At 45.8% G+C, this 114,733-nt stretch overlaps 4 protein-coding genes across 6 annotated transcripts; 3 read left to right on the plus strand and 1 right to left on the minus strand.

Annotated features, from left to right (window-relative positions):
• Positions 1-7,816: 7,816 nt before the first annotated feature.
• On the minus strand, positions 7,817-29,050 carry GMPS (guanine monophosphate synthase). The gene is made up of 16 exons (XM_065747883.1): positions 28,973-29,050; positions 26,125-26,306; positions 22,922-23,036; positions 21,296-21,393; positions 20,024-20,127; positions 19,104-19,297; positions 18,640-18,805; positions 17,629-17,780; positions 16,917-17,090; positions 15,302-15,407; positions 14,137-14,252; positions 13,112-13,237; positions 11,915-12,030; positions 10,197-10,327; positions 8,983-9,155; positions 7,817-8,048 (listed from the first exon to the last, which is right to left on the minus strand). The coding sequence occupies exons 1-16, from the start codon at positions 28,997-28,999 to the stop codon at positions 7,947-7,949; spliced, it is 2,082 nt and encodes a 693-aa protein (XP_065603955.1). The 5' UTR covers positions 29,000-29,050; the 3' UTR covers positions 7,817-7,946.
• Positions 29,051-29,649: 599 nt separating this feature from the next.
• On the plus strand, positions 29,650-39,199 carry SLC33A1 (solute carrier family 33 member 1). The gene is made up of 6 exons (XM_065748601.1): positions 29,650-30,415; positions 33,801-33,991; positions 34,637-34,821; positions 35,746-35,863; positions 36,575-36,790; positions 38,436-39,199. Exons 1-6 carry the CDS (start codon positions 29,653-29,655, stop codon positions 38,601-38,603), a joined length of 1,641 nt encoding a protein of 546 aa, XP_065604673.1. The 5' UTR covers positions 29,650-29,652; the 3' UTR covers positions 38,604-39,199.
• Positions 39,200-40,560: 1,361 nt separating this feature from the next.
• On the plus strand, positions 40,561-43,223 carry CUNH3orf33 (chromosome unknown C3orf33 homolog). Its single transcript, XM_065747903.1, has 5 exons — positions 40,561-40,647; positions 40,733-40,792; positions 42,014-42,167; positions 42,678-42,838; positions 42,927-43,223. Exons 1-5 carry the CDS (start codon positions 40,567-40,569, stop codon positions 43,191-43,193), a joined length of 723 nt encoding a protein of 240 aa, XP_065603975.1. The 5' UTR covers positions 40,561-40,566; the 3' UTR covers positions 43,194-43,223.
• Positions 43,224-52,460: 9,237 nt separating this feature from the next.
• PLCH1 (phospholipase C eta 1) lies at positions 52,461-102,968 on the plus strand. Of its 3 annotated transcripts, XM_065747886.1 has the most exons (23): positions 52,461-52,571; positions 69,011-69,157; positions 69,401-69,644; positions 72,091-72,220; positions 74,661-74,831; positions 79,202-79,295; positions 81,017-81,220; positions 81,517-81,637; positions 82,958-83,129; positions 85,965-86,072; positions 87,683-87,844; positions 90,343-90,414; positions 92,411-92,502; positions 93,241-93,338; positions 93,667-93,846; positions 93,943-94,050; positions 94,485-94,609; positions 95,048-95,132; positions 95,858-96,004; positions 96,376-96,455; positions 97,922-97,981; positions 98,457-98,817; positions 100,864-102,968. In XM_065747886.1, the coding sequence occupies exons 1-23, from the start codon at positions 52,493-52,495 to the stop codon at positions 102,960-102,962; spliced, it is 5,139 nt and encodes a 1,712-aa protein (XP_065603958.1). In that variant the 5' UTR covers positions 52,461-52,492; the 3' UTR covers positions 102,963-102,968. The 3 variants fall into 3 exon arrangements, with proteins under 3 accessions (XP_065603958.1, XP_065603956.1, XP_065603957.1); XM_065747884.1 differs by lacking the exon at positions 97,922-97,981 and having other exon boundaries at positions 93,238-93,338; XM_065747885.1 differs by lacking the exon at positions 97,922-97,981.
• The last annotated feature ends 11,765 nt before the right edge of the window (positions 102,969-114,733 follow it).

A 114,733-nucleotide genomic window follows, 5' to 3' on the forward strand; every position in this document is an offset into this window, starting at 1 on the left:
CCCACACTGAGTGCTGCATTATCCTCTGATCCATGACAGAGGCTTTAAAGCTGCGATCTGAGCTCCCAGAGCCTGCAGCTGCTTCTCTTAAGTGCACCCTGTACAGAAACCTCCCACACCCCCAGGGGATGGGAGAAGCAGTGCAGGGCTTGGGGGCACCAGCAGAACCTCCAGCACACCATGGCCAGGGCAGAGCCAGCAGGGCCTGGGTCTGGGAACAGCATGGCATGCAGCACAGGAGCAGGTTTCCTGGGTTTTTACACTGCAAATGCTCAGCCCACCTCCTGGCTCTCCTCTCAATCCCAAATACATCCGAAATATCAGTTAAATAATCAAGCGATGGATATATCATGCACTCAGCTAATCCTTAAAGCTTTCAAAGCAGATAAACAAGGGCTGAGCTAAAAAAGAAAACATATTCTAAAAGATTATAATTCAATGTCACAGAGAGGAGTTTTGCACGGAAATGTGGGTTACCTGTCCTCCCCTCCCCACACTACAATGCCAGGGCCTGTAAGGATCCATCCTTTCTCCCCACCCTATCCTGCACCAAACCCCTCTGTTTTGCCTCCTGTCATGTCCAGCTCTCTGAAAGCAGGATGAACCAAAGGTGTAGAAATACTTCCACAAACTGCCCTGCAGCTTTCAGGTATTGGGGTTCCTCTGGTTTATTAGAGTCCCAGGGATCAGCACCGTGAGGAGTTCACCTTTCCCAGCAGTTATCCCCCGCCCCCAGCTTTGCATTGCAGCCACCACCACTCACTCTCAGCCTGCAGAGATGTTTGGGCTTCGATACCTTCACACTGAATTGCTGCTTTCCCCACTTCTCGTGGTTAAATACCGCTTTCAAGTTCCCCTGCCACCCACCCCTCCCCACTCAGATGCAACCACGGCCACCTGGAAACAGCAGCTACCAGAAACGGGCCCGAACAATGGCAGCTGGGTTCGGGCGAGAAGTCTGGGAGCTGGGGAACAAGTCTGTGATTCCAGTTTGCCGTAGCGCAGAGACAACAACCCAACAGAGCCCCGATCCTGTTATTATCACAGTTGGCACAAGCGTTGCTATGGCTGTAGCTGCTGTTACCAACACTGTTATGGCCGCAGCCGTCGCTGCCCTACCTGTGCGGCATGCCGGTGGTGTAGGCGACCGTGTGCTCGTGTGAGAGCTCACAGCCACGCAGGTACCAGCTCATCTCCAGCTCCCGCAGCAGTGCCAGGCGCCGTGCCCGCTGCTGTGCCGCCAGCTTCGCCCGTGCCTCCTTGGCACCCTCGGTGCTGCCGCGCGGGGCTCGCTCCCTGCTGCCCAGGGACAGCACCGACTGCTTCCTCAGCTTCAGCGCTTCCTCCGCGTTCTTGTTGCCCACGGTGCCCGTGCGTGCTGCCAGCATCGCTGCGCCCGGCCCCGAGCCCGGTTGCTGCCCTCAAATCATTTAAACTGATTTGCAGCACGCACCGTCCTCCCTCTATAACCCTCTGCCAGCGCGGAGCCGTAATTAGATACGTGGCCGCAGAGCTTAACCCGAAAGGGGAGCTGCGACCTCTGCGTGGAAACATCTGCACGGCGTCCTGCAGGGGCTGAAAGGCACACCACCACCACGGCCCCGGGCTGTGCCATGCAGCGTGGCCCTCACCCCAAAGCAGTGTCCATCCCGGGCACCAGCACCGTGCCACGGCTGCCCTGCAGATGAGAGCAAAGCTGGGGCTCTCGCCAATCGATTTGTTGGCAGAGCGATTGGTGCTTGGGGAAGACCTGGTCAGCCCAAGGGAATGAAGCCCCAGCTGAACGTGCTTCCTCCTGCCTTGAAATAAGGGGTCACGGAACAAACCTCACCGGGCGCTCAGGAGCACGACCAGCTCTGTGTTTGGAGGAGGGGGGCCAGAAGCACGCAGGATGTTAAACACATTGCAGTTCTACAGTGTTATCCCACGTGTCAGTGCATTCCATAGCACTTCCCAAAAAGAAGGTTTCCAGCGGCTCCGGGAGCATCTGGGCCAGCTCTGAGACACTCAGGCAGTATGCACTGCTTTCACAGGCGTCCTTCAAGCTTCATGAGATCACCCACGCTCTTTCACCTGGGAGCTGGCTACCAAAAGCCACCTTTACCCAAAAGGATGGGTGACCCATGGTCAGGTAATGGGGCTGCGAGCACCTGCAGGAGCTGTGGGTGTTCCTATGCATCGCAGGATGGACTGACAGCCATCAGAGGTCCCATCTCAAACCATTCCGAGATTCTGTAATAGAGCCCATGAAAAGCAAAACAAAAGTCCTGAAACATCTGCATGGCACACAGCGTGCTCACCCAGATTTTCGTGCTCACCACTCACCCAACCACAGCACCACGCAGTTGTCCCCAAACAAAGGCCCTGAGCGGGGATCAGTCACCGCAGAGGTAAAGCACACTGAGGCACCTGCTCGCAATTTGTTCCTCCCTGATGGAGCATTGTTCCTCTCGCAGCAGACCTGTGACAGCTCATGTCCCTCCGCGTGCCGCAGGTCGCTAATGCCACTGGAGCTGCCCGCTCGCCCTATAAAACATGCAGCAGGATCACTGCCTGCAAGCCGAGCTGCCCAGCTGCCGTTAAACATTGATGGGCACGGGGAGCCGAGCTGGGTGAGCCTGACACAGATTAACACTGTTGGGCTGCACGGTGTGAGCCTGGCACGGCGTCTGGGAGCAGAACGTTCCCCTAACAGCCCGTATTTGACAGGGATTTCAAAGGGTCGTCAAGGATGGGAAAGACCTCTGAGACCCCCAACTCAACTCCTGCGTGCCCCCCCCACGCACACATCCCTCAGGGCCGCATCCCAGGAGCACCTCCTGGGGCCGTGACCCCAGCCCTCCCTGTGCAGCTGTGCACTGCACCTCTGCTCTGTCAGAGGATATTATTTTCCTGACACCCAACCTGCATTTTCCTCTGGCTCAGACAGCGCTTTACTCAAGCCTAGTACTTTTCAGATGTAAATAAGAGGATCGTTTCTAAAAGCCTCCAATGGATGCTTTCTGCTCTGAAGAGCATTAGGTTTCCATGGTGAATTAATGCACTCCACGCAGTTTGCATTTAAAAGTTGTTTTCCTTTTCGTTTTGCTTTTTGTATCTCTCCAACCGTTCTGTGCCCACCTGGGCTGCTCAGCCTCACCTGCACATTCCTCCACAAGAGATCTCTTCTGCCTCATCCCAAAACACAGGATGCAAACTCTGATCTGCCAATCCTCCAATAGTTCCAGCAAAATTCATCCCCTCATAGTGCTCTTAAAATGAATCCCTGCATTTCAGACCCACGCTACCCTCTCCTCTCCATCAGCATTCCTCTGAATTGTCCGGCGAGGTGCACGCCCCTAAAGCCATGCCCCAGGACATGTGGGCAGAGCTCTCTGCAAGGTCCCATACAGAGGTTTTTAGCAGAAAAACTCCAGCCTTGCACAGGTACAGGTTGTGCTGGAAAATATCTGTAAGTGATAGCTAAGTAACATATAGATTTCATCCCATAGGAGCAGAGTAATTTTCAAATGCAGGATCCAATTAGCAAAAGCCTAAGTGATAGCCTTTAGGCTAACAGCAATCTCTCTTCACCCTATCCTCTACCTAAGGTAATTAGAACCTCATCAGGGAAAGATTCATCAGGATGCTTAATTGGTTGAGTGCCTCCCCCGAGCAACTCAGTTCAGCACAGCCTGCATGCAGCCCAGGAGCACAGCATCCCCAGCCCAGTGCCCCACATCTGGGCCCCAGTGCAGGGGGGGGAGGCCCAAATACTGCCAGAGAAGGGAGCTGAAACAGCAAGAATGCCTGGGAGACAGAGAATGGTCTTAAAATGGCACTAGGAATGCTGTGCATCTGAGCCAGGCTACATGTGAGTTTCAAAGCCTCCCCAGCTCCAATCTCAGTGCTCAGTCCCCATCTGCTCTGCCCGCCTGCTGGAGAAGTGAGCTGCACCAGTGGGGCAGCACAGCCCACGGGTGGGTGGGAAACACAGCTCTGGACTGGCAGCACTGTCCCCATGTCACTCCACTTGAACTGAAGCACAGTTGGTTGTGAATTTCTCACTGTTTCTCAAAGGAGCACGGATTATCTCAGAGCTCACTGCTGCTGTTTGTGTCCTGGGCCCTTCCTGGAATGCACTGCAGCACAGTGAGGGCCCCCAGCCCCACACAGACCCCAGCAGGACCCACACACTGCCCTCTGCCACCCATGGGCATCACTTTTCAAACACAATTGCACAACAACACATTCACCTGAGGGCTCAGAACGGGGATTGTGCAGGGAACCTCAGCTCTGACATTTCTGAACCCCAGACTGTGCCCAGTGCCCATTTCAGAGCATCCCTGTTTGTGTGCCCTACTGCAACCCCAGACAGAGCTGCACGGCCAGGTTTGAGACTTAACACGACATTAGAGGTGCATCTTTATTTTATCTATTCCTTTCCTAAAGAACAGTTGGGCATTGGCACAGGGAGCAATGGGGTGACTGTCCCTGGAGGTGCTCAGGGCCGTGGGGATGCAGCACTGAGGGACGTGGGCAGGTGGGAGTGGGCTTTCCAGCCTCAGTGCTTCTGCAGTTGGCACAGACCATGACACGTGGGCCAAAGGCAGTGCAATTAGAAGCAGCAGAGGGGAACGAGTGCTGCTGCTCATCACCCACCTGGCACAGCAGCGCTGCACACACCCAGCGTCCGTCTGCTGCAATTAACCTGATGAGGAAGCAGCTCCCTGCAGTCTTTTATCTCCTCGTGGAATTTGTAGCAGTAAGCCCAGAGCCAAATATCACACCCAAGCACAGAGAAATGCCGGTGATGTTAATTAATGCCTTTTTCACCTGGCAGTCCACAAATGGGATCAGGGAGCACTGGGTGCAGCTGGCAATTAAGGAATGCATCAGCAGAACAGGGACAGCCCCTGAGGAGAAGGGCAGCCCACTCCTAACAGCCACGAGCTCCCCTCACCCAGCTCTGCTCAGTGTGAGATCCCTTTCTGCACAGGTTTCAGACCACAAGGCCGATCTGCTCATCCTGCAAGGCTTTGGAGGAAAAACATCACACCAGCAATCAAACATAATATTTTTATTTGTGGATAAAAATTAAGGCTCACAGTACTTTTATCATTTCACAAGCAGAAAAAAAAAGTTAAAAATTGAGAATGATGGGGAACGCCCCCAGTACAAATTCCTCTAACTGCTGACATGTTTTACTGAAGACTTGAGGTGAACAACTGTACAGGGCAGCTACAGGTATTAGTTTGTAAACTATGTGCTAAATATAGGTTTTTAAGAAAGTGAACAGAGGATTTATGTTTCTCTCCACTTCTGTCTGTCCTATACACACAGAACTGCTGGGATAACACCACTGACCTCCCTAAGAACAACCCACTTCTACAATGCATGGCACAGGTGTCGACAGGGGAACATAGTTAAAGATCACAACTTCTGTTTCTGTAAGACCTTTCCATTATAGTGCAATAGTTTATGCCTAAACAGTTCAATATTCACCTTTCTGGCTTCAAAAACCAGCAAACAAAGCCAAGGGAGAAGGTTCCTAAAAGAGCACAGGAATTGCTGCCAAGCTCCATTTCATAGACACGAAAGCAACCGACACAACTAGAAGGTGCTCAAAGTGCACGTGCAACTTCAGCACACACACAGTATGCAGGGATGCATCACACCTCCAGTTCAGATGTACCTCACAGCAGCACTTCCCAGCCCACAGCACACACATCTCCACCCCGGTGTGCTGGGGCACACGGTGAGGCAGCACTGTGCCCGTCCCAATGCCCATCTCAGCCATCAGCTGCACTGTAACCACGAGATCCTGTGCTGTGTATTTATCCACAGAGCAGCCAAGAGGGTCTCACCCAAAACCGGGGAGGTTTGAGGTTTAAGAGGCACTGCACATTCCCTGCTTGTCAGTAATTCCTTCTATTTTGCCTATTTGCTGCCTAGGTAACAGACAAAGTGGCAGCCACAGCAAGCCTGCTTACAACAAGCAACTGCCAGGGCACCGGGAGGCTGAAGTGCTTCTGCAGCACACCAGCAAGATTTAGTTCTTGTCACAGCACCATTTATCTATGAGATACCAACGCTGAAACGAAAACTATCCTCAGATCTTACTGACACAACATTAGAGTGTGCTCTAAGGCCGTCAGTTTATTAGGGAGCTTTTGTTTGAAACACAACACATTAAAAATGGAAGTTTGCTTTCAACAGAACCCACATAACAGATTCTGCCACAGCAATCACAGCGTTTTGATAGGTGGCTTTTACAGATGGCAGCCCAGGAACAAAGGGACGAGCTGTTAGCATACAACTTGATTTACATAGCAAAAGCTCACCCGAGTCACAGTGGGTGCAGACCACGGTTGGAAGGAGGCAGCTGAGATGCACAGCGGTGAGGATCAGCTCACAGGGCAGCAGGAGTGGGCCGTGCAGCCCCTCCGGAGGGGATGCAGCCTCTCAGGATTACAGGCAAAAACCAGACACGAATTAGCTGTGCCCTGTAAGCTGAAGTGAAGCTAAACTCCTGTAATGCATAGGCAGTAAGTGCAGAAACAATAGGAACGGGTGATGTGCAACCAAACAAAACAGAATGCTTTCAACCACTATTCCAGTTCCTCCATCTCCGTAAGCAGAAATCTAAGCCACAGCCACGAAAGACCCCATGTCCCCAAACAGATGAGAAAACTGTTTTGCCCCCACAGAGCTGAATGGAAGGCAACAGCTGAAGAAATGGGGAGCAGAGCTGAGTAGGGGCACACAGCAGCAGTGCCATGAGCAGAGGTACCCAGCAAGCTGCACAACCTGCACTTCCATGGCCAGAGGCTGCACGACATCCTCAGCACATTCAGGTGGATGGAAACAGATACCAGAAAAGCACAGGTGCCCAAAGTAAACACTTCTTAAGTTATTGCTTAACTACAGAAACAGCAGAGCACACACGATGGGAATAAACTACATTGGTTGGGTAAGTCACTCTGACACCGTGGCTCCACACTAATGACTACAAAGATGTTAGAAACCAAGCTAAGCACATCACATACAAAAAGAAAAAACCCTGTGAAAGCAAACGTGTTGAAAAACTGTCCTCAAGTGTAACGTGAGCACACAGACAGCAGCAGGCTCTGAAGGGACAGCATAAGGGTCAGAGACCACAACCACGATCCAGGTCCTGCAGCTCAGGTGCTACAGCTTTTAGAGCTGCACTCCTGCTTTTACTGCTGAGTCCCCAGAAGCACACAGACACCTCACAGTGATGTGACATCTCTGCACACACAGAATGTGTGCACTGTGGACATGCCTGTCACCAACCAACACACCAACACACCTACCAGGAGATGCAAGAGGCAGCGAGGGCAGGCAGGAGGTCACGTCCCAGCAGCTCAGCTTCGCACTTTTGGAACTCAGTGTTATTGCCATGAGCTAATACACCAAACCATCTAGAACAGGCCTAACAGCACACAACAGATACACGTTAATCCCACAACTCAGCAGTACCCACTACTCCATTTGGCAAAATATTTATTTATAATAAATTTGTTCAAAAGCCGTTGGTCACAAAGAAATCATTTTACATTTCGAGGCTGTAACAATGCTTTGGGTAGAAGGAAATACGCCGTCTCTTTTTACATCAGTGTACAAAAACCAAAGACACGTGGAAATGACAGTTAGCAACTGGAACACGTGGAAATGGGAAGGATCAGGAGACAAAGGCCAAAGCAATGGGAATCTGTCTGCACACAGGCAACGCCGCCGCCCTCATTTACCCGTACAAATCCTCAGCCACACTCAGTTATCCCTGCACAGCTCCAAACCGCCGCTCTGCGCTCCAGGAGAGCAGTCAGGTGGGATGTAGCAGCTCCAGTCACTCTTTCACAGTACTGCATGTCAACACTGGGAATGGTTTCTGATATGATTTAGACTGCACACAGTACTTGAGTAAAAAAAAAAAACAAAACTATTTACTCCCACTCCGTAGTTCCTGGTGGCTTTGATGTCAAGTCATACATCACCCGAGAAATGCCAGGGATCTTCTTTATCTCTGCCACCATTTTTAATACAACCTAAGGGGGGAAATAAATAAATTCGTAAAAGGGGTGTAAAACAGACATGATGAAAACTGCCCTAGGAAAGGTTGTAAAACACTGCTCACACTGTTCCATAGACAGGAGAGGAAAATCCTGCAGCTATTAGCATATTACTCCCAGTTAATAAAAACAAGGGAAAACTCCAGCTTCACAATATTTGCAGCTGCATTTGGAACCTGCTTTTTTCTGGCAGATCTGAGCAGCAATCACAACATACTTCCCTTAAAGCAGCAGCTCTTCGGCTTCAAAATCATTTTTTGGAGGTTATGTTTTACTGCGTGCTGTTCTGCTGTCAATCATTTGCAGACATCTCAGACCAACATCTCCAGCTGACCCACAATCAGACAGAAAGCAGCAGCCTAACTGAAGCAATGCACTTTTAAAACAAAAAGGGGAGCTCTGAAGGTTAAAAAAATAGCAGAAGGAAGCATCTAATGGAAAGAGTTTCCATTGGCAGTCATTCTCCAGAGTAATCAGTCTATGTTAGCTCCATCAGAGACAAAGCACTGAAGCTGGACATTGATGAAGCTTCCCAGAAAAAGTGCTTGAAACGTGTTCCAGTGACCTAAACTGGAAACAGCATGCTTCGAGGTGCTAAGCAGAAGGCTCCAGTAAAATAAAAAGTGGGAAGCAATGCAAGTCCAGAAGTCAGGACACTTCCAATCACTAAACGCAGCCAAAAGCTTCAAAATCTCTGGTACTTTGGCTCAGCTCTGCTGGAAAACTTGTAAGTTTGTCACTCCCATTGCAAACCACTATCAGCTTCTCTTGGTTGCCGTTTCTTCCAAAGCAACACAACACTACACTGCTCCCAGCCAAGAGTACGAAATAAATCAAGCAAGGGAGAAGACAGTTAAAACAAGTCAGCCACAAGACAAGCTCTGAAAAGAAACTCAAACACCCACGTTACCTCTTCTGGAACCTCATTCCCAGGAGTTGCTGCAATCCCAGTCATGAAGTCGCTAGTGATAAACGTCCGAATAACCACAGACCTCTGGCAGGATGGCTGCTTCTGCAGCGGGTCCCGATCAAAATGCAGTGGTGTCAGGATGATTGGCATCTGGCTAATCTTTCCAGCATAACCTTTAGGAAGACAGCAGTATAAAGAGCTCGAATTTGATTTCAGAGTACAAGCACGGCTGAAGTTTCATAGGATTCCCTACACATACTTCAGATGTGATTCCACCACTTACATGGAGGGAAACACTGTAGTTGTGGGACTCCACCACCATGCCTCAGAAGATCACACTGATTATCCAATTATGTAATTAGCAGTGCATACACTAAAACTACTCAAATTGCCACTTGAAATCATCTTCAAAACTTGCAGGCATGCAGAACTAGATAATCTGTTAACCCTGTAACTGACTGTAGCTGCAATTTAAGATCTACCCTCCTACCCACAAAACAAGCATTCAATTCCATCTGTTTCAATATTAAGCCCAATGAAGAGTGATTCACAGGAAAAAAAAAAATCACAAACGACTTACCTTTTCAGACACTTCCAGCCATTAACAATGAAATCTAGACAACACCAAGTGCCAGGGCAGAGTAATTTAACAGTTAACTTCCCTTCTTTCCACAACAAAGCACGATTTGGAAGCCATGCCAAGACTCTTTACACACTTCATTTACTTCAGGCAAATACTGACAACTGAGATTGTCAGCATGAAGTAGTTTGGCTTTCTGCTGGCTAACAGTGGTTCTTCAGGAGCTCACGCTGCAGCAAAGTATCACACCCCTGAGCTGTGCAAGGGGTCTGAGGCAAACCCCCACCCCCACCAGGAGAGGGGTCCTGGGCACAGAGTGCCACGTGTGACAACAGGCAGCAGATGAGGCAGCAGCACCCATCTGTGAGGTTTATCTCCAGCTGCCACGATGAATGAAAAAGCTGCAATCCTACCACTACTCCTGCTAGCAGAAAGCCCAGCAATACCTGCCTTTCAGCCCTCCACCTCTAGACCTTTAAAAGGTGCTAGTCTGCCATCCCATTCAGCAATACATTTCGGACACACTCAAAAAGCCCACGGAGTGACTGCACCTCTGTGTAACCTCCCCCAGAGGATGGGTGCGTGGGCATCTCGAAACAACAGCCTCATCTCTGGGACAAGGCTAAATACCTACCAGACTCCCTGAGAATGTTGTGAGCCTCAAAATCAGCTTGACGTAAAGTGCTGAGGACTCCTGTTGTCAGGAACGTGGGCGTGACATCGGTGGGGGGCTCTTTGACTGGTGGACCAAACACATACACAACCCTGGAAAACAAAGCAGATGGTGGGAAAACACGTTTTCTGCAAGTGGAATGTAACAGACTGCTTAAAGACTGCATCTTTAGCACTGCAGAAAAGATAACTGAACCAGAAAAAAAAAAGAGAGTATTTGGTTTCAGCTCCTTAGTCACCAACTAGAGCTCGTCATAGTTAAGTGGATGTATTAATGAACATACTCAATAATAGCAATGTGCATGCTAGCTTTGCAGGTCAGATGTACTATTTTACTTTGGTTTGCAGAGATCAGCAGCAGCTCCAGCATTACCTACTCCAGAGAGCAATCCTTTGAGAAAATGAAACACTAAAACTCAGTGGCAGAAGTCTTACAGAACTTTTTTCCCCCCCCCAATTTTACACTGATGTCAACAAAAATTAAGATTATTCTAATAAAGCTATTTATGTTCTTAAAACATCTACCTTTAGTCCTATTAGGAAACCACCACATCACTGTCAGGAATCCTTACTTGTTAAGGAATAGCTGTTTTCAAAACAGGGCACCAACGTTACTGCTTATAAATTACTACATTTGTAATGAAGTATCTTCCAAATCGAAACCAATCCCATCAGCTTTATCTTCTTAATCTTATTTATTGCAGAACAGAAAGCAATAGTGTCCAACTGGCCTCACAGAAGGATTCACTGTGTATCATGCATTCACACCAGTTATTTGAGGTGTCTGAAATCCAAAGCAGGAAAGTACACAAGCTTTACTCTCCCTGTTTTTGTTTGCAGTAAAAGGCTGCAAGCATGGTTGGGCAGAGACCAACTGCTCCAGTGCACTCCTCCACTGCCCCTCTCCCCAGCTCCCTCAGCATCAACCCAAAATTCTGAGGAACACACCCAGGTATGGCAGAAGTCCAAGGCATATTAAGGAGAGGAGCACTAAAGCCAGAGCAGTTTAAAGAAGACAGCATTGCTGTAAATCCAGCACACACCACCATGACCTCGTGCCTTCTGCTATTGGCTCTGCACACAGTTTAGAGGAACATCTTGTGATTCAAGATCTCTCCCCCAAGTACAGCAGCTCTTTCAGTGGGTGTCACTTAAGTGACAAAATTAAGTTTTGCTATAAGCAATTATAAGCAGCTTTGTCAGGAAGTCTACAGCTGAGCAAGGAGGATACGTATTTTCCAGAACTGACTTAATCTCTGAGCAACTTCAGAAGAAAATACATATTCACAAGAGACCTCTGTTAAGATAAAACCACCCAGCTTAGGAATTCTTCCTTGCAGCACTGGAGCTGACAGTGTCGTGTAAATTCCCTTTCTGACACAAAGCACATGATCCCACATGACATCACAGCTCATCAACAGGCTCAGATTTTTCAGACAATATTTATGTTACATTGGAAGTTGTCTCACCAAGTGCTTAAAATGAGGAGATACGTTATCCATTACTTTAAGTTAGTACTTCCAGAAATAAACCTAAGCCAGGATTTATTATTTGTAACCTCCATATAATAGATGTATGTTCAGAAGTTACACCACAGATTAAACAGGGACGAGCTTTTGAGCACTAATACATTGAGTATTAGGAATCAAAGCAGTTTGGTGCTGAGCAGAGAACACTTACCTGTTGATGTTGTGGCACATGCGTGGAATGAGCCTGGCAAGAAACACGAGGGACTCCCAATGTGGAGCATCCTTACTGGAGATCCCACAGACGTAGCTGTATGAGCGGCAGTCACCCTACAAATTAATGCAACGTCAATTTCACTGCCAAAATATTTCACACCACCTTCCCATGCATTCTGTAAGTTACAGGACCATGCTTGGTGTCAACGTTCAGCAGACACACATCTGGTGAACTCAGAATGCTTAGAGATAGAGTAAATGGAGAAAACACCAAAGTGAGATGGGTCTCTCATGAATGAGTGTGCATAAAATGAACGGGCTCGGAATTCATAAGGGGATCAGAACACAGGGACTCGATTGCACACTGATATTTTGGGGGCTCCACCTGAGGAAGGCCTGTGACAAAGTACAGATGTCTGCTGGTGATATTGTTACTGCAAGTAATAACAAAAGCTGACTGCAAGGACTTACAGAAGAGGCATGCAAGATGAAGCAGCCGATAATAAAATTAAAGGGACAATTCAATGCTGATAACGCAAAGAAAGACTTGGCAGCTATGACTACTCAGTAAAGAAATCTTCCAAGTTATTGCATGCAATTCCATGAGAATGTCAGCTCAGCATTTAGTGACAGAGCTACAAATCAAATGCAGACAGAACCCATAAAACCCATCATGGCATTAGCAAAGAAGCAAAAAGGAAGAAAACACACTGTGCTTCTGCACAGGTGCAAGTGTTTCCAGATCCTGAAATCTGCTTTGCTGTGGTTCCTTTCCTCTCAAGGATAAGGATACTGTATAATCAAAGTGAAAGGAAGGGTGACAAAACATGTTCAAACACAGAAAGCAGATTTTTTTTTTCCCCCTCACCAACTTATTCTAAGACTGCTCAGCCCCAAAAGGGGCAACAGGAGAACAACAGAGATCTGTAAGGCTACGAACAGCAAGAAGAAATTGCCCGTGCAAGTGACCAGCACTTAATATCTCAAATACAACCCCTGGCCTTTACCCGTGTGTCTGTTCAGACCTCGACACCTGCACAGTGCTGGAGCTGACACACAACACAGGTAGCACAGTCCTCTGAAGCTGATTTTCTGGAGCTCTTATCAACATCACAGTAGCAATTTTTACACCTCTCAGCAGCCTGCCAACTGCCAGGAAGCAGGTTAAGAATATTCCTGGAATGAATTCATTTACCTGCACTCCCACAGTTTTGATGGGTAACAAGAAGGCATTCAGTGAATGTAGGCTTGTAATCTGCATCAGTTTCTCCTGGTCTTCTTCAGTCGTACACGCTTTGACCCTTTGCAACAAAGTATGTGGCTGTGCAACGATGCAGAAAAATAACTTAACTAAACAAAGCCCCCAAACGTTCAGACAGAACTTATACAACACAAGATTTAAGTATCTGGTTGCCTAACTAAGCTTCAATGAAAGCAACTGCATGTATTTTAAGCTGAAGCCCTCTGAGGCCTGAGGTGAAACTCCTTTTCTACGTTCATTCTCTTCCCCAAAGCTGAATTTCTCATGTCTGTTGTTTATTTCAGACACAGAACAAAGCAATACTGTGTTATCCCATGTTGCAATTCAACGTGCTTTAGAGGAAAAGCATCTCTTAGTGCTCTCCTTCAGTGTTCCCTCAAAAAAGCTCTGGAAGTTGTTCTGAACTTGGGTCTTACTGCTGCTCTCTACTGGTGGCTTTTCAGCCCCCCGCAGCTCAGTTTGAGAGCTCACAGAAACCAAGGGTGCTCACAGCAGTTCAGGGATTGAGCTAAATGTCACTGACTGATCACTTCAGGACGCTGCTCAGGACATACAGCAAGCACTGGTTTCTTGCTCTTGTGCTCTCATTCAGGCACTCAGTGGCATCCTAGAAAGTAACAATTATTCCAAGTAGGGAAAAATCTTTTTTTCTGACACTGTGAGATTCGAAATATCTTCTGAATTCCTCACCTCCACAAATTTTAACTGGAACTATATTTATTTACTATCTGAAAGGTACATAAGCTTCCAATTTCCAGAAGTCACTCGACATTTCCAATAGCCAGGACTTCAAAAACCACTTTACTGTACCAAACAGCTCCAAGCGAGTTGGGCTGGAATGCATCATACCCAAAGAGCACAAATAATTCATTTTAAAATTTCAGCAACTCAAATCTCACAGCAATGCCTTACAGAATAATCATACTGGCATACATGTTAGAGTCTGACAGTTTTGTTACCTTCTTAACACTTGCGGAAAAATCTGCAACTATTTTCAAAATGTTGTTTGTTTCAGGGAAGTCTTTGCACACGTAAGGTTCCTCAGCACATATCACTCTGATCGCCAGACCAGGACCTGCAACGTAAAGGTGAAAAACATCACACTAAACAAAATGAAAAGCTGACTTTCATCTAAAGAAGTAACAGCATCTGGAACACCAGGTCATCTGTTAGGTACACCATGCTTTGCCATCACACCTCTGCTTATGCCATCTTAATGCTCAACAAAACAAGCCAAAGAAATAAGCAAACAGTTTACTCTGGAGCAGCATTCCTGATCAGCACGTTGAAGCACTAATTACTGATGCTTTACATTGGCTGGCTGTGTAATGCAGCAGCTAGGGATGACAAAGCATGGTGGATGGCAAGCCAAAGCAAACAGCAACCTCCTCCTTCTCTCTGCTAAGCAGCCTGGATGACAGAGTTGGTTATAACATACAGCTGAGTCTCTACTGCTTTTTTAAGGATCCCTGGAGGCATTATGACCTATTAACTACTTGATACAGAAGTACATGCAATTCGCTGGAAAATGTCTGAATATAGTTTCTGTAACTTCATGCAATGCTGTGAGCCTATGCACTCTCACAGTGACTACTACACACCCTGCAGGACCATTTTAGAAACACAAAAAGCACATCCCTCTTAAAAAAATGTGGACTTTGTTATATTACATATTTTGATGTTTTCTGGTTGAGAACTGTTGCTGTTAATTCTCCATGAAATCGTTCTCAAAACAGCAACAGCCACTTAGGAAGGCAGGCAGACACTGGCCATTATTTCAAGTAAGATATATTGGACAGCTTAGACAGCATTCGGCTGCACTTCACTGATAATTCTTGCTTTGACTTAGAAAACTAAGAAGAAACAAATACAGCTATATGATAACTCAATTATAAACGTGTTATTTTGAGAACTATACATAAAATAAAGCTGCTCTCAATTACTTGTTTTCTCAAAAAAAAAAATCCCGTGCTTAAATAAAAACCTCAGTAAATCCATCAGATTAGTTATATGTTTATAGATAAGCTCTATTCTCCAACACAAATTTACTCTGCACATTTAGTATCTTCCAAACAACACTGACACTGCACAGAGCTCTTCACTAAGCAGGATGGATTCTGGTACCTGGGAAGGGATGCCTTGAAACCAGCTCTTCAGGAAGTCCAAGTTCTCTTCCCAGCACTCGAACTTCATCTTTGTGAAAGTCTTTCAGTGGTTCTATGACTTTACCCTTAAACAAATAAAAAACACCCACAGTGATTTACACTCCAGCTTCCACATTCAAACAAAAAGCCTCAAGTGTTTAGGTAACGGCAGTCAGAGCGGCCTGCTTTTCACAACATCAGCTGCCAACACTCACATAAACACTGCAAAGAAAAGTACATGTGAATGCAGGCTTTGCAGAGCACTCCCAGGAGAGGGGAATGAGACAGTTTAAGTTTGTGCCAAAAGTATTAATCACTTGATTAGTGCAAATACTGCTGAAGTTCAGTCAGTCTTCAGAAACTCATTCCAATCAGGAAGCCTTGAAAATACCTTACAGAACCATGAATAGTTTTGTTTTAAGCTAACCAACCAACAGTACAATAAAAAAGACAAGGCTTGGGCTGCACATCCTCAGTTTCCACTTCAATCTCCTGCGTCTGTACCATCCCTAAACTCCTAGTATTTATTTATCTGCAGGCATCCACAGAAGGATATTTCAAAAACATCTGTGGGTTCTTGGGTAGATAAAAGGTAAACAGACGGTGCACCACCAGCATACTGCTGGCAGACAGCCGACCAGACCACTGACTTGATGCACAAGCTGCAAAAGAGCACACAGAACAGATCCTTGGAGGGACCTGGCGGAGCTGCTCCTAGCTTTCAACTTGCTTAAATGGATTCACAGAATCATAAAGGTTGGAAAATACCACTAAGATCATCTAGTCCAGCCAGGAACCCACCCCATGGAACCACGTCCCTAAGTGACACACTTCCACAATTCTTGAACACCTCTAGGGATGGTGACTCCACCACTCCTCTGTTCCAGTACCTGACCACTCGCTCTGATGAGAGATTTTTCCAAGTTCTTACTCTCTTCCAAAGGAGAACACGGTGCCTGTGCTGTTCAGTGCCACTGAGAAGACTTGCAGTCATGCCTCTCAATGGGAACTAACGATCATTTCACTAAAAGCACAGTGCTGCTGTTGCTTGAATCCATAGCATGCACAATCTGACCTACCAACACCATTCTGAAAGGTTGCATACTGACTGATGTTCAGAATGAGACACAAAGGGAGGAGTAAGTGATTCACTACATCGTGAATTCCAGCTCAATCAGACTAAAGTTGTCTGAAAAGCCTTCAAGGAGCCATCTGCTATAGGTGTTTGGTATTGGCTTTGCTTCCATACAGCCACAGGTTGAAGTGTTAAAAGACAAAAGAGCAAGGAAATTGTTTTCAGCTAGCAATTGTGAGCAGCACTGTTCATACTGCAAGAGCATGGAATCTATCTGTTGACATTTTCACCAACATCTAATGCTGGACAATACTGAAACATTCTGATTAATTCAACAACAAAGCAACCAGAAAGAAGCATAATAAATCACAACATTAAGCAGAACTTAAAAGGGCCTCACAAGCATGGAGTTGCATCAACATGGGCCAGCTATACCAACAAAACATAAGTTGTGATGCTAAATATAAAAAATGAACATTTGTGATAGCCAGGATACACCAGTATCCCCATTTTCATTTACCTCTTCTCTTAACTTCCGAATCAGCTCTGTGTCATTATGATGAGTTTTGATTACTTCAGCTTTGCCACTTGCAACAAGGGAAGCACTTTCAATGAGATCAGGTCTGAGGGTACCCTGAGCAAGAAATACCTCTTCAGGTTTCAGATTCATTTCTCCAATAACTTCATTGGCAATCTGTAAGATGGAGAGGAACTGAAAAGTTTTCAAAGGCCTACATGGACTGCCCAGACAACATTACTGAGCTGCAGAGGCAGGAACAATAAACACAAAGACTAACAGTATCTGTAGCCTAATGCTGGAACTGGCCTATAAACCCACAGCTTTATGGTCTTTTAAAACATCAAATGGAAAGAGCACCTTTAGAGTACAGGAACATCACTGCTTCCTAAAGGTTACATTCTCCCTGCATCACCAACACTGACAGCTGGCATGAAAAACAGCTCATCTCCAGCAGAACAGCAGCAACATGCCCAAACTCATGTTTCATTTTTAGTGGAACTAGAGGATATAGCATAGTGTTTCTGACTCACATTATGACTCTTCATTGGCTACAAAAACCTTAGGTTTAGGGCAACACACTAACATCATTTTAAGTCATCTATAGCCCACACAACACCGTGGTACCAAGTGCACAGTGCTTCAGACATGAAATAGTTTGAGGTAGGAAATGCATCTAGAATTCATTTGGAAAAAAAATTGTTATAAATATTACCTTAACAAACGTGTCACCAATAATCTTTCTTTTTTCTTCAGGACTTGTAGTCATATTTAAGGTCTTGCTAATTCTTTTACGTGGAGTTCTGTCTTCATCAGAGATTGGCAGAGTTGTTGTACCATTATAGAAAGAATGAGCTGCATTCACCACTGTATGAAAGGACAGGAATTGGTTGGCAAAGCCAATACAGATTTATGTGTAAGATTATAAAGAATAAGAATTACTATTGTTCCTCAGAATATTATAGTCATTTAACTACTGATCATATTACATAGGCCTGTTTGATACCTCAAGAATGAACTGCTACAAAAACACATTATTTCTTTCATCAACATGCTCCAGAGGGCCATTTATTAAACACTGCAGGCTAGGAAACAGGATGAAAGTTCAGTTCTCGTCTCCCCTCTCAGGTTATAACTTACACACTCCATTTAAACAGTTACAGGTTATTTCCCTAAGGCCCTACTGCAACCAAAATTAAACAATGCACTGTTTACTCATGGTGCATTATGCCTCTTAATTTAGAGAGGCTCTCAATACAGAGATCAGCTAGGACGATCTCTGGCATCTTTTACCATGTCCGACAGAAGGTGCATTTCCCATGAAGGGATTCCCTTCATTTGTCACCATGGCAGCTTGCCAGAGCCCAGACTTATCAGCCTAGAGAACACATGAATAAGGCAAAGCTTTCCTCCCAAACAAAATAAAACTGCACGACAAAAAAGTCCTGAACTGATGTGTGCAGAACTCCAGCCTTCACTGTATTGCTCGAAGTCATAAGATTGATTGTGGAGTAGTTTGTTGAGAATCAACTGCAACGTTCCCATAAACTAGAAGAGAAAAATAAAAAGCCTTGAGGAAGGACGTCTGGTTCTAACAGCATTCAATCACCCAAATGAGCTCTGTTCCAAAAGACAAGAGATACAGGACAAGTGGGGCTCCACTGAAGGACTCTTAACCAAGCTACTGACTTGCAATTCAATGAGTTTTGCTGCAGCTGAGTGGTACCTTTAACTTGAATCCCAAGCTTTTTCAGCGCCTCCTCCACAGACTGACTTTCTCTTTTGCGCATAAATCCGTTATCTATGTGTACAGCTATCACCTGATCCCGGTTTAAAGCGCGATTCAGGAGAGCAGTGCACACAGTTGAGTCCACACCACCACTGAGTAAAACCTAAGGATGAGGAAAAACAAGGAAAAAACAGACTTGCAGAGCTGTCTATGGAGAAAGTATTAACTAACACGTCAGATACAGCCACAAGGATGAAAGCAGACTATTGACTTCTCTTTTTCCTCCAAATCACCACTGGGAACATATTCACCCAACTGTGCAATGCTCAAAAGCTTTCTCAAACTTGTTTAATACGTCACCCACATCCATTCTGCACTTTCCCAATGACACAGACTAACTGCAGAAGTTTTTTGCTCAGATTTTAGCTAGCAGTCGTTTGACTGCAGCTCCAGATACTTACCAGAACTTTCGACGAGCCCACTTTCTCTTTGATATTTTGAATGCACTGAAGTTCTCTGTTTTCCACCGTAAAGGTACCGCTGCATCCCGCAATATCATAGAGGAAATTCTTCAGGATCATTTTCCCATTCACTGTCAGGCTAACTTCAGGGTGGAACTGTGCTCCATACAGTTTTTTAGATTCATTTGCTATACCTTCACCGGTGAAAAGAAACGAGCAAAGCAAAATAACTGGATGTGAAATGGACACACAAAATGAACATTTGCTCCACATCCACTCCACTTTAGTTTTAAAGCTATACGTTCTTCTCAGAAGGTTAAAATAAAAAAGGGAAGTTAAAACATTTCAGAATTCCACCAGGAAGTAATTCACCAAAAGGTGCAATTTATTTACTTTCCAGAAATACTGAGTACCATACCAGGATCTGTAGTAGATCTTTGTGTCCTCACTATTAGCAGACCTCCTGGGAAGTTGAGAAAATCTGCTATTGCTCCTTGCCACCCATGCTTTACAATAACACTCCTGCTAGGCAAACCTGCTTTTCTTTTAGCAGCAGAGAAGTTGCCGTTTTAACATCATTCATCTGTAAAGTGAACTCACACCATACACAGATGTTCAGTTTCTCTAGTTACTGGTCTGATTTAAGAGCAGTTTGTGAACCACTGCTAACTCCTTTCTTTTTTAAAGAAGGATTTTCATTAAGCCAAATTAATAGCTTGAAATCTTATTAAGCATTTGAGTAAACTTAAGAGCCATTCGTGTCTCCCATCTACCAGGAAAGTCTTCCAAGGAGGCTGCCTGTTATTCAATATACAGTAGCTGACAAAAAAAACCCTCAAATTTTTCAGCGTCAACCTACATGTAACTTTAAGTCTTTGTTAAAAAGATCATAAAAACACAATTTCAGTTAAAATAAATACCTGCTATAATGTTCCCAGACTGTGCAACCACTTTGAATCCATCAGCCACCTTATCCACACTGTCTCCATGAGTGAGGAGCACAAGTTCTTCCTTCTGAAGGCCCCTAGAAAATGATGAAAATCTAGAATCACTAACAGTAAGATGGCCGGACTTAAACACAGAGTGCCACATGGTGCAGTATAAAAGTGACAGAGGTCATACAGCAAGTTTTCACAATGCTCTCACCTACAGAGCCCACAAAAATAATCAACTACCTGCAATACCAATCCCCAAATTCCTTATTTAGTGCTAAAGACACAACGTGGGTGGTTTGTTGGTTTTCTCTCCCCCATGGAGATGTGCTCCAAAAACGAGGCGACCACTCTCTGAGTTTCCAGGAGAGGTCCTCAGGAATCCCAATAAAGGCATTCCAATCACCCAGCCCTTCTTAAACACGGGCAGGATTCCCTCCTCAGAAACACCAATTGGGACTCCTTTGTTGGAAGCTGCTGAAGCTCCCAGACAATGCACTCACCACAAAAAGAGGAATGTATCAGAACTCAGAAGGTTTTTGCTCCTTTGCTTGGGGTTGGTTTTTCTGCTGTTTTAAGAATACCTCAACATTGAAATACTGCCCATCATGGCCAGTCAGGATACCTAAAGTCCTACTTTTTATTACAATGAAGTGAAGTTTTCCTGATCCAATCTGAATGGGCACCCTAGACATTAGGCAGGATATAAAGCTCTACAATAGCTCCACAGGGAAGAAGTCAGTAATGTTGCATCCCTGGGCACAACTAAACTGTGAGGATTACTGCAAGGAACTTGTGGGGCACTGATGAACTACCAATAAATCTGGTTTTATAAAACATCACAAAGCAATTCTGAAGGAAGGTAGAAAATGAATGGTTTCAAATTCACTGTTACCTTTCAGAGATTGGATGGGTGCCAGCCAACATAAAGCAATGCACTGCCAAGGAGGATACAAGAGCTTAACAGGGACTTTTATGCAGCAGTACTTGACAGTGTCTCAATTAAGGCATTTTACTTTGAAATAAGAGGGTTTATGTAACATTCTAAGCAAACATAAACACATTTCAAAAGTCAACTGAGGAGTTATTCCTAAATACTTGTTTAAATACATAACTTGCCTACTCACAGTTGTAAAGGTTTATTAGAAATTCTAAGAGCCTGTGTGTAATTTCACTGTCTTTGAAAAACACACTTCCTCTCATTCAGTTTCCAGACCAGTATTCCCAGCACTGCTCTCCTCACTCAAAGCATCTGTGTACCTGAACAGTGAACATGTGTTATCCAGAGTAATGTTGAACACGCCGTCTTCTCTAACGCTCTTCTTGTGCACTGTACCTCCAAATACCTTATTCATCATCTGCCAAAACAGAAAGATGACATGAAAAAGCATGACACCATTTGGTACTGCTTCAATCTTTGTACTTCAGACTATGACTGACAAATAGCTCTTGCCCTCCGACACATTGCAAGCCAGATTTTCATGATTATACTCAATTTAAAATAGCACTTGGCAAAACAATGAGAATTCTTCTCAAGAATGAGCACTGAGCTCATTCTCCTCCTCTGGCCTCCTGTCAGTATAGCTGGAGAGCACTGCTGCACACAGTAACAGAAACAGCAGCAGGTGAGGGGCAGAGGTGTGCAAGACAATACACGTTCAGTAGCGTAAATCAATGTGCACTTCTAAATGGTTCTTCTGCAAATTGGTGGAATATCAGAGGCCAGCTGCCACGAAGACAGTCAAGCCACTAAACAAGAACCTGACACCCAGCCCTCTGTGAAGGGCCCTCACGTAGGCTTAACCTTCTTGAGATCTGCCTGCTCATCTCTGGACAATGAGACTAATATTTTGCATGTTTTTTGTGACCACAGAGTCATTTCCTCATCCTTGTTAGTTAGGAACAGTAAAAGCCTCCACCAGATTATTTCTTCCTAAAATTCAACTTCAGAAGACAAGGTGAGTTATCTGCATTTCACATTTCAGAAGTCTCAAAGATTTTTTCCTTTCAGATATAACTGGTAACATACACACACCCTTCAGCTATGTTGTTTCAGAGATGTGAAAGTTATTTTAGATCTAGATTGATATTTTACTGGCTGTGCTAGACTGATTCCAATCTTTTCTAAGGCAAGTAGTGGTGTCTTAACACACATATTTGATTCATTTCTGTAAAGTCAGCCTTGAGGAACACCCCTGCTTTAAGCTAGCTAACATGGTTTTTAATTTGCTTGACGTTTTAAGGCACTTCCTTTAATAAAACACATTCCCTTTAGAACAGGGAGTGCCAGCACTGTTTCCCTAATTACCAGCCTTCCTCAAGGAGTTTTTCCAGACATATTCTGTACCTAAGGCCTTGTAAGCTGCTAACCTTGGGAAAAAGCAAGATGCACATGCAGAGGTCATTCACCTGACCTGCCCTTTGTCCCCTTGGGGTTGTGTTCCTTCACTGTTTGGATCACAGGACCACTGCAGGGTCACCACTGTTAGTGAGGTTTTCTTAAGCACTCTTAGGAGCTATGATGGAAACATTCCACACTTGAAAATCAAAGGGCAAAAGTACTTCACCTGTTTGTGATGGACATGTTTCTTAATATCAACCAGATGGAATTGGTTAATGACTGCCAGGGTTTATTATGACAAAAAAATGGAGCACAGAGCTCAGTTCACAGAAGCGAAGCAAGGCGAGAAGCATTTACGCTGTTGATATGGCAGAACCAGGAGAGCATACACAGCATGATCAGTTTACCAATTAGCACCTTAAAAATATCTTTTGCATTCATGGCATATGACACTGCTTATTTAGGAAAGGCTGGTCCTGTACCAGTTAACTCTGGCTAATTGCAGAAGCAAGGCTGCCACAGGCAAACATCTCCCTCCACCGCACCTGCATGCCATAGCAGATCCCAAGAACTGGTTTTCCTATTGTAAATATCGCCGGGTCAAACCACGGTGCATCTTCAGCATACACAGAATTTGGTCCTCCAGAAATGATGATAGCTCTGCAGACAAGAGATAATCAAATTAGCTCACATTTGTTAACTTCATTTGAACACCAACATTGCCTTATAGCACTCATAACTCCACATTCCAAATTACATTCTAATCCAGATATTCTAGCAGACAGTTTAGGTTTGCTAGGCTACAGCTGACAGAAACAGTTTACCAGAGAAGTATTTCATCAGGTTAAACAAAGCCAAATATAAGCCATCTTAAAACAGGGCCGTGTTTCACATTCCCAGCCAAATGCTGACTACCAGAGAAGCAAGATGGCGAGAATCAAGCACAGAGCATTAGCACTGCGACACAAACACACTCTGCACTGCCTGTGCCATCTGGAGGAGAGCCACGTTCAGAAAGAGACTCCTGAATTTCTGGAGCTGAGAGAGCATGGCCTCTGAGCCCCCAGCTCTCTGAGCCCCCAAAGGTGTGAGCCACACGCTGGCATTTAAGGCTGAAAGTTAACACTTCACACCACAGAAGAAAATGAAATATTCTACAAGGGAAAGAGAGCAGGATGAGCCAGAAGGTGCTCTGGGGCAGCAGCCAGCAAGGCCTCAGGGCCTTGAACAGGGCAGGACAAGGAGGAGGAGCACACCCACCATGCAGCAACCAGGGCTGAATGACATTTTGTCCCCATCCCCACACTATCAACATTCTGTTTTTAATCCAGCAGAAGCAGGCTGCATGCTCCCACGTCCATGGGGGTGGGCAGGCAGCATCACTGCATCGCATCATCGTGACGAACAGTGCTCGCTATGTGCGGGTACCACACGAGCTGTGAGGAAAGCCAAGAGCTGGGGCTGCTCAGCCCAGGGGTCCCACTCATGCCCATCAGTCCTGCAGGAGCTGCCAGGACCCAGAGACAGCTCTGCCCAGCACAGCTCTGCCCTCAGGCAGCACTGCTGGGCCAGAGCTGCACAAGGAGCAGGGAGGGCTGGGGTGCTGCTGGGGATGAGTACGAGGGAGCAGCTCAGAGGCTGTGGGACTCAGGGTGACCCATTCCACCCACCCCGTGAGTACACAGAGCGTTTGCTCAAGAGCCATGCACGTGGGGCACTAATTAACACAAGGAAAATTTAGTTACACCTATAGATTGAATGTTTTTTAATGAGAAGCCAATTAGCCTTGTTAAAACACAAATTACAGGTTTCAAGTCTGCTTCTCTTACTTGTCAATTAAAAACTCAAGAACACAGAAAGATCTTAAAACCCTTAGAACCCTTAAAATAAAAAATGAATTGAGAGATGAAGGAGGGAAACGGGAAGAAAGCCAGCACCAGCCATGACCTGCATCTTCTCAGATGTCCTCACGTCCCTGCAGCACAGGATGCAAATTTGAAAGCTTTATTGCACCACCACATAATGTGTGATGTGTCTTCTTGCTTTGGTACAGAGATATCTTGCTCTGGTTTAGCTTAAACCACTTCCAAAGGAGCCTACGCTGGTTTCAGAAAGCCTGTTTAAAATGAGCTACAGCCCCACCAGGAGCCACATCAGAACACCAGGAATAAAACCCACCCATTGCTCCCCAGCCCTCAGGTCCCAGAGGTCAAAAATGTGGCCAAACCCACAGACTAATGCCCCCAGATCACACAGCACAGCACATCCTTATAGGACCAGGCACCCTGCGCCAGTGTTCTGCAGCTGCCAAGTTGACTTTTTAAATGTAGCATGCAAATACAACCCAACAACACTTCCCACTTTGCTGCCTATGTCAGACCTTAGCACAGACCACAGGCAGCTCCTAGGACTACTCAATTTTTATCTCTGATGCCACGTGCTGCGATATGGAAACCAGACTACACCCATGGCATGTGGATGCTCATCAAAGCCCTGCAGTAAAACCATGAGCTCCTTACAACAGTCCCTGCAGAGAGGCACCCAGCAGCTAAATTCAGTGTTTACAGAGCTCTCCAGGATGCAAATGATTGACCAGCACTGGGGACACGACGTTTATTGACTGATGGGTACGACTGATAAACTGGAATCACTGCCACAGCCTTGAGGAGCAACCTGTCGAGTGGAGAACCCTAAGTTAGAGAGCAACCATCTGGAATGACAAATCCAACAGCTGTGCGAGAATAAGCAGAATCTTCAACTCTCAACAGAGGGAGAAAAAACCTCTCCTAATGCAAAGCTGCAGCAGCAGAGTGCTGCTCTGAGCCCCCACCATCCACACCTGGAAGACAGCAATGAGCTGCAGGGATTCTTTTCAAGGCAGCAATTAGGTATGTCCACTGCTCAAAGATTTGGTTGTTTGGGAATTATTAACTAAATCTGACATGAGAATGTATTTTTCAGGACGTTTCTGAAAGCAATTCTTTACAGAAAGGCTGCAGTAGCTCCTGGGTTCTCCTGTTTGCAGAAGAGATCAGTGAGCTCCTATCTGACTTACTAAAACACACTGCTTATTGAGTCACTAAGTATTATTGATTAGAAAAACAGTTCTGCAACACAGCACTGCCTTATCTCCTGTGTGGCTCTAACAAAGAGAAAACACACAAAGCACCTCTGAATTTTTACCTGACAAATGAAGTCCTTGATTTGCAAACTTCAGGCTATTTATTTTCCCCACACAAAAAGAGGCATGCTCTGGCAAGCATCACAAAACAAGAACAGTACCAAGTTCTGTACAAATGGGATGGTTGGTTTCTTGCTGCTAACAATGCATGGCACTTCCACTGAGGTTTTTTTCAGTTGCTTCCCAGAAACGGTTTGGCATCATTTATGACAATTTATCCAATGACAGTGAGCTAAATAGGTTTGGATTTTTTTTATAATTATACTAAAGAAATTGTTACTAGACGCTCACAGAATGTGTTTCCTTGAGTAACAGTTGCCCTGGTTTAACAGGTTGAAGAGCGCTGTCATCTCATTCTCTGCAGATACATAATTAAAACGCAGCCACTCAGGTCAACTATCGAAGTGACATTTCACAACACCACAACAAGCAGCAAACACACAACACCAACACTGCTGCTCAGGCTTCACCCAGCGAAAACCAGGAGCACGAGCTGAGGACACCACCACCAGCACGGCCCCAGGGCAAGGCACAGCACAAGCAGGCAGCCAGCCCAGCAGCACCTACCGAAAGCCCTGCTCCCTGATGGCGAAGGCAGGTGTCTCCAGGGGGAAGATCTCGGACTGGACGAAGAGCTCACGCACCCGGCGGTCGATGACTTTCCCGTACTGAGCGCCCGCGTCCAGGATGACGACAGCTCCCTCGTAGTGGTGCTGCCCATCTTTCAGCTCTCCTCCCGTGTTCTCCGGCTGTGAACACGGCTCAGTCAGCGTGCTGTGGGACACCGTGGCCTTACAGCACGCATCTCACAGCTGCTGGGGGTGCCTGCACCTGAACTGATGGCTAAAAATGATACAGACTAAAGGCGAGACTTGTAAATGAAACAGCCTGCGAGTTCACAAAGCCCAACGCCCATGAGCTAGCAACACTGACACAGCACATCCCCCCCCATGCAACGTCCCCATCCCCACATCCAAGCACAGCGCAATCTACATCAGCCTTTCCCCTTCCATAAACTTCCCCCCTGCTCACCACCACAGCCCATCCTGTGCCATGTTACAGCTCTGCACGCAGCCCAGCACGCCACATGATAATGAAGAGCATGTGTCCTGCTCCTCAAGCACAGCAGCGCTGTGCAAAGCCAGGACAAAAATGTGTTTCCCCATCGCATCGCCTCGTACTCTGAGCTTTCACTTGACATTACATCCTGCAGGGAGCAAGGAGTCGAAATTGAGAACAAATGTTTCTGCTTAAATTCACGAAAAACAAACAGACTTTTGAATGCAGCATTCAAGCACTGCTGTCTGGTTGTTGGGCTGCTTGAGCTGGCTGGACAGCTTCAGCCAAACCTGGCACAAGGAGAGAAAGCACACATGGATGGGTCTCTTCTAAGGAGAATCAGTGCTCTGTGGAAACACCCCCACCAAAGGGTCTTTGAGGAAGAACGTGAACTCAACCACACTAAGATGCCAGGAAATTCACGCAGAAGAAAACTGCACTGCTCCTGAAATCACTCCCTTTGGCATTCCCCCCCCCCCCCCCCTTAACACTGTTTCCTTGCCAGTGCAATTTGATGAAGGAAAAACTGGGAAGGGTTTTACTTTGGCAAACACTACCTAAGCAGACATTTTGAAGCTCTCCCAAATGCAAAGGCTGCCCTGGGCTGGCTAGGGACAGCCAGCACCCAGGGAACTTCCAAAGCTCACAGCAACTAGGAAACATTTTGTCCATCTAAATTAAAGTATGTAACCCAACTGCACTAAATCCCTCAAAAGCCTAAATCCAGGTTAGAGTCATTATTAATTTCTTTCCTTCCACTGACAGCTAATGAGAAGCTCTTCATGACTTCTCAGCATTGAGCTGGGAAGCATGAGGGGCTCCTGCTCGAGCAGAGCTCAGGACAAGCTGCTGCTCCAAAGCAAGTCGTAAATTAACAGCTCCTGTAATCATCTCTACATCTCTTCTGGACACCAGCTGCCACACTCCTGCACAAGGCATGGCACCAGTACATGCCTCGATTTGGGGAAAAACACCTTCACAGGCAATTGCACCCACACCAGGAGCACTGCTCCATCTGCATGGCTCACACAGAGGTATGTCAAGGCAGGATCTGACTTTACTTCCTTTAGGCACAGATCCAAGATTTGAAATACAAATTGAATACAGGAAACACTATTCAATGACCTCAAAAATGAAGCAGATGCTGTTAATGTGCAGGTAGCATGACAGTTATGCATGTGCATACCATGCACACATCAGGGTTATGCAGAGGGGTCCAGATGCTACAGGAGCAGGGCATGTGGAGCCCAGCAGGCAGCACTATCCTGGTGGGTACCTCTGGTTTCTGACAAGGGCTTTTCTCCCCTCAGCAGGGTTATAACTAGAGTTCTTTGTCTTCTCCTGGTCTATTTCCAAAACAAACCCCCAGAAATGGCTATTTGGGAGAGTGCCTGTTAAACCTGGTTGGCCAAGCAAGCAAGGTGGGTCAAGGCTGTGCACAGCACACAGCTGCACTCGCTCTGACATCTGGAGAGCGCAGGGCCAAAGCAAGAGAGCAGAACTTACACTTCCTACAAGAAACACAGGGGAAAAAACACCTCTACTGAGCTGTACAGAGCCATGAGACTCCTGAAGACCACATCAGATACAAAATGTTCCTACTGCCTCCTACACCTGAAGAATCAACCAGCCAGCCCATCACTGCAGCTCTGCCACCCCGTAATTCTGGGAGGATGAGGCTCAGTGGTTTTCAACGTTAGAACACACAGTGTTTGTTCTATAAAAACAACACTGGTTCCACGATCGGGTCAGCATGGGTCTCGCCACGGGGTGTGGGTGAAGGAAGCAGCCTGTGACATCCCCTGGAGCCCCGCAGCCCACTCCTGAACACCCACGGGGCTCCATCACAGCCCGCACCACAGGAGCACCCAAACCAGCGCAGCTTTTACGACAGATGAACTGCACCTCCGTGGTAGCAGAATTAAGCAACTATAGGAACGCTAGAGGAACGCGTCCTTCTCTTCCTCTCCACGCGTGACACACAAGTGCCCCCCTCCCGCGCAGGAAACCCCACGGACGGACAGGAAACCCCCGGTCCCAGCTCAGCCCGTCCCGACAGCGCCCTGAGCCGTCCACCGGAACCGCCGCTCCGGGGCCGGGCCGAGGGGCTCCGCGGTGGGCAGCTCCCGCAGCCCTTTGTTCGTCCCGGGGCCGGGCCGCCCCGCAGCGCTCCGCACAGCGCCCGCCCGCGCCGCGGAACCGACGGGGAACCGCCGCAGGGCCGCCCGAGTCGAGCCCGTGCCCGGCCGGAGCCGGCGGGACCACGGCACGGCCGGAGCCGGGGCCAGGCCGCGCCATGTGCCCGCCGCCCGGCGGCACAAAGCGGCCCGAGCCGAGCGCGGAGCCCCGCACCGACCTTAGCGTCTCCGTTGCACAGCGCCATACGGACGGCGGTGGGGAACCGAGCGGAGAAAGAACCGCGCCGAACCAAGGCCGCCCCTGAGCGCCTCCGCCGCGGGGAGGTACGGCCAACAGCACCGCGCGCCGGGCAGCACCGCCCCGGCAGGAAGAGGAGGGGCGGGCAGCGGGACGGGGCGGGGCGGGGGAGCGCGGGGCGTCCCGGGGGTGTGCCGTGCGTGGGGGGGGCTCAGCCCGCGCTGGGTGGGCTCTGTGCAGCCTGAGCGGGCAGGGAGGCGGCAGGGCTGGGGCAGGAGGGGCTGCGAGGTCCTTTCCAACCCAGCCGTCCCACGGTTCCGTTATGGATCGTGGTGTACTGCACGCTTGTACTGAACGCACGCTGCTCCAAAAGTGACGCCTCATAGTTTCGCGTTGGGGCAGCCGCTGGGGATGAAGCTTCCCACTCATACTCCTTGAGGCTCCGCGGCCCGTGCCAGGCGGGGCCGCCGCCGGAAGAGGTGCTGCCGCGCACCAATGGGATTCGGCCACGCCTGCCGCCGCCGCCGCCGCGTGACCGGAAGAGGCGGGACGTGCTGGCGCGGCAGAGCGGGCGCGTGGCTCCTCCTCCTCCTCCGCGCCCGGTGGCGGTGCGGTGCTCGCTCCCGTTTGGGGCCGCCGCGCGTTACCCGGCCCGGGGCCATGTCGCCCGCCATCGCGGCTAAGGAGGGCGGCCGGCAGCGCCGGCCTGTTAGCCATCACCACTGCCTGGACGTGAGGAGCGAGGTGCCGCCCGCGCTGGCGCTCTGTGGAGATGGTCCGGCGGGCGGCGAGGCCGAGGGGTTGCTCCCGCCCGAGCCCGGGACACCGACGGCGCGGGGCCCGCGGGGATGCCGGGCGGAGCTGGGCAGCGTGCTGCTGCTGCTGGTGTTGTACGTGCTGCAGGGCATCCCGCTGGGGCTGGCGGGCAGCGTGCCCCTCATCCTGCAGAGCAAGAACGCCAGCTACACCGAGCAGGCCTTCTTCAGCTTCGTCTTTTGGCCTTTCAGCCTCAAGCTGCTCTGGGCCCCGCTGGTGGACGCCGTCTACCTGCGGCGCTTCGGCCGCCGCAAGTCATGGCTGGTGCCCACCCAGTACGTGCTGGGGCTCTTCATGATCTACTTGTCCACGCGGGTGGACGTGCTGCTGGGCGACGGGCAGGGCCGCGGCCCTGACGTGGTGTCCCTCACCGTGACTTTCTTCCTCTTCGAGTTCTTGGCGGCCACGCAGGACATCGCGGTGGACGGCTGGGCCCTCACTATGCTGTCCCGGGAGAACGTGGGCTACGCCTCCACCTGCAACTCTGTAGGACAGACGGCCGGCTACTTCCTGGGAAACGTGCTCTTCCTGGCCCTCGAGTCGGCCTCCTTCTGCAACAAGTACCTGCGCTTCCAGCCCCAGCCCCGAGGCATCGTCACCCTCTCAGGTACTGCCTGGGTACCAAAAGGGGAAAGGGAATGCTTCCTTCCTGAGCCCAGAGTACAGTGTGGCTCAGAGTAAGCCCCATGGAATGCAGGAAGCTGGCAGAGCTAGTGGCATGGAGGGCTGAGCAAGCTGGGCTTTTTCAGCCTGGAGAAGAGGAGGCTCTGTGGAGACCTCAATGCAGCCTTCCAGAACTTGATAGGACTTTATAAACAGGAGGGAGAGTAACTGTTTACACCGCAGGTAGTGATAGGGAGGGGGAATTGCTTTAAACTAAAAAGGGAGATCTCAGTCAGGTATTAAGGGGAAATTCTTTATTCGGAGTGGTGAGACCCTGGCACTGTTGCCCAGAGAGCTGGGGGTGCTTAGAACCAGACATAGTGGGGCCCTGAGCAGCCTGAGCTGAGGACGTGTCCCTTCCTGTGGCAGAGGTTGAGGCTGAGTGTGCTGTAGTATCCCTTCCAGCCCAACCATTCTGTAATTCTGTGACTGAGCTCCCAGGTTTCCTTGGTCTGAGTGAGGGAAATCTGCCTCGTCATTGAACTGGGCTGAGCTCAGCGCCTCGGAACCTTGGTTGCTTTAACTTCTTAGTGTAACAGCTATGGAATAGGTTACTGTTTAAAAAAGCCATAAAAGCTTTGTCTCTTTAAGGAGGCATTTTCAGGACATCTCCTGGAAGAGAAGGAAGAGGAAATTTAAAAAAATGAAAAAGTATCTTCTTCCAAAATGGTGTTGTTTGCAGGAATGGACATGAAATGAGTTTTGTCTTGACCATGTTTCCAGTCTGCAAAGAAAGGTCATCTTTAAGTTGATTCAGGGGATTTTATTTTTTTCTTTAATGAATTAAGTGGTATCTGATAATCCATCCTTATTGAATTGTTAGCGTGGAGATGTTTGCTTGTCCTGTTTCTTATCCATATGTCAGCAAGCACAGAGTGCTCCTCGAAGTGCCCCTGCTGGATCCTTGCCCTTGCTTCTCCTTGCTGTGCAGTTCAGTGGTGCTGGCGTCTCTTCCCTCTCACTGCAGCAGCAGACTGACGTCTTTCAGCGCTGATGCAACTTGGAAATCACTCGTGTGCTTACAGCTTGTGTTGTCTTTGCTTATCTTTGCCTTCCAGGGTCTGTTGTTACTGTCTTTTATTTTAGTTCTGCATTTATAAAGGTTTATTTAGAAGTGTGATGCCTAAAAAAAAAAAAAAGCTAAAATCAATGCACCTATACAACCTGTCTGACTTGTGTTGGAACATTAATCTGGGTGGAGTAAGGGAAGCAAATATCTCTGACACTGTAGTTGTAGGATATGTTTTTTGGGGGAGGAAAATTGACTTGAAGAAGTCTCTTTTCCTTTAACCATGTGACTGTGTGTCTCAGTTCACCATGTCCACGCTTGTCCACTAGCAACTGTAGCATCAGTACCCGAAGCCAGGGCTGAAATGGCAGGTGTGGCAGTGGTGCCAATGCTGGTTGTCTCAGGGCTGGAGGAGAGCTACAAGGCATTTCACCATGCAGGAAAGTGGCTGGTTTTCTGCCCGTTCAGCTCACTGAAAACTTCTGTTGTGCACTGAGTGCAGTTTGTTTCACAGCTGTGTGAATGCTTGCTGTAGGATAAAGGAAGAGGTGAAGTGCAGGAAGAAGGAGCCTCCCCAAGGCAGCCCGTGTCTATCTTGGCTGCTGACTGTGGGGTGTGCTTTCTCCTGGGAGATATGTAGCTGTGTTATTACTGAAGCTGTTGTGATGAAATGACTGTCCTATCCCACACCTCGTTGATATTTGTATAGCCTTCTCTATCCCTGCTTGAGTTTTGAAATTTGCTTTGCCCCAGCACAGAGTTTTATTTTCCTAGTGATACTGTGGAGGCAGAGACAAAGCAGGGGTGGGGACAGGTGGCACTGGTGGCACCAGAAATGATAGAATGTGCCTAATTTAAATTTTACAGTTTAAAAATAAAAAGAAAACAGCAAAAAAAAAAACAATATCTTTTTTGCCAGGACTCCTGTACGTGGCCTTCTGGCTAATCCAGCATTTGGCACCTGGCAGGGCTGACCTGATCAGGAATATTCATGTGCTGATGCTCAAAGCTGTTTCTGTTCCCGTCCTCACGCTGCAGTGGTATCACTTATTGCTGTTATTAGAGCACTGCTCCTGTGTGTTCTGACAGCAGCTGTGAGCAGCATGGCTCTGAGCACTGGTGTTTTACTCAGAAGATACATTCAGGGTATTGAAAAACAATAAAACAAACCCCAACAGCAGTAGAAGAGGGAGCAATCTGGCAGTATTGGCTATGAGGTCTTCTTCAGATACTTTTGAAAAGGGAAAAGTAAGTGATGTGGAAGGAGCAGGCATTAGTTTGAAATGCCAATTTTTATTTGAAATACAGGATGCCCGGGTACAGCGAGAGGAGGCTTTCTGTGTCTTCCTCCATGCTTGTGCTGCTTCTCTTCCTGCCAATGATGAGCAGCTAATGATTGATGAAACCTTTGCTCTTTCTGTGCACTTTTACCAGCTCTCACTTCTTCTGGAGTGGCTTCTGATCAGAAGGATGAAAGGTTAATTCTTCATACCCTCTGCACGTGACTGAGTTCTTTCTTGCCTCTGTCACAGAGGTGGAGGGTGGGACTATCTTATATCATCTTCTCACCAACTCAAGGCACCTGCCATAAGATACTGATGTGCTTCACTACTGCTGCCTGCAAATCCACTGTTTAACAACTACTGTATCTGCTTAATACAGAGTGCTTAGAAGATAACAAATACCAGATCCTCTTCAAACATCTCTTTGAGTGACTTGATGATGGTATAGGAGCTTTGATCAGAACATCCTTATGCCCACCTGGCTATGGATCTGTTGTTTTTGGATGGTAGATACTAAATGGAGTGTAGAATTGGGGTGAAAAATGGTTGCATGAATGAATTAGAATGAATGGTTGCATGAATGAATGGAGAGTGGTGGAACAACACTGATGGTATTTGCCATCCTTTCATGAAACCACTAAATGTGTTTTCCTCCTCCTTTGCTTGCTTCTGGTGTCTATGTGCAGCTCCTCAAAATGTTCCCTTTCCTGTTCTGTCCTCTGTCATGCTCACTGTGGTAATGCACAGACCTTGAGGGAAGTGCCCCAGATTGCTGCTCTGTTGGAGTCTGAAGCAAACTTGTGGTTATGGATAGAGCAGAGTAGAGCTGTGCCTGCTGCTGTCTGTAGCTGTGTGCTTGTGCTTCAGTTCTGTTGCTTGTTTTTATGTGGGTCAATGAGTAATGCCTTTGTTCAATTTTTTATTACCAGCTGTCCTTCATATTGTTGCAGAATAACCACATTTCTGCTATTTGGTGAATTGTTGATCGAGTGTTACAGAGCAGCTGCTGGGATAAACGTCTCTTTTCTTTATTCTAGATTTCCTGTTTTTCTGGGGAGCTGTCTTTTTAATTACCACTACACTTGTGGCCCTTTTGAAAAAGGAAAACAAAGAATTAACGGCAACAAAAGAAGAAACCAAAGGCATCACTGACACGTACAGGCTGCTCTTCTCAATCATCAAGATGCCAGCGGTTTTTACGTTCTGTCTCTTGGTTCTCACAGCAAAGGTAAGGAAGCATGTTTGTGAACTTTTAGATGCTGATGCTCTGAGAGGTTGCTGAGTCCCTCTGATGCAACTTGTAGCTCATGGCTGTTGTCAGTTCCGAATTCTGACTCAGAGTTTGGAAACACAACTGTTTTTATCAGTTTGCAGAGTAGGACTGCATGACAGAAGACGTTCCTCTTAACATTGAAGAGTTTACCCAGGTACTGAAGAGAAGCTTGGTTGCAGGCTTACATTGCAATAGTATATTTTCACATGTGCCCCTTTACAGTTAGTCTCTTTGTGTAGACTGCAGTTAAAAGGACAGAAAATGTTTATTTTAACTTAAATTGCATTCCTAGAATCTGCAGCTCTGTCCTGACTAGGTTTCCATGGCATCCTGTTGGCAGTTCTGGATACCAGCAGGCCTTTAAGGTACAGGCATGAATGCTGTTGCTGTGCTTAATGTTCCTGGTAGGGTGTTGGCATTGATGACAAGAATAGAGTGCAAGTGTAGAACGTGTTTCACAGCCAATTTGGAAATCAGTTCACTTTTGTTTCCAATTTGTACTCTGCCATATTTCTTTGTGTATTTGATACCAGGTAAACTGAATTTCTAGCCACACAGTGACTGCTTTCCCCAGTTTATTTTGTTTAACTTATGTTGCAGGTTGGATTTTCAGCAGCAGATGCTGTTACGGGACTCAAATTGGTGGAAGAGGGAGTACCTAAGGAGCATCTAGCTCTGCTGGCAGTTCCAATGGTTCCTTTACAGATAATACTGCCTCTGATTATCAGCAAATACACTGCAGGCCCCCAGCCACTGAACACATTTTACAAAGCTATGCCTTTTAGGTAAAAACACACAAACAAAACCTGATTTATTGAAACATAGTGATTTTGTGTATTCAGATCAAGTGTTCTAATTGCTTTGTAACTCCAACTTCCAGACAGAAGAAAGAACGTGTCAGACCTTTCATAGTAAGTTGACCTGTGTTGTGTGCTGTGAAGGTGGTTCATGTGGTGATGTGTGAGGGAGCACAGTGCACAGCGTTCTCACTATGTGTGTACAATAGCAGAGCAGTGCTTTCCTCCTCTTACTCACTGTCAGGAGTTCCCTGTTCATGGGTTGTTCTGACTAGATGTGGGACTTTATGCAGCACGTGTAATTTAGGGGTGATGTGAGAGAGGCTCAGTGCATTGGTGAGTCACTGGGAGCATCTGCTGGATGTGTGCTGTACTGAGATCAACAAGAATAAAAGGTGAATTAAGCAGCTGTAGACTGAGGAGATGCCGTGTGCATTCAGTGGCTTAGATGGGAGTTTGCCCATGGAATTCTGTAGGAATTACAGTTCTGGAGCAAGCCAAGGAATCCAGCAAGTTACTTAATGCTTTTACTCAGTAGATCGAGGCTTGGTCTGTAACATTACTTGATTATGCTGCAGTGCAATTGTGTATGCTTTATTTAAAAAGAAAAAAAATTGGTTGTACATTGTGTGTTGCTTCCTACAAAAAGAATTTCTGTCTGAGGGATGGGAGAGGAAGCCAGTGTAGGAGGTCTGGCAATGTCTTCGTGATAGGGAGGAAAGAATTGTTGAAGTTTAAAGTGTTTACAGTTTCAATGCCTGTTAAATATGTAATTATATCTACTTAGAACTATCTTTTATATCAACTATTTCTATTTTACTATTTTATATGCAGAAGTGTTTGGCAGTTGCTTTGTATCAAGGTACAGAAACATGGGCAGAATCATTTGAATTACCTTTCTTATTCCTGCAGGTTACTGCTCGGACTGGAATTTGCTTTTCTGGTATGGTGGACTCCTAGAGTAAGACACGAAGGAGGATTTCCTATCTACTACTATGCTGTAGTACTGCTGAGCTATGCTTTACATCAGGTAAGGTGGGAAGCAGAGGGGGACAGGAGTGTACTCTGTATCTAGAGGACTAGAAGTGCCACAAACAACTCTTGTTCACAGGGAGCAATCCATTGTGCTACAGAAGTTTAGTTTGGCAAATATCAGTTCTCCCCATTATGGATGTTCTGTTGGCCATCTTCTGCCAGATCACTTCCAGTTCACCACATCTGCTTTTGTTTCCTAGAGTTTTTCCCCAAAAGCAGAAGCTCAGAAGCTTGGTACAGTAGTAGCAACATTCTGACTGAGCTTTGTAAGCGTGGTGATGATCATCCCTGTTGTGCAGCTCCATAAAGCTTGGTGACTGTGCTGTTGATTTGAGGAAGCAGCATAAGAGATCTGATCCAAACGCCTGAAAAACAAATGTCTGATACAAACTGCTCTTTGGATCACAGCAAGCAGAACTTTTATTTTTATATGCTGTTTTATTTGGCCTTGTCATAACTTCAGTTTGATAACCTGAGTAATTCCAGTGCATGTGAGACTCGATGTGAACATAACAATGACTTAATAGTAGTAGAGAAACTGCAGGACTTAATTTTTGTCGTGCAACTGCAGTCTGTTGGGCTTATTTTGAATTAGTGTTGCTAACTTCAACTAGTGGCTTAGATCAGTGTTTATGTTAGGGCTTTCACTGTCAGTCTGTAACTGGGGAGACCTTACTATCCTGTGCGTTTTCGTCCCTTTCTGTAGATCTCGCTGTATAGCATGTACGTTGCAATAATGGCTTTCAATGCCAAAGTTAGTGACCCACTGATTGGAGGAACCTACATGACACTCCTGAACACCGTGTCAAACCTGGGAGGGAACTGGCCGTCCACTGTTGCACTATGGCTTGTTGATCCACTCACAGTCAAAGAGTGTACGGGAGCCCAGGGCCAGGCTTGTGGAAATGCACTCGAGGCAGAAGTAAGTTTGGAGGCTGTGAAGGTCTCTATTCAATTATTTCTTGGTACAATTACTTCTCTTGCTACTTTTTGTTCACCTTGGGAAACCTGTACGAAGCATTAAAAATTCCCACTAACTGAACTGATTTTCATAGCTGGTAAAATTCACTGTTTTTCTTTATCTGTGCGCTCTTTGTAGCTAATATCTTCACTAAAGATTTCCACTTGCAGAGTAGTTGTCCCTTTCTGTCTTAACTGGGGAGAAAAGCTGGCGGTGGATGGTGGAAGCACTAGTTAGTGCTGCATTCTGCAGTGTGTGGAGGCTGTAGCAGCTGAGTAAGCTGTGCTCAGCCTGGAGCTGTGAGTATGCTCTCTGTTTTTAGCAGGCTGTCTGTCCCTGGGTCGCTGCAGCTTCGTGGCAGGTTTTGTTCTGTCTTTCTGGAAGCTTCCTGGCTTCATACCTTGATGCCTTCTACCATGATGTTACTTTGCTGACTTTGATCTCTGCTTTCCATGTGGAGCTGAGCAGTGTGACTGGCTGCCTTCCCAGATCTGGGGAGCTCTGTGGGACAGAACAGAGGACATATTGTGCTGCTGTGCACGGATCAAACAACAGCACACACAGCTGCTTGGGAAGCTGGGTTTCAAATTCGCCTCCTCGTGAGCAAATGAAAAATTCTAATGTAACTGGAGGAGTGGACGTGTGAGTGTGTGTTGGAGGGGGGGGTATTGTCTGGGTTTTTTTCCCTTACTTGTAATTGGGATTTTAGTCTCAAATTCCTTTCTGTGTTTGCAGGACTCTGTGAGATGTGAAGGTCCTCTAAACACACAAAGTGTTCAAACAGGTCGTATTTGACTTGTAGAAGTGGAGCTGCAGTTCTGACCAGTTGAGGAGAAGCTGCTTCTGCTTAATGTGCCTTTCCAGCATGCACCTCAGCTTGACACTGACTGGGTCCCCCGTGCCCTGGTGTCTGTTGCACTCAAGTCCCTGCTCTTTCAGCTTGCTCCTCCAGTGTTTTTCTGCACCCTTCCACCTGGCAATGTTCCCCCACCCACCACTCCCTTCCTTCTCCTAATCTGATTCTGGCACATCTTGGAATCACACGCATGCTGGCAGAACCTCTGTTCAGAGGATTGCTTTATCTCGTGACTATAGCAGTACTGAAAAATAAACAATAGCAGAAACAATCAGGTACCAAACACCCAGCCCCTAAGTGAGGTTTCCTTCTTTCAGTTCTGTAATTATAAAACATCCCAGGCATGTTTTCCTCAGCCATACACCGCAGGCTGCTTGCTTTGTGCCATCCTGTGGGCTCCCTGTGTGAGGTGCAAGGCTCTAATTTCTAGAGAAGCAGTTTGGATAGGAAAAACCTTTCAATTTTTTATCTTTTCCCCATGAAAAATTCAGAATAATCGTTGCACCTCTTTGCTACAGTTAACTCCTCAGGCCAATGTGCCCCATCTCCCAAATGATTTATAACAAAGCTTTGTTGTTTCTCTCAAGCTTGAAAGCCTCTCACTATTTCCATAAGAAAAAAAGAGAAAGGTGTATTTAGTTAGGATCTTAATTGAGCTGTAGCTGTCCAGTGCCTACTGTCAGTGAGTCCTGTGTTTCTGTATCTGCCAGACAATACTTCATGCCCTCTACTTTTGCTTCTGCCTTTCAGCTCTGCACAAAAGCTGGCGGTTCCTGCGTCACCACCCTGGACGGTTACTACGTGGAATCTGTCATCTGTGTCATCCTGGGCTTTGGATGGTGGTTCCTGCTTGGGCCAAAGTTCAAAAAGCTGCAGGACGAAGGACAGTCTTCATGGAAGTGCAAGAGGACCAACTGATGCAGTGTGCATACCGATGGGCTCATGAGGTTGTTTTAGTTTCATTACAGAGGCATACCCCATAATCAATAAACAGGAATATAGGTATTTTTACATGCCAAGTTGCTGAAAAAATGCGTGGCTGAGACAGTGGGATGTGTGTATGTGATGGCACTTGCCTTCCCCACAAAAGGATTCAAGTTCAGAATGTAACGATGAGGAAATGGCCCCTGTGTACCACACAGATCCCCCCATGCTCTAGCTTCAGAGTCATGGCTTCCAATACAATTAACTTCCCAATTTTCCACGCTGTGACTGTGGAGCAGCTAATTGTGCCCCATTTATCTCAGCTGTTAGCTGAGTTCTTACGTTTCAGACAGATGCTCTGCAGGCAGAGGGGCTGGGGAGGTCTGCAGGTGGCGTTCTGATGTTCAGCTTAAGCACACTGTACTACAGAGTGCCTGCTGGGGACAGAAATGCAACGTGTCTTTGGGCTTTGATTCTTCTCTTCCTGGACTGTGACCACACCTCAGAGGATGAATGAATGTTTCAGAGATTCTTTTAAATGTATTTTCTGGCTTTTATAAGCTTTAACGATTTATAAGAAGAAATATTTTTATAAACAAAGTTACGTTGGTTTAATTTATTTTCCTCTGTTTCAAAGCATTTTGATTTCTTGATGGAAAAGCAGGACTTGGTAACGCACAGTGCTCCAAGCCCTCAGCCCTGGCAGTGCCAGCCTCACAGTGGAGGGGCTGGCACACAAAGCACAGCGTCGAAAGGAGAGGCTGGAGGCAGCAGTTGTGATGGGACGGACTGATGGCACTGGCTCTGCTGTTGCTAAAGCCTGAAGCTGTTCTAGATCGGGGAGCAGAGATGTCTCTCTTCTCAGCGAGGGCTAAGGAAGGAGGATGGGTGCATTTGGAAGTGCCTTGGTGATGGCACGCTCCTGCTCAGCTGGCATACAGCTTGCTCCTGTGGGAAGCAAACGTCGTGTGGCTGAGCTGCTGCACAGGTGGTACTGAGCCTTCAGAGTGGAGACTTCCTGGTGCATTAATGAAGGGTGACTTCTCTCTCGAGTGCCTTAGTGATGTACAGCACATCTACTGTAGTGCTGGGGACAGGGCACGCGTGTAGCAATGGATGTCTGTGGCACATTGTGAAAGAAATTAAAAGTACCTCTGAAAGGGATGTGGTTTTCTTTGCCATTCTCTATTTCTTGCCTCCTCAGTGCTGGAAGTGTTGCACCGTGTGCTTTATGCTCTGAGCTCCTGGGAGGGCATGGGCTGTGGTCCTCCAGGAGAACTAAAGTCGATGGCAACTGAGTGGAGGGGCATGGGGTGCACTCAGTGCCTGCACGGCACAAAGAAGGTGCCAGAAGAGGGCAGTGACCACGTGCTCCCTTGTGCCACCCTGTGGGGCTGGCTCTGGCACAAGCTGCACGTCCCAGCTCTGATCCACGCTCCATCCCGTTTCATTAAGCACACCAAGCAAAGTAAATCCAAACACAGCTTTTACTCCTCAAACCACATCTTCAGTTGCACCTCTGCATGGCACAGGAGGAATGCAAGAATACACTGGGGATTTGTAGCCGAGGGGTTGTGCTGTTCGGCCCCAGCCAGGTGAGCACTGCTGGGGCAGGGATGCGTGGGGCACTCGTGCTGTCAGCGGGCTGCTTGCTTGCTTACGGCTGGGAGGGCTTTTTCCATCTCTGACTTGGAGAGGAAACTTCTGCTCCGCGGGGATTCATTTCACGTCTTACAGCCGCCGTTTGCTTTGCGGTTTCGTTGCGCTGTGACCCGCTATTAATGACGGTGCGTTGGGAACGGCTTCACGACGGCTCAGTTGCTCTCCAAAACCAAACTCCGGCTCGGGAGTAACGGGGGCGAAACTGAACCCGTCCTCCTCCGCCTTCCGGGCGCTGCCGGCGACGGACGCGGGGCGGGGCGTGTCCGGGGGGCGGGGCGTGTCCGGGGGCGGGGCCATGGCGGAGCGGCGCGGAGCAGCGGCGGAGGGGCTGAGCCGCTTTTCCGAGTGGGCGGACGCGCATCTCAACCTCGTGCGGGTAAACGGCGCTGGGATCGCTGCTGCTGTCGGCGCGGCCCCGCGCGGATGAACGTCTTATTGATCCCCCATTTCCCCCAACGCAGAGTCTCAGCGGCGGCGTGGCGGTGGCCGGGCTGCTGCTGCTGGCCCGGAGCGTGCGCCTGGTGAGTGCGGCGGGGCGGGGCCGCGGAGCGCCGGACCCCCCCACCCCCTCCCCACCGCCCCCCCCCGCCCGCAGCGCTCCCGGCGGAAGGGCGCCCTCTGGCGGCGCCGCGGCCCCGGTGCCGTTGTCCCCGCGCGTCCCCTTCGGGCGCAGCCGCTGCTCGCCGTGCTGTTCCCCACATCCCCCCGGCTGTGTTGTTTTTTTAGCTCGTAACCTCGTTTTCCCCCCTCTCCAGCTCCGTCTCCCCGCGGTCTATTGCGCGTGCTCCAGGCAGCGGATTCCCTCGTGGTTGTGGCTCAATTAAAGCTGACGTAGAGCTGACTCCCCCCTCCTTTTTCCACGCCTCTATGAGCACGATGACTTTTCTAACCGTCCTCGGCATAAAACCGCCTCTCTCCCCACCCTGCCTGACTTGACCGCGTTGTTTTTTCTTTTTTTTTTTAAGCCACATTTGAACCGTTTCTGCTCTTCAGACTACAGGGCTGCGAGGTTTTAACCGTCTGCATCACCACTGAGAGGGCGGCCCTGCAGGACCGGCTCCGTGCCTCCCATTAACGGCGTGTGTCAGTCCTCTGCAAAGGGTTTCCTGCACTGGGAGCTCTGCAGGTCCCATTGATCCTCACCTCTGAGCTCCGTGCTGTCCCGGTGCCTCTTCTCCCTCCGTCCCTTTGCAGAGCAGTGCCTTTGTTCCCGCGCTGCAGCTGTTGAGCTTTGTTTCCCTATGTGATCGTATAACTCTCCTTTGAATCCTGTTAGGGACGGATGTAGTATCGAATTCAGCCATCTTGTGATCTTTTCAAGGGTGCACACCTGCTTTTGTCCCTCTCCTGTTTACTTCCTTATCAAAGGCGGTGTTGTTCCCTCTGTCCCCTGCTCTGCCTTTGTTTTTGCTGTGTCTGTTCTTCACTCGTGCCTTCAAACACTTCTTGGCTTCCTCCCACCCCGTTCCAGCACCACTCCTCACCCCTCTTTTCATGATGAATCAAGCTGACTTCAACACATGCTGCTCAAGCCCATCCATTTCTGTTTTTCTCTAAGCCTTGCTTTCGTGCCCGTGCCCTGCAAAATGGGGAGCACTGCTGGCCATGCAAGGTGCTGTGTTCCTGTAGCTCCCTGCAGTCTAACAAGCAGCTCGTGCTGTTTAATAGCACGTCTGTGGAAGTTGGATTTGTAACTGCTCTGCGTTTTAATTTTTAACTTAGCTTGTTCTTTCTGCTGATAGACAAAAAAGTTTACAAATGCTTTGGATATACCCGTGGGGTTTGTAGAAAAGAACGTGAAACTGCGAGGAAAAGTGCATCACGTCACCGAGAAAGGTCTGGAAGTTGAACACATTCCCATTAGAGTTCCCTTCATCACCTCCATACAGAGAAAATGTAAGTTAAAACTATGTGGAGAGGAGTGAAACATTCATAGAGCAGCACTGCCCAGCAGGCAGGCACACACGTTGTGCCATGCAAAGATGTACTTGGAGAGAGATTCAGTACTGCTCTTGGGAGCAGGTGGGCACAAATCAATGGGGTGTGGGGTGCTGTGTTGTGCAGAGAGCAGGGCTGAGTGGGACACAGGTGAACCTACAGCCATCTCTGCCCGTTGGTCTTCCCACACTGTACAGGTGGGAAACTGAAGAACGGAGAGGAACGAGGAGAGTTTGGTAATGGCAGCAGCATCACTGCACTTCTGGCTGCAAAACTCAAGCACCTGGGCAATTCCTTTGTTTGCATGGCTCCTCTCCTCCCAGGGAAAAAAAAAAAAGGCCTAAGATGTATTTATTTATTGTTAAGCCTGTGGGAATAGACTCATTTACAACAGCTGAGGGTGTGTGCAAAGCCTGATGCCCAACCTGCCTGCTGTGTTCAGTGAAGGAGTGCTCTGTGTGTACCCAGGGCAGGCCGAGGGGCTCTTGCTGGTGAGGCTGGCTGGTGTGGAGCTGGCACCCCAGGGCACGGAGTGGCTCCGCAGAGAGCTGAAACCCTCACAGGTGATCTGGTTCCAACTCCTGGGGAGGGAGCACTTGGCTCTTGAGTGCCTCGTTTTACTAAACAAGGTAAATGTGGTGGGAAGAACGGCTTAAATTTGTGCTGCGGGGTTTGGATGCTGTAAGGGAACGTGGTATTCCCTGTGCTGTTTTGTAGGGCCGATTTTCCAGCGTATGCTTAAATGAAGAGGTCCTGAGAGAAGGGCTCGGAAGGACGGTGGGCATTGAAGGGCTGCAGCACGACTCCCACTTGTTCTGGAAGCTGCACAGAAGACTCCTACGAGCAGAGCTGAAAGCCGTGAAGAAAAAGAAGGGGATATGGAAAGAAGAAAGCTTCTCTGAAAGGATCAGGGGTCACATAAGCAGCAGTAAACTCATGCAAACATTGGGACGTCCTGTGAGCTGGTTGAGGAGCAAGATTTAAGGATGGGGTGGGGAGGCTGGACCGGAGCGAGGCAGCAATCTGTGTCTGGTCTGGGGACCAGAGTACGCTCCGAACTTGTTTTGTGCTTGGAAAAAGTGTGCGTTAGGTCTTATTTCTCTGAATAAAGACTGAACGCTTCTGCTGTGTGTTGCCATCTCCCACTTGACACGCCTTTTTTTTTCCTTTAGGCAGTCGGACCCCAGAGGGTCTTTGTGGTCAGTGCTCTTCAGAAGGGAAAAACGGGTGGGGGAGAGGCGTCCACGGGGTCGGGAGCGGCCACGGCCGCTCCCGGCCCCGTGGACGCCTCTCCCCCGCATCACTTTGATCCCGGAGTCGGCTCTGCCCTCTCGGGGGAGGGTCGGAGCCGGCACACAATGGAGCAGGTTGAATGGGATTGGGCTCGGGGCCGTGGCAACACCGGGGATGGATCTCCAGGCGGAGCTGCGCTGCGGGTCCGAAGGGCGCTCCGCTCCGGGTCCGAGGATGCTCCGGGTTTGCCCTGAGCTCCGGAGGGAGGATCGGAACGAGCCGGGCGACGGCGCCGTGCGTTTGAACCGGTGAGCGAGCAGGTTGCGGGGAGCACACGGCCACGAGCGACCCGAGGGGGCGGCGGTCACGGGAGGGATCCCCGGGAGGAGCCACGAGAGGAGGTGCGGGTGGAGGAAGGGTAACTTGGGTCCCGTGCTTTAGGGCGCGTTGTTGGGACGGCTCGCAGTGAGCCAGGTCCCGGCGGAGCAGTGCCGTCCGTTGGGGTCATCCCCGGAGCTTCGGTTGCGGCGGAGCGAAAAAGCGAAGCGTTCTTGAGGTCCGCGTTGGGAGAGAGCTCTGCGGCCGCGTCCGACGGAGCGGTCGTGGGCCCTTTGTTTAAGGCTCCTCGGTTTTACCCGTGGCCGAGAGCTGCGGAGTGGGGGCAGTGCCGGAACGCTGATGCGAAAAGCGTTAAGCGCTGCCGCTCTGGAACACGCCTCCAACCAGAAGGTTTTGTTTTCTAAACTGGTGCGTCCGTCGTCTTAGAAAGGGGGGTGGGCTCAGAGAAAAGAGCGTCGTCCGCTGCTCAAACGACGCGATTGGGGAGGGCGGTGGGGCTGGGGCTGCAGGTGCTTTCCCCCACCCATCCCCGCGGCGTTGGTGGAGGGGCACAGCTCAGGGATGGATGCGCCGTGCTCTGATGGCTCTGAGCAGCGCCCGCGGAGGGAAACAGCCCGCAAAGCGAACGGCTCACGCACTATCGCAGCTCCAACTTTTGGATGTGTTATTTGGAGCACCGTCAAGGAGTAACCGTGGCACAGTAAAGCGGCTTTCCAACGGCAGAGTGGAGATGAGTGCTGTGTGCAGGGTGTAGCTGCCCCTTATTCCCACGAGGGGTTGGTTCAGTCCGTGTTTGTGTTGGTGCTACAAAGTGATTTCTTCTCCGTGTAAGGAAGGCTTTCCTCCACTGAGATCTGAATGAGGGTTCTTTCTGTGCTCCTCAGGACTCAGTTCAAACCAATAATGCAGACAGCAGAGCCAGGGCTGCAGCTACGCAGGAGCTTTCTTTTCCCCCCTCGTTTTTATTGTGCTCAAGGAAGTCTGGAAGCTAAAAGGAAAAATGAGTGAATTGTGCGGTGTGTTGGCAGCACTGCTGCAGAGATGCTGTATTCCTGGGGTGGTTTTCCTGCCTGAGCCTTCAGAGGTCAGGTGCTGCACAGCGTTGCCCTGTAGGATTCCACAGAAACTTCTTAGTGTTCCAAGTTCCCTTGAATGCATTGAGAGGAAGGTGCTCCAGAAGCACGGTTGTGACGGTGTTTCCTTCTTGGTGTGCTCAGGTGCAGAGCATATTCTGAGCACTGATCCTGACCACTGGACTGGAAGAGCAGGAAAGCTGCCAACCAGCAGGGCACCGTTCCCTGGGGCTGAGCAGTGCTCAGGATTAACTGCCGTGTGCCACGGGGTCAGAGCTGTGCCTGGGATCCGTGTCTGTGCTTCCTGGGCCACGAGCAGGCGGTGCTTCCACGGCAGTGCTGCTGAGGTTGGCTGCTGCTGGTGCAGACCGACCAAATTGCCAGGAAGCGTGTGCACTTCTTTGTTTGCTCTGGAAAGCTGCTCTCTCTCTCTGTACCAAAGGTGGTTTCCTCGTTCCAGTCTCCACAGAGGACATTACAGAACTCCAGAGCTTGCCCTCTGCTTTCCCGAGATACGCAGCCTTTGTAACCTGGTGTTACAGAAGCTCCATTTTGTTATGCCTGCAGGATGGGGGATGTGAATGCATCCGAGAGATGGGAGGGAGATTTGGGGCATCAGAAGGAAATTGCCACCACTGCAAACAGCCACGAGCAGAGCCTCCTCCAGAGACAGCGGAAGCGTGGAGAAGAGGTGGGCAGAGGCACTGAGAGCATTTTGGGGGCAGACACCTGTTGCAGTGCTGGGAAAAGCTGAGGACAAAACGCTGAGGGTGCAGCGTGTGCTCTGCTGGGGGTGTAAGGCCACGGCTGAGCATTGCAGCACTGCTCCAGTTGTGTTTGGCCACGTGTGTTAACACAGCATGTGGTTCCTGGCAATAGGTGTCTGTATGAGTCTCTTCAACCTCCAGTAGCTGAAGATAGAGGCCAGCTGCCCCGTGAAGGAGCCCGTGCACTGTGACAGGTTTGATTGATTGGAATTGGCACAGAGTTCATTGCCCACGCACATCAGGCGTTGGGTGGAGGTTTTGCTGACTGTCTGTGCAGCTTCGGAGCAGCATTGCTGAGCTTGTGGCAGCATACTTCCTGCGTGCTGGTCTTAGTTCCAGCAGTGGCAGCAAATTTGGCAGTGTCCCTGTAGGCAGAGATGGAAGAACATTTGCATTTGCCTGCTTCATCACCTGATAAACGCAGAAGCTCTTGTGCAGGTGGCAGCCCTCATCCTTGCTCCTTTTGGGTCTGCATCTCCATAGGTGAGTAGCCCAGTACCATGCAAGATGCAGATAATCTCTGCCCATGGCAGTGTTGGCACAAGCCCTTTGCAGGCATCTTATTTTTATCTTTCTATTGCATCAAATAGATTACTCTGCACCCTGGCATGGCAATAGGCAGAGCTTCGTACGTTGTAGTAACAGCCAGGGCAGCAGTTGGAATGCAGCGTTTCCCATTTCAAATAATACCTCTTGCTGTGTTAAATCTCTGTGAACATCGATTCCTTTTGCTTGCCTTCAGGCAGAGGTGCAGCTCCACGGCTGAAAGCAGAGCTGGGTGCAGACAGCAGTGTGCTCTGCTGGCACCTGGGCAGCAGCACCCCCACACTGAGCACTGGGAGCTTGTCTCAGCCTCGTGTGGTGCTGCCATTCATTGGACTCCTTGGGAATGGATCTCCGTCCAGCACTGAGGGCAAAGCTGGCTGTTTCCCATGTGTCAGTTTGTACCTGGAGAACTGAGGCACGAGCAAGGTGTGTGTGGGATCCTGTGAGCTGCTGCCTGAGACCAATCCTTTCCCCACACTTCGGGGCTGTTGGCATTGCCATGGGTGGCTCTTCAGGCTGCCAGCCCTGGGTGCACTGTGCGTTCCTCTGCCTGCTCCCAAAGGGTGCAGGGAGCTGGCAAAAACAGCTGGAAGGTGTGCAGAGCTCTGAAAGCTGTGTAAGGGAAACAGCCCTACGCACTCACTCGTGTTTATCAGCTCCATGCCTGGTAGGATGAGTGATGCTGAGCGTGGGATGTGCGAGGTAGGTGTCCTTTGGAGCAGCGCCTGCAGAGCGATGGAGGCCTCAGCGTGCTGCTCTCCTGGAAACAATTCCTCCACAGGAGGAAAACAAATTCCACTTTGGCTGCTTGAGGAATGGGGAGCAAATGCTAATTCCCTTTCAGGGTCTGTTGCCATGGGGAGTCGGTTCAAATCCTTTCTAATGCCGTCCTCAGCGGCAAGTTGTGCTGACACATGCTTTTCATGACTCCCCAGAAAGAGCAGAGGAATGACTTGAAACAAAAGCTCCACCAGAATTAATGGCCAAGGAAGGTTAAGGCTTGCTGTTTGCTAGTGTGGGCTGGGCAGATAAGGAAGCTGTGCATTGCAGAGCCCAGTGCAGCCTGGCTGGCCTCCGGCCACCGTTGCTTGCTCTTGCAGGGCAACTTGTGCTGTGCAGGAGCTCTGCAAAGGGCACAGTTCATGGAGCAAACTGTGGGCATCAGACCTGTAGCTTCAATCAGGTTGTGTGCTGCTGGGCTCTGACTGCACCTGGATCCTCCAGGAACTGTTCTGGGGGAATGCAATAAGAAGAGGATCAGATATTGAATCAGATACTCTCTTACCAATTATCTTTTTTTCACGGACAGCAAATGCTTGCTGTTGGAAAGGGAGTGTTTGGAGGATATTCTTTAAGCTTTCTGTTTATACTACAAGTTGCTTTAAATTCTAGGAAGCACTTATGTATACCATGGGTAGTTGAAAAAGGAAAAAGGCACAGTGAGGTAGGTGAGAATTCTTTTTGTTATGATAGCAATGCCAATTTTGTAAGCAGGAATGCAGCAGCACTGTGGATTTTTTACCTGATGCTTTTAGCATGCCTTGCCTGTTCTGCACATGCTGTGGACCTGTGATATTAGTAACATTTCTGCAAGCTATTTTGAATGAATGTAGATATTTGATGCTGATTGCAGTGGAGATTTGCACAGATGATGTGTGGAACCCTTAAAGCCTGTGTTTGTATGGCAGTTAAGTCTCAATCTGCCTGAATTCAGATCAGCTTAAACGCTTAGCAATATTTGGGTGACTGCTGGTGTCTTAGTGAACTGAAAAGCCCAGGGTAGGCGGGTACCCTATGAAATGCTGTCATATTGGGGTTTTGTACTCTTTTTGGGTTCCATTTTCAGGTCCATTGTTGGCTAAGCTTTTCATCTGTTGGCTACTTTGTTTTGGAGATACTGCTTAAGTACAGCCTATGTTGTACAGCATCTGTCTGCAAGCTTGAAGGTTATTCCACTGGAAGAGCTGCTGTTTCTTTCTAAATAAAGTGATAAACGTGGGCTAGGAAGAGTAGCTACTTCTCTCCTGTCTCACTACAAAACCTTCCTTGCTGGTAGTTGCACCAGGTGACCCTCGAAGGACTCTTCTAACTCAAATGGCTCTGCAGTTTCCATGACTCTGTGCTGATGGCTGGTGATAAGCTGATGTGCGAGGAAAGCTGCAGGCTATTGGAGCCTGTTCCAGGGGAAGAAAGTTGGCAAAAGCATGAGTTTTCCTGGTTGCATGTTGTGATGCAAGCTAAACTCTAGATGATTTCGTTCCCTCTGCTCATATTCAAAATAGGAACGCAGCAAAGGGCTGAGCTGTTGAACTAGAGCAGGTAAGCTGGAATGAGTGCCCTGTCTTCTCTGCTTGCTGCTGCAATGAGTGTGCCACACTGCCAAGTACAAGTGGTGCCTTTAGAAATGCTGCGGGGCTTGGTGTAGAATGAGTTTGTTGTTCTGCTCCTGAGACAGTTGAGGAAATCTCTGGCTTATGCTCAAGCTTAAGGTAAAGCAGTTAACCTCTCTGTTCTAGCAGTCCATGTGGACCTGTAAGGCTAACTTTGAGTGCCTTGGTGTCCTCTGAGGAAAGTTCAGGGTATTGCATCCACTCTGATGCGCTGATTTTTCCAGTTTGCAGTACCTGGAAGCTAACTGGGTGCATGTGATGAGAGTCAGCAGGGATTTGGGGTGCAATCATGGCTGCCAGATGGAGAACCAATGTGTGTGTGTGTGTGTGTGCTGCTGGCTGCCAGGCAGAGCAGCCTCCTGCCCTCCCACACACATGGCAGGAGCTGCCTGCTCTTTGGCCACATCTGGAGCTCATGCAGAATTACTTCCAGCAACGTGCTTGGTGTGGCCTTTGTTTGATTCTGCATTTCACTTCCCATTTCTAATCTGCTTTTTTCTTCTCTCTGTTACTCTTTTACTTTATGCCTCTTGTAGCTTCCAGAATCCCTGAGCTATTTTTTGTCATAAAATTTATCGCTAATATTTGAAACAAGTGCAGGTTTCAAAAATCTGTAGCTTCTGTGTACTGTTTTCTGGACTTCCTTTCTTTGCTGAAGATAGAATTGCCAGTCACATGTGGGTTTCTATATTTTAACTTTGCACAGCTTCTTATAAAACATTTATTCTTCCCATACACCATTTTGTGCAAGAGAAAGGAATCCCTTTTTTATAAATGATCCTTTCAAAGTGTGCTGGCAGGGCAGGTAGTGCAACGTGAGCTTGGAAGCTGGAGCTGTGGCTTTGGCAGTGGGGGTTCTGGTGGGCAGTGCTCATTGCCATTAGCAGGAACCATTTGTGCCAGCAGATTGACTTGATGTTATCTGTCACGAACAGGAAGGGGCGAAGGCAGGTGAGACAGGATGAGATTCACAGACTCTCCACCCTGTATATTGCTGGCTTAATTACCAGCTAATCTGTCTGGGTGTTCTCCTGGGAGCTGCACACAGGACTCAAAGGAGTTCCTGGGTGCTAAATGGACGTGTGTGGCAACAGGGCTTGGGGGATGCTGCCTTCGTGGTCTGTTATAGCCCAGAGCAGCCTCTGCTTCCAGAAGTATCTTGTACACCTGGCTCTAGGAACTGTAGAATCCGTTTCATAGAACACTGTCAGAAAGCTTTCCTTGGGAGGAGTTCCCCCACTATCACAATAAAACAAAAAGTCACATTTGTTCTTCTCATCCACACGTATCAACACAGACCTTCAGCGTGCATGTGTACGTGTGCATGCACTAACCTTAACTTAGTGCTTTTCTATCAAACTTGTGCAAAATCAGTTTACTTTCAGCAGTAACTCCCAGGATCTCAGCTCTGGGACTCTGCCTCTGTCCCCAGCTGCTGGCAGAACCTTTGTTGCACGCAGCAGCGGTGCGGGGCGACCCGCTGTGCTCTGAACAAGGGTGCATTGTGTGAGCTGAGTGGGAGGGGAGGGGGCTGCAGGGCTCCCATCAGAGCTGCTGTGTGTGGATCTATGGCAGTAATTCCCCCAGAGTCCCCTGTGACATGAGTTCCGAGGGGGGGCTGAGCGAGGCATGCGGTCCCTCTTTATTCTGTGTAAATTCCAGCTGATTTGGACTTTGGTAGTTAAAACATGGTGATGCTCTTCCTGCTGCCTGAAGGAAATACCTGGCAGTTGGCTGCGTAGCAGCGATCACATTATTTCTGTGCTTTCAAAGTAACCATCAGCTTGTGCCTTACTAATTAACTCTAGAAGGGTGACCTTTGTTGTGCCAAGTTACAACAAAAGCTCATGGCCCGTGATGGCTAAAGTCAAAGAAATGCACAAGTCTGGCAGAGGTGTAATGGGTATTACTGCACAGTGGTCCCAGTTCCAGTAAAAGAGGCATTCAGTTGGAACAGTGTATGGTCCATACACAAAAGAGTGGCTGTAATGGAGACAGATAAGCTTGGAAGGGGTGGGAGGGAGATGAGATGCGAGAGGCAGGCTGGGGCTGGGGCTAGCATGGCTGCTGGGCCGTGGGCAGACAGCAGAGGGGGGACCTGGTGAAGGATGCATCTGAACTGCAGGCTGAGGAATCCACGGTTGGTTTTCATACAGAGGAAATATGAAATGCTCATTTGTCGGGTTGTAACCATGGCTGTGCAGTAAGCCCTGCTAGGTGGGATGGAGCTCTGTGAGGTCCAGCTAACAGAACAAAAAGCTGACTGAATGGGAGCTGGGTGAGTTGCTCGGACACACGCAGCCTCGTCTCAAGTTAGAGCCGCCAGCTTATTAATGAGTTAACTTACGCTGTTTTGGCCTCTGAAAGTAATTGTTCTGATTGTTGCCATTGTCCCGTGTTGTGGCAGTGGAACCACAGAGTGGTGGAAGCTTTCCCAGGGCCCAAAGGGGGATTGTTTCCCTCCTCATTGTTAGTGCTTGGCTTCAGCTGCTCGTGCTCCCTCGCTTGGCTGGGCTTTGCTTTGCGTTGGCATGGTGTGTTGGTGTGTTTTAACTGCCTGATGAGTGCTGCTGGCTGGGTCTGGGGAACGCTGGAGCTCAGGGGGCTCATGGCCACAAACACTGCTGTTTGCTCCAGGGGTTCTGGTGGGAGCATCTGCAACCAGCTACCTGCAAGTGTTCCCACATCTTTGTTTCTGCTGGAAGCACACCCATCCCATGGTGGTGTTGGGACCCTCAGCCTTGTTGGGCTGGGGAGAGGCTGGGCCATAGTGGACCCACGTGGGAAGGGGTTGGTGCCTGGCCACCCCGTCCCCCAGGGGTTCTCTGCTTCCTGTGATGGGGGTAAAGCAGAGACATGGTGTATGGGAACTGCCAAATCACGGCCTGAACCACTGATTGGTCACCTGAGGTGAGCACCAAGTCAGCCATGGGGCCACAGGTGGAGGTGATACACCTGTGTGATTGGAAGTGGTGGAGCCTGGCTCCACCTCTCCCAAAACCCTATTTAAGGGCTGACCACCACCAGGAAAGGATCTCTTCTTGGAGATCCCTCCTATGTGGAGTCTACTGCAAGCCTTTGTCATCTTTAAGGTGAGCCATCTTCCTTTTTGTATTATTTGTGTACCATCTATATGTAGACCTATTCAAATATACCATCATCTATACTATTTTTTTGATTATCATCTTTGAGATTACTCATGTTACACATGGGAAGCAAGGAGATGGTAAAGCAGAATGATGGTTCATCAGCTGCTTCAGCACGATGTGGAACTGATAAGTGAGACTCTGAGCTGAGAACATCTCTTTGCTGCATAAAGCTGGGGTCCTGGGGCTGAAGGATGTACATTTCACATGGCTGATGTTGACCACACCTCCTCAGAAGTGCTGCCCAAGCTGCTCTCCCTGGAAGAGTCCATCTCCAGCTCCATGGGCCAACATCCCCGTGTTTTGCTTCCTTTGATTCGCTTTATTTATTTATTTGTTCAGAAGTTTAGCTGGGGACAGCATACATTGTTTTGTGGTGCTGCCTGATGCGTTAGCAGCTGTTAAATGTGGGGCAGCATCATTAAATAGATCGGATCGATCCTCTCTCGTGGCCTGCAGGGCTGTGGGGCTGGCTTTAGCAGCAGGCTGCTCTGGGGCTTGGCAGCACTTCGCTGGTGGGAGCTGCCCTGCAGGGTCTGCATGGTTGCAGGAGCTCTGTCTGCATCTGTCCTTTCCTGTGTGTCCCTGGAGGTGAGCTGCTGTGTTTGGAGGATGAAGGGCTGCATTTGCTGTAGTAGTTAAGGGTAATTAACAGTTTGGCATAAAAGGCTTTGATAAGTTCCTATAGTTCCAGCAGTTGTGTGTTTCTCGTAAATGAACTCTTTTAATTACTCATACTGTTTCTCTTTCTAGGGTGGCTGTCTTTGATGGTGAGCAGAAGGTCTCAGGATGAGTTACTGGAGTTTGGATAAGAAAAGCTGTCTGCAGTACTGCCGACACTTCTTGGCGGACAACGGCGTGTTTCACGGTAAGCAGCAAGCTGTATGGTTGGCTTCTTTTTCCTGCTGTACCCAGTGCAACTGAAGCTCAGCTGTGGGGTGCAGGGCTGATGCTGCACAGCCTGGCAGCTGAGGTTCCACTGGACAGCACTGTGCAGGGGATGGGTGTGGGTCCCCAGGTATTAGCATCTTGCTTCTCACACCTACAGGAGAAACTGAAACAGCTAAAAGGGATGACAGGCTTCTAAGGATTAGCTTGTCATCAGTGTGCTTTTTGGAGCCTTCTGATCCTGTGGCTTCTGGCAAAGGGCAGTGGTAAAACAGGAGGGATGAGTATCTTTACTGGCTTCTTGTACAGAATGATCTTGACTATACCACTGGGAAATTAGGAAAGAAAATCTCATGTGAACTCTGTGTGGGAGAAGTACTATCTGTTAGCAGGGTAGGTACCGTTATTCAACCCCTTGTGACTTGCTGACAGTGGAGCATTTGGCTGTGTGTGTCTAGCTCTAATGTCTATTAATTTTAATTTCAGTAGTTTTTATGACTTCTAAAAAAATTGCTATTATATTTTCTTTTTCTGACATTGGAACCATGGCTCTTCAGGGAGCAAGTATGCAGAAATGTTGATTAGCTTATTTTTCTACATTTATGCGTGCTAATATTCTGTAATTGTTAAATGGAAGACAGGATGTGTTTAGCAAATAGCTGATTTTGTCTTTGTAGTTCTGAAAGTGGCTTTTCATACTTATGCCAATTATCTTTTCCTCTTCTCTCAGAAATACAAACCTTTTGTTTAAATTGCATTTCCATAATTGTAATTATCTCAGTGTTTCTAATTTTATCGTCTGGCCTTTCCACCTCTTCCTTCTCAGACTTTGATGTCAATAGGGACTTGACCACAGCTGGTTGGATGTCGTGTTCATTCAGTCTTGCTCATATTATCTCAATTGTACTCTTTCATTCAGAGCAATGGACTAGTGCAGTTGTATTGGGCTTGCTTGGAAGGTTCACATTTCTGCTTCGTGATTATAATCTGTAACTGAGTCTTTAATTTGGAAGAGTGTTGCACCTCATCTGTGAAGTAGGCATACAAATATCCCACTACATTTACTGTTTTTCTGCAAAGCTTGGGATCATCTTTCTCCATAGAAACTTGAGGACTGGAAGCGTCTACAGAGGCACCCAGTACAAAAGCTTGCTGCTCATCCACGTTTGTCACCACGTTCCCTTCATGCCCATCAGGGACTTGCATTGCTTTGAGGATGTAAATATGTGATGTGAAAGATGTGAGGTGTTTCAGCACAGGAAACTTGTGGGCTGCCCAAATGAGAAGGCCAGAGCTCTGTGTTTATTGAAGTAGTTTGCAGTGCCATGTATATAACCTGTTATAGCACACAGAGCCTGTAAGGAAGTGTTGGGATATCTCATGTGGAAGATGAGCACTGAACCTGTCAGCTCTGGTGTGGGAGGCTGTTGGCTGTAAGCAAAGATGTGGTGGGGGATGAAGTGTGAGATGTGGCAGATAGCAGGATGGCCCCTTGCTTATGTCGTGCATTATCTGGAAACCCAGAGACAAGTGCACCTTTGAATCTTGCAGAGTAAGAAAGTGTAAGTGCTCTTAGATGAAGGCATTAGCACTACAAGGCCCAGCCTAATGCTGTTCTGATCAGTAGTTTTTAAGCAAGCAGAGCTCAGGGACACGCAGAGAAAATGCTTGCAGACATGCCCAGGAGAGGAGACAAGACTCACCTGGTTTGCTCAGCATAGAAAATTGAAGATTGAGTGGGTTCATGGCTGACTATGAGGGGTAAACCTGGGGAAGAAGCAGCTTATTGGAACTGGTAGGAAAAGTTCAAATTGAAACGTGGTAGACTGCAAGGTGTGAGGTTAACACAATGAATAATACCAAATGATATCATAGCCAAGATACTTTATTGATGGTGCAGTTAGATTATTGTGATGGAAAAGAGACAATCAAAATAAAGGGGGAAACGCTCACCTGTATCCTAGGCTCATGATAGGAAACTCCAAAGGAGTGATCTCTAACAAGAGATCCTAATCTGGTGGTGTTCATCCCATAATCTGGGAGAGGTGGAGCCAGACTCCACCCCTTCTGCTCACACAGGTACATTGCCTTCACCTGTGCTCCTGCAGCTGACTCAGTGCTCACCCCAGGTGATCCATCAGTGGTTCAGGCCGTGATTCAACAGTTCCCATACAGAGACTATACTGAAAATTGTCCATAAGTGTACAAATAGATGTGGGGAAAAACTAACCTCCTTTGAGGTGGAGGCCAGGAAGTTTTGGTAATTGTTAGAAGCGCCCTGTCTGTGCCACTGCTCTGAAGCTGCCCGTGTGGTTAGCAGCAGCAAGCAATATTCTGGCAAGTGTAAAGATGGACTGGAGGAGTGCTGGAGTGGTCCCACATCGGTTCCTGTGCAGCAAATGCTAACAGGACTGCTTCCATTCCTTTCTAGGAAATGCTGTGCACACATCATGCTGCTCACTGCTATCATTGTGCTTTGAGGCTCGTGCATGTTGTTAGGCAAGGAGAAACTATTGATACATGGCTGTGTGCCTTACCACAGGGCTTTACCAGCTTGTGTGTGAGTAATGACTGAACATACACGCCATGCTCAAGCAGTATGTGCATCTAAATTGCCCAAGGATTTCTCATCATTTCTAAACGTTATTAGGGAAAGCTGCTCCTCGGTTCATTTGTGGGATGCTAGGATTCTTGTCTGTTTGTCTGAAATTTTTCGTTACAGGAATGGAAGTTGGTGCTGTGCCTTCTGCTCTGGGGAGCCTCATCTGCCTAGAAGCAAAAACGTCAGTTTTCTTCAGTAGCAGCACGGTGTGCACAGAGAATGACAAACTGAGGACAGATCTGGGTTTAAGCTATTTTAGCAGTTTCTGTAGAGTAAAGCAGAGAGGCTCTTACAATGCTGAGAATAGCCTAAAGGACTTGGTGAACCTACTTTCTTTTCCTTCCTGTTGCGGAGAGTGCCAAAATACAAAGTACATCATGCCTGTAGGCTTGAAAGATTTTTTTTTTTCTCAGGGTTTTCATGCTGTAAAATCATATTTGATTTGTTCCTTGGCAATAACAATATATGAATAGCTATGTTGTCAGACCAAACTGCCATCTACATTGCTAGCAAATATTTGGTGCTAAAAGCATACAGGAAGACAGGTGTGTTCCAAATTCTTCCATGTAGCATGTGCTCCCAGCACCTGCTGCTCAGTAATGTAAGTGCTTCCCCAGCCTGGATCCTTCTGGATCTTTGCATTATCACCTTCTCATCTCTCAACTTCTGAAGTTTTTTAATTCATTTATGCCTTTGGCCACCTGTGTGGGCAAACTCCAAAGCTTATGCTTGTTGGTGTAATCCTGCTTGAGTGAGGCAGTGACTGGCACGTTCAGGCTGTAAGCAGCGGAGGAGGCTTGGTTGCTCGGTGTCTTCCCCATGGAAGGAATGTTGGCTGGCTGGGCTGAAGGTCAGGCTCATCAAGTCAGTGCACTTTTAGGTCACGTTAGGTGTATCTGTAGCTTTGAATGCCTGCCTTCCTCACTGAGGAAATGAGTGCAGAGTATTGTGATGATAATGCTTTTTTCTGCTCTGGGAAAGAGAAAATGGCAAAAATGGGAACTGTAGTCTAGACCTTGGTATACTGAGATCCTGATCTGCTGAAGTTTGGCTTTGGTATAGCAGTGCTTCAGTTTCCTTCCAGTGACTCTTCAAGATAAGCCACTCAAACACCTAGTTCATGCTGTCATTAAACAAAGGGTACTTTGCAGCAGTTACTTTGCCATCTGATGTTGTGCAGTGAGTGACCCCATCCTGGTGACCTCGCAAAGGAGATTACTGAACGTTGACCTGGATTCTTGTATGCTCTTAGTCTGTTGTTTCAGGAATACCCAGCTCATCTTTCACAGGGTTCTTCCAGATCACCTACTTGTAAACACCTGCAGTTGAGGTGGGGAGAATGATTTGGGACAAGGAAACTGCTTATCTTGAGAAGAGCATCTCAGTGATTTCCCAAATGTAACGGATGCAGTTGTGCATGAACACAATTGCTGTTAGACAAAGAGTGTTTCCTCTTAGAGAAACACCTGTTGCTGTAGTACAATCAGTTTGTATAGCATCACAAGAGGTTGCTTGTGGCAGGTGGAATTGCAGTGCTTTTCCATCTTTTCAGTCTGAAGAGCTGAGCTTTTATGCAAGTTCTCATAGGTTTCTTTTTTCTTCTTTCTTTTTTTTGCTTTGGTTATCTTGAACTTTTGTGTTCAACGAATGGGAACATGAAGTGCATTATGTTTTATACAGTAAAATGGTCTGTTTTCTTTATTAGAGCACAAATTTAGGGGGAGCGATATCAAACCCTTGCAGAATTGCATGTATATGTTTAGCTGTTTGCTGATGGGCAGTGCTTTATAGTTAGCTCTGCTGAAGCCACATTCAAGCCCTATGCTTGAGGCTAAAGATGCCAGATGCAGACTGCAGAATTTCCTCTTATATCTTTGTAGACATCTTCAATTGAAGTTTTATAATTATGCTTGGGAAAGAAGGAGAAGTTAGAGCAGTAATTTATAGTTTATATTCTGATTATACAGAGAAATATACACAATTCCTTCTTTAAAACAATTCCTTCTTTTGTCCTTTCTTAGACATATGTAACTGAAAATGTATTAAAAATAAATTATAAATAAGTGAGAAAAAAATTAGATTAAAAAAAAATACCCTAAAACATGAAGAAGGTGCCTCTCCATGTTTTTATAACTGTCTGGGCACCTCCAGTGTAAGAAGCTCCATGTGTCCCAAGGGCTCTGCCTAGAGGTGCTGTGTCAGACCACTAACATCTCACGTTCTGTTTTTCCCTTCTTATCTTTCTATATTTGTCAGCTTCCCAAAGAACAAAGGAGGATAAAAGCTTGAGTCTGATAAAAAAAACAATGAGTTGTTTGCGTGGATAATACAAAATTTCATTCAATCCTAGCTGAATTTTTAGAAGATTATATTACAGTTCAGGTTCAGCATTAAATTTATGTGATGAATATGAAGCTGTTTGTCTTCTTATTTCATTACCTACTGGCTGAAAGAGGTAGAAGTCTCTAATCAACCTTTCTTTCTCTACAGCAGAATTAGCCTTTTTACCACTTTCCAGCAATTTTGACATTGAAAAAAGAAAAAAAAACTGATGAGCCAGAAAATTAATATTCTTCTGGTGCTGTAGTTTCTAAACCTAATTGTTGAAACGTTCTCATTTATTGGAAAATTAATATCTGGCAGTAGGACTTGGGCTGCGAGCTGTAGTCAAAGCGTGCTGAACCCCGCGGGGCTGCTCCATCCCCATCCCACTCAATGTACAGCTGCACACATGGGGCCGTGTTCTTACCCTGGAGCTGCTGCTTTGGGTTTGCAGGGGCAGATTCTGCTGCTGTCTGTGTTGCTGTGTGGGCACTTGGCTTCCTAGGGAGCTTTCAGGCATTTGTGTGATCTGAGGCTGGAGCTGTGTGGAAGGGAAGAATTGCAGTCTGCAGGTATTAGAAGAAAGCTTTCCACTTCTCTCAATGAAATGGTGGGGATAGCACTGTGGCACTGCCTGCCTTGTACCTCGAGGTGCTTGCTGCCTCATCTCAAAATAATTTCTATGGTTTAATGACAGAGCTTTGAATGGCAAATGAAGAAAACTGGAAAATAATAGTAGTCTGGGAGAGATGGATTCTGACTGAATGAATATCTTTTTAATAACTTTTAGTGCTTTTATATCTGAGATTGTCAAAAGCTATCAGTGAGATGAGGCTTGGAGGATGTATAATGGGTTTTATTAAACCAGCTTAAAAAGTTGAGAAAAACAGAGTTTTGAGTATGCAAGTCACTGGCAGTGGTTGCCTAAGGAAGGGGCTATGGGGCAGAAAATGTAAGTAGGAAAAACATGTAGGCACTGTCTGTCACTATTCCTGCCAAAACTTCTCTTGCTAGATTGTGAGGTACCTATGATGGAACTGAAAGTGCGTCCTGTTGTCTTATGGTGATCGTTGGCATTGCTCAGATACATGTGGCAGGGCAGTAACTCTGGTTTCTGAACCCATACCTCATTTAAACACTTTGATTTGTAAAACAAGCGTTATTCTGATTCCAAAATAATAAGGAATATGTTAGTGATGGGACAAGCTTTCCTACTGAGCAGCTTCTGTGTTATGGTGCTTGTGGATAGCTCCTATCGCTAGAAATAGGATGAGAGGCTAGGAATGTGCTGCCATTATAATCTATTACACGTTATCAAGTGCAATTTGATATCTCAAGAATTAAACTAAAGACTAGAGGCAGTTCATTTCTTCTGTTGTTGTTGAATTGCATCTATAACATGTCAGTTCATTGGGATGTAAATGTATTGACAACTGTCTAGAGGCCTCAGAGCGATGACTCCGTCCTTCAGAAGTAATCTTGTGAACTGAGGTGTGAACCACTGGTGGGGTAATTAAGTACGTGTTCCATTTCCCTTATTATAAGTGGGATGAGTGACACTTCTCTCTGCAGAACGTGACTTCCCAGAGCGTTGCTGTCCTTGGTTGAAGGTTTGAGTAGAAGCACACGCCTTGAGAGCAGCCAACAGTGATCCCACTGTGGGTTCTTGGGGTTGTTTTGTTTTATATTTTAGCTTGCTGGCTGCAGGCAGTGTGTTTTGTGCCATGCTGCAGCCTATCACATGTGGACTGTAGGAAGCCTTGCTATTCGTGTTCGCAGCAGCTAAGAAATAAGGATTTCTTGCTAAGTGAAATGTGTGTCAGCTCCACTCATATCTGGTCTCCTGCCTCACTCTGAGTTGTCTGTGTGCTTGTCCCTCAGTCACACTCCATATATATACTTGTATAACTTTCTCCTGGCATGCACTGGACAGATTCTGTCCTGTTTTACTGCTCTCAGTCTTTGAGAATGCAGCTGAGGATTCCTGGTGTAAAGGCTATTGTGAAAAGCCAACCAGCAGAGAAACGATTAAAAACTGCAGTAAATCCAAGCTGAGAAGCATTATAGACGGAGCCTACCTCGTTCCTGCAGTGCTTACCAGCACTGTGTCCCCTTGGGCTCCATCACAAGTAAGTGCAAGTGAGCGTGTTTCTGCCCATCATCCCACACTGACTGTAAACCTCTGAGTTTCAAAAGCATCGGCTCGGCTTAAACAAGCGTGATATTTGGCTGCTAGCACGGCACTTCTTTCATAGCTGCCGGGAGAGTTAGTGCTCAGCATCTCTCAGGAGACCACTCGTTCTTACGAAATCAAATGCTCAGTGATGCACAGCCTGAACCATTTGCATGCTCTGTGCTCCGGCTGGCCTCGTTCTGCACAGCACAACAGAGCTGCGAGGAGAAGGGAGGAGGAGGAGGGCACCGGGTCGGGAGGAAGGAGCCTTTCCTGCAGGATCCCGTGGCCGAAGGCACTGGGAGTTACCTGGGGGAGAGGGTGCTTTTCATCTCCTGCGTTCAGCCTGCGTCACGCGCTGTGTGGCTGGGGATCCTGCTCCCTTCAGCATCGCTGCCCTTCGCGGGCGTTGCAGACCCTCGTGCCCGGAGTGGTGGAATCGCAGTGCTGTGCACACTGTGCCAAAAGTAGGCAGTGCTCCTGCAGCACGGAGCAGATGCTGCCAGCTTTTCTACCAGGCGGTGCCCTTCGGCTGTGAGGAAAGTTGCCTAGTGCTGCCTCTGGATTTGTTTTTCTGTCTTTTATGGATCACGAAAACCTCATGGTTCTGCTCAGAGAGCAGTGCTGGCGAGCTGCTCCTGTACTTCTGAGGACTGCTTTCCAAATGTTTTCTCTCTGGAGACGTGAAGATTCAATCGAGGCTTTCCTGCAGTGAGAATTCCCATTTTCATTGCCAACGATGCACAAGAGTTGCAAATTTAATGGCAGACCTTGAAGTATATAAAAATTTAAGTCCCGAGAAAGGTAAGGATGCTTCAGTTTGCAATTACTGTGGGAAGAGCTCAAATTGTTGAATCTGAAGCGCTCATAGAAAAATGAAGGATGCTTTGTTTACGGTGGGTAACTTTCATGTGCTGTGCTTATTTGGACATTATTAATATGAAGAAGCCAAATATTTGTGAATGTTTCAGAGGAGAACTCAGTGTTTTTGTGTCAGCTTCAAAATGCATCTCCACGTAAACGTGTTCCTGTGGTACGGACAAAACAGGGCTGTGTTTTATCTTAAATGATTACAAATGTGTTTGTCTTTAAAAACATTCTAGACCTCTAAACCTACTGGTCATTCTGCCACGGCATAGTTTTCCATGGGAATGAGTATCTGGTTTTTCTAGTAACACTTATATATAGAATACTAGCAGATATGCAAATAAATATGTAAAGTTCTGATCAGAGAGCAGTGGATGGGAGATTTTTTTTGAGGCTGTTACGGAGAGGAAGATACCTGGGGTAACTTCCTTCAGTATCTTGTAGGTTGAAAAAAATTGGACATTAAGGTCAGTGCTGGATAGAAAGCAGTAATTACTTTATTCCTCTAAATGGCTATAGAGGAAAGGCCACAGAGAGGGAGCACTCAAGGTAGCTGAAGTTTATTTCTGTATTATTATAATTGTATCGTTACTGATGTTTGGTTATGTGTGAATTTTTTTTTTCAAGGTGTTCAGTAAAGAGAAAGCTTCTGAAAATTGGGTACTGTATCCGTGATTTTGGAAAAGCAATACAAAAAGCCCACCTACTCCTACTACTCTGTAAGCAATGGAGACTGTTTTAAGCAGCTGCAGCCTCCTTGTGCATCCTGCTGGGGCTGACCTGGCTGTTGGGGTGCTTTGCTGCAGCTCCTCGTGCTGCGTTCACGTTTTGGAGGTTTCTGTTACACAGAGCTCTGCATTAAGTTTTGATGCACACAGTTAGGGAAAGGAGAGCAGGTGTTACTCCATCTGTGTGCTGAGACACAGCAGGTAATGGATAGGTCTCCATTAATAATGTACTGAAGAGAGCTTATTGCAAGGGAGTTTTTGGAGCGATCCTAGAAGAAAAGCATCAGGTTTAACTTCTGAAGCTGGTGTAAACATTCTGTGTGTATAAACACATTTCCTGCCAAACGTTCAGCTGCTGATGAATTCTTGTCTGAAGGCATTTTGTAGTCCTTTTCCTGCAGGCAGACATAACAGCAGCTTCCACCTGTGTGGTTGTTGCTGCTCCTTGGTCGGTGGCTTTGCTCTGTGATTGCATCCCAGGGGATATGGGCACCGAGGCACTGTCCTACAGCTCAGGGCATTGCAGAGCTGTGGCATGGATAGGACTGGAGCTGGAATGGTGACAGCACGTAGGCATCCTGTCTGAGAGACCTCTAGGAGGTATCCTGCTTGTGGTATGTCCATCCTGGCTTGTTCCCATTGGGAAGCCACAGTTTCTGTCTCTGAGCAGGAGCATGGAGCCTTCACACAGGGTCTGGTGAGGAAGGGGAGCATGGCTGTGTGATGCAAGGACAAACGCTCTGTTGCTTTCCCTCTTGCATGCTTTGGAGGTCATGTTTTATAGGCACAAACCCATTTGCACTCGTGAAAGGAGGGCGGAGGCGAGCACCTGGGCTCCCATTGTGCAGGTGTGAGGTTGTGTTCATGATACCAGTTGCATCTGCTGTGATGAACACACCTAAGAGTGCCAGTGGATCGGCATGGGATGGGAAGAGGTGTAGGAGGAGGTATGGAATCAGGGACCAGTCTTAGTCCCTGGCTGACCAGCAAAGCTTCTGTCTGTCTGTTCCTGCTCCAGCAGAACTGGAGGGCTGCAAAGCAGCAGCCAGCTGCGTTGAGCTTTGTTTGCTGGGCACCAGCCTTTTGTAAGGCCATTGCTAGTGCTTCTTTGGGATGCTTGATTCTTTGAATCTACCTGAGCACCTATAAATTAGGTATTAAGTACAGACCCTATTCTAGTGAGTGTCATGTAGGGGAATTAGCTGTAGATGAGGAACATGCTGTTCTGACTACTCTTGAAGGTATCAGCCTTCTCTTGTGAAGAGCTTGGTCTTCCAGAGGTTTAATTCCAACAATGGCTTAAATTTACCACAGCACTGTATGCACTTGCAATAGATGAGTATGGACATGTGGCAGCTCTGAAAGCTTTAACACTCTGAGTGTTGGCACTTAGAAAAGTGGCTGCACATGAGCTCCTTCACATTGTGACTGCATCAGGAATTGCCAGGGCTGCTGGAACCAGCCATGAATGCCATTCATCTCCTTGGGAGCCTTCCCATGGGTTTTACAGGTCAAGGACTCGGTAGACCAATTGACAGCTAAGTTATGTGCCAGCAGAATGTTCAGTGTTGATTTATTTATGCTTATGAATTCCTCATTCAGTAAACCTACAGAGTACATAACACATACCAGAATCGAGGTGCTGTCCTCAAAGTGTGGCTAGACGTAAGGCTGAGGAGGTGACCATTTTGCTGTTGCAGTGCAGATGGAAATGGCTGCTGTGCTGGGATCAGTGCTCATGGTGTCCTTGTTGTGGTAGGCAGCACCCAGGTGAACCCAGGGACAGAGCCTGCAGAGGGATACTGGCACAGCTTCTAACAGGGCCTTACCTGCAGGAGGAAACGTGTTGCTCTCTCTGTGTACATCACACGTCTTTAAGAAGCTCGTGTGTTAGAAGTCAGCTTGTTAGTATGCTGGCAGCATTGTGCTGGTGTGCGTGCTTCAGAAATCGGAGTTACAGGAAATCACAAGTTGCTTCTTTTGTTGGTATGGGTGATGGGAAACCTCAGAGCACCTTGTGCACGTTGGCAGTCAGGTTCTTGGTGCACTCAGCAGTGTGGCAGGCACTCGATTTGAGACGTTTCCATGTGCTGCCCATAAGAACAGTGATTTGCAGAAAACCCAGATGCACAAAACACTTTTTCAGTAATAAAATTACTTTGGTGCTTGGGACTGTCGATTTGTTGTTTGTCCACAGATTTCTCATTGTTGGTGACTTGCAGTTTGAGGGCGGAATAGAGAGGTGTGTTTCTTTGACTATTTCTATGAATTGTGAATAAACAAATTCATATTCATTCATTCATGAGCTGCAGACTTCATTTATTGATTTAGGGATTAATTAACTCCACCTCCAGTTGTGCTCTGATTTTTCCTCTCCTGCTCTCTGCTGTAGCCCCAGCTTTGGGCTGGCAGCCCCTCTCCCAGCCCCTTCCTCCTTCCTGTGATGTGTTCCCCTCTCTGGGCTGCAATGCTGCGGAGGTGCTGGGGTTGCAGTGATGTGTTGCTGGATGCTGAGAAATTTGCAGGCAACAGAAATCTGTGCTGGAGCTGGGACAGGTTCTGCTCCACAAATCGTCCCTGGGGGGATGGGAGCAAGCTTCATGGAGGGGATTTTGTGGTCTTGTGTTCTTGGAGAAGTTGAAAAGAGACAAGAAGTAATGAGGTTATACTGAAAGGAACGGTACTAAATAAAACAGCCTCAGCACAATGTATTTCAGAGGAGGTTGTTTCACTGAAGTGCTGGCTAGTGGATAAAGGACTGAGGAGCAGAGGTGGCATTCAGTCTCTTGCGACAGGGACAGGCTTAAAGCAAGACCTGTGGTTCTGCACACATGATCCTCCTTAATAGTTTTATATATTTTTAAAGTGCAGATGTGGGATTCTGGAATGCGAACTGTGCTTGTCCCCAAACTGCTCCTGAGGTTGTCCCAGCAGCATTCACTAGTGGCATTCACTAGTCCCCCTTCTGCTGGGGGGAGCATCCTCCTGTGCACCATCCTTCCTGGCTCAGTGTGAGCTGTTCTCCATTTCTTCCTGCCTGTTGCTGCTGCTGCTCCTTGCTCTGCAGTGTTGCAATCGATTTCTGTGCTCTCCCAACCGAGGGATCCCCGTGCAATAAGGAGGATTAGGATGTGTGAGCCTGTTAACTATGTTTGCTTAAGTCCATGCTTCTTGTTCACTCTAATGATGTGATAATGTATTTTGGCAGTTGGCCATCTATGTGGTTAAACGATTGTTCCTTTCACTGTTAATAAAGAAGCAATTTCTTACTTTTAGTAGGACATGCAGTAGTCCTTAGCTATCCTGTGTGGCAAAGGCTCCAGAGCTCCCAAACTGAGCAGCTCTGATGTGACCTGTACCTGAAGGAAGAGGTGACCTGAGGGACTCTGTATTTCAGCTTACAGCAGCAGGGATGTCCCCTGTGACCTGTCCTTCTGCCATTCCCTGTGCTTCTTGTTGGTCCTGATGTGAGGTCCCAGAGCCTTGGGACCAGACAGGACCTTGGGATCCCACAGCAGCAGAGCTGCCCCTGCCCAAAAGTCTCTTATCAGCTACTCACCTCAGTGCTGGAATGAAACCTGTGCTAATTTCTTGAAGATAAGTCTCCTGTGCTGGCAGAGGGAAGGTATCCCTGAGCAGAGATGGAAACCATGCATTATGCATTGTGTCTGGGGGCTATGCTCTCAGATTCCAGTTCCAGTGCTGAACTGTGGATCTCAGAAAGGGGATCACAGGCACTGTAAGTATGGTGCTGTCCCAGCAAGGCATTTTCTGCATTGCACAATACTCTGAGAAAGATAATCTCACGGTAGGAATGAGATCTGGGGATGTAGATCCAATAAAATCCTCAGGATGTGCTGGGCTTGTCACTGCTCCCATTCTTCTGGTTTCTTTCTGGCTGGGAAAGGGCTCTGAGTGCTCCCAGGGCAGGAGCAGTAGCTCAGTGCTGTCAGGCATCAGCCAGCTGTAGAGCAGGAGCTTTCCTCCTTGAATGTAATATAGATAGAGATATTTAAATTGTTTGTCCTGGAAGCATCAAGCTGGAAATCTCAATATGCGAGGCTGATCAGTAATTACTATGAAATATATGTTACTCATAAACCATAACTGCTGGGAGTTCTCACTCCCAAGTCTCTTTAACAAACAAAAGCTCGTACCCCAGACAGATCTCAAAGCCAAGGGTTAAAACTACAGCAGTGATGCTTTTTTCCCCTTCTGCACAGCGTGTGGTGCTGTTCTTCTCCTTCAATACGTTTTGTCTGCATATTATTTAGCGAATTAATGGGTAATTAATCCTGGGGACTCGAGGGACCTGACAGCCCTGGCCCTGAAGGTGCTGCTGCGGGTTGGGACCGAGGATTGCTTCAGATTTGTAGCAGTGTGAGAGATCATCCATCTCATGTCAGTGCTCAGCTCTGAGACGGTGATTAAAACCACTGTAAGAAGCTTAAAGTTATGCAAGGGGTTGGGACAGTTACTGCAAAGCAAATTAAGATCCCGTCTCCAACATGAGATGCAGTCCTTAGGAGAGCTGCTGGCTGGGGGAAGCAGGCTCGCTCTGCCCTCTTTGTTATCCCGTGCTTTGTTATGTAACGTCGGCGGTGTGATGGTGTTAGCAGGAAGCTGGGGGCACTGAAGATGTCAGCTCTGTGGGACTTGGATGAAGTGTGCTCTGGGTGCACTGAGGCAGGGTGGGATGATGAGAGCGATAGCCAAGAACTGTTGTGGTTTCATCTAGAGTGTCTCTATTGCTTGCATCCCACCAGCTTTGGAACGTGGCTCTGCATCGCTGCCGCTGTGATCCAGGCAGAGCCCAGAGGTGGGAGCACACCTCGATCTTAAGCAGTGCAGGTGTGGAGGTGACATGCAGGATGTGTCCCTGCTTTGAGGATGCCAGGAGCCTGGTGATGCCCTGCAGTGCTCCTGCTGCTGGGGTGTGTGCTGCCACTCCTCTCTGAGCGGAGAAACAAGCTGTCTACCTGCAAAATGCATGGCTGGACCAGAAGTACTGACCTCTTGCAGCTGGGGAATGCTGAAGTGCAGAAGGAGAAGCTGACATTACAATTGAAAATAACTTCTGCATTTTATAGGTTTATTTTATGGTCTTATTTAATCTCCTCAGGCTTAATGTTGGCTTAATGCAGACTGCATATAATTTAGAAATACAATTTATATCCTCTTTAGTAATTACACTTCTCATTGTCTCTTTGATAATACCCTTTATGCCTTATTTAATCTCTGTTTTGTCAGATGGCTGTACCATTAAGTCCGTAAAAGCAAGACTAAACCTTTTCTCTTTCAGTTGCACTTCTAAATATTAATTTCATAATACACAGTAGTACAATGGGGAAGAATAAGAACTATTTTATGTGTTGTTTTTGTGTGTGTGGACAGCAGGAGGGAGAAACCACAGCATTCATCTTTCTTCTTTATTTTTCCTCGCAACTTAAGTGAGGTAATCTTAAAGCTTAATTGCAGAATGTTGTTCCTAAAGCTACTTAGCATATTTGCATCCTGCTGTGGTGGCTTTATTAAGGTACACTGTGTTAATGTCAGGAGGCCTTCCTGTGAGCTAAGAGTGATGGTCATTGCTTTATCTGAAATAATGTGGTGCCCATCTTGGGCGTGTCTGTTCAGAGGCTGAAATCAGTGTGTTGGAAATAGGTTGGGAAGAGTACCTTGTTTCTGGGTGTGCTTGTGATTCATAAGTAACTGAAAAGAGGGGATGGTATAGCTTGTAACTTAGGGAGAAAAAGGAAACAGCCTTCCGAAGTTGGGTGGCGTAGCAGTTCAGCTGCCCCAAACCTTCCTTTGAAGTGCATTCCCTCTGTTAACACGTGTGCAGTACGGCTGATGCAGTGAACTTTTTCGTGTCCACTGTTCTTGTTTAAGTATTTGCATTTGTGTGATATGTTCTGAGAACTGAGAAAGTGCAAGCTGAGAACTGGTGTTATTGCAGATGGTGTTTGAGAAATGGAGAATGCTGAGATCTTGGTATAAACTGCATTTCTTCTCCTATTCTGCATTTGTGAAGAAGTGCTTCAAAGACTTTCACGTAAATTTGGTTTGGAAGTGTCTGAAAATGTATCTGTGAAATGCATCTATGGTATCGAGATGCAGAAATATTTAGGCAATTGAAACAGTGACAAATAAATCATACAGTTGTTGTCTGTTGCAGTTGTCTGATCGTGGTCCATCTGCTTTTCTTACACAAATGGAAAGCAGTCCTCTCTCTGCTGCCTTTTGTTAGTGGTCCTCACCAACAGCTCAGAGAAATAACTGTTTTCCTCACAAGTATGATAATAGGAAGACTTAGGTAAGAATTACTTTGACTTCTTAGGAGCTGATAGGCCTAGGTACAAAGCAGCACATTTTCTGTGTTGAGTAGCTTGTTTCTAAACTTCTAAGCCACATCCTTGTAGTAACAGAACACTTCAGTAGTGAAATATGTGCGTGCAGCCTGCCCACCAAGTTAATGCAGCAGTTCAGGGTTCCGTATCCACACACTCCTACAATCTTTTATGGAGGACAGCTTTATTCAGGTGAAATTGAGGCAGGCTTGCACTGAACTTGTTCTGAAGTGGAAGGCTCAGTTCTTGTGTATGCAGTAAGTTTCCAGGACTGCTTTTGCTTCGGTTACTCTTTCTTCTTTGAGGCTGCAGCTCCTCCATCCCGTGCTGTTCGGAGCCATGGCTGCCTGCTGCTCTGTGTGCCCCTGGATATGTCTGAGTCCAAGCTGTGATGGGTTACTTGTGGGTACCCTTAAGTGATGGTGGCATCTGTTTCTGCATTGATTCATCTCTTCTGCCTCATCTAAAAGCACTGCCCAGTCCACCCATCTGTTGGTGCTGGCTCCTCCTGGGAGCATGAGGGTGTGTGGGCTTCGCCATGGCCTAAGAAGAAGCTGATGAGAATGAGTACAAACAGAGCTGGGCAGTGTTTGGGAGCCAGCCAGGGTGTAAGCAGATCATCAGGTGGCAATTTTGGAGTGATGCTAAGTGAGGAGAGGCTGCGGACAGATAGAAACAGGAAAGTAATTTAAGAACATGGCTATACACTGAGATCAAGAGGAAACGTTATCTTGATCCTAGTGCATGGAGAAGTGTGGGAGGGAAGAGGTGAGATGAAGTGGAGGAGATGGGTCTACTCCAGACAAAATGAAGAGAAAAAAAGCTACATCGTCCCAGGTGGGATGGGTAGATAAAAAGAAGCTATCACAGTGTGTGCTTGAAATCTGGGAGCAGGAGAGGGAGGCTGTAGATGTGCGTGTGGTGGGGCTTTGTGGTTATAATTCCACTAATGGTTCAAACTGTGTCAAAACCACGGGATCAAAGCTGAGGGATTACTGAGCCCGAAGCAATGAGGAATTTGAATGATGGTCTTGCCATTCAAAATTGTCAGATTGCTGGCTTTTAAAATTGGAGCACCGTGTGTAGTAATTTAAAAAGTACATATTTGAAGGAAACCAGCATGGAACAGCTATCAAATATTTTCTTTCAATATTTGATTTTCTTTGACTTCTTTGCTGTGAAGCTGTTTCAACGTATGCGTTTCATTTTCTTACAAGGAGAACTTGTGAAGAAGGAATAGTACATCCCTTGCATTTCCTGACACTGAAGGTGAAAGGCAAATGTTTTATGTCTGGTAGAAGTTTGACAGTCGCCGTGTCATTTTATAGGTGGAGGTAGATGGCAGCTCAGTTGAACTTGCTCTGTTCTGCTTCACAGTTGAAAGATGCATGAGTGTTATGCAGTCTGGGACTCAGATGGTTAAGCTGAAGAGTGGAACCAAAGGGCTCGTTCGTCTCTTCTACCTGGACGAGCACAGGACCTGCATCCGATGGAGACCGTCCAGAAAAAGTGAAAAGGCAAAAAGTAAATTTCTAATCCCTTTTAATTCCTTGGAAAGTTTGGTATTACAGATGAGAAAGTGAGGAATATGTTTTGGATCAATTGTATAAGTTCTCTTCACTTACTTTCAAGTGATCCCCTAGTATGTTCTAATGTTAAAAATTGCCTGGTTGCTTTTAGCCTGAATAGTTCAGAGTTGCTGAAAGGCAGAAAGTACCTGGATGGTTAGACAAGCATATCAGATTGTGATTTCTCTTCTCCCCACAGTTGTCATCGACTCTATTTACAAAGTGACCGAAGGCCGTCAGTCTGAAATCTTCCACCGCCATGCAGAGGGGAACTTTGACCCGAGCTGTTGCTTTACCATTTACCACGGCAACCACTTGGAGTCACTGGATCTGATTACCTCTAACCCAGAGGAAGCTCGAACATGGATCACAGGACTGAAATATTTGATGGCTGGGATAAGTGATGAGGACTCACTTGCAAAGCGACAGAGAACTCACGATCAGTATCCTTTCACAAGCCTGAGCACTGGCTTTCAGTTCAGTATTTCTTATGTGTTTGTGTATGGATTTGGTAGAGAGTGCTCTTTCGCCTCCTGCCAGATTGACTGAAAATGTTGCTACTGATTGTGATGGAAATGTTGGATAAGTGTGACATGGATGCGTACGTGTGCAATAAAACATTAGCTGTGCCTTGGGGACTGGATCAAACTCCACTGAAGTTTATGTTCAGGCCTGCATTTTGTTAGTGAAATCCCTCCTGAACTGTCTTGCTTATACTTATTTCAGTGAACACCAACCCCAGCATGACTTGAAGGGTAGTTCAATGAGGCCTCCAGTGCAGTACTGCAGTAGTGTTATTCCTTTGTAGCTGTTCTTGTTGATTCTCTTCAGTGTTTCACGTGTGTGAGTATATGCAGCCTGGCTGGTATGAGGGTTGCTGTGCTACTGACCGCTTGATAAAGCTTCTTTGTCTTGAGATGTCCATCGTGGAAGGGTTTCTGTCATCTGTTTGCTCAGCTGTTCTTTTATTCTGCTTCAAATTGTAAGGTTTATTGGAAAGCGTTGTTTTCAAGTTATGTACTGACTGGAAACTTGAATTTCTTAGCCTCTGCCCATGAAACTCTGAACTTTTTCAGTCTTTTGGAAAAGTGGCCAATAACTTGTGGCCCTCTGTTTCTCTTAGGTGATGTGTCAGATATCTGTGCCTACTTTGCCGCCTGCAGTGTTTGTCAGGAGCACAAATCTGTAGTGCTCCTTAAGTACTTTATACCCTAATAACCCAAACAAACTTCTTGCAAAGATTGTGTTCCCTGAGTATTTTCTTGATCTGTTTTCTTTTGCAGGAGTGCTGACTAGTATTTTAAATACAAAGAATGCTCTTCCCTCTAATTAAAAACAAAACAAAATCAGCACTTAATCTTGGTAATAATTGTTACCTGTCTCTGTTTTGCCCCACAGAAGGCTACAAAGATCATTTGTAAGTATTCCTCCTGGACAACAGACACAGTTGTGTTTTGAAATTTATACTTCCAGTGGTTAATTCCAATGCACAGATCCACGTGAGGGATTTATTGCATGCTCTGTTGCACACATACTCAGCTTGCTATATTTATCCATGGCTTCTCTGAGCTGCATGTATCTGCTGTATGTTTTCTACTGGTGAAACATCCCTCCAAACCTTGTTTGTGTTAGAAATGCAGCAGCTCAGAGATGGCAGCCAAAATGACCGTGTTACAGTTCCAGTTAGAGCAAGAACTCAGCAAAAGCTGCTGAGGAATATATGTTCGTTAAGGGGGGGGGGGGGTAAAAGTTACTGCTTAGAAAGTGGAGAAGTTCAAGCAAGGTCAAGGGAAGTGCCTAAAGATGTCAGAGCAAGTGCAGCAATACTTGAAAATCATGCTGAGTACATTCTCAGAGGAGAAGCTAATACCAGAAATAAGAGAGTGAAGGGGCTAGTATTATGAACCTAGCTGGAAATAATTGTCATAAACTGGTACCAGTTTTAAGTATTTAGATAAAACTGCTGTCCATAGCAAAGGTAAGGATGAAAGCTGGTTCAAACACACACAAACCTTCAGATCATCCCAGGAAACATCATCGTAGAGATGAGCTATATGCAATGTAAAAAATCAAGTCCTGTTTTATGACCTTGACAGCTGCTAGCTTTGTCATTTCATCCTAAATGTATAATTGCTGCCCGTTTTCCCTGTACAAATTGTGATTGCATGGACTTGCTGCCCTCTGAGACATGTGACAAAAAATTGAGGGTAGAAATATTGGAGAGAAAGTAGTGGTCAAAGAAGTTCTACAGAGGTGAAAGAGTTATAGATGAAAGAAATGTACCATAGTGTAAGAGGAAAGAGCATGGAAAATCGAGTGGTTGTTGCTGGCTCTCGTTAACCACTGGCTTGTAATAGTGTACTTTGCCTGGTTTTGCTGAGTCTTCTTTATTCCATCCCTTTGCATTAGATTAATGCCATCTCTGATACAGATGGCTGTTGGCTTCCATGACTCCTGTGAGCCATGAAACTAGTTGCCACAAGTTGCTTACACTCTGTGTAGGTAAGTGGTATTGTTTCCACCTGCTAGATGGTACAGTAGCAGTCTGTACCAGAAAAGGTACAGTAGTAAAGAAATGCTTGGTTTGGTATCAGCACAGTGGATACCATGTAGATAGCATCAGATCTTTGCCAGCAGTGAGTTTTTCACAGTGTACCCCAACAGCTCTATCACAAATGGTGGGATATTTTGATTCACCTGTTTTGCCTAGAGGCTCTGACTTTAAAGACGCGTTTGTGACAGCTGGATTGAATAATGCTCAGTTCTTCTCCCATGGAAGTTAAGGAGCCAGGGAAGTCTGATGCTCCTGAATTTGAATCTTCCCAACTGCTCTGCTTCCCTCTTCCAAGGGGAGATAACCCCTTGTACCTTTCCTTGACACGTTTCCAGCTGGGTGAAACAAACTTTTGAGGAAGCTGACAAGAATGGAGATGGGCTGCTGAACATTGAGGAGATTCACCAGCTGATGCATAAGCTCAATGTTAACCTGCCCCGCAGGAAGGTCCGGCAGATGTTTCAGGTTGGTGACCTCTATAACTGCTGTTGTTGGGGGACAGTGCCAGTTTCACTGTGTTTCTGGACAGATCCTTTTCTCCCAAGTCATGACTTTTTATAGACAGATGCATCAGAACGTTGTTTAACAGGACGAACTACATACAGGAGAATTCATTAATACTGCTTTCATAGAAGAGTATTCATTAATGGTACTTTTTTAGATGCATTGTTGTTTTCTTCACTATGAACTGAATTATTCTGTGCTGGAACTGATGGGCAATAAAGTTGTTCTATTGAAATCTCTTTTTCATTTCCTTTATGGAAAAATATTTAATAGAAACTGGCTTTATGAAAGTAATTACAGTTCTTTAAAACTTCCTCTCTTAGCCAGAATCAATTATTGATATGACTATTGACTGCAAACAGTTACCATTTTCCACCAGCCCGTTTGTTTACACTGTAGGCAAGGAAAGACAAGCCAAGGCATTCTGTAAAGCGAGATAAGTTTTTTATAGCTCTTCAAAAACCCAGAATCCAGTTTACTATAAAACATGGCGAGGTTGGAGAATCTTGTATGGTTAAAAGTGCACTGCTTGTCTGGCATTAAATCAGCATTAGAGGTGCGTCTCATGGAGCATAGGTCCCTCTGCAAGGGTTTGGAAGCACTGAGACTGCTAGGGTTGTGCTGCAGGGGTGAACTTGAATTGTGTTTGTTCTCACAAACAATAAGCATTGTTTAAGGTGTGGAGTAGGTCTGAAGTTATGATTTACAATCACAGTCAGCACCAGATAGCTGGGAATTCATTTCTTCTTGGCTTACTTGCTGTGATTGGAATTTAAAGCTCAGATGACAGTGTCACTAGCAAAGTGTGATGAAATGCAGTTCCTTGAGTTCCTCAGAGTTTGCAGGTATTGCTGGCTGCTGCAGGAGAGGCAGACCGCTGGGAAGCCATGTGCTGATAGGAAAGAAACAATTAGTTTGCCCTGAACTTTTAAAGTGCCAAGGAATGAAGTAAGACAATTGCTAACAACTGTCAGGAAACCAATAGGGAAGGGCTTACTAACTCGGGGACAAACCCTCACCCCTGTCTCTAGCTGCCCTGCGCAGCTCTTGCACTCAGTCAGCAGCAGTTGATGCTGTTTGTGTGACTTGGTGTCAGAGCTTTGGGGTGAGCACCAGCAGCCCTATGCCTGGGGGAGCATCTCTGGCTCTGCAGGGATGGCCAGGCTCACAAAGCAGCATAGGTCTGTCCTGCACTGGGGACGAGAGTTCAGGGCTGCTGCTTTGCTTGTTAAACTGCTTCTGTGACGGGAAAGTAAAACTTGATCCTTGGAATGCAAAGCAGACCAGGCCTGCTCATTGCATCTGCTATTAGATGGGCTTCTTTGCTTGAGAAGGAGGTTGGGCAAGAACTGGAAGAGTTTTCTTGAGAAGGAAGAAATGATAACAAGATGAAAATGCTTACTCTCCTTCTGGAGAGGGATTTCTGTTTGGAGAACCAGTGCACAGACAAGTCACCGGGCTCAAGCAAGTTGGCGTTAAGACTGCAGAGAAGGAATTCTGACTTGCACAGAAGCAACTGTCCTCTTTAACACTACTTGGGCAGCAAGGGGATTTATAAAGAGAAAGAAAACATCACAGTACAGCTATGAAGAAAAGGTATTATTTGTAGGAGCAGTAGCACAGCAGTGCACATCTGTTTCATTTTGTCATCTGCTTACACTCTCAAACTCAACAAGAGTTGCAGCTTTCCTGAAGTTTGGTTATTGTGGAGACCTAGATAATGTTTGACAGCAGTCCTCCAGAATATATTCTTTGTTTTGAAAATCCAAAGCAATCCTCTTAGGCAGATGTTCACAGTGAAAAGCTTGTATTAACATACGTTAAGTACTGTTTTCTTCTCTTCCTACCTCTGAGGATAAACAAAAGCTGCAATCAAGACTGGGGCTGGTGGGGTTATATTTTGGTGCGGAGTCTTAGTGCTGCTGCAGCCTTGGACCCCTGCAGAGAGCTGACAGGGGGATCAGAGTGCTGCAGTTTGAATTACCATTAATTTAAGACTGTGGCCTTGTTCTGAATGTTTTTAAATGTCAGACTCTGTTAGAAGAAGCCAAGGGGTGAAATTACAATGTTCCTTGCTATGTTATAATCCAGGATAGCTGCGGGACATAGAGGAGGCAATAGATCAGAAAAAAGCCTGGGGTGTGCTTCTTTATATGGGAAATATTTGAAAATGAAGATGGATTTGAGACCTTCATAGGAATCCACGGTAGTAACTGTTTTCACCAAAAAAATCCAATGGATAGTATCATCATTTTGCAGTTGTTTTTGCCTTTGTGTATTAAGATTTGAGCCTTCAGATAAGAATTCATTAATTTCTGTTCTTATACATAAATCTTGTTCTGCTTTGTTCCCTGAATTTACCTGGATCTGACATGCTTACCTGGGTGTCTTTGCCTCTTAGGAAGCTGACACAGATGAGAACCAAGGAACTCTGAATTTTGAAGAGTTTTCGGTGTTCTACAAGATGATGTCCTTGCGTCGAGATCTCTACTTACTGCTCTTAAGCTACAGTGACAAGAAAGACCACCTCACCGTTGAAGAACTTGCTCAGTTTCTGAAGGTGGAACAAAAGGTATGGAAATACCCACGTCTATCTACATGCCTATAAATCTCACATTTCAAGTATAGGGAAAAGGTTGTATGAAAAAAATCTTCAGCACAGAGCACGTGGAAAAGAACAGTTTTTGGTTTTCTTTTTTGTTTAAGAGTAGATCTAATAAATGCTTCTAGTTGGAGCTTTGTAAGTATTAAGAGCCTTGCTGGATTTCCCCTTCTGACTGTTAGGGCAATTCCCTGGCATGTACAACTCCTCAGCTTGTCCCTTGAAAGGAGAAGGCTCCCCTGAAGGAAAACCTTACCTGAGGAAACATTTTTTTTCTGAAAGAGTGGCCAGGCACTGGGATGGCCTGCCTAGGGAGGTGGTTGAGGCACCATCCCTAGCGCTGTTCAAGAAGTGTCTAGATGAGGTGCTAAGGGATTTGATTTAGTAGTTGGGTAGGGATAGTGATAGGAGGATGGTTGGACTAGATGATCTTGTAGGTCCTTTCCAACCTTATGAACTTATGAAACCCAGAACTTTGTTCTGTCACTGATTTCACTGTGACAGCCTCAACACAGCAGTTTTCCTGTGAGCAGCCTGGTCCTGGCAATACTGCCAATTACAGCTTCAAAGCACAGTGTATTTGGATCTTCTCCCTTCGTGCTTTGTCCCAAGTTTTCTGGACTCATTACTTTTTCCTTTGTTTCCATTTTTTTAATCACTGTTTTCTATCTGGATGCCCTTTAGTGGAGCACTGTTGGCGACAGCAAAGTTAACAAATGGGAAACAAATGAAAAGCTACAGAAAAGGCATGCATGGAGATGCTTTAGAGCCCAGGAGCAGCTGAAGAGCAATGGTAGGAGAAGGCACTGAGAGACCTAGAGCAGAGAGACTTAGAGTGTATGGAGACATTATGAAACTACTGCTGCAGCAGGCAAAGCAAGTTGACTGTCAAGTCTGGAATGTTGCACCCCTCCTCTGTCTGCACAGTACTCAAAATCCCGACTGCAGAATGAGCTATCAGCTGCAAACACTCTCAACGTTTCTGCCCCCCATAAAAGAGAAGTGTGACCTGAGATGACCCCCTGGGCAGTGTTTTTCAGTAACACCATGTACTTTCTTTGCCTCTTCCCTTGTCTTCTGATAACAATGATCTCAGGTGTGGCAAGATTGCCTTCCACAGCTGGTGGTGATTCAAATCCTAATGCAGCACTAAAGTGCCTTCAACCTAACAGCATCTAGTTTTACACTTTTTGGGCTGCTTGGCAGCCTGTGGGCAGTCTGTCCAACTCCATCTGCTACTCCTTTGGCAAGGCTTTTGAATATTCTGCAGAGTGAGGATGGACTAAAAGGGTTTGGGTTTCTTTGTTAATTTGCTGAGCTGTTTTTTTGTGAGTGTTTAAGAACTCCCTGTTGCCTTTACCTGAGAGCTTGTGAAACAGATTACTTCCATTTAATTGCAGTTAAACTCAGCTCATTGCAATTGCAATGTTATGGCTTCACATGTCAGAGAAGCAGAAAGCAGGCAAAAAATAGGCTTGTTTCCTGGAAGGTACTGCAGTCTTCTTAGCCATGAGTGGCTGTGAGGGAGGAACGTCCCTGGATGTGCAGTCATGTCTGAGTGCCTGATTGCTGTCCCACTGGGAGTGCCCTTTCCTGATAAATCAGTATGAGCTTGGAAGTTGCTTCCCTGCTCAATGACAGATCACTTCCACGGCAGGGTCTCCAGGGGCTTTTGACTGATGGCATCTTGTACTCGGCTTTGAGTTCTGGGCAAAATAGGTTCTGCATACACATATCTCCCCTGTTAATGAGCAGCTTTGCTGTGGCTGGCCACTCTGGACCTGTCCAATAGAGGGACTGGCCTCATTCTGCCCCACTGATTCGGGCCCCCTAGTGATGCTGTCCTATATGCAGACTCTCAGCATGAGACTGCTGTCTGTCCTTCCCTCCTTGTTGCTGTATCCATGTCACACCAAGTGTTTTTGTTTCATAGCCAGCAGAGACCTCTTTGCTGCTCTTGATGATGTTAAGCAGTTTGGTGTTGCAAATTTGGTCCTGGTCCTGTAAGAGTAGGACTGTAAGAAGAGAGTACCCTGTGTGCCCACCTGCTGTTTTACTATGGATCAGTTACTTTGCTGCATAGTTCACATCTGTGCTGAGAAAACTGCTGCCTGCTGAGATCACACAGTCACAGAATTGTAGGGGTTGAAATGGACCTCCAGAGATCATTGAGTCCAACTCCTCTGCCCACGTTGCACAGGTAGATCCTGCCTCCAGCAACCTTGTCTGTGTGCTCCTGGAAAGTTTGCTGCTTGTTGTATGCTGTGCCCTATTCCACTTCTTGTGCTTATACAGAGGGATAATAAGTGTACTGATTTATGTGATGACTCCATAGTCATGACACTTCTCTTCCAATCTCAGTGTAAGATATCGATGTAGGGATTTGCTTTGATTCAATATATTTTGATTATCTTGAAGAATAACAATCATCAGTAATATTCAGTACTATTTGACATTATTTCTAGTGAAAGAATATGAAAAGTAATGAAAATAAATGTATATTAGTTTCCTAAGTCTTAATCTCTCCAGCTACAGTTAAAAAGCACAAATCAGTGAACTTTTCTTTAACAGATGCAGCTTTGGATTGGATTAGGCATTTTCATTCTTAGAGCACACGATGCCCATGGAGGAGTGGTGTGGCATAATGAAAACATTAATTCTAGCCAGCCTGTGCAGAAAAAGGGCTGCTCTGAATGGTGTTTGCAATCAAACAGCAACATCTACTTGAGCTGGGATCATCAGCCATTTTCTCCACCAAATGGTTCCCATTCCCATTATCCTGTGTGGTTCCAGCAGGCGTCTCATGGTGTTGACTTAGCTGGGAGACACAAATAAAATAAACTGTTTGGACAAGCAGACAGGCTGGGCAGTGAGTGCTTCCTCGGCATGAGGGAATGCAAAGGGAAGGCTGGAGGGTGGAAAGACTGGAAAATCTCTCTCCATTGGGTTACCATATGAGCTGAACTGCTCACTTGCTTTCCCTCTGTTACTACACTTCCAATGTTGGCACATGTAGTTGCTTGTTTTCTTCCCCTCCTCTGGTAATTGTTTTGGCCGTAGCCTCCTGGGTGCTATGAGATACAGTCAGGGTACAGCACCCATATCTCTCAGGGAGAGCTGGCAGGATCAGGCCCTTGCAGAAGACCAGATCAAGAGAGTCAGCCCACTCTTGGAAGATTTCCATGCTGCTGAATGCCAGTGCTGGGAACACCGAGCTACAGGAAATAATGGAAAGTGCAAATTAGTTGGAGTCTACAGATGGAGCAGATTGAATGGAATCGGTTTTCCATCTGAGAGAGGAGTCCTTTTGTAAGGACAGGGTTCACAAAGGGACTGCTTTCTGTTTTAAAGGGTGAAGGCTGCAGAATCTGCAGGGTGAGCAGTCTGGCTCCTTCCTCTGCCTGAAGTAATCGTGCTGGCAGAGATCTCACCCCGGATAAAAGAAGGGGATGGGACTTAACCGTGTGTTCCTCTGCTTCCAGACTGCTCCTTGCTTGGATCTGCAGAGGGGTGTCTGAGCTGACTTTGCCAAGTGTGCAAACAGTAAACAGAATGGGGATACAAATGAGCTGCTGAGGTTTAGTGCCATTATTGCTGTTCTGTGATATAATTAGTAGAGGAAATGAAATATGTCCAACCTTAGTTTTCATTTTAGATCTGTACAGCTTGAGGGGGACAGGGGTGAATAAAGATGGGGCAAATGGTGAAAGATGCTTTCCTCTGTTTCAGAGGAAGTGTGATACTGGCTCCATTAGTCAGGACTTTGATTGGGAACGTACTGGAGCTGATGACAGAACTCCTGTTTGTTTCAGCAGGACTGCTGTTTTTCGTTTTGGAATCTAATTATTTATCTCAGAGCCTGTGTATTACACTCCTAGAGAGTGAAGTCTCTTGAAAGTAATGAAATCACAGGAGTGGAAAATACCAGAAAATGAAATCAAACCCTGGCAAGTCTTTTTGCATGTGGAAGTGGGTTGTACTGAACAATAGTACATCACAGTTCTCATTTCAGCAGTACTGCCCAGTACAGCTATTGTTAATTGTGCTTAACTGCTATTTTTTACATCTTTGAAATGGAAATGACGCAGCTTTTAGCAGCGAACACTACCTCTCATTCCTGTTTTAATCCTAACAGGTAAGAGCCACGAGGCTGGTGGAGCACTGATCCAATCAAGTCCTTTTGCACAGGGGCTTCTGGCTGTCCCCTCCCTCTTTGACTGAACTTAGTATTTGAGTACAAGGTTTTAAATGGACCAAGGGGCCTGGGGTAGGTTCTGACGTGTTGATCACATAGCAGAAAAAATACATGCACCAATGCTGCCTTTTTTTTTTTTGTGCAGATGAGTAATGTGACACCAGAATACTGTCTTGACATCATACAGAAGTTTGAAGTATCAGAAGAAAACAAGGAGCAAAACGTTCTTGGGATTGAAGGTAAAGCCTTTTGATTTCTGAATTATTTTTAAATCCTGATCTGCTATAATAGAATAGGAAAGCTTGAACGATATTTTCATGTAGCCCATATTGCAGTCAGCTGCATTGGTGTGCGTTTTAATGAAATAGGAGAGGCAAGAGGAGGTGTACTGAGTTATGTCTGGCAGTATCCGCAGCCAGTATTGTGGCTACAGTGTACTGCTGTATAACAGTCATTTGGATGCCTCAGGCTGTGTACGTTTACTGCTAGCTGTGTATTTATAAAACACACAAAATATGTAATTTATAGTACAATATGTTATAACCAAGTAATAAAAGCAAAGTTGTCTTCTGCTCTATCTGTGTAGGGTTGGAATTTCTGCTGTTGATTTATGCTTATGTGAGTAGTTGATGAAGATCAGTTGTGTTTTCCTTGAGTTTTGGAAACTTATTCTTTTGGTAACATACTTGTTTGCTAAAGCAGTTGTGGATGGTTTATTTATTTAAAATTCAGCTTAGCATCAAATCCAAGTCTGCACTGGAATGCAGCAGATTAAATGCTATGGTCTGTTAATTTGCCCAGAAGATAGCTTTCCTGAAGAATAATTTGCTTGGTGGTTTCTGTAGGGAGTGGGGAAATGTTCCTCCACGCAGTGCTGGGGTGAGAAGGCTGCACCCAGCATGTGAAGTAAGATTCTGGTATCACTGTGGGCAATTCACTTAAAGTCACATTGGACTAAGGTGACATTTAAAACTATCTATGAAAGCTTTTCTGCTTCTTTTAACCTTACTTGCTGCTTTTGTGTTTGAGTGGCCTTCCAGTTTTTTTGCTTGCACCAACTTTGTGAAATATCTTACCTCTCACATTCTCAAAGGAGATATTTTTCAGAATTTCTTGCTTTGATTCTGATCTGATATACAGTGATAGAAACCAATATCATCTTCTCAAATAAGTTTACAGCACAGAGAAAAATGAGATGAAGAGTATTTTTTATCTCACTGAACTGTGAAGAAGGATGTTTTCTTCCACCAGTTCTGACAGAACCCACCACCCCAATTCTGTTGAGCTGATTTGTGGAATTGAGTGGTTTTGTCTGAATTTGAGCAGGCTGCTTGGCCACATCTCATCCTTTCCTTGAGAGCCTGAATGAAGCATCTGATCTACATTGCGTTGGGTAGAGAGCACCTGGATGTGTGTGTTTATTCAGCACAGCTGCTGTGCAATACTTCTGTGCTTATACATGAATCCTTAATCCTTCCTTCTCTTTTTTACTCTTGGTTGTTAACTGGTTGATTTCCAAACCAGTTCATCTCAATGCCATGTTTTGCATATACTTGCTGATTGCGTGGAGTTTTTTGGCAGTCGTAAATGTGTTTTCCTAGATTATACTTTATTTTCGAGTTCAGGGCTTTTTGAAAACTGTCCAGGCACAAGGTTCGGATCTTAGGAGTATTGTTCTCAAATATGTTAAATCTTCCACAGGATTTAAAAATAAAATAACATAAATAACTCGTGTTTGTAGATTGAGGCTGTGCACCATCCTCAGTTTGCAGAGAAAGAGGCAAATCCCAGAGAGCAGTTAATATGGTGAAAATATGGGGTACAGAAGGGTGAATCCTCACTGTGTGATTCATTGATTTGGGGGACAGAACTTAACACTGTAAACACGAAGAGAAGAAACAACTACTAGAGTGCAGACTGTTCGCATGGCATCTTTGAAAAACTGTTGCTTTGTTCAAAGGTTTCACCAACTTCATGCGCAGTCCTGCTGGCGATGTTTTCAATCCGCTGCATTGCGAAGTGCATCAGGACATGGATCAGCCCCTTTGTAACTACTTCATTGCCTCATCTCACAACACATACCTGACAGGAGACCAGCTGCTGTCCCAGTCTAGGGTGGAGATGTATGCACGAGTGCTGCAGGACGGCTGTCGGTGTATTGAAGGTCTGTTTTTAGTATAACGTGCTAATTTGAGAGGTATTTTTCAGCGCAGTGGGTGACACACCTAAAGCAGTGATGCTTTAATATCTTATTAATTTCAGACAAAATCAGTCGAATTTTTTTTCTTTTAATTTAAGAAAAGACTGCCTTGTTAATTTTAACTACACTGGAATATGTTGAATGGAATTTCCTGACACATGCATACTTGAGGAGTGCATGTGAGTTCTGTTGGTGCTGTCAGCAGAAAAATGTTAAGATGGTGGGCATCCCTTACCATGCAGCCTTTTCTGTCTTAATAGTGGACTGCTGGGATGGTCCGGATGGAGAGCCAGTTGTGCACCATGGCTACACACTGACCTCTAAAATATTCTTCCGTGACGTGGCAGAAACTATCAATAAGTATGCCTTCATCAAAAATGAGTAAGTGGAGAGTTTGCTTTGAAGCTAGACCTGTCTGTTTTGTGTGATTAATCTTGGATCAAAATTCAAAACCAGAAAGTATGTGTAATCCTTTAAATGCTCTGAGAGATTAGGGAGTTGATTCTGTTCCTCTGTTCATTGCCTGCATCATATTCATTGCTCAGCTGCCTGACAGTACTGTCAGTGAAGTTAGAGAGTTCAGCTTAAGTTAGAAAGACCTTTTGTGTGTTTTTAGCTCAGTTGTACTTGGAACAGTCCGGGGCTGTTCGATATCTAGTGATTATCTTGGTTCTTTGTGTGAGCAAAACTTCCTACTCCTTTCCCCTGGGAAATTCTCCTTGAAAATCAATACTGTAGTGCTCTCTACCTAAGGAAATACTTCATTTCAGTAGGAATATAGTAAAGCTGTCTTACACATAATATAATACAGAGATGAGAGGTAATATTTAAATTCTAATTTGCTTTCCATGGTACTATATAACAAAGTTTATTATGAAAATAGTAGGGATCTGAGGCATATACGTGCACAGCAGTCTCAGAAGATTATGAGTGAGTGTGTAGAATTTTGAGTAGCTTGCAGAGAATGAAGGAATGAAGGAATTGGATCCTCATTTGGTGTGAAGTTGGGTTCCTTGCCATACGTTTTTGGGGATGCCAAGAGTTTAAAAAAGAACTGGGCAAGTCTGTGGAAGAATTAAGCCATTGTATACAGAAACAATGTCTCTAGCTCAGAAAACATTAACTGAAATTTCCTGCAGCCTGTGAGAGCATTCTGGAAAGTATTGCTAAATATTTCTGTTGTTCCCTGGTCTGGTCATCTTCAGAGATTTGGTCAGGCTCACTGTAGCTGCAGTTAAGACAAAAGCAAATTGATCTTGCTGCTATCGTAAAGCCTTTGGAAGGTGAACAGAGAGGTCTTAACATGTGGATTTCAAAACATCTGCTCATCGCAGAGTCTGAAGACCACAGAGTGCAAAGGAATATTGTAATGTCTGAATAGAAAGACACTGCATTGCTGAGGAGTTTCACCGTGTGTTTCTTGGGTCTGTGGCTCACACTCAGTGATCATCTGTTTCAAACGTTGGTATCCATGTGCCCGTAGGACGGAGCTGGAGGTGAGGGCAGAATCTCCTGCAGTGACTGTCAAAGGGATTCTGACTGCATGGGGATTTGGGAGTTCATGTGCAATGTCCTTTGTCCCAAGGGGAGTTTGTTTCCAGGCTTCTGACAGAGCAAACTGCTCAAAATGGTTCGTGGTAAGCTGTGCAGGTCTTCTCTCATAAAGCACAGTTATGACACTGTCTGGGGTTTTGTTTCTAGGTTTCCGGTGATACTCTCTATTGAAAATCATTGCAGTATTCAGCAGCAAAAGAAGATTGCTCAGTACCTGAAGGAGATACTTGGTGACAAACTGGACTTGTCATCCGTAGTCACCGGAGACTCCAGACAGCTTCCTAGCCCTCAAAACTTGAAAGGGAAAATCCTAGTGAAGGTAATTTGCTACTGATGGCATGTTGAAAAATCCAGCAGGAGGTGGTGCCTGGTGTTTATTGTACCTCTTTGGCTTTGGAGAATAAGTTTCTGTACTACAACGATTGGTGCAGGTGGAGTAAGTTAAAACTGCAAGCTTTTCTCAAGGATACTGCAATGGTAAAACCTCAGCCTCAGCAAGTGGCCCACAACACTTCTGTGAGTGTTTTAACAGGATGATTATATCAGCAGCAAGGTAAAGGAAATTTTTTCTGCTGCTTCAGCATCTTATCTGAGATCTTAGAGTCCGAGATGTAGACTTTTTTAATCTGTAGTGCTGAGTGAAGAGAACAGAGATATGGTGAAAAAAAAGCATCTTTATGAATAGTAGGAAGTGTGGCAAGTACCTGATGCTTTCTCTTCTGAAGTTTGTCAGGTTTATGTTGTTAGTGGGTTTTTTTCCCTATTGTTCATATTCCTGTAGTATCTAGAAAATTTATACAAGGAAAGATTGTATGATAGTACTTCGGAGTGATGTGAAAATGTCTGAAAGCATGCATCTGTGTGCATTTCCCCCTCAGCCCCCTGTGAACAGTAGTTTGTGAAATGAGACTATTTCCATGGTTCATCAGCTGTGTTTATGAAAGAAGAGCATTTCAGAAGGTGTCTGAAGAGCAGCGAGGGAGGAGGCTCTGCAGGATGTAGTTATTGTATGCAAGTAGTTGTATTGTATGCAACATGAGCTGTTGGAGCCCCTCTGTGCAAACAGATTTGCTCTTGAAGGAATTTCAAAGACTGAGATGGCTGTAGTAAGGAAGCAGTGCTAGACAGGCCGTTGCAAAGATGATTAATAGAGTTGTAGCTTATTAAATTGTCTGATTTACTTTGACAAGTGAGGACAATTACTTGTCTGAGAGCACTTGAGATACCCTTTCTTCCCTCTGTCCTCCATGTCGAGCTGTCTGCAGCAATTCACAGTAGGTTTGAAGTTAGGTTGAACATTTCAGTATACTGCAGAGATGTGACTGATTTAGAAAACCTCCAGGTGCTCAGCCGTGGTTCTGAATTTCACTGAAGCAGTTCTCTTGTGCAACTGCTTGTTTGTGAAACACGTGAGCACGTCATGTTGGTGTGTCAGGGAGCTGAATGAGATAGCAGGTAGTGTGAGATGTGGCAAAACGTAGTGAACCCAGCTTGAAATATTATGCCACTGAATAAAAGGTAAGAGATCTGGTACTGTGCTGGTCTTCCAGGAAGTTTTGAGTTGCTCTTTGTAGCACATCTGAGTTTGTAACTTCAGGTCAATTCTTCAATTAACAGTGGCTGGAGCCCTGTGAGCAGTCTTAGGATGGTGTGCAGCTGGGCTGATGCTTCTAGAATGAGGAACTCCCTTTTCAGCATCACAGGATCTCACCACAAAGCCCTATCTCCCATCTCCAGTTCAATTTAAACAATCTTATTAGGAAAGATAAAATATTTAGCATCTTGTTGAAGTAAGCAAGTTTCCCATCTTTTTTACGATTATTTATCTTGTTTTGTGTTCCTCTTTGAAATATAAAATTGACAATTAGCTGAACGTTTTCAAGCTATGGCCGTAATTCTCATTTTGCTACTGAATATAAAAAAGATTTCTGATAATACTGAGGGTTATAAGCCCATGAAAACTTCCAAGTCATTCCCAGGGAAGCATTATTCACTTCAAAATTCAATTTTTAAGTCAGACCTCTTCATTTCTACAGAAACTCAGCTCCTGTCTACCTCTGTCTGTGATGAAACAGGCAAACTAGAAGCATTCCTGCAAACAAGGAGGACATGTGATAGCACAGAAGTTTATTTTTGTAAGCATTAACCTGGCCTTTGGGGCTGGTTTATTAAGTAGCAGACAGCAAAGCAAGAGGCAATACCAAAAGTTACAGCTTGGGAGGATCAGAATGGGCAGAAGGAAAAGGCTTTCAGCAGAAATAGTGCAGCATGGGAAGAGACTGCCCAGAGAGCTGAGGGAGCCTCCATCCTCGGAATTTGGCAAGTCTTGGCTATACAAAGCTGTGATGATCCTTCTTTAGTGGGAGGTTGGACTAAAGAGCTTCTGAGGTCTATAAACAGCACTGCAACAGTTTTGAAATTGGGCCTTGCAGAAGTGCTCGTACAGGAACACTGCAGTTGAATGTTCTAGCAAGTACAATCCATCCTTCAGATCCACCATTTTATCTTTTTTTACCAGAAGTAACCAATAACCTCTCACCACTCTAATCAGATGTTGGAAACTAGACATGGAGTTGAAGTAGTTCCTTTCTAATGTAGGTATATGAAGCACAAAGTAGAGGATTAGCAACTAATCTTGAATTGCTGACTACGCGCCTGCATGAGCATGCAATATGAAAATAAACTTTGCTGCTTCATTCATGTTGATGGCTACTTGCAATGGGTTTTTGTGTATGCATTTTCCTTTCCGATGCAGAGCCTATAATAACATAGTCTCAGCTTCTGATTTTTGAGCTCTGTTTGAAGTACTCAGTGGTTTGCTTGCTCGAGGTAAGCCTGAAGCATCGGGGAGGCAACTTGAAAAATTCATTGGCACTCACTGGCTTGCCCCAGAGATGGGAGATAGCGTGCTTTTTTGAACTAGCTTGCAAATGTCTTTCAATAACAAGCTAACAGAAGTACATTAACCTCCTTTTGAAGGCATCATCTGTGATAATTTGGCTCCTGGAGCCAGTTTGCATGAGATTGTCTGAATTCTAAGCTCTGACCACTTTTGAAGTAAGCAGTAGTTGGGTAAAAGGATATTTTGGGCTTTGGAGAACATAACGTTGACTGCATGCGTATTAATTGTGAGTATTTTTTCCCTCCTTTTTAGGGAAAAAAGTTGCCATGCAGTCTTGGAGCGGATGCAGAGGAAGGAGAAGTTTCTGATGAGGATAGTGCTGATGAAATTGAAGATGACTGCAAGTTAAAATCCTGCTATGTATGTACATGTACACATTTCCCAGAACTCCCATTTCTTGCATGCACAGTTCATAATCCCACTTGACATCGTTAGCAGACTAAGCTTTTTAACATGGATTTCTACGTCAGGTCTTTAAGATACAGGAATTATATAATTCCATATCTAGATAATGACTGAATTTGTTCAGAAATGCAGAACCTCTCAGTAAAATCATACAGATGACAGATGCATACAGCAGCCTGATGCCAGCACAGTGAGCATGCTAGGCTTCTTCAGGTGTGTATGGGGCAGCGCCATGATGGAATTACTGCACAGTTTCTGGTTGAAAATTGTGAATAGGAACATATAAATAAAAAGTGTTTGTATGAAAAATTATTTCCAGTAATTCTCTTTCTTTTTTCAACACAAAAGGCAGTGTTCTGATCTCTTTATTCCTTAAGTCATGCTGTTTACTTTTCTGCTACTGATTTTACTAATGCTTTTTTTTATTTACTACAAGCTGAAGCTGGTGTGCAGTGCTGACCTGTGTTATCCAGCAGGTGCTTTCTTCTGGTCAGAAGTCAGCCTTGCTTCATCAGTCAAAAGTTTTGAACAAAAGATATTATCAAGGGAGATTCAGAAACAATAGATCAAATTTAGATTAATATTTAGGAAGTGTAGTGTTGTTTATCTCCACTTCTGAATGTAGCCTGGTGATTTTTTTCCCTGTTGCAACACAGAAGCACCTTAGTGCAATTGTCATTAGCTGTTTCTGGCTTGCATATCAAGCTTTTAATTTGCCTGTATCATTTTTGCCTGCTATTAGCAATTAGCAGGTTTTCAGAGTAGTGGGGATTTGCTTTAGAGTAACAGAAGTCCCCATCTGAAATGGTTTATAGGAAGGGAATATTTGTGTTGCTCCAATTCAATTTCCAGTTCACTGTCATGTGCTGTTGAATAGGACTCTGTAATCCCCATATGCTTTGTTAAAATGACTCCTGATGAGCAGAAAGACCCAAGAGAAAACCTGCAGCCCTTAAAGCCAATGCACAATGCAGTGTGTCTTTTGACTGGAAGGGAGTTTGTTAGGACAGACAGCTGCTGTCCTATTTCAGGAGCATTCACACGCCCCGTAGGGAGGGGAATGCTAGGTGCACACTGCTGTTCTCAAGGATCCTATTTTAAGCATCATATATAAGAGTCAATTTGGTATTTACATAGTCTGTGCTGCTATTAACTCAAACAATTGGTTCAGTTGTAATTGTTTCCTTTCTTGCTGGAGCAGCAGTCTAGTAGTAGTTAGGCTTTCTGATATCACTGAGGAAATCTGTCTGTGGTTAAGTTGTGAACTTGTGCTGAGCTCAAAAAGAGGAGGTCAAACTTGTGACTGAAACACCAGGGCACAGAGCTGGGCTGATCTGTATGGAGGGCAGTACCTCAGTGAGGTCTGCAAGTGATGTTTCATGGGCCTGGAGGGAGGAAACGAAGATGGCAGTGACAGTGAAAGCCTCAGTTGGACAGGATTGTGCAAGAAGCTTTTTCTTGTGCACAGAAAGGCAGTGGTGGGAGTGCCCGAGGCACGTGCAGTGCTGTCTCAGGAGTGATGGATGTAATAATCTGTTTTAACTGGATCTCTTAATGCTTTTCAGAGTAATGGTGCAACTGAGCATCAGGTGGAGTCTTTCATAAGAACAAAGCTTGAATCTCTGCTGAAAGAGTCCCAGATCAGGGACAAAGAAGATCCTGACAGCTTCACAGTGAGAGCACTGTTAAGGGCGACTCATGAAGGTTTAAGTGTTAACCTGAAACAGGTAGGTGGGTGTTCTTTTTCCCCTTCGTTTCCTGGATATTAAATAAGGTTAGATTGTGCATTTCAATGACTTCTGAACAACTTCTGATAGTTTTGTTTAATCTAAAATGAAAGCTTGGAATAGTTTCAGGGAAAACATCTACGAGGATTTAAGTGATTGAATGTGAAGAGTATCTTGCTCCAACCTGTTTCATTTCCTTCTATGTGTTGGAAGCAAGTAGTTCAGGAAGCACTGATACTGCAAATAGTTGCCTTAGTCCTCTTGTGACTGACCATGGTAATCTAGCATTGCTGTTTCTTGTAGTGCACAGGATTGTGCTTTTAGTGCCCAAAGCAAGGATCTGTTTTTTTCATACCCAGACTGTTTTATGTCAAGAATATGTTTCTTTTCCCTTCTGACATGAAACTATTATTGCAAAGCTATAAGAATGTATCGGGATTTCGAATACATCAGTACATTTTGTACCTCAAATCCATAGTCACCAGATTTTCACCAGATTTTTCAGTGCAAAATCTGTTATGTTAAATGACAATGAATTGTTCTGAGGGATGTAGCTACTCAAATGATAGTCTCCAAGCTCAAGTACACGCAGTTGTACTTTCTGCACATCTTCCCACTCCTTAGGTTTTATGTTTTTCTTGTCAATCTTTTTCCAATTCTGGAGCACTGAGACCTTTGCCTGAAGTCAAGTCTTGACTGCATAGAATATACTACTCTGATCACAGCTGCCTTGTGATGGGAAGAGGCTGTGAGCATCCAAAGGACAGAGCCACCTGATCTGGCAAAGAAGGGTTACTTCCAGGTTGTGACTTGGCAGTCTGAGAGCAGTCGGCTTACCTCTTCACTTTGGCCTCTGTGAGGCTGGGAAAGTGGGATTTCAGAGAGCAAGCTGTTAGTAAACACGATTAGATATGAGCTACTTCAGTGTTTCTTTGGGCTAGAATAATTACATTTGATATGTTCCCTGTCACCTGGGAAAAGGATTGGCCCCTAGCTAGCATTTGAAGGGCAGGGGGCTTTGATGAACACAGTTTTCCATAAGGTGCTTGTGTTTAATTTGACACCCACAATTACATATAACTGATGAGGCCGAAATGTTGAAAATGGGAAATGCAAGTGCATTGTTTGAACATTTGTCAGGTAACAGTATCAAATGATAGAATTCTCTAATTGGTTATTTAAACTTATTACTGGACATCAAGATCTCTTCCCTTACTGCAGTAATGCCACGTGAAGATGGGATGAGTGTCTTTAGGCAATACAGAGCTGAGCAATTGGTAGTAATAAGAGGTAAAATAACTGGCAGATTAGTTGATATCAACTGTTAGAAGGAAATTACAAATGGTTAAATGTGCTGGCTTGATAATTCTGTAACTTATTTGCTAGCTTTCTTTGGTGGCCCTGTTGTAAAACTCTGCTGACAGTTACTGTGTAACTGCTGAACCAGAGGGAGTCTGCTGAGATTGACTGTGTGCTTTTTGCTGCCAAACCTCACTTCCCTTCCTCACTGACAAACTTCTCATTTTATGAAAGATTTGCTGCTATTTCAGTTGCTGAAAAACCCAAACAGAAAAAGAACCCAACCATTTACAGTGAAAATTCACATGCTACTGCCCATAGTTATGTTCTGTATGGAGGTTTTTTTGTGTTTGTGTAGTTGTTTTCTGGGGTGGGGGAGAGGAGAGGGGCAGTGTATCCTGTCAGTCAGTTTGGATTTGCTGTAGAGTATGTCAAATAATCATTCTTGTCTGAGAGATTCACACCCTTCATATGCTTGGGTTTCCTTCTCTGCTTTATGGAGATTTTCAGCCTGAGCTAGGATTGGTGAATAAACCCTCCAGTGCTGTTATCATTATTACTGGCCAGAAGGAAAGTCCAGCACAATGCAGTGAATAGCTGGAGTTTGATGGAGTCTCTGAAACGCTGGGGGAGTATTCCTCAGCACCTTTAGGTCTTTATTTTTCCCTCTGAAAGATGAAGGGATATGTTTTTCTGGCAGAAAGAGCTAGGTGCTGCCAGGAGTTATCAAAGCAATGTCCGAGGGCATGGCTGTGGATGTGAAACTTGGGCTCCAGGCTGTCTGTTAGCTTTATTTTTCCCCCCCTCTACTTTGTGTCTGTTTTCATGTATGCTTTCAGATGGCTTTTTTTATTGTTGTTCTTTTTGCTGGATCAGTTTTTCTCCGTGCTTGGTTGCTGCCTGCAGTACTTATGTTCAGTACTTATGTTCATTTCTTCCTTCCTGTTGGAGGCAGCTAGTGACTCCTTTCATGAAATCATTTTGAGTTTGTGTTCAGAGATCAGTACGTTGTGCTTAGACTTCAATTCCCTTTTATTGTTATTCTCTTGTGTGATTAGCATGCTCTTACAATGGTGAATCAGAGTGACATGCCAAAACTTTTATTGGGATAAAACCCAGTGTCTTTTAGAGACTGGAGTGGACTTTCAGAAGTGTGAAGCTGTCTACTTATACTCATTTTCCCAACTTCCCTTGTACAGAACCTGGACATGAAAGAAGGTGGGAAAAAGTCTCATAGTCGATCATTAATGGGCAACTTTGGCAAACATAAAGTAAGTAAAATGAGGGCATGATTTTGGTGGTTTGTCTGACTGCTGTAATGGCACAGGGCATGGTTTGTTGCATGAGACAGGGGTGGTGTGCATGGAGGCAGTGAGGAAGGACTGCTTGGTTACACGTGGTGTAATTATTGCTGTTTAGAAGAGTGTAGCTCTCTGTATGGAGGGTCATTCAAAGACAGTCACTGTACCTCAGAAAAATCTTGCCTGGCCAGAAAGATAATCTTTATTAGTGAAGGGTAATTGCTGATTTTTCTGATCTAACTTGCTGTAGCAGCAAGGCAGTCTAGGCAAATGTCTTGACATGTTCTCATTTTCCAGATTTCTGTCCATAAAGCTGATGGTGTTTTTCATTTGGGGTTTGTTTTACCTTGTTCCACACCCCGAGCAGAGCTGGGCAGTGTCCCCCTGCCTTGCTTCTCACTGTTCTCCAGGGGCTGCTGTGACTGAGCAGTGGCTCTGGTCCCACCACTCCTGCTTTGTAAAAGCACGTTCTCCTCTGACCTCGTCATGGTTTGGCATACGCTATTTATATGTCTATAGCTGCTGGCTCGAATTGTCTGCTCCACTGGATCTTCACTGCAGCAACTGCTCTGAACCAAGCAGGAGCTAATGTAATCTGAATGAGTGTGAGGTTTCCTACTCCACCTGTGCTGCCTGAGCAGATAGCAGCCATCGAGAGGGACGGTTGCCTGTGTTTCTTCCTGTTCTGTTAGTGGGAAAACAAATGGTTTGGGGTGAAATGTCACATACACAAGTCAGCCACTAAGAAGAGCTGGTTACATTGAGGGCTGGAAGGCATATCAATAATTTTAACTGCTTCCACTAGCTATTCTAATGGATATACACACACACAGATATAATAATTATACTGCAGATCAAGTCAGGAGGGACTTACAGTAGCTTCTCCTTCACGCCTTTCCAGCTAAAGGGGATGCCTGAGAAAGATGGTTACTATTGAAATTTTGGAGATGCAGAATTATCCAATCAGAAATATTGACTTGTGATGTTTTTGACTCTTGTTCCAGCTGTGTATGTGTGTAAACTCTTTAAAACCTCTAGTGGAGGAGAGAATGCTAAGGCTGGCAACTCCTGTGAGTTAACTAAAGGGATCATCAGTCCAGACATTTGAACCACTCAAGTGGTCTTCAATATGGTCTTTATTTTGGCACTGAACAGAGCAAACTTAAAATATAAACCAAATTTTGTGCGTTGTTGGTTTATCATAGCAGGAGAAGTGAATTCTGTGCTCAATTATCAGATAACTATCTGAGCAAAAGGATGCAGAGCTTTCAGTTATATTGTTGATTACCTCATGATGAGAAGGGAATTAAAGAAACTCTCATATGAACTACAGTAAGTGTTACAGAACATGTAATGTTGCTGAAATTGGACACTGTGAAAGCAGAGGCACTTATGCAAAAAGAAGCTTTTGTGTTTAATCTTTTTATCATAGCTAGTTGCTTTAATGTACACTGCAATAAATTAGAGTGATTTGGTTATTCATTTGCACGGCTCAAAAGGCAGCAGAAAGAAAGATGCTTGAGAATTTTGCCCAGAGGCTGTTTGTGTTCTCAGTTTCATGAGTGCATTTGTTAAATACTCTAAATTGCAAAGGGAGTGAGGGAGAAGCATAGGTGAATGCAGTACACTGCACATGTACATCCTGCTGTGTGTTGCTGTTCCTTAAATGTGATTCTGGCCATTGGAAATCCAGCAGGACCAGTGGAGCAGTGCAGAGCTGAGAGCTGTCCCCTCCACCCCCCCACAACTTATCCACACCTACAGGCTGTCTGTGGCAGGAGAGAAGCTGCAGAGTGTGCGTGATATGCTGCAGTGGGTGCCTGGTTTGCAGAAGTGTTCCTCTTCCAGCTTGGCCCTAGCTGCTGGCCAGCAGGTAGACCTGCTCTCTGGGCTCGTGGTTAACTCATGTGTCCTTGCAAAAATATCCCACACGTTGACCTAGCTGTGCTTCATTCTTTCCCATCAGAAAACGGGGAAGGCAACGTCCAAATGTAGCACATCAGACGATGATGAGAATCAGCAAAACTCTTCTGGAAAGGAAGCAGGGCAGCTCCACAGGTGAGCTAAGTGTCACCTCAGTTTTTCAGCTCAGTTGGATGAACAGCAACATGTTGTTGTTACTAATACACATATGTCACAGCCTAAGTCTGTTTTTACAAGCAAGGCATTTATGACAGCTCCGTTGGGGTGTGTTTTGCTGTGGCTGCTGTAGCCTGATATTTTGAATATGTAGACTTTCATAGGTTGCAAACAGCAATTACCCTTAAACTGAAAAGAAATGCAGTAGTAATACTTTCCTAATGGAAAAATGCCAATCTACATTTTGCATGCTGTCAATAGTGCTCAAAGAAAACTGTTTAGCCTAAATAGGGTCGCAGCACAGCCCTGTCAGCTTTATTACATTTGAGAATGTAAAGAAAAAGCAATCAAAAAAGTGCCATTGAGAATGCATTTGCTGTCACAGAAAAGCTCCTTCTACAGAGGCAACTCAGCACTGACTGCCTTTGCTTTGTCTGAAGAAGCCATTGTTTGGCTGTCTCATTTTGGTGTGGAAAAAAAGTTGTTTGTGCATTGGGACTTGAAGGTGTGAAGGGGAATAGTCATCTTGAAGACTGCTCAGAACCCTCTCTGAGGAGACAAGCCCCACAAAGCTCCCTGCTTTTGCTGTACCTTTCTTTGCATTTTCAGTTGTACAACTGTTTGTTTCCTTACTGATGAAAAATAAAGGGAATTCAAGCATGCTTTACGTATTGAGAAACTCCTGCTTTGTTTCATGTATTAAATATAACTCAGTAGGCTGACACGTCGGAGAAAAACTGTGAAGCTGTGCCGAGCTCTGTCTGACCTAGTGGTGTACACGAACTCTGTGGCAGCCCAGGATATAGTAGACGATGGTAAGTAGATGTCTGCAGTTTGCTCAAAGCACTCATGTCTGGGATTTTGCAGGAGAAAACGCCCTAGCAATTAGTATGAACTCTTGCTTGGCTTTCCTTGCAATTTTTGAAAATTGAGAGTAGAACAGAGGGCATTCCTGAAAGAGGAAACTGGTGCCCTTCAGTTAAACTACGTATGCTTCGAGTACAGCGAGGCTATCTATCATTGTAGGCTTGGGCTAACTCTCATCTTCCCCTTGATTAATACCAGTATAGCTGAGATCTGAGTTCAGGCCTCCCTGCCCTGGGGTTGCTTCGTAACTCGTTTGTTGATTAACAATGCATTCAGGATCGACAGGGAATGTGCTGTCATTCAGTGAAACGAGAGCCCACCAAGCAGTGCAGCAGAAGGCTGAGCAGTTCATGCTTTACAACCAGAAGCAGCTTACAAGGATCTATCCATCAGCATATCGGATTGACTCCAGCAATTTCAATCCTTTACCTTACTGGAATGTCGGTTGCCAGTTAGGTGGGTGTTGCATGAGAATCTTATTTCTCACTTCTTGTCTTCGTGATAAGTAAATATGACCTTCATCAGTGACGCTCAAGTCTTCTCATTTAACAGTGGCACTCAACTACCAGTCCGAGGGACGTATGATGCAATTAAATGAAGCAAAATTTAGAGTGAATGGCAACTGTGGTTATGTCCTCAAACCTCAGCAGATGTGCAAAGGTAATGTCCCACTACACATTTATTACTAAATTAATAGTATGTACAAAGATAACTAAGAAATGTCAGAGGCAATCTGGGTGTTTGGAGGTGGCTGAAGGTCTCAACGCCAGACACTTGTTAACGTCACAGAGGTATTTGTAAGGCTACTGTGTTATAGTAGGATTTTTTTGTTGTTGTTGTTGGGGGAAGTAGACTTAGTCCTGCAAAACCCTCCTATTAGCAAGGTTGGTGTTTATCTTGTAATAATGTGAGGTTTTTCCCTTTGTTTTTAAAACGGAATGGAATTCCAAAACTCATTGACGGTTGCTCCATGCTCTCAAGTTAGTAGCTAATGTTGGCTGTGTGTGTGCTTCACGCTTGTGGAGGTGAGAGGGAGTATCTTTCATTTAGTATATCTATCCTCACACTTGCTTTCGTTGCTTGCCAACTTGCAGGCTCGTTCAACCCCTATTCTTCAGACCCACTTCCTGCTAGTCCTAAGAAGCAGCTCATTCTGAAAATCATCAGTGGACAGCAGCTGCCTAAGCCTCCTGACTCAATGTTAGGAGACAGAGGAGAGGTAAAGCACTGTGATACAAATGCTTCTATGGCAGTCCTAGAATGACATGGCAGCCTTTGACTCAAAGAATTTTTCTCCTTGTTTAAATCCACCAATGACTGTCAGAAAGTGCCAAGCTTTCAGTCACCAATACTAGCATTTTCCAGAGTCTGTATCCTATGGGCAGTGTTTATGAAGTAATTTGTTTTGTATTTCAAGCCCTAAATCCCTGTTTTTCAATGACTTGTAGCTGGCCATGGTTCTTGAAACTGTAAAGCATACATCACTGTGGCTTGAGAAGCTGTGCTGTGTGATGGTGCTGCGTGGGAATTCGTGTGAGGCAATGGCTCTTGAATTCCCATAGGAATTTAAATCAATTCTTTGTTTAATTTTCCTTAAGAATTGACCTTCACTTTTGCCATTGGCTTGCTTTTAAAGTACTGTTGTTTCTTAAAACAGATAATAGATCCCTTTGTTGAGGTGGAAATTATTGGCTTACCCGTGGACTGTTGTAAAGATCAGACCAGGGTGGTTGATGACAATGGTAAGATAATCAACTGATTTCCTCTTCTTAGAGTAAAATCTGAAGTAATTACAAATGATTCAGCATCTGTTATTACTTTGTAAATTGTGAAGCTTCTTACCCGATGGAATCAAATGATTTTCTTCTAAATGAATTCTGCTCTCTAAACAGAATTTCTGGTGTGGGAGACATAACTGAGAAGTGCTTTACCACAGTACCTGTCTCCTGGATTGTTTTTAAATCTCCTTTAGGCAGAAATTCAAAATATTTTGGTGTATAAAATATGTGTATAATGTCAAATTCAATGAAAACAAGTTGTGACCCAGTTGATCTTAATGCCACCTCAGCTGTGGTGGGAAGGAGGGAAAGAACAGAGTGAGATCACCTGCTGCAGCAAGGGAGGTGGCTGTTAGTTTTTGTGAGTACTTGCAATACCGTGGTGGGGTGGAAGAGAGTAGTTCCTTTTTTGTGTTTGTCTTTACCTTACCACAGTTCTGCAAAACAGCAGCCTGCCATGCTGTCCCTGCCAGCTGCACAACCAGAACCAGGTTTGGCAAAAACTGCCTGGGAGATGGATCTCTCACTCTCAGTTACTTCTATAGTGGAGATGAGCAGTGTATAAATGATTGGTCATTTGCACATTTGGTCTGTTAGTTTCTCATCCCTCTTGCTGTGACTCATGAACATTGAGACCAATGCTTGCTCTGACTGCATTTCTGAAACTTTCTGCTCTGTTTGTTTTATAGGGTTTAATCCTGTTTGGGAAGAAACGCTCACTTTTACCATCCACATGCCTGAAATAGCTTTGGTTCGATTTCTTGTTTGGGATCACGACCCTATCGGGCGTGACTTTGTTGGACAAAGAACACTGGCCTTCAGCAGCCTTGTTCCTGGTTAGTCCCACGTGTTTTCTCTTGAATCAGATCTTTAAACAAAGATCAAATGGCTTTGAATTGCATGTTTAAAACTAGGTGTCAACATAGTGTGTATGCCTAAATCTCTATGACTTCGTGTATGAGCATGGACCTTTCTGCAGTGTTAGGGCTGTGTGTTCACTGCTGCTTTGAGTTTGTGTGGCTGTGATTTTGGAAACTTCTGCTGTCTTTAACTTGGGGCAGTTTGCAGTGAGAGACTTGGAAAGCTCATAAGGACATAACAGGTTTTAAGACAGCAGGTGTATATGTTCCACTCTTATAGACATGCATTGCCACTTGTCCATAAAATAGATTCTGCTGACTGGGATGCAATGTTTTGATTTTACTAGGTTATCGGCACGTGTATTTAGAAGGACTGACAGAAGCCTCCATATTTGTCCACATAACCATTAATGAAATCTATGGGAAGGTAGGTGCATTTGCAAATGAATGTATTTTATAACTTCTTGTTTTAATTCTTCTGATAAAAATGAATGTCAGTGCACTTTAAATGTTTTGTAGAGTTTACAGTGTGTTTTGTATGTAGCACCAAGATAACTCTGCAGCTGATCAGTAGAGAAGTTCAAAGAAATCATTCAGTTTGTACAGGGATGGAATGAGTTGAGGACTGTAGCTGCACCAAGACACGGTGTTTGGAAAGCTATTTAGAGGAGCTAATTTACCATACATCTTTTAGGTTTTAGTGCATACATCTTGTTGTTTTTCTGAAAGATTACTGATTTTAAAGCTTGTTTATAAAATGAAAGCAAAAGCACAGTGCTTTCTGTCTGCTTTAACTGCCTCCATGAGCAGCTTACAGGAGATCTGAGGAGATTAACAACACACAGAAGTTGAGGCTGTGCTCAACAGGCTGCTAGAATAAAAGAGACCTTTGTAGTGATTGAAAAAAAAAAAAAAATTAAGGGTATAGGTAAAAAGAATGTTAGCTCTCAGTCTCTCTCACTCTTGAGAGCAGATGCAGAGAATGTTATATAAGAGCTATTTCTGACCTGTAGCTTTTTGTCTATTCTGGAGCACTGTAGTTATCTCTGTATGTAAGATCACAGCTCTCCAAGTACCCAAGGAAATCTCAGTTGAGCGCAGAGGGAAGATAATATAGGCAAGGCCCAGGAGCTGAGATTTGGTGCAATCCAGATCCTCGTTTAACTCCATTACCTTTATCCACACTGATCCCATTAGATGGCTGAATGATCTAGTGCAGGCTCTTTAAACCACTTAGATGTATGTCTCGCTCTTGGCATCCTTGCCTCAGCACAGGGATCAGTGCTTCAGTGCACTCTCTGCTCTGCCCCTGGAAGTGTTCCTGCCAGGGAGATGCTGGAGAGAATGGCACTGACTGTGCCTGACCCGTGTGTGCTCTGTGCACAGAGAAGCTTTTAGTGTTCAGGTAGTCTTCATCACTACTGAATCTGTGTTGAAAGAGTAGTAGATGTAAACAGCTTGGGTTACACCTGGAGTGTACTGCATAGCTATATGCACATCTGTACCACGTAGAGTTTTGGTTAGTGTCTGGAGGGCAGCCTGTTTGGCTATTGCTCTTGGCTCATGTGCAAAGTGTAGCTTCATAGTGAATACAAATCTTAATAAAAGAAGATGGAAAAAATTCTCAGTGAGATTTGATATCCTGTGTAACTTAATCTGCCATCTCATGCTTGCCTTAATGATGGACTACATTATTGTTTATGAGGTACAAGTGGGCTGGATTGTAAACAATCTGGTCAAGTTTCTGTGAGAGACTGACATTTCACTAAGAAATAGTTTTAAATAATTTGCTGTAGAGAGTTGTATCTACAGTTGATGTATTATTTACCTTAATTGCTTGTATTGTGGTCTTGAAAATATTAGCCAAATGTATTTGCATTTTTTGCCTTTCAGTGGAGCCCCTTAATCCTCAATCCCAGTTACACAATATTGCACTTTCTAGGAGCCACAAAGGTAGACTTCATTAGCATGCACTTCAACTTGCTGGGCACAGGTTTCGAATGGTTCCTAATCGCATGATCTGTAACTACCAAGCTACATCATTCTTCATTCAAACTCTGAAACATCTGAGTATTGCTTTGATGATGCCCATGCATAAAACTTCAAATTAACGTCTAGCCTGTCACTGCTGTACGTTTCTTACAGTATTGTCATCTCTGATTAGGAGATGTTGAGCAAACCTCTCTTGTAATTGTGGCAGGCTGCCATCCTAATGAGGAGAAGCACAGACATGCATGAATTCATGGAGGCCTATGCTGATATTTCCTCGGTCAGAGTAGCTGTGAATTGCTTGGTGTGAATTTTTGCTTTGCTGCGTTTTAACTTTGTATTCATCATTCATTAAGTGCTCGGAAAGCAGCCCTTTCCCCTGCACCCTTCTGCAGTAGTCTGAACTCACTTGAAACCCTGGTTATTCTTGTCCTTTTAGAATAAGCAACTGATAGGACTCCGAGGGCTGTTTAACAAGAACCTGAAGCACAGCTCTGCTGAAACCAGCGGGCACTACGTACGGAAGCGCTCTATTGGTGACCGAATTCTCCGGCGCACGGCCAGTGCACCAGCAAAAGGTAGAAAGAAAAGTAAAATGGGTTTTCTGGAAGCTTCTGAAATTAAAGACAGTGCATCCGAACCTGCAGACCTGAAGGACAGAGAAGGAGTTGTGAGGCGTACGAGCCGGAGTTTGCAAGCACGTCCTGCTTCTATGCCAGTGGACAAATTCCTTCTTGTGGGACTGCCATGCACAGAGGATGAAACTACTCAAGGTGCCAAAGGAAAAGAAAATGCATCTGGTAAGAGATTTCCAAAGTTAATTCTGGTGTAATAAGTTAAAATAGTCTTATTAAGAGGGTTGGCTATGCAGTTCATATACAGGTAGTTTTATTCAACTTATTTAAGAGTCACTGGGCAAAATGATACGTGCTTGAGATTACAGCATTTTTAATCTCCTCTAATTCTCTGAAAAGTGGAATGCTGTCTCCAAACCAGGCAAATTATTTCAATAACTTCTAGAAGTGCTCTTAAAAGGACACTTCGCAAATTCTGTTGTGTGAAAGAAGGAAAAATTGTTCTTCCCTTTAAGAACCCATGTTCAATTAGTCCTCATCAGCTTATGGTTTGCAGTTGTCAGTTTGCTCAGGAAAGTTGCTGGCTTGGTGCTTTTTTTCCCATTTTCAAAGAGAGAATATCATGCAGCATGTGCTTTTGGTTGCAAAATATGTAAAGGCCAATGCAAACTTTCAAAAGTCACTAAAAAGAGTGATGGTAGGTCAGGCTTTGTACCCAGCTGTGCTTATAAAGTAGCTGAATTGAGTAACTGAGTTTAAGTGTTTGTTCTACCTGTCCTTGTCTGCGGCTTTGAAGGGACTTATAATGTGGACATCACTCTGCTCAAGAAGTTACTAAAGAGAAACTGAAAGCAAAATTAAACCTGTATTTTTTTCCTACCAACCTGAGATGAGACTGTAGACAAGAAAAAGAATCATAGAACCACAAGGTTGGAAATGATCTACAAGATCATCTAGTCCACCCATCCACACATTACCACTGCTAGGATGTTCCTGATAAAGGAACTTAACTCTGAAAATGCTGCATTTGAAATAGAAAGATTTTCTCTGGGTGGACACATGAAGCTGTTGCAGCTTTGTCATTCCTATCAGTGGTTGTAAGCATTATTGACAGATTTGTTCCTGCAGATGCTTTAGGTAAGGACAGAAAATTAAAAGAAACGTTCACACTTTTTTGTAAGCTGTGGGTATTCTCTTAGTGGAAAATTACACAAGCTCTGGTGAGATGACCTGAAATTCTGCTTCAGGAATCCCATATACAGAAGTCTCTGTATGGCTTGCTCCATAACCCCCATAGAGGAGGGAGCCTCCTTAGACATACAGAAGTGAGGCACAAGGATGAAACCCTAGATGGAGGTCTCTGCTGTAGCTGCAGGGCCATCTCTCTATGCTGGAGGACCACAGCCCATTTTTGGAAGAAGAACTTCCCTTCAGCCTTGATAAGAAAAGTTGTGGTGCAGCTTCACACCATGTGGAACTAGGCTTGGGTGTTCTCTAAAGGGAGGGGCTCAGACACTGTTACTGAGTGATCAGGGCTTCTCTTGTTTCTTCCTAGGGTGCCTGATTTCTAGTGGACGTAAAAAAGAGTATATGTTATACCAGATTTATTGCTTAATTAAAAGCTTTAAAGCTAGGAGTGAGTCATGGAGCTGGGATTTGGCAAATAAGGGCAAATAAGAAGATTTGGTGGAGAAAATCTTAAGTATTTCCTCAGAATACGAAATTTTGCTCTCTTATGAATGTGGTATGCTAATAGAAGATCATAAATTAAATCCTTCCATTTTAATCTCTTACAATAACTATATGTAAGAACCCTGTCTGGAGTCCAGCTACCTGATGCTTTATACTCAGAGCTCTTTTAAGCATGCATCTTGTTTCAAAGTGTTATGTTTTTTTAACAGAGCTGTTTTGTTCTGTCTTTATTGCCATGCTTCTTTATAGTACAAATCTGAATAGGAACACAGCTGAAGGTAATGCCACGTGCGAGCGATGATGTGGTACCTCATTAACATTATTTGCAACAAATATTACATCACGTGCTTGATGTAATAGACATTCAAAGGAAGCGTCAGTGAAGTGCCTGCAGTTGTATTTTTCCATTTATTCATATCTCACAGATAATTTGGGCTAAGCCTGCACAACGCCATGAAGTTCTGTCACAACTGTACCTAATTTTACATTCTCCATTTGTCTGTCTTAAGGACAAAGTAGTTGTTAATAACCGAAGCACAAAATATTGTATGCAACTAACGTGTTTCTTATTTAATTTAGCCAACAGTGATGGCGGTACAAACGTGAAGGAAACAAACTTGAAAGGATCTGTTCTCACGTGTTCTGAGAAAACTGCAAATATTTCCAATTTGGCATCTCCCTTGAGAAAGGAGAGTGCCCAGAAGGAAACCACAGTCGATTTCTCCCTAGTACCACCTCTCCAGGAACAACCTGAACATTTAGATGTTGTAAGCGGTGTAACCAAAACAAATCTGCTCATAGGCAGTCAGGAAAGTCATCTTCCTGTTGAAACTGTGCCTCTAATTCAGGACTCTGGCTTTGAGCTCGTCACAGGAAAAATACAGGACAAGAACTGTGCAGGCAATAAAAGGGAGGATGGCACAAACTGGTGTAAGGAGGAGAAAATACCTCCTGTCAGGACTTGCCTTCCTGAAAAAGTAGAGGTTGACAGTCTCAAATATGACATCATCCAGAAAAGCACTGCAGAGTGCCTTTCTCTGACAGATATTTCTTCTGCCACCCGCTCTGATGTTCCTGATTTACATTCCTCTTTAACCGTGCAAGACAGCGACATTTCCCGCCTTATAGACCAAGTTTCTTTGGCGAACGAGAGCGAGATGGACAGTGCTGTCTCAGCTCTGATCGGCCAGCTGGATGGCACCGATGACCAAGCCAACCTCAGCACGTCCCCAAGCATCCCTGGTGCTGGCAGCCAGACCTTGGGTGCTGCGGCTGCACACACGCTTACTGCAGAGCTCAGCACCCCCCATCAAGATGACTTTGTTACCACAAAACCCTGTAAGTCCCACTTATTTTCAACTCCAGACACTACCGTGTTCCCCAGCCCTGAGACTGCAGAGTATTCTGTGTACACAATTATCCACGAGGCAACTCTTACACCGAGTTCTGAATTTAAGACCCACAGTGGATTCGTTTGCAAGAAGTCAAAGAGTGTAGAAAATGACTTGCCCAGCTCTTTGTGTTCTTCACCTTTCTCTTTGCTAAATGCAAATCCCAAAAGAAAATGTGAAACGAGCTGGGAAGCCCCCAGGTCTGGCAGTTCTTTTGCTTCCAGTAGCCTCATCTTTGAGGAGATGCTCGTGGACCCTCCCATGGGTGAGAATTTGGAAAGCAGCAGTCTTGTAGAGTTAGGTGGGGATTCTCAGGATCTCTTAGTAACGGCGTGTGCATACAAAAGGGAAGACGTGAGCCAGATAGCTTCCCCTTTAAAACTGAGGCAGCAGCAGGACAGCAAATGCTGTGGTCAGAGGACCTTTGGGAACTATGCAGGTGTCGGGATCTGTGCTGCTGCCCTGGACTGCTCAGGTAACTTTAGGACTGTGGGAGGTCAGCTCCCTTTCCCAGCCTGTGAAAACACTGCTTTTCTTCATCATCATCATCATGCAGATAAGCAAAAAGATTTGATGTGTACCTCCAAGAGGTCCCAGCTCGATGTACACTCGCCAGTGCTCAGAAGTGCATTGGCTTTCCCACCCTCCCCAGCCATCAAACAGAGCAGCCCTTGCAAATCCAAGAGTCTCGGTGACTTGACGTCGGAGGATATTTCCTGCAATTTTGAAAGTAAGTATCAGTACATAAGTCGGAGCTTTATCACATCTGGCATGAGAGACAAGAAGCTCGCTGCCATGAAGACCATGAGGCCGCACTCCACCGACGCTCTGACAGAGCAGCTGAGAAAGCTGCTGTCCCTGGAGCAGGACGACAGCCACCAGATGCTGTATTCCAGGCAGCTCGACGAGGACTGCCCGAAGGCGCTGGTCAGAAAGCTGTCCTCCAGGAGCCAGAGCAGAGTGCGGAACATCGCCAGCCGTGCCAAGGAGAGGCAGGAGGCCAGCAAGCAGAAATCATCCAACGCAGGCAGCGTCGCAGGGGTCGTCCTTCGGAACAAGCCTTCGGTGTCCCCTCACGTTGTCAACAGGCACTCGACGGGCTCCTACATCGCCAGGTACCTGGGCAGCTTCCCCGAGGAGGCGGCGGAGGGCCGGGGGCTGCCCGAGGGCACATGTGCTGCCTGGCACCATGGCTGTGCTGAGCAGCTGTGTGCACACAGCCCCCTCCTGCAGCTGGAGCCCGGCAGTGATGAGAAGCCTGAAATCTATTTCCTGCTGAGGCTGTAGGTTGGCTAAATGTTTGTAAACGTTGAAGACGTACCATTCCTTCGAAATGAAGGATTTTTAGGAAGAAGTACTGTTTTGAGGCTTTAAGTTATTTAGAAATGCAATTTCGTGCTGGTGGCCCAGTCACAACTTAATGTTCCTTTTCCTGTCAAAACTTATGTAAATAAAACCGTATTCCATCCTTATGTATGTATGTATTTAATTTAGCAATTACAAGGGAAGCAGGCAGGGGGCTAGCTGCACGCAGTAAGCTTTTGTAGCGTTTTCTATTTGTAATGCATGGCTCAAGGGCATCACACTGCAACAGCTGCAGTGATATTTTTCTGTTTTCCAGAAGCCCTGCTGTTTGAGAAAACAGTTCTAGTGATCGCTTTTGGCCTTCCCTGCGAATGCTTCGTGCACTGCTTGCTGTTCTTGGTGACTGCTCTGGGCTCTGAGAGCTGAGTTGGGCCAACCCCCAGCAGGCAGCAGCCCCCGAGCACAGCCCCGAACATCGCTTTGTACTTTGTTAATAGCAGCGATACATGTTTCCTTCTTTGGGCTGTGATCCTGCAACACACGATTTGCACGGTTAGGGTTAGTCCAAATTTGTGAGGAGTGCTGTGGTTTGTCTTCTGCCCACTCTGTGAAGTGTAACGACCGTAGTGCTCTATTTTTGCCCACGTGTGGATGCTTGTTTCAGCACTGAGTGGAATGTGGGGGTGAATCTGGATTTAGGAATAGAAAACAGCATTTCTGCCTATTTTCTGTCCTGCTTTTGGCTGTGTTTGTAGCGGATCGGTTCTCTGTACATTTGTAATTTTATTGCTAAAGTGTCGATAGTCGGTGATATTTAAAGCTGATAGAGTAGAATGACTATTTTGACTGTCCTTCATCTCTTTCTCTGAATGTCGAAAATGGATTGAGTGAGTACTCTCAAACACCTGGAGCTTCCCTGTAGGGAACAGCATAGCTTTATTTTCCTTTAAAGATATTCTTTGCCTTCGCTGTAAGTTTTTTCTTATATGTAAAAGATGTACCTTTTACCTCTTTCTTTTGTAATGCAGAGTATTATTGTTCTCGAGAACACCATTAAAATAGATTTTTAAGCATCTGGTTATGTGTTTACTGAAAACACAGTGAGTGCAGTTATGGTTTGACAGCAGTCATTGATGGCAGACATCTGTCTTCCAATGAGATTGCAGCAGACTTTCAGAAAGGAACAACTTCTGTGAATGTTGCAGAAGTTTTCAACCTCAAACCTTTAATTCTGATAAAAGGTTGTATTCAGGAATGCATTTGGTCCTTAAATAAGTGCCTGCAATGCATGAGAAATGCCTGACCTCACAGATGGTGAATATTGAGAGTCTTCTTTAAAATGAGAGCAAGCTAAACCAGTGTCAGAGGTGTCGTAACTTGCTTTATTTTACAATTGTATATAACAAAAAGAATAAAGTACTAAAAAGACAATAGTACTACTTTGCACACACAGTACATTTGGATTAAACCTAGTACTTTGTATGAAAGCAGCTGTGGCAGGCATACTTACAGAATGGCCATTGGACTCTCTGTCTTAATTTGCTAGGAACCGAGAGGATTCAGTCTGTGGAAGGAAGAGCCTGAGGTGCAGAGGAGCTGAGTCTGTCCTTCCTTTGCAGGATGGGCAGGCGAAGAATGTTCCCCAGGCCTGCTGTGCCTCCTGTTTTCCTGCCAGGTGGCATAGGGACCAGAGCAGTGCTGTTTCTCTCTAAAAATCAGGTCAGAAAGTGTGCCCAAGGCACTGCACTGTGCCTGTGCTTCCTGTTCGATATCTGCTTATGGCCTTCACAGAGTTAGGAACCATTCTGTAAGCAGATGTCAAAGGTACTTGAAATGAAGTTAGATTTCTTTCATTTTCAGGTAAGTCAGTAAGAACAGCTTGTCCCTTGCTTAAAGCTATCCGTATTGCTTCTGAGTCTGGAACTGAGTATTGTGTATATTCAAGCTTAGATTCGAGCACAGAGTGTATTTATGAATTGCTCTTACACCTTCAGTTTTATTTGAACTTGATGAGCTTCATCTTCCAGAGAAAGGAAGACAAACTTCTGTGTTTTCAAGGGCATTTCTTTAATACTGCAGAGAAGAGGTTGGTGATAACAGCACCTTGAGGATGCTTGTCCCTCTGCAGCTGTCTGCATCCGTGGCATGGTGCATCGCTGCTACTGCTGCGTGTGCACTGGACAGCAGCTTTTGGGATCATGGGCTGGCCAGTGGTCTCAGGACCATCATAACCAATTACCAGCTTCCAGATGAAAACATGAGGCCTCTTTGGGGTACGTCTGCAAGCCTGGTTGCTTTTCAAGCGATGTTCCCATTGTGAAGATGGTGTATGCAGCACACTGCTGAGCGTCCCATCCCTGGATGATGATTCGATTGCACTGCTGTGTATTAGGAACATGAGCCCAGACCTAGTGTGGTGTGATACAGTCATGATCTAATGTGGTGATATTCTCAGAGTTATAGAAAAGAGCTTGTCTTGTGGATTTGTGCTGCAGATGTGATTCTGAGATCAGAGTGAATCTAACCTGGAAGTAATACGTGTTGTATGGCAATGCTGGAATGTGGTACTGAGTAAGAGGAGGAATGGGATAGTTCTGTAAAGCTGAGAGTGCTCACTTCCCTTCACTTGTGTGCTAGATGCTAACTGGAAGGGACACTACTGAAATCTGAGTGCTTTCTGAGCTCATGACCGCATCTTTAGACCTTTGTGTATCTGATACTAAGCATGCAAGAAGAATAGCATGGCAGCAGTATTTCTACATAAACCAGTAATCTGCAGTTCATGCATTCATTAAGCTGTTCATCTGTTAATTCAAAATTAATTGAGCTGTAAATGAACAGGATTGCATCATTTTGAAAATCCATAGTGAAGGCTTTTTTGGAGAATCTGCTGCAGACATCACCTTGTTCCAGTGCTGCTTATCCTCAGTGCTTAAAAATACATCTTGCTGTCTATTTGTTTGGCTTCACCTCCCAGTACAGTGTTGTTTTATCTGACTGCTCTGTTTAAAGGCCTTTCACCACATTTATTTCAGGTCAGCATGAAGCTGCAGCCTTCTCTGTGACATCCTACTTGGAGCAAACCCCTCGGAGTCTCTCCCTTCTTAAAATCTTCTATTCATTCCCAGAGGTCTCCTGTGGGGGCTGTCAGGTTCTCAGTGTTGTTCAAGATCTGCAGGAACCAGTTGCAGCATGTCAGGAACAGTTATGTCAGTGGAAAGCATGGAGGTAACGTGATTTGTACCAGATTGGGATTGTAAACACAAGGTGAGAACGTTGAATCCTTTGTGAAATAGTGCACTAGAAGCATCTGTTCTGTAGGTACCTGTCATGCCTCTCTTTCTTTCTTTCTCTCTCTTTCTCTATTTCTTTCCCTTTCAGTACTTTCTTTGGAAGGCAGATTTACTTGTGTAATTAGAGTTTGCATTTCTTCCATCTGGGGTTCATTGAGATGCAGATTTTCCTTTAGTTCTGTGCTGCAGGGAGCAGGTAATAGCAGCAAAAAATAAGGCAGAAATAGTACTTGTAAGAAATAATACTTTTTAAAATTTGAATGCAAAAAGGGTAAGCAGTTACTTTTATATGATTATCTATTGGAATATGCACTTCCTCTGCTTTGACCAGCAGTGTAAGCTGCTCCTGGTGTTAGGTATGTAGTTTTTCATTCTTTGCTCATGGTAGAGGAACCTATATTCTCCTGTATCCACTCTGCAAGGAGGTGAAGGTCTGCTAGGAAGCTTTCTGTCTTTTCTGTTCCTCCTGTCTGGCTGAGGAAGCCAAAGTCATCAAACAAGAAGTGAAGCAGAGATTTCAGCAATTTCTGTATGGGCATCAGGGTGGGGAAGGGGTTAGAGCTAAGCATTAGAGAATCAGGGGTAACATGTTGATGGGTCGTTTTGGACTTAGACTCTCTGTTAGTAAAGTCAGATGTTATTTATGTGATCCTGTTTCAAGGAATAGCAGTCTTAAGGACGAACATTGTAAGGGAAGCATGTATTGAAGAAGGAGATTAATTCACAGCTGGTTTTCAGCACTCATCTGATTTACAGGCTTTTTAAGGCGCATTCTTTCACTTAATTTAAAGCCACATATCTTAAACATTTAGCCAAAATCTTATTGTCATTTAAGATGTACCAGACTAAAGTGTCACTTCCAAATCCAGTGGAGCAGTTCTGCTGGAAGTTAACACCACTGAGCTGCAGAGTGCCTGCAATTAATGTTAATTCTTGTACTTTTTTTGTCTTGGGACTGTGATATTAAATATTTAAATTGTGCTCAGCCTTCTAGGTGACGGTGCATGCGGCGTTTGGAATGCATTTAAATAAATAGTAGCTATGTTGACCTGCACTCCCACTTGTTTTCCTGTAGCTGGAAGTGAGAACCTAGTTATGCACAGTGTTTGCATAAAATGAGGCTTCACCAGCTGCATTTCTAATGCTGGAAGGCAATCATTAGGATTTTCTGTTTTGAACTGTGTTGAGAGTTAGGCGGCCCCAGCAGCCTTCAGGGGCTAAAGGGGACAAACACAGCAGCACCCCAGAGCCACGCAGGCAAAGCCTGGGGTTGGAGAGTTGAAACCATTGCACTGCTTCCCCTGCTGCTCGAGCTGCAGGCAGGCAGAGCTGGGGGACCTTCCTGCTGCAGGGGGATCCTCCCCCTGCATAGCAGTGTGAGGGAATGTGGTGGAGGAGTTTCCTGGATTTCCGTGATGCCAATATAGGCTCTCGTGAGATGAAACAAGATGTATTCATTGATTTTGTTTTTTATTTGAAAGACAAAATCTCAGCAGTCTTCTTTGCCTCTGGTCTCTGCACTCAGTCTGTGTGCCAAGCACTGCTGAGCCAGCCTTGCAGCAGGGCGCTGCTCGACTTGACAGCAGGAGTGAAGGGAGAAGGCCTGATACACACATGTCCAGTAAATAGCCCCTTTTGTTTTCTTGCTGAAAAGTATTTCTTTTTCTTTACTCAAAAAAAAAGTTTGGTTCTTTTGCCAGTAATTCAGGTTCCTGCATTATGGGGCCAGTGGGGTGCAGTCCCTTCCCTGCTGTAGGTCTGCGTAGAAATCACACGGAGGGATGCAGCCCAGTGCCAAATGAAATGTCTGTATCTCTTTGGCAGCACCTTCTGTTGCACTGAGTAGAGATGCTAAGTGCTTCCTAGGAGGAGTAAATACAAGCAACAGCTGCTGTCCACTTCTGAATGTGGCGTTCTGTTCTTACCAGATGAGTAAAATGAGACCATGTTCAGTTAGTGAAAGTAATGTCCCCAGTCACCAAGGCAGCAGGAATAATACCAGGCAAATCCTACCCTTTTGCTTCCCAGAGCTGTGAGCTACAGCATCGAGATCAGAGCTGCTCTGTAAAGCAGCCTCCAGTCACAGTGCTGGAGGTACTCGTAGTGCTGAGTGCTGTGACTGTGCTACAGTGCCTCATCTGCTCAGAGGGCTCAGCCACACGGCCCGTGTCCCAGATGTCACCATTTCCAGAGGCAGAGGAGTGTGGCAAGACTTGGGAGAGCTCAGCTGTGTTTAGATCCTCACGTGGAAGTTTGCCCCTTGCCTGTACTTTTTACAATCCACACTGGTTTAGAGCAACAGGTTTCTTATCATGACTGGTCTGCTGTATTCTTGCCAGGTACAGGGAAATAATCCTAACAGAAACCACACTTGACATTTTTATCACATTACGTTGAGCTTAGTGGGATTACTCAATGTGCAAATCTGTTAAAGACTTTGTGGCTTTCTCTGAATGTGAATCATCCCTTTAAAGCTGGGATTGAGCCTCGGAGGGCAGGAGCTGCACGCTGCAGCACTCCATCAGAGAACAGGTCACCTCCTCATCTTTGTTCTTTCCTGGCAGCAGATTGTCTCAATTCTTCTGATATTCCACAGCCTCTCATAAGAGACCATTACAAACAAAGCCATGGTTTGCAGCCCTGCTGCTTTCAGGTGAGTACCCCTACAGCTGCACCACATGCAGTGGTTCTGCAGTAGGGGAGAGGCTGGGATACTCTTGCTGTCCTTTTTGTGCTTATTTAGGCTGTTTGAATAGGTATATATTATCTGGAACACTTAATACTGTATTATTGTATCATATATATATATATATATATAATCTGAAGTGTTTTAAAACTTTTTAGGCCATGTTGGACACAATGCCTCTGAAAAACAAAGAAGGCACAAATCAGGGGAGCAGCTTCAGCTGTGGTCTGTCAGATTCCAGCCCCCGAAGTCTTTTTCCTCCTGGATTTGTCATTGCTGCTCTGTTATTCAGTCCTGTGGTCTCCTGTTGAAAACAAACACAAACAGCTGGTATTGTTTCCTTCTTCTTAGGGAAAAATGCTAAAGCTGTTTTTTTTCATTCCTAAAAGATTGTGTGCACTTCTCTTTGTGCTCTGAATTACTTCTCTTTATATGAGAAGTATGTGTGTGTGTATATATATATATTTATATATAAAATACTGATTGATGACTGTTGATATATTTCCAGTAAAAAAAAAGCCACACCAGAAAGTCCCATTCACCATTCATTTCTTTTTTCTTCCTTTTTTAAGCCTAAGAAAAAGCGTCTGCCAATATGCTCAGCTGCTGGCAAGCGAGGCATTGTGAGGAAGCCTGACTTGCTGCAAACTATTAGTAAACAAGCAGCTGTGTTAGTGGTAGCCAAGTTTAACAAGATCTACACTTAGGATCCTGTCATTTTTTGTGAATGAATATGCCATTCTGTCAGATCCATCTGTCCTGCTGCACGGCCCACGCGTACCCACCTCAGCTTCGCACATGGATGGAAGAGATTTTGGAGAAATTGAAGTGGAGAATGAAAGGTGAACAGAACATCTGTTAATAAATAGTTGGAAATTCGTTTAGATAATTGTCTGGCCCAGAGCAGGCAGGTTTTATGTTGTGTGCAGCTGTGACAAATGCAGCTCTGGGGCCCAGTGCAAACATGACGTGGTGTAGCTAGTGTAGGTAAATGCCATCAGTGGCTCCATTGTGGTAAGAAGGTGGAGAAGATGGCTGAGAAAAGCTCTGGAAGAAGAGCTTGAAGAAATCTGTCTTGTGTGATTCTGACCAACACAGATCTTCATCCATAGGAATGGTATCACTCGTAGGAAAAGAAAATCTGCAGTGAGTGTTAGTGGAGCTTGCTTCGTGTTGTGCCCTGTGAGGGGTGTGAGTTACTGGGGGTTCTGACACCTGCTCCCAGCAGTGGTGCCCAGGGCTGTGCTGGGAGCTGCCCGTTCCCAGTTGGCCATTGGAGGTGGGATGACCATGTTCCTGCGTGCCTTGTGCTCACTGATGGTGCTGGGGAGGTGTGAAGCTGAGCTGCCAGCTGTGGTTGGAAGCAGCTAAAGGAAGCAGACAGCATCTAACGATGCCCAGCAAGATCAGTATGGACCCTGGGGTGTACCCTGCACCCAGCAATAAAGGTGAGGTGGGAGAGAAGGGCAAGGTGGAGGTGTCCTGCAGCCCGGCCCTGCAGCAGCAGAGGGGAACAGTTGTGCTCCAGTCACCTGAGAGCTCCTGAGCACTTCTCTTTAATTCTGGATAGGAGCGTTTAAGGTAATGCTTAATCACTGTTTGTTTTGTTGGTTTTTATTTATTTTTATAACTGGAGATCAGGAGCTTCACATAAAGCGAAGCAGAAGCTCTCTGGGTATGGTTGGAACGAGCTCAGATGTTTCTCTGTCTCTCGGCCTCAGTTCAAACCTTACGGCTTCCTGGAAACTTGGAAAAGGAAACAGAGGAGCACATGCAGAGAAATATTACTTCAGAAATATTAAAATTCATTGTGGTAAGCGGGAATGAATCTGCATTTGAAAACAAAAACCAACCTTCAAAAGCCCTTCTCTGACTGCCAGGGATCGGAGTATAGAAGGTACATGCCAACAAAGTCAGGGTGCATGGCAGCTGCTTTCTCAGACAAGCACATGAGTCTTTGTGACACAAAGGCAGCAGGTTATTCCAGTACCTGGAAATAACTGTGACTGAGGAGGTGGAAAAGATGGTGAAAAACGTCTGTCCATGAGCTCTTGGGCAGGGATGGGAAGCATCAGCATCACCCAACTCCCAGCAATCCAGTGCTGCTGTGGTGGGAGCACCCCAGGGTGAGCCCTGCTGACAGAGCAGAGCTGGGCAGCGTGCTGCTGCAGGGCCTGCGTGGGCACTGCCCTCAACAGATCCCAACTGCAGCATCTGCCAGAGGTTCTATGGACAGTGCTTGGATGGTGCATAAAGCAACGTAGAGGTGCAAGTCTGATTCAGCTGTAGGAATACTGTTTCCAGCACCTGGCTTCTGGAGCGAGAGCTCTTATTGATTTGTTGCTGTGGAGATAAATGCCAGGATGCTCGTGGGATGCACTGGGGGAAATCAGTTTGCCTCTGAAACTCCATTAATTTGAGGCACCTTGAGTTTTCATCTGTCTGGAGACAAAAATAATGAATACAACGAATACAAATGACTTTGTGTAGGGATGGTTGTCAAAAAAGTAGAAGAAAAAGAGTAATTTTGAAATGACCATCAGTGCCTCTGCAGCAGCGCTATGGTTCTGTACATTTTCAGCTCACTCAGTATTTATCTGGCTTTGAAAAGGGGTGCATGTGAAGCTTTAGTAGTGTTGGTTTTGAGTTACGTTGTTTGACGAAAGTCGGCCCCATCATTTAATATCTGTATTGTTATTTGAACATCTGTGTCACTGCCATGGGATTTTCCCTGAAAGAGAAAAAAAAAAATGGAGAAGCACCAGAGTGCTGATTGATTTCAGTGACTGATATGTGTTAATGAACTTGGCATCCCACCCTGGGCCCAGCACGGGTGGGTGGGAGGTTTCTGCACCTCACTCCACATCTTGGGCTCAGAACTCCTCGGGCTTGTCCTGAACCTTGCCGTGTCTGCCCTCCCAATATCTGTGGCTGGGGATGGCAGCCATTGCCCTCCTGTAGCTGCTGCCCCAGCCCCACATTGTGCCTTCATTCATCACAACAAGCTGCGTGTTCCTCCTGGATATTGAAAAGTAGCAAATGAACTGATAAAATATGCAGCCACTATAAATTCATGAGCAAGGCAGTGCGGGGAGGTCACTCTGACACGAAGCTTGCTTTCTACTTGCCTTTTTAATTTGAAATATTTGGGGCAGTTTGAGAGCTTTGACATGCAATAAAATCCTGACCTGTTTTCCACCAAATTGCAATTATACAGCCTTGGCTTAATAATATATTGTCATCTGGAATTGGGTCAAAGCAAATCCACATACGTTATATAACTTGAATTGGATTATACAAAGAGAGGGAGATAGAATATCTTAAGCCCTTTAAATAAGGGATAACTGCAATACCAGGAACTTTTTAATGTCATTTGAAGCTGAATTTTAAAATGCACTTCCAGGTGCAGCATTGCATTTAAAGATGAAACTGTTTCTATGGTGGGAACATTTGTTTTCACGTGTCTGGGAGCCACGCTGGCAGGAACACCCCTGGGCTCCAGAGCTGTCGGGACGAGCTGGGTGGACACAGCAGGGTGAATGGGGAGAGCTCTTCCTCCCAGCCTGCCAGATGCAAAAAACAGTTTGCCAGACTGAACAGACATAGCTGTGGTTTAAAAACTGTCTGACAGCATTCATGAAATACAGCCAAGAATGCCAAAAATAGCTCCTTTTATCAGTGCTACTTACCAGCACGGGGAGAGTCATCTGAGCTGTTCTGTTTCCCTGGCAGAAAGTTCCCTCCATTGCCACAGAGCAGTGATGTGCTTCAGAATGTCACTCCCTGCACCACAGCTTGTGGTGTGTCACACTCTCCCTGCAGCACTGCTGCTGTCCTGGGGACTTCTGCAGTCTCAGTCCTCGCAAGGGCCCATGGCAGCTCTGTGGAGTGCAGCTGGGCTGTCCTCCAGGAGCATGGCCATCTCCAGCAGCTCGTGGCTGTGCTTCCAAGGAGGGATGTGAGCTGCAGGAGCTCACGGTGGTGTCACACTGCAGTGATACTGCAGGGCACTCTATCCCACACTGCAGCCTGAGCAGCATGTCCTGGGGTAGTATTTCTAGGTCTTGGTTGTGAGGAGGAGTTTCTCACTTTATCAGTGTTAGAGCCCAGGATGTAAGAGGAAGAGACGACAGCTCTGGTCTCTGTGACTCACACGCTCACTCGGTGCCTTTGGAGCAGTGTCATTGCAATGAGCAGGGTGTGAGGTGGCAGGACCGGGGGACAAGTAGAGCTCAGGGACTTTGCAGCAGTAATTGCAGTGCAGCAGAGGGACAAAAATAGATCAGCTGAAAATACCCCACACAGCAGTGAGGGGAGCTGCTGCCGGACCGCTGTCAGCCCCCCAGGTTTTGTTGAGCACAGCGTGCAGCTCTCATTCATCAGTGGCAAAAATGCACAGCTAAGGGCAGTGACTGTGCTGCAGAACTGTATGTTGTACCTGAGAATTTACACTGTCAGGTAGTGATGTGCTCGGTGTCCCTGTTGTTGTTTCCATGGGAGTAAATAGGAGGCTCCTGTCCTTCTGGCTGCAGCCTCACAGTGTGTCTGTGTACCCCTGTCCCTGCAGCACAACTCGGGAGCCGTGTTCAAGGACGAGATGCTCTTTGTGAAGTTTACAGACAGCTTCTTTAGACTCAATATAAATGGGGCGAGAATGTTCTGAGCCTGAGGAAGGCCTTTTCCTGAGCTAAGGATCTGCAGCAATTAACTTAAAGTAGAATAATTGGAAGGTTGAGTTTCTCTGTGTACTTGAGGCCTTACAGAGACAGCATTGACCTTTATGTTTTGGATGAGGATCTTACAAACCCCTCTGCATTATCTGCAGAGGTCTGTGTAGCGAAGCTCCAATGGTGGCATTCTTTGAGTAATGCTGAGGTCTCTCCTTTATTCTGTGCTCCACAAAAACCAGTGAGTGGTGAGGAGAAGGTAGCAGAAACGTGGAGCATGAAAACATTTCCCCAGATGGGTCATTGTTACAGAAATGCATTACCAAAGATCTGTATTCCAAAGGTCGATTAAATTGGGGTCTTCTCTCGTGAGGTCTGTGTGTCCTGGTGCTGTGCTCGGTGCTTGTCTACATGGATTCCTTCAGATGGGGCAGAGGTCCCCAGTGGAGAAACACTCCTCAACCTTTTCAGACCTCCACAGTGCTAAGTACACATCTCCTGACAGAGCTCTTAAGTACAGCACGATCAGGTTTTGGGGAGGTAAACCAGAGAGCTGCTGTGATTGTATGCGTGCTCCCTGAAGCTCTCAGCAGCACGGTGCGAGAAAGATGAAGTTGCACCGACTGTCACGAGAGGGAGTTGCAGCACAAGAGTGGGAGCTGTGCTTCTGCTCGCTGCCTTTGCTTCCAGGCCTTGCTGTCTTCATGCCCAGCGCGGGGAAGCTGCTTTTGTTCTTGCTCATGGGGTTTTCTTTAGAGTTCAATCTGCACATGAAATTAGCTATGGCCAAATGTTTTTTGAGAAATGTATTTCTGGTTGGATGCAGCTTTCGAATATTTCAATACCTTTTTAGATTTACAAAACTTTTTGAATTAACAAGTGATTTATTCAGGTAATTTTTAAACCATATATTTTCCCCATCACAGAAGGTTCATTTAAATGGAAAAATGTAAACTACAGAAAAGGTATGGAACAAAGATGCATCCTGCATTCTCGCACAAATAGATGAAGCACAACTGAAGGTAGCTGTTTCTGCAGCCATATAGAATCCAGGCAAATGCATGTACCAGTTGCCTGGAAGAGAAGGGACAGAATGTCTTTTGGCTA

Source organism: Cyrtonyx montezumae, unplaced genomic scaffold, assembly GCF_038088225.1.
Source record: "Cyrtonyx montezumae isolate F1298 unplaced genomic scaffold, pur_monq_1.0 scaffold_5, whole genome shotgun sequence".
Taxonomy (NCBI): domain Eukaryota; kingdom Metazoa; phylum Chordata; class Aves; order Galliformes; family Odontophoridae; genus Cyrtonyx; species Cyrtonyx montezumae.

Coding starts and splice junctions, on each gene's coding strand:
- GMPS (XM_065747883.1), bottom strand. CDS start 28,999: ATGGCGCTGTGCAACGGAGACGCTAAG. Junction 19,298..20,023: donor GTCTGGGAACATTATAGCAG/GTATTTATTTTA, acceptor TCACCGGTGAAG/GTATAGCAAATGAATCTAAA. Junction 10,328..11,914: donor ATGTGCCACAACATCAACAG/GTAAGTGTTCTC, acceptor TTTGTTTTCCAG/GGTTGTGTATGTGTTTGGTC.
- SLC33A1 (XM_065748601.1), top strand. CDS start 29,653: ATGTCGCCCGCCATCGCGGCTAAGGAGGGCGGCCGGCAGCGCCGGCCT. Junction 35,864..36,574: donor TGAGCTATGCTTTACATCAG/GTAAGGTGGGAA, acceptor CCCTTTCTGTAG/ATCTCGCTGTATAGCATGTA. Junction 36,791..38,435: donor GAAATGCACTCGAGGCAGAA/GTAAGTTTGGAG, acceptor TCTGCCTTTCAG/CTCTGCACAAAAGCTGGCGG.
- CUNH3orf33 (XM_065747903.1), top strand. CDS start 40,567: ATGGCGGAGCGGCGCGGAGCAGCGGCGGAGGGGCTGAGCCGCTTTTCC. Junction 40,793..42,013: donor TGGCCCGGAGCGTGCGCCTG/GTGAGTGCGGCG, acceptor TTCTGCTGATAG/ACAAAAAAGTTTACAAATGC. Junction 42,839..42,926: donor GCCTCGTTTTACTAAACAAG/GTAAATGTGGTG, acceptor GCTGTTTTGTAG/GGCCGATTTTCCAGCGTATG.
- PLCH1 (XM_065747886.1), top strand. CDS start 52,493: ATGAGTTACTGGAGTTTGGATAAGAAAAGCTGTCTGCAGTACTGCCGA. Junction 90,415..92,410: donor GCAACTTTGGCAAACATAAA/GTAAGTAAAATG, acceptor CTTTCCCATCAG/AAAACGGGGAAGGCAACGTC. Junction 98,818..100,863: donor AGGAAAAGAAAATGCATCTG/GTAAGAGATTTC, acceptor TATTTAATTTAG/CCAACAGTGATGGCGGTACA.